Source organism: Myxocyprinus asiaticus, chromosome 18 (assembly GCF_019703515.2).
Source record: "Myxocyprinus asiaticus isolate MX2 ecotype Aquarium Trade chromosome 18, UBuf_Myxa_2, whole genome shotgun sequence".
Taxonomy (NCBI): Eukaryota; Metazoa; Chordata; class Actinopteri; order Cypriniformes; family Catostomidae; genus Myxocyprinus; species Myxocyprinus asiaticus.
In genome coordinates this window covers 46843209-46987387 of record NC_059361.1, presented here as the reverse complement: position 1 = coordinate 46987387, position 144179 = coordinate 46843209, and the positions used below count along the sequence as shown (strand labels likewise).

The 144179-nt window shown below is 38.8% G+C and overlaps 3 protein-coding genes across 5 annotated transcripts; 1 reads left to right on the top strand and 2 right to left on the bottom strand.

Moving 5' to 3' along the window:
* Nucleotides 1-59467: 59467 nt before the first annotated feature.
* Nucleotides 59468-82268, top strand: LOC127456161 (CD151 antigen-like). The gene is made up of 8 exons (XM_051724507.1): nt 59468-59703; nt 61765-61848; nt 64507-64698; nt 69602-69676; nt 69788-69892; nt 69969-70127; nt 79668-79754; nt 79862-82268. Exons 2-8 carry the CDS (start codon nt 61765-61767, stop codon nt 79919-79921), a joined length of 762 nt encoding a protein of 253 aa, XP_051580467.1. The 5' UTR covers nt 59468-59703; the 3' UTR covers nt 79922-82268.
* Nucleotides 82269-82382: 114 nt separating this feature from the next.
* On the bottom strand, nt 82383-101927 carry LOC127456154 (uncharacterized). Of its 3 annotated transcripts, none has more exons than XM_051724497.1 (15): nt 101780-101927; nt 101256-101409; nt 99077-99264; nt 98888-98989; nt 98693-98807; nt 97830-97959; nt 93821-93950; nt 90830-90985; nt 90707-90744; nt 90564-90593; nt 90308-90480; nt 88005-88426; nt 85040-85139; nt 84696-84951; nt 82383-84614 (listed from the first exon to the last, which is right to left on the bottom strand). In XM_051724497.1, exons 2-15 carry the CDS (start codon nt 101385-101387, stop codon nt 84535-84537), a joined length of 2052 nt encoding a protein of 683 aa, XP_051580457.1. In that variant the 5' UTR covers nt 101388-101409; nt 101780-101927; the 3' UTR covers nt 82383-84534. The 3 variants fall into 3 exon arrangements, with proteins under 3 accessions (XP_051580457.1, XP_051580456.1, XP_051580458.1); XM_051724496.1 differs by having other exon boundaries at nt 101256-101389; XM_051724498.1 differs by lacking the exon at nt 101780-101927 and having other exon boundaries at nt 99077-99235; nt 101256-101375.
* Nucleotides 101928-102427: 500 nt separating this feature from the next.
* On the bottom strand, nt 102428-121462 carry LOC127456159 (transaldolase-like). The gene is made up of 8 exons (XM_051724504.1): nt 121264-121462; nt 115851-115974; nt 114495-114602; nt 113321-113452; nt 113008-113183; nt 111454-111651; nt 108747-108892; nt 102428-102910 (listed from the first exon to the last, which is right to left on the bottom strand). Exons 1-8 carry the CDS (start codon nt 121358-121360, stop codon nt 102878-102880), a joined length of 1014 nt encoding a protein of 337 aa, XP_051580464.1. The 5' UTR covers nt 121361-121462; the 3' UTR covers nt 102428-102877.
* Between the last annotated feature and the right edge of the window lie 22717 nt (nt 121463-144179).

Genomic DNA, 144179 nt, shown 5'->3' with positions numbered 1-144179 from the left:
GTGGTGTCCTCCCCTTGGGAGGGACACCCCCCGACTAGACCTGGCAGCCCAGTTGGATAATCCCCCTTCTTTTTTAGGGAGTGGAAAAAAAGAAGGGGGAAAAGAGGCCATGACTGGGTTAGCCTGTCTCTATCTTTTGGGTAGTCGACTTGTCCCCAAAGGGCTGTTCGACACTCATGTTGGGGGAGGTTACTTGTCGGCCTGGTGCGCTGGCTACAAGGCACACAGTGGTCTGCGCGTCACACACTGCCAGTTCACGTAACACAGTTCAGCCAGTTGCAGCATTTTGTATAGGGACCCCTAGTGTCACTACATCGACACAATGTCGAGTGAGTGACAGATAGGGAACGTCCTGGTTACTTGCTTAACCTCCGTTTTCGAGACGTCGGAACGAGACGTTGTGTCCCTCCTGCCACAACGCTGAACTACCCGCTGAAATGGCCGGACCTTGTCTTGGCTCCTCAGCATAAAACCTGAATGAGTGGTTGCATACCAGCTCCTTTTATACCCGTATGTCCGGGGGAGTGGCATGCAAATACCACTCGCCAATTTTCATTGGCCTTTTATCAAAGACCAGAGGTGTCTTGGGCTCCCAAGAGCGACCCCTAGTGTCACTACATCGACACAACGTCTCATTCCCTCCATCAGTGAATGGAGGTTACGCAAGTAACCAGGACTTTTATAGACACTAAAAACCACGATAGTTTTACACATGCTGGACAATCAACGCTAAATCTAGCAGTGAATAACCTGGGACAAGTTAAAACAATATAGCACACACACACCAACCCACGTTTAAGCAACACAAGTTCAAGACAGTAAACAAACAGCACAAGTTCAAGACAGTAAACAAACAGCACAAGTCTAGCAATGAATACCACTCTACAACAAAGTAAAACAATGAAATAAACCCACTTACACGCAACTGCAGACTCCTGTAGATAGATCACTTCTCCTATCTCTGCCCACTTACTGTGTGGTTCTGTAATCATGAAACACAGAAGAACTGAATTGTCCATCCATCATTTTCCATAGCCGATATCCTATGCAGGGTCACGGGTAGTGCTGGAGCCTAATCCCAGCTGTCTCGGCAGGGAGGGAAAAGTTGAATTGGGGCAGTTGTAATTATGCTAAATTATGGTAGAAAAAATCGAATTCTTCTCATGATTGCCTATATTATGCAAACAGAGCCATTACCTTTGTTGATTTTGTTTGCATGTATGGTTGTCTCTCTTGATCGTTTCAATATCCTGCTAACTTTTCTTGGAAGAATAAGGATAAGAAAAATGTATTTCAATGGTCAACTCTAATTTGGTCCCACATCCCATGGTTGACAATTGCAAATCTGAAAATATTATAATACGAAATTATATAAAAATGAATACAATTAACTATGAAATTAAATATGCAAAAACATGAGAATTGCTCACATGTAAACATCCTCATCGACTGAAAAATTGTTCTTTATTGGCAAAGATACAACTTTACTGCTAAATCCATCAATTTCCAGGACATGTGTTACTTTTACTATTATCAACTGCATGCAGTACATATTAAAATAAGCATTGACTTACACAATTACATTGCGCCTAATGATACATTTGGTGGATGGTCCTCAAAAGTCGACCCACTCTGCCCTACCCTGTATTCCATTAGCGGACAAGTACACTGTCATGAGTTTGTGGCCAAATGTTGGACCAGTAACCCAAAATAATGAACAGATTAGTATTCATAATCATGTTAACCTTACCTTGCTTACAGCGTTAGGTATTGCCAGCTCTAAGTGGGAGTCCAACACGTTTCCTCTTCTTACAATGTTGGGCTGTGTGTCACCGATCCTACTCGACCCACCCCGAGCGGGATTCAAACCGGCGACATGGGAGTTGGGCAAGCTAGCAAGGAAGCTATCAAATTCATTGCCTCTAGCCTTGGTCACCAATGTGTCTCTTAAGGCCAAGAAAGTGAGGTTTACACACTGCACAGCTATCACGTACCAGTTCGGCATGGGAGTCAATAGCGCTCAACAAGAAGAGACAGCGATGAATTGCACTTAAGACATGTTTATAGGTATTCTCACAACATTATCCCCAATTTATGAATGTGTAAAAATGATATGAATTACGGATAGAAATGTTGTGCTTAGATGCACAGTGTAAGATATTTAGGCTTTTCTTAAACTTCTTCTTTGCCTTTTTAACAATTAAACCCAGCATTCGACAAAATATAGGGGAAAAAAGACCTGGCATTTGTGGAGAAAACAGTTATGGTATTTAAACTCTATGTTTAAAGTGTCTTCATACATTTGTTCACATGCAAATTCCATTTGTTTTCCTTTGTGGTTCTTGTAAAGACTGACTTCAGTGCAGGCCAATAGCATCAGAGAGCAGGCTGTGAAGGAGCATATAATTGGTTGGACCCACTGAATGAATACCCCTTAACTGAACTAGTTGGTCATTTTGTTCGTGTCGTGAACTAACTGAATGTACTGGTAAACTCTTTCGTGACCGACATGAGTGAATCAGTCATCATGAACAATGATCTGCTCTGGAGGAGCTGCATAAAGTTTGTTCATATCATCAATCTCATTCAACAAGAAAAGGGGCCGGATGAATTGTGAATAAAAGTGAGTTATGACCACACATTACAATGACATATGGACGTTTGTGAAATTCATAATTATTTTTAGGCTAGTATTGTTGTCCTTTTTTTTATTTTATTTTTTTATAGCTTGACAAAAAGTCGTGCTCAGCAGTTCACAGTATGATAGATATGCTTTGTTGTAATTTGTGGGGAAAGACTTTAACACTCTGCAGTGCTGAAGTCTCTAAATGGAATTTTAATAAAGGATAATTAGACTTGTTCTGGTTGAGAATTATTGCTTTAGGTTCAATGCAATTTCTTAAAAGACGGTCATTTAGTGCCATCTGCATGTGTAAAGGCTTGAAGATATGGTCAGTGAACGAATCAATGAACAAATCTTTTTGGTGAAAGAATTCAAAAGAATCGAGTCACTGAAAAATCTAAATCACCACCAATAATACACTAATATAGGTGTTCCATGTGCTTCTTTAACCAAACCAGAGTAGATTATATTTGCGGTTGTTATTATAACGCCATATATTCACAGCATAGAGCAATGCCCACATTCCCAGATGAAGTTTGTCTGGGAATGTGTTCATACCACTCATCTGCATACCTAAAAATGTACTTTATTAACAGCTGAGAATTGTGTTCTTCATCAAATGCAGTATAAACATACTCTGACAGTTCGCGAATTCGGACACAGCTAGTGTTTACACTTTTCAGGGAAATCAACCTAAGAATCATTTACTTGTTGTCTCGTTGCATATTAAGCTGGGGTAAAATAGATTATTTTAATGATGAAAAAATTACACGCATCATCTTTAACTTTGTGTTTATGTTTGACTCTAGAATGCTTATTGAAGTTACCAAAGTTATCCAATCAAGAGCGAAGAGTGGTTTTCCTCTTTTCTTTCAAATTTTATTGTATGATTATTATTAATGATACACTAGATGGCAGCAGGTCTAGGCTGTGTGGTGAGCACTCTTCACAGAGCATATGTGCAAATGTGAGCGTTTGAATGCATCTGCTGTCAGTCAGACAAAACAGCGTGCTGGTACCAAAACTGAGTTAGTACTCCATAAAACTGTAGAAAGACTGGTACTGGTATACGCCCTCATCAAAGCTCTTCTGTCACAATCTGGAGTAAAAAGCTCTAAGTATTGTGTGATGAGACCTCTTAAAGATAAATCATATTAAATGTATATCACTCATTTATGTGCGCTGTGAATGTCTTTCAGGTGTGGTTAGTTATTTTGTTTGGAGGATATACGACTCTTTCAGATGAGCGGGAGGTGAGTGTTCATGTTAGATAAGACTTTCATTTGCTGATTCTCATTTCTCCTTCATATCCCGCTCTAATCCAGTCTTTTTGTCTTTTCTCTCCTCTTTTATCTTCTGGAGTCCAAGTACTTTTCTTTCTCTCTCTTTCACATTTCCTGTAGCGGAAGTGCCATTGTTCGGTCAAACAGCACAAGTTCTTCTCTTCATTCAATACTGTTTCTCATTAACTCTTATCAAAGTTCATCTTGCATCCAGAGTACACTGTTCAGCAAACAGCCATAAAGACAGATAGCGGAGCGAGAGAGACTAGAATAATGATGGGGGGAGGGACTCTCTTTCCTCTACTCAATGCATCCAGTTATTAGTTTTGGCAAATATTCACTTCATTTCATTTGGGTGATGCAGGACAAATTTCACAGTATCTTACGTGTGAATGTGAGAGATTGGAAATAAACGAGTCTGTGTATGTACAGTTCCACAATTAATCAAAATTGAAGCTGTGTCCGAAATCGGCCCATCCACTAGATAGTGCACTATTTCGGTTGTCGGCTATTATGAAGTAGTGTCTGAATTCTGATTGAAGAACTCGTTTCCTACATATGTTCACTCATTCTTACCCACAATGCACTCTGTACACTCACCGAAGCTAAATTGCCCATAATCCAATGCAGGGAGGACTGACAAGTTAGGAGAGGGAATGTGTGTGGGAGAAAGAGAGAGCGAGTAAGCGAGTGATGCCAGTTTACTCCTGCAATCTGTTTTGTTTTCCTTTTTGACAAATCATTACTTGATTAAACTAACATAATAAAATATAGTGAGCCAAAAGCATATAGATACATTTTAAAATGTATGATTTGTTTATACAGATGAAATTCTATACAGTAAATGACAAGGGATTTCTTCAATGATTCACTGAGGTGATATTGTTGTTATTTCAGAAGACTGCGCACAGTGGAAATAATGATTTAGGATGATTCAAATATTTGGTTATCACCTGTAGGTAATGTATTCATCTAATCAGTGGATGTTAGTACTGTATGAGTCTGCACTTAGAAATGCTGCCCAGCTTAGATGGTAGAGTTTCAGTTTATTATTAGTAGTGCTGTCAGTCAATTCAATTTTTTAATCACAATTAATCGCATAATTGTTTGTAGTTAATCGCAGATTTTGAAAGTGCTGAAATTTGACAATATATATACTTTTCTTTCAAAATGCATTTATTTCCATCTGTGTAAAGAAAACAAAACAATATGTAACGATATAATGCTTGATTAACATTTTCCAAACAAAGCCTTCCACAGTAAAATTAAAGGGGACCTATTATGCAAAAATTCACTTTTACATGGTGTTTGAACATAAATGTGAGTCGGCAGTGTGTGTACACAACCACCCTACAATGTTAAAAGTCCACCCACTCCTCTTTCTTATATTTCTATTAATCAAAAACTGTGTCTCAAAATGATTGGTTTTCATATCCGCTCTAAAGTGACATCACTTTAGAGCAGGCCTCGCCCACGACTGGTGACGGACTCCACCCTATTATCATAGATCCTCCCCCGAGGGTTCTATACACAGTCCACCATTTTTTTCCGCGCTGGAGCAGCTACAGTGGGAAGAATAATGTCTCAGCTTCGTAAGCGTCATAGTGTTCTGTTGTTGGCTGTAAAAGTGAACATAAGAGTCTTCATGTACTCCCAGCATCAGAGCCACTGAAGACGCAGTGGACAAGTTTTGTTTTTGAAGCAAATGTGCCCCAAAACATACAAAAATTTGTTTGTTTTTTTTTTAATCATTTTACACCGGACTGCTTTGTGAATGAGGATCAATATTGTGAAGGTTGCACGGGAAAGGACGAGTAGGGAAGCTCAGACACCGTCAAAATAAGGCTTTAATTTTCTGCCCTCTGCACAGCCTATACACTCTCTCTAGTGTTTTCCTGGGTTCATTTAGATAGCTTCACTAATAACAAAAACTCTCCATAAACTTCTTAAAAGACATGCAGCTTTTTGACATTCAGGACACACGCCAACACTGGACTGACGTGTCGTTCTCTCTCTGCTTCTGACGGTGGCGTGGCTGTTTATATGCTGCCCTCCCCCGCTCACTGGAATTAGAGACAGGTATTAGACATAACTTAGCTCCGGTGTAAGCGCCCTTACCGCTTACTCTCTCTCCGGACTCTCTCTCTCGACCACGCCCCCACTGCCACAAATATAAAGCAGGATTTTCCAAATATTTGATTCTCAAGCATGGATCAGTACCAACTGTTCGTGTTCAAGCTTTAGTATTGCACTTTATATTTTGTTAATGTTTGCAAATCGCCTTTCCAAATGTGCTTCTTAGCTGATTCCACGGCTAATGCAGCTAAAGTTACCATTGTCTCTGATTGTATTCACGGAGACCAGAGCTATGTCGTTATTTTTACGCTTACTGTCTGTATAATAATAGGGGGCGGGGAGCAGCAGCTCATTTGCATTTAAAGAGACACACACGAAAACAGCGTGTTTTTAATTCCACCTAAAAAGAGGCATTTACAACATGGTATAATAATTGATCCGTGGGGTATTTTGAGCTGAAACTTCATAGACACATTCTGGGGACACCTGAGACTTGTATTACATCTTGTAAAAGGGCAATAATAGGTCTCCTGTAAACGTTTCCAAAAGTCTAACTGGGAAGTTGACTTATTGAAAGAACTAGTCTCCACATAGGTTGCATATTCATTGCAATGAGCCTTAACTCTCTTAAACTCTCATCCTCCATAATATTAATCTGCTGGTAGGCTGTGGGTATCCGCTTTCCTACTGTAGCAGTAGGCGTTTTCCTCGCCTAATGGAATTGGGGCGTGTTTGTTTAAGCCCCGGTTATGTGGGCTATAAAAGCCGTGTGTGTGTGCTACCTGGAAGTACGTTATCCTGAGCGTTACATGTCATCACTGCATTTCCGGCACGGTGCGTGCATAGGAGTGGATTGAGGAACTGTACGGGGAACCCTTGTTTGCGAGCACCCCGTCCATTAAAGCTCCCATCTGTAATGGGGATGGTGATCCTTGTGTGATGGTCGCTACTATTAAGGTGTGTTTAAAGACGCCTTTATGTACATTGTGGTGAGCTGACGGATCGACTGTATTGCTCTTTATTTACCATTTGGGTTGCTACCGGGCTGCACTTCATAGGATGCTCCCAGCCGAGCAAACAGTCATGGGATCGGCTTGATATTTGACCGGGCTGTTAACTCGGATCCTCGTGTGGCTGCTTCAGCTCTCTGTTTCTATGCTCTTGTATGGTTCCAGAACGGTATTAATGTATTTAGTTAGTGTGCTCGGATGCCTGCTTTGCAGTCGCCATCGTGTTTTGCTTTGTTTCTTTTTGATTGGTTTGTATTCTAGTTTATGTTTTGTTTTTTTGTTTTCTTTTATAAGTTTGTTAAATTGTATAATTGTTTTGGATGCTGGTTGTTTTTTTTGTATTGTCACCATCATATTGTGTGATTTATACAGTTATTTTCTTTAGTTATTTGGTTTTCTTTCTGGCCTAAAGGCCGTATTCATTTTGTTATTGTTCCTGAGCTTCTTGGTAGTGTGTTTTCAGCACACATTGCTGTGATTTGTGTAAGAGGAACGTCCCAATTTGTGTGTAATTGTTGTCTGTTTGTGTATTAGTGTTTTATTTTTTAATTGTTTTTGTATCTTCTAGAATTGGGGTAACGGAAGGCAGGAGGATCAGCATCTCTTTCTCTTCCCTTTATGGTGGTGGGGCTTTTCACTGACTGCTGTTCTCCATATCGAGGTGCAGTGTGCCTGGCTGTGGTGTGAGTGCACGTGTGGTTGCTGAGTATTTTCTTTTTTCTTTTTTTTTTTGTTAGAGTACCGTGATCCTTCCTGTGGGAGATTGAATGTGCTGACCCCCAATTGGTGTGTAATTGTTGTCTCTTTGTGAATTAATTAGGTGACGTGTATATATATATATATATATATATATTTATTTATTTATTTGTCTTTAGTTATTTTGTATGATGGAAGAGTTCCCCACATGATGTGGACTGCTTTTATTCTGACTGGTTGTACCCAAATAAACAGTTTTTATTATTTGTACTCCACTCATGTCTCATGCCTGACTCCAACCGAATTGAACCTGTGAGCCTTAAGATTTTTGTATTGAGGGTGATTCCCCAGTAATAGGCCCCTGGGGTGGCGTAGTCGGATTATCTAGGTGTGCGCCTAATATTAATTTTGTTTGTCCATCCTTCTCGAGTCTCCACAATCCTGGCGTAGTCGGCAGGATCGGTTGTGTTGTTAAAGGCTGAGACATGAGTGAGAAATTGAGTTTTTTTGTGTTTCTTTATTACAGCAAAGCGGTGGTGACTGTTTTTTTGTTCTGGTAAGTATCCCCCGTAGTGTTTAAACTCCATGCGAGGAGGAGGAATTGCAAGAGATGAGAGATTTAGTAGCCCAATTGCGGGCAGATAATGAGCGACTGCGACAGGAGTGGGTGCCGTTTGGGTTGCCCAATCCTGGCGCATCCGCTGGTAGTACAGCACCAACGGTTACGCCACAGTCAGCTTGTGCGAGTGTTGGGGTAGCCGATCGATTTGTGTTTATACTAAGAGATCAACGATGTCCAAAATGTAATGGTAGGGGCGGTAACGGTATTAATGAATGGATCGAAAAAGCCCAGGCATGTATCCGTGTACGTTATATGTCTTGTGTAGATCAGGCTTTCTTCTTATTTGATCATCTTGAAGGAGAGGCTCGCGATGAGATTAAATATTGTCCAGAGGTTGAAAAGAGTGATCCAGATAAAATACGGGACATTCCAGCTTTAAATATGGAACACTTTTTTTCCAGTGGGGCTCCAGCATGAGATGCTGCGCAAAGGTTAAAGAGGTCCACCTAAAGCTTGTTTACATAGAAAACCATTGAAAAACAGGGCTGACGGACATAAAAACGCATTCGGTGTGAACAGCCCCTAATACGCTTAAAATGAAAACTGCTTTAATACAACGTCCAGGAAAAAACTAATTTCTATCAGTTTTCACTTTTAATAAACACAACTTTTTGCCAAAAGAACAAAGCTGCAATCAATAAAGACAAAATTTTTCTGTCAAGCATTTTCTTTCCCATAATTAACTTAATATTTTTCCATTTTTAACTAGCTTCCTGTTAAAAATTTGTGTCATCAGTTTGTGTCATCAGTAGGCTATATGACTAATGTGTCAAAATAGTATTTTATATTTAGTTTAATAAAAAATAGTAATTTTTTATAACTATAAAAAAATAATTTGTCTCAGGACAATTCTTAGTAGTAACCATGCATTAAAACGATTTTTATGGGAGAGAAAACGCTTAACATGATTACAGTGTCGTTGTTTTGGCAGTAAATAGTGTTTATCACAAGGGAAATGTAAAAACAAAATCACAAAAAGTGTTTTTTATTAAACCTGTAATGTATAGTACTTTAGAAAAGTGCTGCAGTTTTTCCTCACTGTCATTTAGCAGAATCTCTCTTCCAGAACGAGCCCTGAAATATGCAATGTAATGTAATGTCATGAATTACTGGTGTTTTTGAAGTCACATTTGGTGAGAAAGAATTATCATGCACTCGAATGCTACATGTTTGACAAAATTCTCCCATTTCTGACTGAAAACATGATGGAAGACGTGCGCTGATTTTCATTGATCTTTTCCCCGGCCGCTCAAGTTTTGCATCCATGTAACGTTTAATAGCCGATATTTCACACGACTCATTTGAAAGGTGTGTGTTTCAGGTCCATATTCTTGATTTTTGAAACATTCTCTGCAGTTTGGGTGTGAGACACTAAAATACGGGACAAACGGTGTCCCGTATGGATTTCATATGGAACACAACTTTGTTCCCTGAAAAACCCAGGAGGAAGAAGATACGCTGCTATGGAGTCATCTTCACTGCTCGAGGAAGTCTTCCGATCTCTTGCCAGCATCCACCAGGCTCAACACCAGGCCCTTATGGATCTGCGGGCAGAACAGCAACAATGGTTCAAGGCGCTCCTTCGAGGCTCTGTCGGCGGGCGGTACGGCTGCTGATTCTCGGCAGGCTGGCGGAGAAATCAGCGACGTCGACTTGATTGAAGAGGGAAGAGAACTCTTTTTCTCTCCACTTCTGCAGGTGAAGATGCGGATTGCTCGGCGGTCTCCTTCGGATCCGTTAGAGTGTTCGGTGGAACACAGAGTAATCTCAACACGTCCAGCGAGATGGAGATTGTATGGCCACAGATTCAAGTCGGACGTTACTTCCTTGTGCCATGAGGCTGCACCTGAGAGCAGCGATGAGCTGTGTCTACACACGGCGAGCAAAGTTGCTGGAAGCAAATCCCGGAAGCATTTCAGAGGTATTTCTATGCGAGAGATGAAGTACAGCACCATACAGAAGGAGTGTTTGGCCATCAAGTGGGCAGACCTCTCTCTCCGCTACTATTTGTTGGGACGAGCATTCACCCTCTGTTCAGACCATGCCCCGCTCCAATGGCTCCACTGCATGAAGGATGCCAACGGCCAGATCACCCGTTGGTATCTGGCACTCCAGCCATTTAAGTTTGAGGTGGTCCACAGACCGGGGACACAGATGGCTGTCGTGGACTTCCTCTCCAGAAAAGGGGGGGAGTGGGCAGTCCAGATGGTTCCTGGCCTGAGTCGGGTGGTGGGGGTATGTTGAGGTGAGGGCATGGTTGAGCGCCCGTCTGGAGAGAGAGAAAGTGGTAAGGAGTTCCACCTGAGACAAATTGCTACTAATTACCATTCCTGTGTTCGCAGTGAGAGACAGGGGAGATAAAAGACGACCCAGTCCACAGAGAGAGAGGGAGAGAGTTGCACACCAGAGACTGTGTTTTCCATAGTATAGAGTGTTGTACTGAACAGCTGACTGGTCTTACTTTTTATGCTGTAAAGCAGACTTTTGGTTTTTGAGTGTGAAGCTGAAAAGCGATTTACTATTATTTTGTTCAATAAAACTCTGACTCATGTGGACTCTGGAAACCGTCTCCCGCTTCCTCCTAATCCATCACACAATGAACCTTGTCACAGACTCACATTCTGCATCTTGGTGATAGTTAACATTTGGTGTGCTTCTGTGGTAATTAAAATGTGCTTTACATAGGCTGAAAAATACTTGATTTCTATCACAAGTTCCATCTGGGCTTGTTTTGTACATCAAATAGCGCTAAGAGCTCCTTTCTCCATAATTTTATCACTGACAGGGAACCGCCGTCGAGATTTTTTTTTTTACCGAGATAACAACCTCCGTGGCTCTATCATAGGAGACAGTGTAACAGTCAACTAGCATGTTATGACCATGGAGCTCTAAAATAACGGTTACGACAGTACCGCCCATAGAATATCTATGGGACCAGCGCGTAATGCTTTTTTATGCTAAGCTTGTAGGCTCATCTGTTTATGGTGTGTGTGTCAGTGTAATGACTCCAGGCGGACACATTACAAAAGTTCCACCCTTCACACCAGTGTTAATGCTGTAATACAATAAATGCGTTAATCATGATTAAGAAAAATTAAAACGTACATTTTTTTTATTAATCGCATGTGTTAACGCGTTAATTATTAATTAATTATTAAAATAATTATTAATTAAATCATTATGAAAATATAATGTATATCAAACATGGCAAAATTAAAGGTCATGCTCGATATGGGGGTAATAGAAGAATCCCACAGTGACTGGGCCAGCCTGGTGGTTCTTGTGCCTAAGTGCGGTGGCTCTGTCCAGTTCTGTGTGGATTATAGAAAGGTCAACGCGGTGTCGAGATTTTATGCTTATCCAATGCCCCGTATTGATGAACTGCTCGAATGGTTGGGCTTAGCTCGCTTTTATTCGACACTGGATATGACAAAGGGATATTGGCAGATCCTCTTGACGCCAATGTCCCATGAGAAAACGGCCTTCTCCACACCATTTGGCTTATACCAATTTGTGACCCTTCCATTCGGTTTGTTTGGGGCCCCGGCTACGCTTCAGCATCTTATGGACAGAGTCCACAGACTGCATATGCCGCTGCTTATTTGGGTGATATCATTATTTACAGTAATGATTGGCAGCAGCTTGTGCAGCATCTGAGGGCAGTTTTGACAAACAGAATAAAATTGTATTGTAAATATAGCCCCAAGCGGCAATCATAGGGGTCCAAGCACATGTGAAGAAATAACCAATATAATCAGAATTGACAGAAATGATCCAGTGGATGCCAAATTATACAAATTGACTAAATAAAAGCTGCTGAAAGCTGATTGGTCTACGGTGGTCATGTTTTTCAATATATGTGACTGTCTTCATAGACCTTGATGACACCTTGGACAAATAAACTGCATGCAAAATTTCAAGTCGATCGGACCAACGGTTCAATAGTTAGAGCCATTGTAGTTTTTAACCATTATAGCACCACCAAGAGGCAGAGGTGCACAATATTTGTATGTGTCCTAAGAATGATGTCATACATAGGTGTACCAAATTTTGTGATAATATCTCAATCTGTTCAAGAGTTATAACCATTTTAGTAAAAGTGGCCACACCCATTATGAACGTTTTGGCATACCATTTGACAATAAATTACAATTTTACAATTCCTTTGATAACTTTTCATTTTGGGACTCCAGAGAATGTTTCTGCACTGGTTTTGTTCCAATAGGGTGAACGGCCTACGACTAGTTCGAAAAAGTAATCTTTTAAAATAATCTCAAGTATTTATTGAACTTTTTGTTTCAAACCAATGGTGCTTAAGGCAAAGTTGTTTAGAATGAGGAGGTTTACAGCATGGTCTGTATAACGTGTTTCTTTTTTAAATATAGCGGTATTTACAACAACGCAATAGCGCCTCCAGGTGGTCAATTTTTGTCAAATTTTGCACAGACCTCTTGGGCCAAGAGACAAATAAGCATACCAAGTTTAGTTCCGATCGACCCTATATAAAAGCTGCTGAAAGCTGATTAGTCGATGGTGGCCATGTTTTTAAAGATATGCAACTGTGTTCATAGACCTTGATGGCACCTTGGACAAAGACATTGCATGCAAAATTTCGATCGGACCAACAGTTCCATAGTTAGAGCCATTTTTAGTTTTTTTATTACAGTGCCACCAAGAGGCAAAGGTGTGCAATATTTTTTGTGTGACCTCAGCATGAGCCCATACATATATTTACCAAATTTGGTGATAATACCTAAATCCGTTGAAAAGTTATAACCGTTTTAGTAAAATGGACACTACGAACTACGAACGTTTTGGCCTACCATTTGACGATAAATCAGAATTTCAAAATTCCTTTGATAGATTTTTATATTGGGACTCTGCTGAATCATTCTGCACTGGTTTGGTTCCGATCGGTCAAATGGCCTAGGACAAGTTTGTTTTGAATATTTTTCAAACAATCCAAAATAGCAGGAAAATGAAGGGGTGGAGCAAAATTCTGTCGGGAGAATACCCTTTGGCATGACAGAATGAATCAGAGGAAAAAAGAATTTTGTTCAAGATTTATGGCCCAAAATGTGATTTTTGTTTGTTTTGTTCTTAATAGCGCCACCTAGCATCTGAAGGATGTGTGTCTGTACGCCTGAGTAGTGGGGAGGATTTGAAACCACCCTGCCAAGTTTGGAATCTCTATGACTTACGGTCTCTGATGGCCAGACACTTTTAGGGCAGAAAACAATTATAATAAGAAGAAATATAGATGCAAGCGGCAATCATCAGGGTCCAAGCACATGTTAAGAAATAACCAAAATAATCTGAATTGACATAAATGATCCAGTAGATGACAAATAATACAAATTGACGGAATAGATTCTGCCTAAACTAAATTTGTTGAAAATTTGGAAAAATTTGATTTGTTACTCAGTTGCTAGGGTAACCCCATCTGGTTGCTAGGCAGTTTCAAGGTGATACTGAAATGGCTCCTTGCTACCCTGAGACAAATGAACAAAACCGGAAGTTGCTATGATGTTCTGGTGCAGAGATATGTGATTTATTACATGGTTGCTAGGGTAGCCCCATCTGGTTGCTAGGCAGTTATCAAGGTGATACTCAAAAAGGCTCCTTGCTACCCTGAGTCCAATGAACGAATACGGAAGTCTCTACATTGTTCTGGTAGAGATATGTGATTTGTTACATGGTTGCTAGGGTAACCCCATCTGATTGCTAGGCAGTTACCAGGGCAATACACAAAAGGCTCCTTGCTATCCTGAGTCAAACAAACAAAACCAGAAGTCTCTACGATGTTCTGGTGTAGAGATATGTGATTTGTACTTGGTTGCTAGGTAACCCCATCTGGTTGCTAGGCAGTTACCAAAGTGATAATCAAAAGGTTCCTTGCTACCCTGAGACAATTGAATGAAACCGGAAGTGTCTACTGTGTTCTAGTGCAGAGATATGTGATTTGTTACATGGTTGCTAAGGTAAACCCATCTGGTTGCTAGGCAGTTTCAAGGTGATACTCAAAAGGCTCCTTGCTACCCTGAGTCAAATGAACAAAACCGGAAGGCTCGACGTTGTTCTGGTGCAGAGATATGTGATTTGATACTTGGTTGCTTGGGTAACCCCATCTGGTTGCTAGGCAGTTATCAAGGTGGTACTTAAAAAGGCTCCTTGCTACCTTGAGTCCAATGAATGAAAACGGAAGTCTCTACATTGTTCTGGTAGAGATATGTGATTTGTTACATGGTTGCTAGTGTAACCCCATCTGGTTGCTAGGCAATTACCAGGGTAATATGCAAAAGGCTCCTTGCTATCCTGAGTCAAATGAACGAAAACAGAAGTCTCTTCGATGTTCTGGTGTAGAGATATGTGATTTGTACTTAGTTGCTAGGGTAACCCCATCTGGTTACAAAGAGATAATCAAAAGGCTCCTTGCTACTCTGAGACAAATGAATGAAACCGGAAATCTCTACGGTGTTCTAGTGCAGAGATATGTGATTTGTTACATGGTTGCTAGGGTAACCCCATCTGGTTGCTAGGCAGCTACCAAGAAGATACTCAAAAGGCTCCTTGCTATACTCAGTCAAATAAATAAAACCGGAAGTCTCTACGTTGTTCTGGTGCAGAGAAATGTGATTTGTTACTTGGTTGTTGGTGTAACCGCATCTGGTTGCTAGGCAGTTACCAACGTGATACTCAAATGACTCCTTGCTACCCTGAGACAAATGAAGTCGCTACGATGTTCTGGTGCAGAGATATGTGATTTGCTTTGCTGTTACTAAGGTGATACTCAAAAGGCTCCTTCCTACCCTGAATCCAATGAACGAAACAAGTCTTACGTCTCTACGACATTCTGATCCTTAGATCCCCATCTAAGCATTCTGAATGGAAGTCAATGGGGTTTGGTTACTAGGGTGCTCTGAATGGTTGCTAGGGCATGGCTAAGTAGTTTGCATGATGATACCTGAAGTCTGATTGCTCACCCAAGTAAAACATGCCAACTGTCATTTCTCTACGACATTCTGATCCTTAGATCCCCATCTAAGCATTCTGAATGGAAGTCAATGGTGTTTGGTTGCTAGGGTACTCTAAATGGTTGCTAGGGCGTGACTAAATAGTTTCCATGATGATACCTGAAGTCTGATTGCTCACCCATCTTATGGAGTTTTGTGTTCCTTGCCACAGTCACCTTCGGCTTGCTCACTAGGGTTATAAATACAATTATTATTTAATTACTTATTTTAAAAAATTCACAATTGTATTTTATCAAACTACACAATGATGACTCTAAGACATTATAGATATTACAGTTTTATCTTCTGTTAATGCCTGATCTTCTGTAAAGCTGCTTTGAAACGATGTGTGTTGTGAAAGGCACTATACAAATAAAAATGACTTGACCCAATTAAAACAAGCTAACTCTCATGTCTCTTGGACATTCTGATCCAAAGACATCACACTCAGCCATTTTAAATGGAAGTCAAAGGGGTTTGTTGCTAGGGTGCTCTATATGGTTGCTAGGGCGTGGCTAAGTTGTTTTTCAAGTGGATACATGAAGACTGATTATTCACCCAAGTGACACAAGCCAACTGTCATGTCTCCAGTATCTCCTGATCCAAAGATATCCCTCTCAGCCATTTTTAATGGAAGTCAGTAGGGCTGGTTGCTAGGGTGCTCTAAATAGTTGCTAGGGCATGGCAAGTCAGTGACCAGAGTGATTCTTATTGGCTGATTACTAACCTGACTCAAAAGATCTAATCCCCAAATGTCTATGACATTCTATTCTGAAGACAGCATTCTGAGCCATTTTGAATGGAAGTCTATGGGGGCGGTTGCTAGGGTGCTGTAAATGGTTGCTAGGGCATGGGTTCGCCATTTCCAAGAGAATACTTAAAGACCGATTGGTAGCCCGAGTGAAATGAGCCTGTCCCTATGTCTCTATGACATTCTGATTGGGAGATATGATCCCACAAAATTCATCGTCTTGTCATAGTAGAAAAAACAATTGTTTTCATGGGTGAGACCATTGCCATAGTATGCCTATGGGGCATTTGTGGGCCAGTTTTACCCCCCAGGGGTACATCTTACTCCCAATCTCATGTAATGCTCCAAAACTGCTTGCTGGGCCGTATGAAATGAGTCCACCCACATTTCTCTATGGAACTCTGATCCGGAGATATGATCCGTCAAAGTTTGTCACAATGTAAAGTCTATGGGATTTTTTGGGATTTTCTTTGCCCCCCCAGGGGAGCACCGTACCCCCCATCCCTTAGAAAAGTCATAATTCTTGGGTCTATGCCAAACGGTGAGGGACCAGTCAAGCCAACCTAATTAGATAGCCTGAAAACAACTAAAACAATGTTAAAGTGCCTTAATTTTGAGAAACATCAGGTGTGGAATCACACATATTTAATTATTTTTTACATTCCTGACTGTTATAGCGCCACCAAGAGGCAAAGGTATGCAATTTCTTTTTCATATGTCCTCCGAATGACCCCATACATAATTGTCTCAAATTTTGTGGAAAATCTCATTCCATTCATGAGTTATAACTGTTTAAGTAAAAGTGGCAATGCACACAGTTTATGTTTTGTTGTAGCTTTGCGACATTGAATCGAAGGTAAAAACTTTTTTTGATAATTATTAATAATGGGACTCCAGAGAATCTTTCTGTACTGGTTTGGTTCCGATCGGGTGAACGGACTAGGACTAGATCAAATAGCTGCTAAAATATGATTTTTTTTTTATGGCAGCCATGTTTTTCTAGGTATATGACTGTCCTTACAGACCTGGATGGCACCTTAGACACAAACACTGCATGCAAAATTTCAAGTCAATCGGTCCAGCCATTCCATAGTTAGATCCATTTTTACGTTTTTTACTTTTATAGCGCCACCAAGAGGTGGAGATGCACAATTGTTTTTGCGTGTCCTTTACTCCATACATATGTGTACCAAATGTGGTGGCAATATCTGATTCTGTTCAAGAGTTATAACCATTTTTGAAAAAGTGGCCACACCCATTAAGAACGTTCTGGCATACCGTTTGACGATAAATCAAAATGTCAAAATTCCTTAGATAACTTTTCATTTTGGGACTCCAGAGAATCTTTCTGCACTGCTTTGGTTCTGATCGGGCGAACGGCCTACGATTAGTTAGAAAAAGTTATCTTTTAAAATAATCTCAAGTATTTATTGAACGTTTTGTTTCACACCAATGGTCCTTAGGTAAAGTTGATCAGAATGAGGATATACACAATATGGCATGAATAACGTGTTTCTTTGTGCAACACAGCGGTATATACAATGATTTACACGCATGTAAAACGCCATAGCGCCTCCCAGTGGCCAATTTTTGTCAAATTTTGCACAGACCCTTTGGGCCAAGAGAGAAATAGGTGTACCAAGTTTAATTCCGATCGGCCTTATTTAACCCTATATAAAAGCTGATGAAATCTGATTGGTCGATGGCGGCCATGTTTTTAAAGATATGCAACTGTCCTCATAGACTTTGATGGCACCTTGGACAAAGACAGTGCATGCAAAATTCAAGTCGATTGGACCAACGGTTCCATGGTTAGAGCCATTTTTAGTTTTTTAATTATTATAGTGCCACCAAGAGGCAAAGGTATGCAATAATTTTGGTGTGTCCTCACAATGAGCCCATACATATGTGTAATTTGGTGATAATATCTCAATCCGTTTAAAAGTTATAACCATTTTAGTAAAATGGACACGCCCACAATGAACGTTTTGGCATACCGTTTGACGATAAATCAGAATTTCAAAATTTCTTTGATTACTTTTCATAATGGGACTCTGCTGAGTCTTTCTGCACTGGTTTGGTTCCAATCGGGCAAACGGCCTAGGACGAGTTCGTTTTGAATTTTTTTCAAACAATCCAAACTAGTGGGAAAACGAAAGGGCAGAGCCAAAAACATCCAAACTTACAAGACTGCCATAATGCAAGGAATCACAGGAAAAAAATAATTTTGACAGAATAGATCTGCCGTAACTAAATTTGTTGAAAATTGGGTAGCAAAATTTTGAAGCTGTAAAAAGCACATAAAAGCAGTATAAAATTAATCCATACGACTCCAGTGGTTGAATCCATATCTTTTGAAGCAAAATGATAGATGTCAATCTGTTCAAAAGTTATAACAGTTTTAGTTAAAGTGGGCATGGCTATTACGTACGTTTTGGAGTACTATTTGATGATAAATCAAAATTTCAGAATTCCTTTGATAATTTTTCATATAGGGACTCTGCTGAATATTTCTGCACTGGATGGATTCCGATCAGGCAAATGGCCTAGGACTAGTTCAGATAGATGTGTTAATGGCAGCTATATTTTTCAAGATATGCAACTGTCCTCATAGACCTTGATGTCACCTTCGACAAAGAAACTGCATGCAAAAGTCAATCGGACCAGCAGTTCCATAGTTCGACAAATTTTCCATTTTTGTATTATTATAGAGCCAACAAGAGGCAGAAGTGTGCCATTTTTTGTGTGTATCCTCAGAATGATCCCATAGATAAGTGTATCACATTTAGTGATAATATCTCAATCCATTCAAAAGTTATAACAGTTTTAGTGGGCCACACCCACTATGTAAGTTTTGGCATACCATTTGACGATGAAAAGTTAAAAATTACTTTGATAACTTTTTACACTGGGACTCTGCTGAATCTTTCTGCAGTGGTTTGTTTCTGGTCGGGCGAACGGCCTACACTAGTTTGAAAAAGTACTTTTTTTAAATAATCTCAAGTATTTAATGACGTTTTCTTTCACACCAATGGTACTTGAGGCTAAATTGTTCCAAATAAGGAGATCTACAATATGGTATGAATAAAGTGTTGTGAAAAAAAAGCGTAATATACAACAATTTACATATCTGTAAAACGCCATAGCGCCTCCCGGTGGCCAACTTTTTTCAAATTTTGCACAGTTCCATAGTTAGAGCCATTTATGTTTTTAACCATTATAGCGCCACCAAGAGGCAGAGGTGTGCAATATTTTTTATGTGACCTCAGCATGAGTCCATACATACGTTTACCAAATTTGGTGATAATACCTCAATCCGTTCACAAGTTATAACCATTTTAGTAAAAGTGGCTCACCCATTATGAACGTTTTGGCATACCATTTGATGATAAATTACAATTCCTTTGATATCTTTTCATTTCGGGACTCCAGAGAATGTTCCTGCACTGGTTTGGTTCTAATCGGGCGAACGGCCTATGACTAGTAGTAAAGTAATCTTTTAAAATAATCTCAAGTATTTATTGAATGTTTTGTTTCAAACCAATGGTGCTTAAGGCAAAGTTGTTTAGAATGAAGAGGTTTACAAATCAGAATTTCAAAATTTCTTTGCTAACTTCATATTGGGACTCTGCTGAATTATTCTGCACTTTTTTGGTTACGATCTGGCAAACGGCCTAGGACGAGTTAGTTTTGAATTTTTTTCAAACAATCCAAAATATCGGGAAAATGAAGGGGTGGAGCAAAATTCTGTCAGGGGGTAAATCTCTTCAGCATGACGCAATGAATCAGAGGAAAAAATTATTTTGCTTGTAGCCCGTTTCAAGATTTATGGCCCAAAATGTGATTTTTGTTTGTTTTGTTCGCAATAGCGCCACCTAGTGTCTGACAGATGTGTGTCTGTATGCCTGAGTAGTGGGGGGGATTTGGAACCATCTTGCGAAGTTTGGTATCTCTACAACTTACGTTCTCTGATGCCCAGACACTTTTAGGGCAGAAAAAAAAAAAGAAGAAGAAGAAGAAAAATAAATAAGAAAATCGGAACAAATACAATAGGGTTCCTGCACCTTCAATGCTTGGACCCCTAAAAATAATACAAAAATCGGAACAAATACAAAAAGGTTCCTGCACCTTCGGTGCTTCGAGCCCTAAAAATAATAAGAAAATCGCAAACAAATACAATAGGGTTCCTGCACCTTTGGTGCCCCTAATATACCATTTTATAACAGCTCCAGAGCATTCTGTATGTATCATTCACTCATTTTGTTCAATCCTTGCTGAAATAAAGTGCACTCACTGCCAGCCACTATTTAGGAGACAGTGAATGAGTGAATGAGTGAATGAGTGAATGAGTGAACGAGTGAGTGATTTCGGACTCAGCATGAGTCTCCCTTACGAAAATCGAGACTTCATGGCAAATATGGCGCAAACTTGCCACTGATAATTTTCACATGCAAATGACCTTTGCGGCAAACTTGCAGCAAATTGTCCATTGTTGCTGAAGGTTTGCCCGGAGGTTCAATACTACCGGTGACGAGCCTCAAACTTCTGGCAAACATTTGTGAATCAAAATCTCATTTGCATGTGAAAATAACGAGCTGCAACTTTGCTGCAAGCTTGCAGCTGGTTTAGCTTTTTTTGTAAGGGCTGTCAAACTTCTTTTAAAGCAATAGTTCACCCAAAAATGAAAACTCAATGAAATGTTGTTCCAAACCTGTATGACTTTCTTTTAACTGTGGAACGCAACAAATATGTTTATCAGAATGTTTACATTGCTCTTTTCCATACAATTGTAGGTGCTACTGGTTGTTTAAATCAGTTTTACTATCAGAAATAATCAATAATTAATTGTTATTAACTATGGAATAATCAAATAACAATTAAATAACTAAATAGAATTTAACTCATTAAACTATTCTCCATAAATAATCAATAATTAATTGTTATTAATTATGGAATAATCAAATAACAATTAAATAACTAAATAGTAATTAAATAGAATTTAATTCATTAAACTCTATTCTCGGGGCACCACTCTTTGAAAAGAGAAGAATGATAGCAAGTTACTGATTGAGTCTCATAAAACAAAATCTACCCTGTAGGTTGAGTATCTTAATTGTTAATCAAAATAATAAAAAAAAGGAAAAACTAGTTAAATTATTGGTATACAAATCTAATAGTAATCTAGTTACAGTTAGTTTCTAACACCAATAAAATAACAGTACTCTGAGGTAACTTGGGAGTTCTTCACGTGGCAGAGGTTGGCTTCAACACAATATTCAAACAAAAAACAAACAGGAGTACTTATTATAATATAACAAGATTTATTATAATCAAGCAGTAGTGAACACAGCCAATACTATCCGAATATAATCCAAAAAATAAAATCAAGGAAATCCTAAACTAACAGTGGAGCTATATGCTAGTGTGTGTGTGTGTGTGTATGTGTGTGTGTGTGTCCAGGTGTGGTAACAAAGGAATCAAAATGGAGGATCAGGTTCAAAATGGAGGGTTAAATCCAAAATGGAGCTGATACCACGTGCGGGTGGAAATGAGCGGACACACACAGGAACTGACAAAACAGGCGGGAGAATTTGGTTCACCAGCCTGAGTCGAACACAAACTGCGGCGCCGCTCACTCAATGAATATCAGTGAGAGAGAGAGAATGAGAGTGAGAGAGAGAGGAAAAATGCATGCAGTTTAGTTAAGGGTAACCGCTCGTAACAGCGGGACTGAATTACTAGTTCAAATCACTCAACAAAACAAACGTAACCCCAAAAGAAACTAAAACAAATATCCCCACTTGAAACAGCGAGCAGAGTTTAACATACAAATATATATATGTTCAAAACATCAGCATTTAGAATCAAACATACGATTTAGATTCACAAGAAAAATCACAGTTTCTAAACTAAATCTGCCCAGATATCAAGCCTTACTTGGGAAATCCTGTGTGATTTCAGTAGGGTTGTCCGTTGGAATTCCTGTTGTATTGAGCGGTCAGGAGAAACGGTCTGGATGGTTCCTTGTCTTACACTCGTCAGCGAAAAGACACGTCTCTGCTTTATTCTTCGGATCCAGCGATGGAGAAGAATGCAGAAAGTAGTCAACGTTGAATGAAAAAGAGGGAGAAGGGAAACTGGTCGCCTTTCCGTTTTTCAAAATAAATTCACTGTTGCTTTACAGTGAAACTGAACCAGTTGTTATAAGTATACTGTAAGACTTGAACAAAACTAAGTTAATCTTACTCTACCATGGCCAAATGGTAAGGTTAGAAAAACGTGGTCTCTTTGTTCTCAGTCCAAACGGAGGGAAAACTCCTTCAGTACGTGCACAGTACAGATGTCCCTTAACAGCCAGGCAGAGCTTAGCACAGAGAGGCCGAACTTCATCTGTCCGCGGGTTTTGTTGACAAGATGACGTCATCGGTCGTAGGCCGCTCGACCAATGGCGTTTGAGACTGGGTCCATGGGTGATACTTCGCACCCAGTTGTGAATTTGTGAAGGATCCTGGGAAACTGAGTTCAGTGTCTCTCCTTTTGATCATAGAACAAAGGGCCATGCGGTCTCTGCTGCCATTTTAAGTGGGCTAAGGCCCTACACAATGAAAGCATACAGTGACTAGGGGCTGTCAAGCTCCAAAAATTACACTATTAAAGTATTATAAAAGTAGTCCATATGATTTGCTTGCTATATTGTAAGTAGGGATGTAACATTTTCACGGTTTCGTGATATACTTTGTTTTTAAAACAGATGGTTTTCATACTGTTGACATCTCAGTATTGCATATAAAATAGCTATAAAGTCAGATTTTTCTAAACTTTTCTAAAGTCCAAATCAGTTAAATTCAGACAGCAGCTACATTTACACAGCATCATATAAACTTGATGTGATCAAATACATCCCTAATTATGACTTCCTCATTTTACATTCAACCATCACTCCATTTTAAAGGCGACACGCGTGTGTTCAGTACAGAACACAGACATGTCAGAGCCTGAACCTTTATTTCCCAAAGTGCTTGAAGTCCACGGTGTGGGAATAATTTGGTTATATCAAAGTCCCCGTGAAGTGCCTTGAAGAATGCAGATTTTTTTGGGCCTGTTGTCATATTTCCTACTGAAACATGATGCTGGGACAGGACATGTCGAACAGCTCGTGCCTTTTTTTTTCTCCCAATTTGGAATGCCCAATTTCCAATGTGCTTTTAAGTCCTCGTGGTCGCGTAGTGATTCGCCTCAGTCCGGGTGGCGGAGGACGAATCCCAGTTGCCTCCGCATCTGAGACCATCAACCCGCACATCTTAACACATGGCTTGTTGAGCGTATTGCCACGGAGACATAGTGCGTGTGGAGGCTTCACGCCATCCACCGCGGCATCCACGCACAACTCACCATGTGCCCCACTGAGAACGAACCACATTATAGCGACCACGAGGAGGTTACCCCATGTGACTCAACCCTCCCTAGCAACCGGGCCAATTTGATTGCTTAGGAGTCCTGGCTGGAGTCACTCAGCACACCCTGGGATTCGAACTAGCGAACTCCAGGGGTGATAGCCAGCGTCTTTACCACTGAGCTACCCAGGCCCCAGCTCGTGCCTTTTTAAAAAAATAGCCAGTGGGCTTCAGTTTACATTGCATCCCCTGACAAAGCCACACATATTCCCCTGCTGCTTCTCATGTCAAAGCTGGTGTTCAGCTAGGTAAACTGAAAAGCGACCTCAATACAGAGTCTGACCGATTTTCCACAGACTTGAGAACTGAACGATGATCTAGCTCAGCAAGTAAATTTGCTGACTACCACCCCTGGAGTCACAAGTTCGAATCCAGGGCATGCTGAGTGACTCCAGCCAGGTTTCCTAAGCAACCAAATTGGCCCGGATGCTAGGGAGGGTAGAGTCATATGGGGTACCCTCCTAGTGGTCACTATAATGTGGTTCTTGCTCTCGGTGGGGCGCGTGGTGAGTTGTGCGTGGATGCTGCGAAGAACAGCATGAAGCCTCCACACGTGCTATGTCTCTGTGGTAATGCGCTCAACAAGCCACGTGATAAGATGCGCGGATTGACGGTCTCAGACACGGAGGCAACTGAGATTCGTCCTCTGCCACCCGGATTGAGGCGAGTCACTATGCCACCATGAGGACTTAGAGCACATTGGGAATTGGGCATTCCAAATTGGTGAGAAAAAAGGGGAGAAAATCAAACAAATCATTCTGTTTGGAATGACCCTAGAGCATGGACTGTGCTCCCTTCAAAGTGCCCTGCAAAGGTATCATCAGTGCAGGTGAGACCTCAGCCACATGCGCTGATCAGATGTAGGGGGAGGGTGCATTCTCATTCTAAAATGCATTTATTGCACAAAATTAATGCAGTAAGTTGTGTCATACATTTTTCTGGGTCCATTTTGCCGAAAGAGAGAGACTGTAAATTTAAAATGTGTATATCTTCTAAAAGAGAATTTTGTCAATGTTAAGAATTCCACTACCATATACACTGATGAGCCAAAATATAATGACCACTCACAGGTAACGCAAATAACGTTGATCATCTCCTAACAAGGCCGCATGTCAAGGTCTGGGTAAATTAGATAGGGCCAAATTGTTATGGCCAGATGACTGGGTTGCTCCTTGTCAGCAGTGGTGAGTACCTAACGACAGTGGTCCGAGGAGGGACAAACCACAAACTGGCGAAAAGGTGTTGGGCACCCAATGCTCATCAATGCACGAGGGCAACGAAGACTATCCCATCTGGTCCGAACCGACAGAAGGTCTACTGTGGCACGTTACATAAAATTTTAATGATTGTTACGGGAGGAATGTGTTACAACACATAGTGCATTGCACCCTGCTGTGTATGGAGCTACGCAGACCGGTCAGAGTGCCCATGATGACCCATGTCCACTGTTGAAAGCACTTATAATGGGAATGCAAGCGTCAGAACTGGACCTTGGAGCAGTGAAAGAAGGTCTCCTGGTCCGATGAGTCCCGTTTTCTTGTACATCACGTGGACGGCTGTGTACATGTGTGCCGTTTACCTGAAGAAGTGATGGCACCAGGATGCACTATGGGAAAATAACAAGCCGGTGGAGAGAGTGTGATGCTCTAGGTAATGTTCTGCTGGGAAACCCTGGGTCTGGCAATTCATGTGTACGTCAATTTGACAAGTGCCACCTACCTAAAAATCATTGCAGACTACCCTTACAAAAAATAGCTGCAGTTTTTAACTGTAGTACAAGTGTGGTAAATTGTAAGCAGTATTACTGCAGTATAGAAAAATGCATGAATATTGCATCTAAATTGTCACACTTGTACTGCAGTACTGAAATGCAGGAATACTCTGTCCAAATTACCACACTTGTACTGCAGTACTGAAACTACAGGAATAATGGTGTCCAAATTACCACACTTGTACTGCAGTACTGAAAACTGCAGGAATATTGCGTCCAAATTACCACACTTATTCTGCAGTACTGAAAATTGCAGGAATACTGCGTCCAAATTACACACTTTTACTGCTACTGCATTGCCACACATGAATTGCTACTAAACTACACCTACAATACCTGCAAATCAACAACGCAATATTTCTAATTAAACATTCACTAGCGAACATAAAGGTATAAAATAAACATGAAAAAATTGGCAATGTTAAAGGCATCCGTTCACAAATTATCAGAGCAAGTGTCAAGAACATGTGATACAGTACACGCAGTACACAGTACAGTACAGTACATGACCTCTAAAATAATGCGCTTTCAGCGTGTGAGAAACTAAAGCATGAGCAGAGTGCTCTGTGCTCCCTCTATTTACATTTTAGAATGAACTGTACACCCTCTAATACAAATATTACATGCGATTGACCACATGAGAAGCAAATTTCCGGGTTAGTAGGATGACCAAACTCGCTCCTCTACTGTGAATGAATTGTCATCCAAATGGATGAGTTTTATCATAGAGGAGCCATGCACATTTTCTTTTAAAGACATCACCCTGAGAAACAATGACTGTCCAAATAGGGCTTTGTTTTGCTTTTAGCGCTAATACTGACCACATAATGATACTTCATCCAAATAGTCTGGTAAGACGGAAGCACAATGAGGCGCCCAAGGAAATGCTGGTTGCTTCACTTCAATGAGTCCTGTGAATGTGGCTTTAGTTTGCTGTGTCTGGGTTTGATTTGTATAAAAAAAATACCATTAAGAGGTCCTTTCTCCATCACTTTGATGCTGTGTGTTTGTTTGTGGTGTGTGTGTCTCTGTGTAAGGTCCCCCCGGTTACATGGCAAAGGTTCCTCCCTATTACAACTAGTGTTTAGATCTCACAAAGAGCTGAAAAGACTGACAGAATCTAATGTCAAATTGGTAATTACGTTTATCACGTAAAACAAAATGCATCAAACATTGTAAATTAATCGCATGCATTCATTTTGACAGCCCTAGTTTAAACGCTTTAGAACTACAGTTTTGTTTAATGTGAAAACTGCATTTGCAATTGAAGCTCCATTTATACTGCAGTGCAGCTGTTTAACTGCACTGAACTACAGGTAAACTACACAAACTACAGCTCAACTGCATATATTTGATATTGTACTACACTGAACTGATATTATTTCACAATCTACTGCAGTTATACTCAATGTTGGGGAAGCTACTTTGTAGTTTGACAAGCTACAAGCTACTCATAATTTTAAGTTGTTAAGCTACAGTCAAGCTACTCTTTTGAAAAAGAAGTTAGCTACACTACAAGTTACTATCAAAAAGTAGCTAGCTATATTTAAGCTACTTAATGAGGCAATATTTTTTTATGTTACTATCAAACCAATAATATTAATAACAAAATGTACACTAAAGACATTTATTAATGTATTAATTAAATACATTTTATGTGTTTAATTAAATATATTAAATGTATTTAATACATTTAATGAATAGTAACATTAATGCAGTTAATAATGGCCATAAAATAAAATACAACAGTCTAAAATAAAAACAAAAAGATCAGACGCCATTAAAAAATCATTTTTATACTATACTTCACACTTTTCAGTCCTGCTGTGGCCAGGTGTAGCCTGCTTCCCTAAAGATCAAATTTTTATCACAAACTCTCCTTGGGCTGACATTTTTTGTAAAGACTCAGGGCTTGTTTCTCCCCTCACCTGGGTTCATGCTCATTGTATTTTCTGACTTTTTTTTGCCATTGACATGCAAGTGCCAGCTTTACAGGTCACATACAGAGGTTGCTCTACAAATATTTTGTTCGCTTTGTTCAGGTCCAAAAAAAGTGGACGTATGGTCATCATAGATTGTTGCATAATAGTACATGCAATAAAGGATTTCTTTTACCAATCATTTTATTTATTTTACATGAAAATAATAGTTAATTAAATGCTAAGAAATGGCGAAATCAAATAGTTCTGCATGATAGTAATTATTATAATAATATATACTGTATATTTATAAATATTATAATAATAAATCACTCGCTGCTCCCAGAAACACAGAGATGATGAGAAGCGAAATAAACATATTTAGAAGAGAAACAAAATCCCTCAAAAGGCAATAATAACTTTTTGAATAATTGTATTTAAAATAGTAAAGGTAAATATGCTGTTGCGTGATCTATTAAGAACAGAGTGTCTGAAACATTCTTTGTTTCGCAGAAGAATAAAATGTGTTCTTTTATCATTTTCAGATTTACCTGCCCCTGTACATCTTGTAAAGGTAAACAAACTGTGGTTGCTGGCTTTACATAACCATCAGACAATCTCTTCTTATCCAAGTGAGCTGTAAAAAGCTCTCAGTAGATGGCGGTAATACGCTATTTTTGTTTGTGATTTGCCATTACAAAAGAGGAAGATGACACTGCCTGATTCTGATCAGCAGACAGAAATATGCTGCCAGATCATCGGACATTTTGCCGGTAAAAATTTGGCTTCTACACAATAAGGAAGGCTATTAGTTATAATCTGACCAACATAATGTAGCGTTTGGTCACGCTACACCGCTACTTGCTTGAAAAAGTAGTTTGCTTTTAAAAAGCTACTCTGTTTTAAAAGCAGCTGAGCTACTGTCAAGCTACTGAAAAATGTAGTTAAGTTAGTAGTATCGCTACATGTAGTTAGCTACTCCCCAACACTGGTTATACTAGTGTGGAATGCAGATATACTTCACTGAACTGTAGTAGTATACACTGACCTGCAATTGTACAGCAGTTAAAAGACATTGTAAGTGCATTACAGTTTGTCATTGTGCAGTACAATATCATTGTACTACACAAAACTGCACTTTTTACTGCATAGATTGCAGTAATACTGCAATCAGACTGCAGTTTTATTGCAGTTCATTTTTGTAAGGGCAGGTACACCCCTTCATGGCAATGGTAAAACCTGATGGCAGTGGCCTATTTCAGCAGGATGTTGCACCCTGCCACACTGCACACATTGTTCGGGAATGGTTTGAGGAACATGATGAAGAGTTCAAGGTGTTGCCTTGGCCTCCAAATGACCCAGATCTTAATCCGATTGAGCATTTGTAGGATGTACTGGACCAACAAGTCTGATCCAAGGTGACAGAGGACACTTTCAGGTCCATGCCTCGGCGGGTTGGTGCTGTTTTGGCAGCACGCAGAGGACCAACAGCATATTAGGCAGGTGGTCATAATGTTTTGGCTCATCGGTGTAGATGACCTTAAAGCTAATAATTGACATAGACAAAAAGCAACAAAACTTTAATTTTGATTTCAATGTTTCTGCATGGGTTTGTCGCATAAAAAGTGTTGGCTCAGGCAGGAAACACTTCAAACCTGAAGCACCATCTCCACGTGCATCATCCAAGGTAATTTAAGGAGATTACAGCATATATGATAAATTATAGACCCCCTCTGATAAAAAACAAACAAAATAAAACAAAAAAACAGATATTATTCAGTTTCATGTGATATGTAATGGATAATTAGGTTTATAGGTAGACTAACGTTATGTTTGTGCTTTCTGTCACACTCATGGATGTAAGCATTTAATATGCAATATTACAATGGGCTGAATGTTTGTTCATGCAGGTATTTGCTTAAGTGCAGCGCAACTGTAGGCCTACAATGTGTTTACTAGATTAATAACATGTTTTATTTGTAAAGTACTAAATATTATTTACAAAGTGTGTCAGGCATACAGGAAATGGACAGTGATACTGTATCAGAAAAAGATAGTACTGGAAAGAACACCAATAAATAAATGAATCATGAATGAATCTTTCTTTGGAATCAAACTAGATTAACAAAGTCTTTTTATTTTTTAGATTTAGCTATAACTAAATATTAAACTTATAATAATATTAGTAATGCACAGTGATGTGTGAAAATCTCATAACGTTACACCTCTAATTGTAAGTAATACAATAGCTTTGTGAGCGCAGATGTTATTTCTTGACAATCTTGGCTTGAAATTCTTTTTGGGCAACTGTGGTCACCATTCACTTTCATTTTATGGAAGTAAACAGCTTGAAAATTCTGCCATAAATGTAAATTTTGTGTTCCATTGAAGTCATATAGGTGTTGAAAGAAATGAGGGAGAGTGACAAAATATTAATATTTGGGTTAAATATATGTAATAAGTTCTTAGTTCGGGGCAATGGAGGAGTGAGGAGACAACGAAGCAGGTTCAAGGTCATACTTTTAATTTTCAGCTTCACACAATCGACGGTAACCATCAGAACACAATAAGTTATTAACAACGGAACGCACTCGTGGATGTTTGTGCTTGTAGGTCACTCTCTCCCTCTCTCTGATGCTTCGGCGTGCCTTTTAAGACTTCTTCCGCTATCACTATAATGAGAAACAGGTGTTAGAAATAATTATGAGCCAGGTGACGAGCCTTACCGCTCTCCCTCTCCCGCAGACCGACACATGACCACGCCCCCCATGCAACAATATACTTTTAAAGCTTTCTAATATGCCTCACAGCTGTGGGCCTCACATGCATCATGCTTATCAGGAAGTCATAACAACATGCACATAAGACCTTAAATAAAGCTATGAGAAAAGTTTGAGAAATAGCAACCAGGAGGTTTACATGCATAGATCAAATTGCAAATAACAACTTCACGCTACATTAAGCCGATTAATATTCATAGATGCAAATTGCTCTTCATTCCTCAACTCCTCATTAAGCAAACATAAACATCACTCGAAGCCTGAGAGTTTTACTCGAAATGTTCCTTATAATCATCGCTGCACTATTTTTTTTTCCAGTTCCACGTCTTTCTCTCTTCTCCACGTCACCCACACATCGACTAGTATTACAGCCGTCGCCTAGTGTCCTAATTACCATTGAAATATAAAACACTCCAATTGAGTACTGATTGCAGTCTTTCGTACTCTTCCTCAAGACAGCCTCTGAATAAATTATCCATTACCAGGGGAAACCTTCATTTCAAGAGAGCACACTTATCTCTCATTCCTTGAGTAATTGCTTCTATTGTTGCTGGTCATTACCTGCTCCTGGTTTTTCCCTCTCTGCTCTCTGCAACCAATTATTTCATCCTCCATGTATACTCTATCCAACAAATGTCACTTCAGAATATTGTAGTCTCTTTCAGTCGGATCTTTAATTTATATTCTACCTCCATCTGAATGTTGGTAAAGCCTTTGTAAATCTCTGGCGAGACATTTGTAAAATTCAGACTGCACTGTTATTGAAAGCATAAGTCTGCCTAAACTTTTTTATCCTGACAAATCTGAGGGCAGGAATAAATCTACATCTTTTTGAAGTTCCCAGACTTACCTGTGTAAAATCCACAGCCTGTGGATATACTCAGATGCCCAAAGCTGATCTGAGATTTGTTTGGATCTTATTTGCTAGCTTAATCTTTGCATTTGTTGGTAAGAGCAATGACTTGCTGATCTTCTACTGAGTTTCAAATGACCACATTTAAAGTGCAAGCATCTGTATATAATATGAACAGAGACAGGGATATACGCAGCATAGGATGTAGATTTCGGTTTTATCTCAGCTCTCTGGGCTGTCTGAATCCTGTGCTATTTACACATTTCATTTCAAAGTGCTTGTTTGATATGTGCAAATTAAATGGGTGCACATTTCTGGCAGTGTGGGTTAAATAACCTACTAAGTCATTAGCATGCAGCCCTTTCCTCGCAGCAAACTCACTTTAATTGGTTCACAGCCCCTTCACCTTGCCAAAATGAAAAATAATTTTGAGACTTTCTTTCTAAAAGGGATTGTAATTTTCATCCCCTTTCCAATCATTTCTAAACAAGAAATTGCATTCCTCCTTGCCACACAATGCAGAGACCTTGTCGGACAGAAGGGAAATGATAACTTCTATACCATGACAATAGAAGCTTATTTGGCTGTCAGTGCCTGCAGTGCTTTGTACTCTCAATCCCTCGGTTATCAGAGGGCCAGCACAATCCCTGCAGCCTACCACTGTGACACTGCCCTACCGATAGGGCTCTGCTCAGAAACGGACATGCCTTCGCATGGGCTGTATAAACAGTGTGTGCACAGTTATTTCATTGAAAACAAATGTATGCTATGCAATGGTTAAAAGCTACTTTTACTCTCATAATCAGGTGAATTTGGTCATTACCTACTGTAATATTTTCTGTAATCTGTAGTCTTCTGCTCATATTCATCTCTCGTGATGCAAAGAGGATTTAATTGAGCTTCAAAGGGTGCTGTGGGTGGCCCTCGGAATAAAATTATATTATATATTATGAGCTCTGTAGTTTACATGCTAAAACATTAAATGCACTGAAGTCAAGTGATTTTTATTTGTATACCACTTTTCACAACACACATAGTTTCAATGGAGCTTTACTGGAAAATTATGCTGTAACAAAATTAAGCTGTAATGAGTTAATTCACTCATATCTTAAAAATGCATAAAGGCGTTTGCACGATTTTGGGTGTACTTCTATGTCTTTTTGTAAACAACAAAATGACGTCACTCTGATGTAATCATGACCAACAACTTGCTACAAATAAATAAATAAATCGTTTAGCTAAGTTTTCAATGGCAGCAATGACAGAAGTCTGTCCTGAATTAACTGTGGAAGTGCACACGGATTCATAGTCTTTTGTTATTTGTCTGATGAAGGCTTTAGCTGGCAATTAATTTATTGTCTATGTTTTCCATTTTAAGAGAGTGTAGTCCATCCTATGACCAAGAGGATGCAGGCAGAGGTCAGTGAAGTATTACATTTTTTACAGTTGGAGTTGGCAGCAGTTCATCCTCTGTGAAGTCCATCGTAGTAGACTGAAGTGATGTCTGGCTGTCACAGGCTGCAGTTAGTTGTCATTGTTCAGTGATTCAGGTGGGAGTGGGACATCGGGCTGGACCGGATATGTATCCCGAGGTTGAGACAGGGAAACAAATAGAATAAAATTAGCATAGATGCCATTTACTTTAAAGCAGAATTATAGAATATGAGAAGTGTTTCCAGTTCCGGCAAACCTGACTAATGCAGCATAACTATGAGTTGAGGGATAAATTAGGTGTATGCCTGGCTGAAAAGATTAGTCTTTCATCTCGACTTAAACTGAGAGAGTGAGTCCCGAACAATACTAGGAAAACTATTCCATAGTTTCGGTGCCAAATAAGAAAAGGATCTACCTCCTTTTGTGGATTTTGATATTCTAGGTACTATTAACAGGCCGAAATTTTGCGATCATAGTGAACGTGATGGATTATAGCTTGATAGAAGATTGCTTAAATACTGTGGATAGACCATTGAAAGTTTAAGTAACAGAATTATAAAATTAATATGAAATTTACTTAATGTATAGACGATAAAATGGAGCTGATGTGATTATATGAAGGCACAAGTTTTGATGCATCATTTGATTTAAAGATCATACCCTTGCTAGTGATGAGTTTAGATCTGCGCTCAACCCATGAGAATGACATTCAACAGAGTATTCCACTTGTGACAGAAGACGAAGACAAAGGTAAGTGAAAATCGCCCTAGAAGAGCTTTTAGTTTAAGCAATGCGTGCACAGGCTAATGTGGTGATTCTGTTAAGTCCATGTAATACAGAAGTTTGACCAAAACCCAAAAAATTCAGCATTAGGAATCAAAACAAGGGGGCTGTCATGTACTTTTTTTTATTATTATTGATAACCTAGTCAAATTGATTATTAAAACAAACAAAACTCTGAATTGACCAACAATATATATAAACATTAAAAAAAAAAACAAAAAAAAAAAACAGTTAATCCAAGTGCACATGTAGTGGTATAAACTTGAATGGCCCTCTTGTATTTTTTTATTTATTATTATATTCCTTAAAGAGTTGGGTCACCGCTATGATAGCAGGAACATTTTCAAATGCTCACAGAACAAGCGGGAACCCAATGTGCCTGTAGCTTTCACCTTACACCTTCAGACGTGTAGACTGATTCTCATAACTTCTACAATAAAGAATTCTGCTGAAGCTTTACCTGAGTCTCCTGGTCCTCTCTGGGAGTTTCCAACAGTTTTGGTGCCATGACCCGGATGGAGTTTGATGCCGGACATCGATCCAGACTGAACTTACTTAGCTCTAATTTGATTTGGTGAGTGTCACTCTATCCAAATAACCAGTGTAGACCAGTACTTATGGTTATCCTCTGCTGTGCTAGAGAAGAAATAAGTTGTATCCTCTGTTTTGTCAGGGAAGGTTAACAAACTGTTACTGGTAACATTTAAGTCATCCTTTGTTGTATCAGGGAAGTGTTGAAGTATCCTCTGTTGTCAGAGAAGTGCTAGCAAATAGCTGATGAGCAGTGTTTAACTCTTCTTGTTTTTGTAAGAGACTACAAAAATGATTAGAAAGAATGTCAGACTAATCCCCACCACTAAAAAGGGTGGACTAGCTACACCTTCATGGACAGACAGGGAGTTCAAATCCTTGTTAGGAGAACGAATGGATACTATAGTGACAGAGTCAATCATACTAAATTTAACTCAGAAATATAGCATTCATCTGGAGAAGACATGGTCCCTTAAATAATGCAAGAAGTTGTTGGGAGCATGTGTGAGAAAGAAAAATATAAAAAAAGGCATCATCTGCTGTCACATAGAATTTAGTTTAGCAATATCTGTAGAGCAGACTCAACACATTGCAGAATTGGAAGAGCAAAATAAAGAACTGAGTGCTAGAGTGTCCTCCTTCACTAAGATGTTGGGCCATAACAAATCCTCAACAAATGTGGTGAGAAAACATCTGCAGTCAGATAATATTTATCCTGACTTACAGTCTTGGTTTAGAAATGAGGGTGATGATTTGTCTATCAGTGACACTGCTGGATTACGTATCTGATAGAACAGTTAGTGCTTCTGAAGTGTGTAGAGCAAGGAGAAAGTCTCAGGGTGAAATAGAAATTGAAAATGCTCCTTCCACTGTTCAGGAACATACAGTCATTAAAGCTCTTGGTAGGCAATAGAAAGGCTTGCTCAATTTGCCATCCGCAGATGCTAGCTTTTCTAGAGTTTTTCTACGTGCTAGAGTTTAGAATCAGAATGAGTTTTATTGCCAAGTGTTCTCACATACACAAGGTATTTTTTTGGTGATAGAAACAAGTGCACACAGAACATTACAGTGAGACACAGAATATAAAACAAGGTAAGAGTATAAATAGACATACAAATAATAGAACATAACAGAATGGCTTATGTACATGTGCAAGTGGTAATATGTAAGTAAGGGTTATGGAATTAAATGTGAATTTACATACATATGTACATGAGATATATATTTACATTATTGCACTATGGAGAAGTCCTGAGGCAGTTTAACTGTGCATGAGGAAAATAGCCTGAGGGTAAAAGGAGAGCATTGTCCTAAAAAAACAACAACAAAAAAACAGCTCTATGACCGAAATCACCCAGTTAATGTCATGTACAGTCATAGTTCAGTAATTTTGAAATTGCTGTTGATACTTCAGCTGTTGTGAGTTTCAGTGTGCCAGTAAAGACTGATTGTGAGAGGGAGTTCTGAGAATACTCAAGAACTTTATTGGGCCAAAGGTTGACTGGTCAAAAGGCACTAATTGTGTAAAGAAGAAAGATGAAAGTGCAAGTGAGTATAGTGAAAAGTTTTGTCAACCAGCTGCAGCATACAGTGGTATCGCAAATATAGAGAGTGTGGTAGATGAAAAGGGACCACTAGTCCGTACTTGGTTTGATGGCCTTTCATCAGAATAAATAAATGCATTACCTTTTTAAGATCTCACATATTCTAATGGAATCCTGCAAACCAACTTGAACAGATTGGCTACCTGGGAAAGAGACTGATTTAAAGGCCAAGTTAAGGGTTGCAGAAGCATCCTTGAATAATGCTAACTTAGAAAGTAGGCTAGACAACAGATTTTCTAAGAGGGAGGGAAAATGCAATTATTGTGGTAAAATTGGGCATTGGGTTAAAGAATGTAGGAAAAGGCAACATAAGAGAAATGCAGTGCATAACCCCACTGTAACCCAGCCTGCCTATAACCAGGCATCAGCCCCTCCCCTTTCCTCTGAAACACTGGGGCAGCTTGCTCAGGCACTTCTGAGAGCTCAACAGGAACAAGAGCAGAAAAAAAAACAAAAAAAAAACGAATTGTTGGGGCTGTGAGTGTCTCTTTCCCCTGTTATCTACCATAATGATAAAATACTTTTTGTGAAAGGTACCATACAACAAAAGGAGGTTGATTTTTTGCTGGATACAGGTGCAGAAATAACCATTATTCCAATTTTATTAGCAAATAGCTTAAGCATTCCTTAGAAAACCAAGCTTTGCTTAACTGGTGTAGTGGGTAGTGATTCAGTTTTGTATGAAATGTCCCCCATTGAAGTTCATTTAGGCCCAAAGTCATTAATTACAGCTCTGTTTTGTGCTCATTTGAATATTGGTGCTATACTGGGAATGGATCTGCTAAAGGCAAGTACATCTAATGTTAGATATGTCCTCTGAGTCTGCAACAATCAATTTCTACAGCACAGATTTCTACAGACAGCGTATTGACCCCTGAATATGCAAAACCATCCTATATGGGCTCAAGATAAGGATGAGTGTGGGCTTTTAACCTCAGTAGAACCTGTTAAGCTAACAGGAACCCCACCTCCTGCTACCAAACAATACCCACTAAGCAAATAAGCTGTTCAAGGTGTTAATCCTGTCATAGAAAAAGTGTACAAGGCACAAGGAGTTATGGTTAAAACCAATAGCCCTTGTAACTCTCCAATTTGGTCAATAAAGAAAGCTAATGAAACATGGCGACTCACGGTTGACTACAGAGCAGCTAACAAACACATAATATTACTCCCTTAGTTGCAGATCCATCCACCATTTGTAATGGTTTGCCTTTAGACTGTAAAGTATTCTCTGTTATTGATATGTCCAATAGCTTTTTCTCTGTACCTCTACATCAGGATAGCCAACCTTGGTTAGCATTTACAGTTGACTATGAGCAACATCAGTGGACACGTCTACCACAGGGATTTCAAAATTCCCCAACGATATACCATCAGGCATGACTTATCTGATCCAGAGTGTCCCGTCAAAAGGTCTACTGTCATTCAATATGTTGATGACATCTTTATTGCATCAGCAGATAATGAAGTACATAGTTTAACTATCCGCTTTGTTGGACTATCTACATACTAGAGGGCACAAAAGGCAGTCTATGCAAAGCACAAATTGCTAAGGACTAGGCTATTTTCTTAGGGCAAACTATTGGAGCAGGAGTTAAGATCCATAACTCTGGATAGAGCAGCTGCTGTAAAAACAATACCTCCACCAACTACCAAAGCACTCCGCTCATTCTTAGGCACAACAGGATATTGTAGGCCCTGTATTGAGGATTATGCCTCCAGTGCTCAGCCACTGTAAGATTTGTTGAAAGGCCCTGTTAAAGATTCTGATTCTGTATGTCTTGAAGAAAAACAGCTCAAGGCATTTCAGGCCCTAAAAGAAGCATTATGTCAAGCGCCAGCCCTGGGCATTGCACAACCTGATTGTCCTTCTGTATTGTATGTGCATGAGCACTTAGGGTTTATTACAGCATGCCTTAAGCAGGATCACGGTGGTGCTCTGCGCCCAGTTCATTACTACTCTGGTTAGCTAGACAGTTACGCAGGGCATGGGCTCATGTCAGAGCAGTACAGTCGGTTCATCTTCCTCTTACAAGCCTGTTCAGTCATAGTGTTAGGGCAGACAATAACAGTCAGGTGCCCACATGCAGTATCTGCACTAATGAATCAGGCAAAAATCACCCGTCACCTCCTCCCGTTCGGGAAATTGGTTAACTACTCACAGCCTGAATGTTGTTTTGCAACGTTTTCCTGTCACTAATCCATCCTCTTGTATGATGTTTGCAATGACTCATGTTTCTTTAGAGGATGGAGATGATGTGACTCATGATTGTTACGCTGACACACTCATCTCCAAGTGCAATTGTGGAAGCACCATTAGATAATGCTGATTTTTAATTGTTTGTTGATGGTTCTGCTCTGTTTATTGAAGGTAACAGATGAGCAAGATATGTGGTTACTGCTCTGTCTAACATAGTAGCTTCTGGCCGACTGCCAGATCACTTCTCTGCATAAGTAGAACTAGTAGCTTTAACTAGAGCAGAGTTTCTCAACTGGTGGGTCACGACCCAAAAGTGGGTCGCAGGTCTATTCGGACTGGGTCGCAGACGGTAGGGAAAGAACAATGCCATGGTTCTCCCATTGAAGATATTTTGGCAGCTGACAAAGTGATAGCCTATTTAGGACTGCCTAGGCAGATTTAATGATAATCTCGCAATCAGCTAAAGGCTTCTCATCTGCACTTTTGCACAAGTGTAATGGAACCAGTTCGCGATCATGATCTGCTCTTCTCTCTGGCGTGCGCGTGCAACAACCGGGCTACCTTCGATATTGCGGAGCGCAGACCTCAAAACTGATGTAACCAATTTCAAATTCTAGTGAGACTTTTCTAGTTTAAAGTGTTACGGAGGAAGTCAAGTCGAACCTCTCAAATGGTAGGCAGCCCTGACATGCCAAACAGCACTGAGGAAGAAAAGAACAACACCGTACTATGCACAAATTTTTCTCATTATACATCGCCTTTACAAAATTGTTTCACAATTTTACATGTGTGAAATTAACTTATATTTTGAAAAGGTTAGTTTCATATGAAAAAATCTAAAAAGGTAGAATCTATTAGACCTTATTTTCTCTCAACAGTGGCAGATGTAGTTAGTTTAGTTGTAGATGAGTTTCAGCTAGTATTTATTTTTTCATAAATACTATAAATTGTTGTTATTATTATTACTACTATTATTTAAGACTAGCTACACTGACCTAACCATGGTAATGAGGAGCCTTTCCTCCTGTGTAATATGTTCTGTTTAAAATTAGGAAACAAAAGGGATAATAATGGGCTAATAAGTAAATATGATCTTCAATTTGTAAAAAGGGGGAGAGAAAACTTCCTGCTGCTTTTGTTGACGTCAGCTACACAAGTCACTTGTTGCATGTTCTTGTACTTGAAAACCATGAACAAATCTATGCAACATAAGGAAATGCGACCCAGGATACATTAAATACAGGTTATGTTTTTACTATGGTGGGTCGCCACTTAATTTCCAATGTAAAATCTGGGTCCTGAAGCAAAACTAGTTGAGAACCACTGAACTAGAGCATGCACACTTGGCTCAGGATCAACTGAAAACATTTATACAGACTGTAGATATGCTTTTAGGGTAGTTCATGATTTTGGTGTTATATGGCAGAGTCATCAATTCCTTACATCTTCAGGGTCTCCTATCAAACATGCTGATTTAGTCAGGGACTTAATGTATGCTATGATTCATAGCTAGCGGTGATAAAGGTGAAAGCACACCTTACAACTAACACTGCAGAAGCTCAAGGTATTGCTCTTGCTGACAAAGCTGCAAACAAGCCTGTTTATATACCACTGTACAGGTGTGTGCTGGCATGTCAACACCTAGTGTCATTGAGCCTCCAGACTCCCTCATTGATCTCTACAAAGATGTTCCTGTGTATGAGGCCTGGACAAGGGAGCTGTGGTTGATGCATCAGGCTGCTGGAACAAAGGGGGAAAATGTTGCACCTGAGTCACTGCTACCATATCTGGCCCAGCAGCTACATAACTTATGTCACATTAATTCAGCAGCAATGATTCACCGTTTCTCAAATCAATGGTAGAACTCTGCATTCAGAGCAGTAGCAACAGAGACATTAAAATGATGCATCACATGCCATCAGAATAATGACATTCCAGCAGCCGCCACAGTGGCTGCACACACCCCAGCACCACCGGGGCATTTTCAGCATCTACAGGTAGACTACATTTCAATGCCTCCATGTAGAGGAGTGATGATTTAGTAGTTGAAGATAAATTCTCCAGATGGATAGAAGCCTATCCTACAGGACGAGCCACTGCTACACATACAGCCAAATGCCTGGTCAATGACTTCATCCCTAGATGGGGCTTGCCTGATTCAACTGACTCAGATCAGGGTACACACTTCACAGAAGTAGTAGTGAAGGAAGTAGCCAGGATGCTCAAAGTTAAGTGGAATCTTCACTGTCTAAGAAACTATGATCACAAACAATCAAAACATAAAATCTGAGATGTGGATACTGCCCTTCTGCATTTCTGTTTTTTTCCCCTTTGATTTTGGCCTTGTCTTGCACCTGTAACACATCACTACTACCCTCCATCAACATCGGAATTTAAAGCTGTGACACAGACATCCAGGGAAGACCATCACAAAGAACCCATCTTTGGAACCATACCTTGACAGTCAAGAGTACACCTTACAAAAGACTTCAAGATTACACTTGACTGACTAATAAATCTGGACATCACATACACAGCCTACAATTTACAGTGATCAATCGGATTACACCAGTGACTATAAGAATCACAGAGGCTCTGGACTCCAAAACCAACGTATTAATTTCTTTAAAGAATAAGTCATGAAATGCCTTGTTTGCAGGAAGAGATGTATGTATGTCACATCCACCTTCTGTTGGAGCAGAAATTCCATGGTTAGCACTAGGGCTGCCCCCGACCAAAGATTTTCCTAGTTGACTAGTAGGCATTAATTTAAGCCATTAGTCGACTAGTTGCACATTTATGATATTAATTGAATTACTTAAATATATTTTGGGGGGCATCAGAAATTGGTTTGAGTTCCAGGGCTGAGAAAGAATGTTAGAAGTAACATTGCTAACACTGTTCTATATTACAGAGAAATACTAAACCATAATAATGAGCCTTTAAAATAGAAATTTTACAAGGGCACGCATGAAGCGAGCCGCAGCAACACGGGCAAAAGCGGTAATGATTCTGAATGTGTCGGAAAACCAGCAAGACGACTGTCTGAACATTGTTAATTTAGAGAGAAATGCACATTAGAGTTGTGCTGACAGACGATGATCTCGGGGGATTTACGATGGTCAGAGTGATCGCCAATAGCTGATGCCTTTGACGATGTCAAGGTGATATTTGGCTCGTTTTCCCATGAATAACATAATCAAATATTACAAATAATTTGCCCATAGACACATGCTTGAAACACACATTATATTATTAAGAACAGATGACAGAAAAGCCAGATGAAAAGCCAGGTTTTCACTCTTTGTTTTTTTCTGTTGCAAGCTCAGGAGGTGCTTTGAGTTCAGTTCGCTTTATTTCAACGGAGCAGTTCATTGTGAACGCAACTCTGCAGCCTATACATCTGTTATTAAAACAAAACACAAAAACATGTTCACCTTGAACCATGATTTATATTTCAGTGATTATCATCATTATAAATTATTTTTACATTTATAATTGTTTTTATATCTTCATTTGTGTAAGTAATTTTCGCCTGCATGTTTAGACGGATACTTGATGGTATATGGAAAGGTGGTTACTTTTTTTATCACTTCATTATTTTAGTTGCTTTTTTGTTTAGTTCGGAGTGCAGTTTGAATTTAGAAATATATTTAAGTTTGTCTTTTAAACCAATTTAATTTTCAATGCAAAATCATTAAAGCAAGAATATTCACCGATATTGCAATATCCAAATCTCAAAAAAAAAGCAAAAAAAAGAAATGTCCCTTTTTCAGGACACTGTATTTTAAAGAATTTGTAAAAATCCAAATAACTTTACAGATCTTTATTGTAAAGGGTTTAAACAATGATTCCATGCTTGTTCAATGAACCATAAACAATTAATGAACATGCACCTGTGGAACAGTCATTAAGACACTAACAGTTGTAGGTTCTACTGGTTGTTTAGATCAGTGTTACTATCAGAAATAATTAATAATTATTTATTTAGTTATTAATTAATAATTAAATTAAATAATAGAATCTAACTCATTAAAACCTCACACGGCGCATCATTAAATGAAGTGCGCCATGTTCAGGAGCGGGTTTGGTTATTAGCAATAATTAATAATTATCAAAGATGATTATTAATTATTAAAATCAATAGAACATTGATTTGAATCAGTGTTAGCTTTTTTAATCCTTTAAATCAACAATTATCAAAGATAATCGTTAATTATTAACATCGATGAAACATTGATTAAAATTAACACTAGCTTATTGATCCTTCAAATTCAACAATCATCAAAGATAATTATCAATTATCAAAAATCAATAGAATATTAATAAGGATTAATATCACCGGGGCACCACCCTGGAATCAGGGACTAATAACCAGATAGTATAACAGTCTCAATATTAGATTGTTCTCTTAGGAAAATTGACATCCGAAGAATATCGATTTTCGAAAAGAAACAATGAAGGCTTGAATCCGAGCACTGACATCCCATCAGCATTTGACACAGGTGTATGCAAAACAAACCAAAACACTTCTTTTGAAATATAACAAAGTTTATTTATGCAGTAATATCAATTAATAATTAAAACAATGCAGTCAATAAACTTCCGACTTACAACTACAAACTAAACAGTGACATGATTAGATATGGTAACCAAAATAATCCTATAACACATGAGAGGAAGGTGTGTGTGTGTGAGAGAGAGAATGTGTGTGAGTGTGTAAGGAGGGACGTGCACAAAATGGCGGACGTGACTCTCATGGAGAGTACGTCATGCGAGATTTCCGGCCAGAGAATATGGGCGGAGAGAAACCGGTTAATGGCATCTGCCCCTTTATCACGTGTCTCCGCTTGTATGATAACTTAGGGACAAAGCTGAGCTTTACCACGAAGTTATCTACTAGCCAAAAGTGTGTGCGAGAATGCTGTGAGGGGTGGTGTGTGAGTGTGGTTAGTACGAAAGAGAGAGAGAGAGAATAAAGTGGCGGCACCAAAGCCGGTTTCGCGATCGGGGGAGAGAAAGCAGCTGTTAGTTTATCACTCAGAGACGCGGTGGTTGGCTCGTAAAGTTATTTTTCTATAATATTTTTCTTGATTTTGTTTTAAGTACTTCCCAAACTCTGAGGGACACTGCTTTTTAATATGTTGTTTCTGAGGGCCCTACGATGAAGCATATAATTTTTTAGCTAATTATACATTTTAGAGAGTTGTTAGTTACATATATGCAATAAAAATGATAATAAAGTCATATAAATAAAAAGTGTGGCAATTTTTCCTCAAAAAATTTTAAGTCCAAAAGGAAAGTCCCATCTGCAGCTTATTTAATGGACGCAAATACATGGTTTGTGGAAAAAAACTGACAGGGCAGACTGGTAGATAGATAGATAGATACATACATACATAAATACATATATACATACATAGTTGACATATTGAGAATTGCACTGTGCAAAAGTGCTAAAAAGTGCATGTTTTAGCACAAAATCACAGACAGTTCCAATTTTTTGTGTGAAATTTTTTTGACTTTCTCTGATTCTCTCAAAAGTCACACCATAAAGAGAGGAGACTGAGAAGAGCACAAGAGTACCAGTTTTAACTTCCTAGTTAATTCCAGAGCTGAGATATTCAGATCCAAGTTACAATTTATCCCATTCAAAATTTTAGTTGGTTCGTGGACAGTCGAATTTTGAGGTGTCAAAGGGTGTATACTGTTCAGGGGGTGTCATACAGTCACCTAAATGTGATATTCAGTGAATTAATCTATCCCACACATTAAAAACTGATGTCCACCAAGTGACTATTTGAGGCAATGCAAATAAATTGCCTGTGGGCCGTCCCACTTACAATCTATCTAATGGGCTAAAATAGGTGTTTGGTAGACATCATTTTTATAACTCCAGGATAAAATTTATGACTCAAAATCACATTTAGATGACTCTGTGATGCCCCCTGAACAACATACACCCTTCAAAACCTCAAAATTTTACTGTCCACGAACCACCTAAAATTTTGAATTGGTTAAATTGTACGTGGGATCTGCATATCTCAGCTCTGGGTTTAGCTAGGAAGTTGAAACTGGTACTTCTGTGCTCATCTCAGTCTCCTCTATCTTTGGTGTGAATTTCGAGAGGAGAAAGTCAAATATTTTGTCTCAGGGTTAATACACCTATAAAATAAATTGGAAATGGACATTTAGTATGTTGGTGGACTTAGGGGTAATAGACATATACAATAAATTGGAAATGAACATTTAGTATGTTGGTGGACACAATAGACCAATACATAAATTGAAAATGGACATTTAGTATGTTGATGGACACAGGGGTAATAGACCAATACACTAAATTGAAAATGGACATGAAATATGTTGGTGGACACAATAGACCAATACAATAAATTGAAAATGGACATTTAGTATGTTGATGGACACAGGGGTAATACACCTATACAATAAATTGGAAATTGACATTTAGTATGTTGGTGGACACAGGGGTAATACACCTATACAATAAATTGGAAATGGACATTAAGTATGTTGGTTGACACAGGGGTAATAGACCAATACAATAAATTGGAAATGGACATTTAGTATGTTGTGGACACAGGGGTAATACACCTATACAATAAATTGGAAATTGACATTTAGTATGTTGGTGGACTTAGGGGTAATAGACCAATACAATAAATTGAAAATGGACATGTAATATGTTGGTGGACACAATAGACCAATACAATAAATTGGAAATGGACATTTAGTATGTTGGTTGACACAGGGGTAATAGACCAATGACATGGTTATACTAGCAGTATACTAACAGTAAAAAGTCCACCGTGAACACCGCTGCATCTCTCCCGGATGAGCTTAATACTTTTTATGCTCGTTTCGAGGGAAATAACACCGCCCTCGCAGAGAGAGCTCTCGTGGCCGAAGCTACAGAGGTTAGTTCACTCTCTGTCTCTGTAGCGGACGTAACCCGATCCTTCCAACAGGTGAATATCCGTAAAACCGTGGGTCCAGATGGCATTCCGGGCCACGTCATCAGAGCATGCGCTAACCAACTGGCTGGTGTTTTTATGGACATTTTCAACCTTTCCCTCTCCTTGTCTCTGGTCCCCACATACTTAAAAACGTCCACCATTGTGCCTGTACCAAAGCAACTCAAACTCACTTGATTAAATGACTGGCGTCCTGTTGCTCTGACCCCCATCATCAGCAAATGCTTTGAGAGGCTAATCAGAGATTACATCTGCTCTGTGCTGCCTGCCTCATTGGACTTACTGCAGTTTGCTTACCGCAACAACCGCTCCACTGATGATGCCATTACACTACACACTGCTCTCTCCCACCTGGAAAAAAGGAACACATAAGTGAGAATGCTGTTTGTAGGGCTTTACTGGTTGTTTAGATCAGTGTTACTATCAGAAATAATTAATAATTATTTCTTTAGTTATTAATTAGATTCAATTAATTAATTTAAATATTAACTCATTAAAACCTCATATGGGAATCCAGTAAATGTAGTGCGCTACGTTTAGGAGCGGGTTTGGTTATTAGCAATAATTAATAATTATCAAAGATAATTATTAATTATTAAAATCAATAGAACATTGATGAGAATCAATGTTAGCTTTTTTAATCCTTTAAATCAACAATTATCAAAGATAATCGTTAATTGTTAACATCGATGAAACATTAATTAAAATTAACTCGAGCTTATTGATCATTCAAATTCAACAATCATCAAAGATAATTATCAATTATCAAAAATCAACAGAATATTAATAAGGATTAACATTGACAGGGCACCACCCTGGAATCAGGGACTAATATCCAGATAGTATAATAGTCTCAATATTAGATTGTTTTCTTAGGAAAATCGAGATCCGAAGAATATCGATTTTCAGAAAAAAACAATGAATGAAGGCTTGAATCTGAGCACTGACATCCCGTCAGCATGACACAGGCATATGCAAAACAAACCAAAACACTTCTCTTTGTAATATAAACAAAGTTTATTTATGTAGCAATATCAGTTAATAATTAATACAATGCAGTCAATAAACTTCCGACTTACAACTACAAACTAAACAGTGGCATGATTAGATATGGAAATCAAAATAATCCTATAACACATGAGGGTGTGTGTGAGAGTGAGTGTGTGTGTGTGTGTGGTTAGTACGAGAGAGAGAGAAAGAATAAAGTGATGGCCCTAAAGCCGATTTCGCAATCGTGGGAGAGAAAGCAGCTATTAGTTTATCGCTCAGAGACACGGTGGACGGCTCATAAAAGTCCCACATTCTTTGACTTTAATGGATAAACTCAGTTTGCCGGTCTCACCTGCGATGGCGAAAATGCACAACAGTCCAATTTCGTTGGACCACAATTCAGCAAAACAAATTCGTGATAATTAATACCCTGAGTATTAATAATGAGAGGACATGGCGGTCCGTAAACTGTACAAGCAAAAACCTTGAAACACAAGAATAACACACTATAATATTCTGTCTCTGCCCAGATGTAAACCTCTTACTTGAATCGCATGAGGATGCAGAATGTGTGTTCATCCGTCCTTTAACTCCGACCCGGTTCCTTGAGGCTCAGGTGATGACGGGAGGCTGTTTCCTCACTCTGTTGGCGGGCACGGCTGTTGATTCTTGGCAGGCTGGCGGAGAACTCAGAAATGTCGACTTGATTGAAGATGGAAGAGAAATCTTTAATCTCTTCACTTCTGCAGGCAAACGGAAGAAGATGCGGATTGCTCGGCGGTCTCCTTCGGATCCATTAGAGTGTTCGGTTGAACACAGAGTAATCTCAACTCGTCCAGCGAGATGGAGTTTGTATGGCCACAGTTTCAAGTCGGACATTACTTCCTTGTGCCACGAGGTTGCACCTGAGAGCAGCGATGATCTGCGTCTACACACTGCAAACAAAGTTGCTGGAAGCAAATCCCGGAAGCATTTCAGAGGTATTTCTACTCCTGATGATGTCATGGTTTGAGGGACGTTCTGTTGTGTGCCTCATCCAATAGGAGTTGAGAGTTCGATCTTTTAGTGAGCAAGGCTTCATGGAATTTGTAGTCTGTTTTGAACTCCCTTTGTTTGATTTTGGCATGATTTTTATCAGTATAATTTATGACCTGGTATGTGGGGGCCTGAGTTAGGTTTTTACGATTGTTTTAGGCCTGCCTTTGTCTTCATGTATCTGAATACATGAGGCCCAACATTCCCCCCTTTGGTCTGAAGAGTTGGTTGTTGTCCAGCATCTTTAGAGCAACTGAAGGGCCGAACAGTTCTTGTCGGTTCACAGTAACCTGTGGGTTACACCATCCATGTATTCCTGATAGGAAAGAAAAATGGTTGCACAGTCCATAAAGTTAATTTTAGCTAAAGCTAAAACTACATTCATCACACATAAACATTTCAAGTTATTGGAAGGCACAGCATTAACCATAACACAATCCTTTGTTGTTCTTTGGTCATAACACAAAATCAAAGTAGAACCTGATATTGGTTACTAGGAACAAAATGTTAGAGGAAAGGAGGGTTAAAGGTTAAAAGGCTTATCCTTGGAAATGATTGGGGTTAACCTGTGGGATGGGCTCAGATTGGTGTGTAAAACGCAACTGTATGAGAAGTGAGTCCAGTCTGGCCTGTAGGTGTTGAATGTACCTGTACATGGGTGTGCAATAATTGCGATGATGATCCAACCACTAAGGAGGAGCCAGAGGGCAACCAAACTGATAGGATGTTCTCGGTAAGATGACGATCTGCTTATGTGACTAGGAAATATAGTGGTCAAGCCAGTCGGTTTGAGACTGAACTGCACTAATTTCATCCCTTCAGCCTGAAGCTGCTGTCGAAGGGTGTCATCAACGGTGAGGCTGTGACCTCTAAATGTGTCCATGATCTCAATTTCTGCGTCATTTTTGTTGACGTTGAGATGATGGAGGACAGTATCGTCAATGTGCACGGTGGCTCCTTGGGGAACCATTAAGAACACCGTTTGGTTTGGTATCCTTAGTTTAGTGGCTGCATCATGGCGGTTGTATGACATTGGGACTTCGGTGGCTGGTGTGTTAACGAGCCAGCGATTGCCTGCTCGCTCTACCTTTGTCTCTGTTCCTTCATCTTTGATGGACATGCTACCATGACACTTGTTCAGGGAGGTAGTAAGTCACCTCTCTAACAAAGGGGTTGCGTTTTGACAAACCCAATGAATGTACTTTGTCTTGGTACACATGTTTAGGTTAGGGATAAGGTAGAGCGAGGGGTCCTCATCATGGTAGGCGAGTGTTGGTGGTGTTTTGAGGTGAATGTGTGCATTACCTCTCTGAAAACCAACATTAAATACGGACTTTAGTCTGTATATATTCTGCCTATGATGGTAGATTGAGGATAAATCCTGTTTTGAGGATCTGAGGACATGGATTGGAATTGCAATGCCAAAACTATATGCCAGGTGTATCTGTGAAGGTTGCACAATGGAGATAGTAGCAGATCTAAGGATTTGTTCGACAAGGTCTAGGGAGACCAGATAAGCTGGAATCCTTCCACCACTCAGACTGTTGACTGAGGAGCTAATTTCCCTGAGGCCCTGCATTAGATCTCTAACGATACACGCATAAGTTGTTTTCTCTGACAAAGTCCCTAAAGCATGCAAAGTGTTATTGATAAGAACGGATTGCAAATTTACAGTGACTATAGTACCCTGAAGGGTTTTACCCAGGCCCTGTAATTGTTCTTATTGGAGTCGTCGTCTCTGCTGGATTTTTGGATGATGGTGACGTGTGCATCTGAAGCTGGCGAACTGTTTTCTGGATCAAGTGGTCTCAGTATGTCAACCTGAGCCCACATGTGTCCACGACGGCAGTTAATGAGCGGAGCCAAACGGTTCAGTAGGTCCCGGCCAACTAACAGTGGTTCCGCATTAATGAGACATATGTAAACAGGGTCTATTAGCATCATCCCTTGAAAGGTGTCAATCCAGGCCCGTTTTGTGATAGATGACTTATCTTGCGTGTAGCTTGTGATGCTTACGTTGCAGGTCTCTGTCTATAATGGTTTGCCAAGGGAGAGCTTTGCTCTAGCCACCTCTGCGAAGGTGTTGGAACCCATTAGACTATTTCGGAACCGGTGTCGAGTAGTGTGTGGGAGCTGAATGACCCATGTGTCAGGCGTTGCCCTTATGGTACAGATCACCCAAGAAGGTCAGAAAAGGAGGGTGTGGCATGTTAGGAGTGACTGTTTTTGGGAGCAACTTGGACCCTGTTCCCCTTTTCCTGACCTACAAAGTAAACTTTGGCGTTAACGGGAGGAGGTACATCGTCTAGTCATACTGACGGGGTTTCAGTGCCGTGTTCCCTTGAGGAGGTCGGCGGACCTGGTGAACAACGGAGCACGTCAAGCTTTGTTACTAACTCAGTCAAGCATCTCCTTATGTCCTCCATTTCCTCTCTCAAATCTTGTTCTCTGAAGGGATTTGAAACCTTTTCTACCCACCCACCTTCTTGTTTGGGTTTTCGTTCGAAACGCGCATTTCCTTTCGGCCGGCAAACATTTTGTTCTTTAGGCCTGCTGTGACTCTAGGGGTGTGTCTGGTCACCACCCCCCTGGTTCTGGTGTCTACCCTGCTGGTGGGGTGATCGGTGCCTCTGGGGTCCTGTTCTAGCATTCACCTTAATGCGAGGCATTTTGTTGCCTTCAAGTGCTAGGTCTGCATATTCTGAGGCTTGGATCCCCAGGGCTCTGGCATCACCTTCGTGCCCTTGGGCAGAGCGCATGCATGTCTCCCATGCCAGTTGCACATACCTTCTGATTTCCTGCATGGAGGGGTTGCCCGTTCTGCAGTGCATCGTGACGTCATATCGCACGCACTCGTGGAGGTTGTGAAGGAAAAGAGACTTGAAAGCTCGTTCCTCCTCCAGACCTGGTTCGTTACTTCCTTGGAAGTACGTGGTTATCAGGCGTCTATAATACTCACGCAGAGGCTCGTGCCTCTTCTGTGTGATGGCGAAAGCAGCTATGGTAGTGGAGGCTTCGCTGATATACAGTGAATACTCCTCGCGTAGGGCTTTACACAGAGCTGAGTAGTGGTTTCATGTACCAGTCGGTAGCGTTTCCATGAACGCATGGACACTCCTTACCGTGGTCTTCCATATAAGCTTGAGTTTTTTACGCGACGAAGCTTAAGGCAAATCAACCAGGCAGTGCTCAATTTCCCTAAGATAATTGTCGATGTTTGAATCTCAATTACTTGGGTCAAAGCGTTCTGTGTCCACTGCGAGGGACTCGAGTCGTCGGATGCACAAGCGTTGGTGTCGGTATGACCACGGGTCGTCCGAGTCATCCGAAACACCATAATCACTCGGATCGCTATAGCGATGAGGACGACTTCCTCCCCTTCGTGGTGGGGAAGGAGTCCAGTCGACGCGTGGGGGTGGACCCCGGGTTGCGTACAGCTCCCTGGCTAATGGGATCTTCGAGCCGCTTACACCACTCTGGGCTTGAAAATAATTGTCCACCCTCTGTGGTGTGGAATCAGTTGGTTTGAAACGCAAGGTGGCGTGACTGAAAACTGACTGAGGAGGGCAACTGTAAGGAGGGGCACCTGCATCCAACTAGCGGGCCGCTGGAGGATTTTGAAAGGTGTCTTGGAGGACAAAGTCAGAGACTGTACCACTAGGGGCAGCTCGGCTCCTAGCGTGTGTTCCTGGGTTTCTCAGAAGCACATTTCTACGCGTAGCGCTAAAGAGGGGGCCCTCTTCTATGTCAGATGTTGTGCTGTGTGTTTCAGCTGCACTTACCTGATCTGACTCTACTTTTAGCTGGGCAGCTTGAAGCTGCCTGCACAGGGTTTTGTTTTCCTCCTGCATCCAGGCATTATCTTCCTGTGCCTGGACTTACTCAGCTTGGGTGCACCTAACGTCTTGATGCAGGCTGAGATTTTCCCTCTGCACCGCTTGGTAGCTGCTCTTCAGCTGGGCGAGCTGCGCCTGGTGCTCTGAGGTTTACAGTTGGGTTCTGCGGTGATGAAGAAGGAACATTTGGCCCACTAGGTCCGGGATTGTGCACTTTGGCTTCCCGACCGGGTTGTTGACATAATCAACTAGTTCCTGTAATGCTTCATCACAACGACTAATATCGTAGCCGTTAAGGTTATCTCTCTCCTCTACGGAGAGATGGAGGACAGCAGTGACCACATCTTGCAGTGCTGGGTCGACTAACCTCTGTGGAGCTTCAGCTCCAGTCACACAGGGCGATTGGTGACTCATTTTACTGGGGCAGTAAAAATTCTTGTGACACAGTGGCTCTGATAGCTTGTTGTTTTATAGTTGCTATAATGCTGACACAAACCCACAGGTGAGAGGCTTCGACCTGTGGCTTACGGGCTACTGTTATGTAATGTGCAAATTTCATGGCGTTCTCTCTTTGGTGGACGTCAATGAAGTGACTTGGCACCTCTCTGTAACATTTAGATGAAAGTGTTAGGAGTTAAATAACAACAACAGCAGGTTTTAAGCAGACTATCATAAATTTACCAACCCCTAATTCACTCTTAAGAGCACTTTCACACCACACTGGCTTATGTTTGGAAAGTTTTGAGAAGTAAATTGTCAAACAGAACCAACAGATTCAAGTTATTACTTTGGATTCCTATGCATACACACTGTGACAGAAGTGGCATGTAGGATGCCTCACACGGGGCTCCAATTATTATGTAGGGCTTTACTGGTTGTTTGGATCAGTGTTACTATCAGAAATAATTAATAATTATTTCTTTAGTTATTAATTAATATTTAAATTAATTAATTGAATCTAACTCATTAAAACCTCATATGGGGCTCCAGTAAATGTAATGCGCTATGTTTAGGAGTGGGTTTGGTTATTAGCAATAATTAATAATTATCAAAGATAATAAATAATTATTAAAATCAATAGAACTTTGATGAGAATCAATGTTAGCTTTTTTAATCCTTTAAATCAACAATTATCAAAGATAATTGTTAATTGTTAACATTGATGAAACATTAATTAAAATTAACTCGAGCTTATTGATCATTCAAATTCAACAATCATCAAAGATAATTATCAATTATCCAAAATCAACAGAATATTAATAAGGATTAACATTGGACCACCACCCTGGAATCAGGGACTAATAACCAGATAGTATAACAGTCTCAATATTAGATTGTTTTCTTAGGAAAATCGACATCTGAAGAATATCGATTTTCGGAAAAAAAACAATGAATGAAGGCTTGAATCTGAGCACTGACATCCTGTCAGCATGACACAGGCGTATGCAAAACAAACCAAAACACTTCTCTTTGTAATATAAACAAAGTTTATTTATGCAGCAATATCAATTAATAATTAATACAATGCAGTCAATAAACTTCTGACTTACAACTACAAACTAAACAGTTAACAGATATGGAAATCAAAATAATCCTATAACACATGAGGGTGTGTGTGTGAGAGTGAGTGTGTGTGTGTGTGTGTGTGGTTAGTACGAGAGAGAGAGAGAAAATAAAGTGACGGCCCTAAAGCCGATTTCGCGATCGTGGGAGAGAAAGCAGCTGTTAGTTTATCGCTCAGAGACGCAGTGGATGGCTCATAAAAGTCCCGCGTTCTTTGACTTTAATGGATAAACTCAGTTTGCCGGTCTCACCCGTGATGGCGAAAATGCACAACAGTCCAATTTGGTGGGACCACAATACAGCAAAACAAATTCATGATAATTAATACCCTGAGTATTAATAATGAGCGGACATGGCGGTCCGTAAACTGCACAAGCAAAAACCTTGATACACAAGAATAACACACTATAATATTCTATCTCTGCCCAGACGTAAACCTCTTACTTGAATCGCATGAGGATGCAGAATGTGTGTTCATCCGTCCTTTAACTCCGACCCGGTTCCTTGAGGCTCGGATGATGACGGGAGGCCGTTTCCTCGCTCTGTTGGCGGGCACGGCTGTTGATTCTCGGCGGGCTGGTGGAGAACTCAGAAATGTCGACTTGATTGAAATCTTTAATCTCTTCACTTCTGCAGGCAAATGGATGAAGATGCAGATTGCTCGGCGGTCTCCTTCGGATCCGTTAGAGTTTTCAGCTGAACACAGAGTAATCTCAACTCGTCCAGCGAGATGGAGATTGTATGGCCACAGTTTCAAGTCGGACGTTACTTCCTTGTGCCACGAGGTTGCACCTGAGAGCAGTGATGATCTGCGTCTACACACTGCAAACAAAGTTGCTGGAAGCAAATCCCGGAAGCATTTCAGAGGTATTTCTACTCCTGATGATGTCGTGGTTTGAGGGACGTGTGCCTCATCCAATAGGAGTTGAGAGTTCGATCCTTTAGTGAGCAAGGCTTCATGGGATTTTTAGTCTGTTTTGGACTCCGTTTGTTTGATTTTGGCATGATTTTTATCAGTATAATTTATGACCTGGTATGTGGGGGCCTGAGTTAGGTTTTTACGACTGTGTTAGGCCTGCCTTTGCCTTCTATCTGAATACATGAGGCCCAACATGTTTGTAGACTACAGCTCAGCATTCAACACCATAGTGCCCTCCAAGCTTGATGTGAAACTCTGGGCTCTGGGCTTAAACAGCTCACTGTGCAGCTGGATTCTGGACTTCCTGTCAGGCAGACGCCAGGTGGTTAGAATGGGCAGCAACGTCTACTCTTCATTGACCCTCAAAACTGGAGCCCCGCAGGGCTGTGTTCTCAGCCCACTCTCCTGTATTTCCTGTGAACACATGACTGTGTGGCAACACATAGGTCCAATGCCATCATTAAGTTCGCTGATGATATGACGGTGGTAGGTCTGATCACTGACAATGATGAAACAGCCTAGAGAGAGGAGGTGCACACTCTGACACACTGGTGTCAGGAGCACAGCCTCTCCCTCAATGTTATCAAGACCAAGGAGCTTGGGTCGACTTCAGGAGTTAAGACATAGAACACAGCCCCATCATCATCAATGGAGCACTGGTGGAGAGAGTCAGCAGCTTCAAGTTCCTCGTTGTCCACATCACAGAGGAACTCGCATGGTCCGTCCACACTGAGACCCTTCTTCCTGAGATGGCTGAGGAAGTTTGGAATGAACCACCACATCCTCACATGGTTCTACACCAGCACTGAAGAGAGCATCCTGACTGGCTGCATCACTGCCTGGTATGGCAACAGCACCGCCCTCAACTACAAAGCCCTGCAAAGAGTGGTGCAAACAGCCAGACACATCATCGGAGGTGAGCTTCCCTCCCTCCAGGAGATCTACATCAGGTGGTGTGTGAGAAAATCTCAGAGAATCATCAGAGACTCCAGCCACCCTAGCCATGGCCTGCTCTCACTGCTACCATCAGGCAGGCGGTATCTTAGTATCAGGACCCACACCAGCTGACTTCATGACAGCTTCTTCCCCCAAGCAATCAGACTTTTGAACTCTTGTTCGCTCACGATACATATATCAGCACTGCACTTTATTAGCCTCAGACTGAACTCACATTTTATACTTCTCTTAATAACACACTGGCAACTGACTATCAACCGACAGCTGAATGTCAACACAACACTTCATATTTATTTCCCCTGATTACATGGGGGGAGGGGGGTACAGTGTATTTTTATTGTATACAGTCTTATTAGTTTGTGTATACTGTATATTATATATTATTAGGTGTATTGTATATTGTGTTGTGTAACAAGATGTGTAAATTCTGTTATGTGTAAATCAGATGTTTATTGTAATTGTCATACTGCTGTGTTGCTTGGAACTGCACCCAAGGCTTTCACCCACTGTTGCACTTGTGGATATGGTTGAGTGACAATAAAGGCATTTGATTTGATTTGATGACAGTTTCACCATTAAATTTAATGCATGCATATTATTCAACATTGTATGTGATATTAATAATAATAATAACAATAATAATAATAATAAATATAGCTGCAAGCAGCGATGCGGATTCCTCCTCATAATGGCAAATCATTTAAAAATTGATCAGTAGAGGGTTGGGGTTAAACCCTCCCGATGGAGGAATCCTAAAAAACGTCTTTCTGTCTGAATCCTAAACAAAAAATTATGCTATGGCTGGATTTCCACCTCTGACCCTTCACTTACCAGCACAACATCTTAGCCAAGTTAGCTATTCACATTGCTGAGTATTTCTGCTTTCAGTTTCTGTATAAAAAAAGAACCAGTGGCTAGCATTGTCAGATTTGGCCCAAGTTCAAACAGCTGTACTTCAGTCATCTTTTGACATATCAAGGTGAAATGTTGCACGGTACTTCAGAGTGATGTCATCTTGAAGCATGTTAGGTTTGAAAAACCATCAGTCAAAATGACATTTGATTTATTGACAAATATATTGAGGCAATGTGGACATTTACATAAATACGCCCCTTTCAGCCATTTTGTGTTGTATTAATTTTTGCTAAATAATAAATTGAAAGACTTCAATTCTACACATGGGTACCAAATTTCAAGTGAATTGGATCTACAGTTCAAGAGGAGAAGATTTGTGTAGGTTTTCCCAAATTTTCACTGTACAGGAAAATCCATCATGGTGGACCTTATGGGTCCTTGAGGCTTTTTTGTTCCCCATGAGAAATGAGGCATGTACACCAAGTTTCAGAAGAATTGGACAAATGGGGTGGAAATGCCATCACTTTGAAAATGGGACATTTGGGCGTGGCCTGTAGCGCCCCCTAAGGGCAAATGTGGGCTATTCTTGGTGTGGGGGTTCCCGGTTGCCTGTAGTATCAATGTGCCAAATTAGAACATTTTTGACTGGTGACTTTTTGAGATATTGGGGCACAAGGAGAATAATAATAATAATAATAATAATAATAAATATAGCTGCAAGCAGCAATGCGGATTCCTCCTCAAAATGGCAAATCATTTAAAAATTGATCAGTAGAGGGTTGGGGTTAAACCATCCCGATGGAGGAATCCTAAAAAAACATGTCTTTCTGTCTGAATCTTAAACAAATATATTATGGCTATGGCTGGATTTGAACCACTGACCCTTCAATTACCAGCACAACATCTTAGCCAAGTTAGCTATTCACATTGCTGAGTATTTCTGTTTTCAGTTTCTGTATAAAAAAAAGAACCAGTTGCTAGCATTGTCAGATTTGGCCCAAGTTCAAACTTAAAATTCAAATCTGCTTTCCCGATGTTTAGCTGCCGCTGCTACAGAGAGGGATTGGCAAAGCAATGCCATTTACATGCTTAACATAGCTGCTTGAACAATCTTTTTAACCACAGTATGTTTATTTTATGTTAACAGGCATTCAAACTAATGCAGCAGACTACACATTTACTGCTCAATCCACATAGTGTATAACCGTGCAAAACTAACTGAAACGCACCATAAAAGCCGTTGTACTGTTAGCAGCTACATAGAAAGAGACTGGCTAAGCACTTGTGATTTAGATATCTAAAACAGCTGCTAGAACGGTCTTTTTAAACCATAGAATATGTTTATTTTATGTTACAAACATTCAAACAAACACAGAATACAAGTTTACTGTCCATATACATACACTGTGTACGTGCGGAAAAACTGAGAAACTCACCAAACCTGCTGTTGTGCTGCTGCTGCTATGGAGAGAGAGACTGGCTAAGTGCTTGACATTTATGTCTAAAATAGCTGCTTAGTCTTTTCAAACACATGATAAAATAAATGTATGTAATGGGCATTAGAATACAAGTTTACGGCGCAAATCATATGACAGTCAGCATATGACTGGATCCACCACTACGAGGGACTTGGGATCTCTGTGTCCATCGTCATGTCCTTACTGGCCCCTTACTAGCGTTATTCTCATTGCCTGTTTATTGCCTACTTGTTATGACCATTGTGCCTGCTTTACTGGATTAACGATTTTGGATTACTGTTTTGCTCTGTTTACCTGTGTAACGGCTACTTTGCCTGCTTCAATGATTACGTCTCTGCCTTGTGTCTTGGATTTGTCTGCTGATTGTAATAAAACTCTTGCATATGGATTCTACCTTCACCTCCATGTCGAGTCCATTACAGAATACTTCGTCACCAATGAATCCAGCGGAAGTTTCTCAGCTCCAGGCTGCACTCGCTCACCAGAGCGAACTGCTCAAAAGTTTCCAGGAACAACTGAACCACCTAAGAGCTGAAAATGAGAACCTCACCCGCTATATCCGTTCTCTTCCATCTCCACAAGCTACACCGGTAAGATTCACTCTTCCTGATAAGTTTGTTGGCTTGCCAGAGAAATGTAAGGGATTTTTATGTCAGTGTAAACTATATTTCTCCATTCAACAAGAGTCATTCTGTCAGGAGTCCAAGAAATGTGCATTTATGATGACATTACTTACCGGTAAACCACTAGACTGGGCCTCAGCTGTTTGGGAGAGTGATAATCAGCTTCAAACATCATTTGATTACTTCACTTCCCAGATCCATGAAGTGCTTGAATACCCAGAGGGAGGTAAAGATGTCTCTGTTCAGCTGCTTCATGTATGCCAGGGTTCACGTTCTGCAGCTGACTTTGCCATACACTTCAGGACATTAGCGGCCCAAAGTGGATGGAATGAGATTGCACTCAAGACTGTGTTCAGAGAGGGACTGAACTACAATCTGCAGGTCGAACTCGCATGTAAGGGTGAGGATTCAACACTCACTGAATTCATTTCATTGGCAGTAAGGATTGATAATTTACTACGTAATTCACCACCCTCAAGGATTACCTCCAAGTCACAACCATCAGTCCAAAGTCAAGTCCAGGCATTCTCCTGAACCGATGCAGATCACCTATACCAGAGTTTCTGATGAAGAACATGATCGTCATCATAAGGAGTGACTGTGTTATTACTGTGGTGAAAGGAATCATCGAAACTCCACATGCCCTCACAAAGGCAAGAAATATCAAGAGTCCAGGACTATTGTGAGTACCATGAATATTTCATCTCCCACACAACACAGTTCCACTCTTCCCATTGAGCTCTCCTTTGGTGATACACTGAAATGTGTTTCTGCACTCGTTGACTCAGGGGTTGCCGTGAATTTAATTCACCAAGGTCTAGTATGGGAACTCCATATCTCTACAGTACCTTGTATACCCACCATTAACATTACTGCTGTGAATAATGAACCTATAGGCACAGGCATCACTCACCAAATAGTTCCAGTGACACTACGGATTGGATTGTTTCATACAGAGATCACATCTCTTTATATCATCAACTCACCCAAGTATCCTCTCATCCCGGGTCATCCATGGCTGGCTATCCATGATCATATCATCTCCTGGAACCAGGGTGAGTTAAAACAATGGTCAGATTACTGTTTAAGGATACTGAAATATGAGTTCCATGTTACCCATACAATGTTCTTAGGGTATATCTTTAGCCATAGAGGTGTTGAGATGGATGGCTCCAAGATAAAGGCAGTAACGGAGTGGCCAAGACCCAACACTGTTAAAGAGCTACAATGTTTCCTGGGTTTTGTGAACTTCTACAGGAGGTTTATCCACAACTACAGTCTCATCTCTGCCCTCTTAACGTCTTTGCTCAAAGGAAAACTATCCAAGCTATCATGGAGTGACTCTGCTCAAAAAGCCTTCGACACCCTCAAGACAAGTTTCACAACCACCCCCATTCTCAAGCACCCATATCCTAACCAACCGTTCATTGTGGAAGTGGATGCCTCAGACTGCGGCATGGGGCGGTTCCCTCTCAACGCCACAGTAACCCTGGAAAACTTTATCCTTGTGACTTATTTTCCCGTAATTTTAACTCAGCTGGAAGGAACTATGATGTTGGAAACAAAGAACTACTCTCCATGAAGGCTGCACTAGAAGAGTAGCACCACTGGCTTGAAGGTTCTGTCCATCCATTCCAAGTAATCACCGACCATAAGAACCTCGAATACATCAAGCGTGAGAAGTGCCCGACAAGACAGCCACATCTATGGCAAGTGCTACAGGAAGTGTGGGGTGAAATGTCACCTGAGTATCTGGACAAACTGACAGCTAGAATGCCAAGGATCTGCAAAGCTGTCATTGCTGCATGTGGAGGATTTTTTGATGAGAACTCTTTGAAGTAGTTTCACATTTGTTTCAAATTGTAATAGTAATTTTTCATGTTATTAATGTCCTGACTATACATTATGATCAGTTGAATGCCACTTTGGTGAATAAAATTACCTAATTTCTTTCCATAAGAGCAAAATTTGTACATTATTCCAAACTTTTGGCCGCCAGCATATTTTCAAATTAACTGAATATTTTGGAAACAAATTTTGTAAGGTGAATATTTTTTGTTTAATTTTTAATAATGAAATTAGTTGTGAAATGTTTCCAAATGAAGTATTCAATGCTTAAAAATACAACCATGTTAAATTTCAGCCTCCTAAAATGCAAGCACTGTAAATGCAACGCATTTAAATGCAAGCTCTGATAAATACAATGCATTACTTTTTTTTTTTTTTTTCTCGATTAGAGCAATTCAACATGCTTTTACGCTTCAAAGACTTTAGTCATGAATTTAGCTCCATAGAACTCAAAATAATCCTTTAGAAGTGAGGAAAATGTGAACCGCAAGAGGGCTGTACTGGGTTTAGTTATTAAGGTATTGCCATAGAAATAAAGTCATAGAACAAAATAGGTGGAGTTAGTGGCCCGGAAGTTGCCTTATAGGTCAGCTAAATAGCATTTATCTTATTGTAATTCTTCATTGTGTGTTTTCAATTAAATGTCTTTTAAAGTTTGACAGTATCATTATTCAGGTGACGGTGCTGTCACGTGATACGAGCAGTTTTTCTCAGCGCTGGTCAAGGATAGACCAAATCACAATCGTGTGTGATTACCGACGATGAGGATTGTTTTAGCAATCGTTTTTAGAGGCTGCAAAGGCGGGTTTTTATTAGTATATCAGAGAACAATCCTTGCAATTACTAGACAGAAACGTTAACACCACTAGTGTACTGACTAGTGTAGAAATGTCTGTCATGAGCGCCCTGACTCTTGCGTTTAATGATCTGTCAAGCGCCCCCTGCTGTAAAACAGAGTAAACGACAGCATTCGTCATTCTACACGCGATCACTTTCACTCGGGTGGAGCTCATTTTAACTTTTCTTCAGTTCTTTTGGGCCCAGTATGCTTCTGTTGTCATGTCTACAGACAGAATCCAGCCGATGAATTAAGCGTAAGAAGTTTTCCCTTCAATTAGGACAGGTCGTGATAGCTTTGAACAGTTTTCTTCTGTTGGACAATAAGAAGATTTTAGTCTTTGTCTTACAACCGGCCATTCAGGTAAGAAGTGAGCAGAATTTAGGGTTTCATTGACGTGTTTGGTGGTGTTTGGGTCAGTCGCAGTTATTACCGTTTAGTTCGCCGCTGTAAGTGTGTTTGTTTCCTTCTCGTGTGAATGTAACACAGTTTACTTACAGTTGTGATTGATTCTCTGTTTAATCATCAGGCCGAACAAACGGATCATTCATAAAGAGAAGTAGTTAAGAGAGTGCGAATTACTCTGAGCAGAGTACAGTAGAGTAACACAGTCGAGTATACTTCACTTACAGCCGGAGGGAATGAGATTTGTGCCTCAGATCTCAAGTAGTTCACTAGTCGAACAGCGGAAATACAACAGAACAAATCGAAAATGACAACAAAATAATGAACATAGACATGCAATGACAAAAGTCTGTAAATACATTTCAGAAAATAAAGCAATCTGATCTGTAAAAAGGTCAAGAAATGAACCACGGAAATAAACGTGTTCTGCTACAGTCACGTCGTTTGATTTCAAAGTGAATAATGATATATTTAGCTCTTCACATGAAATCATAAGCGTGTAATTTAAGTGTGCTTTTGGAGCTGTGCGAGTTACTTATGTTTTGTATATAAAGTAAAGTTAGAGTTGAGAGCCATTGTGGGCATGTTCAGACAGGCGGTGATTAGTCTGTGTGGGTATCATCACACACACACACACACACACACACACAGAGAAAGAGAGAGACATTACTACATTCATTTCACATATGGATGAGTTAGAGCTGTGCACTGCATCTGCAGTCAATTCAATATACTTTCACATGAAATGGAGTGAATGTGCTGACAAAATATTCATTTTCATTTCAAATTAATCCCTACAAAAACAGTCCCAGCTGTTTTTTTTTTTTTTTTTAATTTTTATTATCAATACCATAAAAATATTTAAGTGATGTCTTTAAAGCTGTTCACTGATGGTTTTGCAAGACATTACAGTATGCATTTCTGTAATGTTGCTTTGAAACAGTGTTTGTGAAAATAACAAATAATTTAATAAAAAATAAGTTTAACATAAACATGTTTTATTATCAGAGTTCAATCATGAAAAATAATGTCCATCATAGACTAAATATTTTTGTTGTGCTGCACAATTTAAACCCAACAGTAACTTAACACCTTTTCAAAATGTACAAAAAGAAAAGAAGTCTGAAATGTACGGATTCCCTTAGAAGACAGGTTGGGAATTGTTTTCTGAAATAGTTCAGTGTTCCCTCTCGTATCCATCCCTTAATAAATGTAACCAAGTTTTTTACTACAGTATCTTTAGTTCAGCTACGACATTTGTAGTAAAACCATTGTATCCACAAAATTTACTATGGTTTTACTACAGTAATCATATTTTAACCATGATATTGGTTTTAAACCCGTTGTGATTAATACAGGAAAAATAAAACTATGGTAATCAGTATCATAATCATACTGCCAAAAAAAAAACCCCACATGGTTCATTTTACTATAGGAACACCATTTGTGTTTTTAAAACCATGGTTCTCAGCACAAAATATGATTACATGGTTACTGCAGTTTTATAATAGTGAAAAATGGCTATTTTTCATAGGGGCATTTTTTTTATTTTTTTTATTTTGGTGGAAACCATTGTTTTAAAAACCATAAATTAACCAGTTTCACTATCATAAAACTATATATAATCATTTTTTTTTTTTTTTTTATAATTTTTATTACTATAATTTTGGTTTTCCTGTTTTATTACTATGGTTTTACTATAAATATATAATGGTCAAAATTGTATTACTTTAGTAAAACCATGAAAAAATTTTGTTGTTATGGTTTTACTACAAATACCATAATTCAGCCGTGGTTACTGTAGTTGGATAATTTTTGTAACTGATGGATAATGTGAGGGAACACAACTTTTTCAGAAAATAAATTTGCTACTTGTGCTCTAATAGGCTTCGTACAAATCAACTTAAAGACATTAAAGAATTGAAAAGAAAGAAAAATATATTGTGCACACGGGCTTGACAGCAACATTTAACCCAACGATATTCATTTAGCCAAAAGTTCATGTGTGTGTTTGTGCAGATGGGGGCAAATGAAGAAAAGCAGGAAAAATGTGGAACCATCTGCCTGAAGTACCTGCTCTTCACATTCAACTTCCTGTTTTGGGTGAGTATCTGATAGAACACACTCTTCATCTTTTACAGCACATGTGAAAAGACATCATGCTGTCAAATACCTAAAAAAAAAAATTTCACATTTGTTGTAAAAACAAAATGTTGGCGTTAAGGCTGAACGGTTAATTGAAATAAAATCGAAATTGCAATATGACCTAGTACTATAATCAAACTGCAAAGGTTGTGATTTAATTAAATAGTCTACACTCGCTGCTGTTCTCTAGTGTATTTTATACATATTCAAAGCGCTAATGAGGTAAGCGCGTTATATTTACAGGGCTCTAGATTCACTGACTGAACATTTGTGTATTTCCAAATATGCTTGGCCGCTAAAAGTTACTATCCAAATCTAAAGTAACCTCATAACACAGGGGTTTTTTGGACAGAAGAGTGAATGAGAATATTTATCTGCATTAAATGGCCATTGTGAGCTCTACTACTTCCTTCAGTGTACCACCAAGATAAAGGCCAGCATAACTATGTACATGTAATTTTCTAAATGTTACCATTCATTTGCATATACAAATAAGCATATTTTGGAAAAACATGAAATAACAAATTCAGAACCTACACTTCTATTAGTTTAAACATGAAGAAAATATGAGAATGTGACATAAATTGGAGGCAGATTTCTGCCATCTGGTGAACAAAATATAAATAACATGATTTGAAAAGCATGTCGTGCCAGTAACAGCCAGTAGATGGCTGTAGCCACCTACTGTGTAGTCTGATGGCTTGTTGTAACCTAATTTTATATTTTATCACAAGATATGCATCTGAATATATATTTAGACATTATCAAACTATTATTTATCAAAGTTTAGCATTTTAAAATGGATTTTAAGTGTCAGTTTTTGCAGTTAATGTCATTATGCTTGTCATCAAACCTGACCATGGTGTTACAAAGAGAAGACACAGAATAAGCATTTTTAACGCATAATAATATCAAGAAACAGAAATAAACTGCAAAATTCAGAAGAATCAGAGTAAACATTTAGCAATTTCAAACTTTCAATAGTAAAAAAAAAATTATTTAACAAACGTGATTTTGTCAGATTGCTGTCATCAGTTGGAAAACAACAGATGACTTGTAATGCCAACAGTGACCAAAATATGGCTGTAGAGTTCCACTTATTGATGCTCTGGTTCTGTGTGTGTGTTCCGCATTGTGAGTGTTACCATCTCACCCCTTAATTTCTGAGTGTGTGTTTAGCAATGTGACTGAATGATTTTATGTCAGAGGAAAAAAAAAAAAAGCTTTTTTTTTACGACCTCTTGGACTTATCTTATAAGCCCAGTTTTTTTTTTTGTATGTTCAGATGGCAAATGGAGGAAAAGTCACCGAGTCGTGTACTGTTCAGATAAAGGAAAACATTTGTATTAAATTTGGAAAATGTATTTTTTTTAAAAATGACGGAATACCAAAGGAGGGTTAAAAGAAATATTACATAAATATGGGACTGTTTTATAATAATAATAATTGTTGTTGTTAAAAGTATAAAAAATATATATTTCCTTTCCAATATAATGTCTTTAATAATAACTTATTATTGGGTTCCAAAATAACAATGAAAAGTCGGCTGAGACACTATCACAAAGAAAAACAGGTACATAGTGAACCAATTCAATGTGTAGGTGTTGTGAATCTGTTTGTTTTTTCCTCTATATTTAACTGTATTTCTAGTTGTTTAGTCTGGTTCTTTTTAAGAGGATTCAAGTGCAAACACCCTTTCTTGAACAGTATTTGCATTGGCAGCAGAGCGTATTTGCCTATGAATATCAAAAGGAAAATAGTTTTTTTAAATGTTAATAATTATATCGTAGTTCAAATCGCATTTGCAATATTTTTCAAAATAATCACAATTAGATATTTTTGTCCAAATCGTTGAGGCCTACTTTGTGGTTCTGATCAGTTTACGCTGCTACAGCCATACAATTTCATTGCACATTGTAATACATACAATCCTCTTGAAGCAGATCTAGACCGATGGTGCTGGAGCGGAGGAGGGTTCAGAGAAAAACCCTCGTAGCGCGCTGCAATGAAACCAAATTATGTGCAAACAAATATATGGCATAATGTTGATTACCACAGAAAATGTATCCTTTAGAAAAAGCAGATTTTTAGAAAAATCTGGGTTACAGTGAGGCACTTACAGTGGAAGTCAATGGGGATATGCGTGTTAAGATGATTTTAGTGTGATAAAATCACTTACTAACCTTTTCTGTTTAAAATGTATACAATTTTACAACGTTATTGCCATGACGACATAACGATGTAAACCCTAATATGACCATAAAAGCGATTATTTAACATTTTTAACTTCACAGCTTAAATAATACACAAGTTTTAACAAGAAGAATTAATGTAAGTTCTTTTATAAAATTATAAGCTTGACAATTCTGCCTTTAAACCCTCCAAAAAAGTGTCTCACTGTAATCTTGATCTTTGCTTTTTTTTTTTTAAAGAAAAGGAGGGACGAGTAAAAATAAATGTTTGTGGTAATCAACATTATGCCACAAGTGCTGTCGGTTGAGCTTAACTTGTATTAATCCTGAAATATTCCTTTAAGTTGGGTGTGTGTGTGTGTGTGTGTGTGTGTGTGTGTGTGTGTGTGTGTGTGTGTGTGTGTGTGTGTGTGTGTGTGTGCAGTTGGCAGGGGGTGCTGTGATGGCAGTGGGCATCTGGACATTAGTGGAGAAGAGTGACTACATCAGTTTGCTCTCATCAAAGATCTACGCTGTCTCTGCCTACATACTGATCGTGGCCGGAGCGATCGTCATGGTAACGGGGGTGTTGGGCTGCTGTGCCACTTTCAAGGAGCAGAGACGTCTATTGAGAGTGGTAAGCTGTTTCTACTTCCTATACGTTCCTCAACATAAATAGAAATGCATGAGTGTACAGTGGATCAGTTTACAGAGTGAGCAATGGCCAAAATGGCTAAGCACACATAAGTGTTTTCTCCATTTTACAGCTATAGTTTGTCTGAGGAAAGGTGACAGTAAATTGAATTGTAAAATGGGTAATGAAAGGGTTAATTCACCAAAATTCAGTGTTTTGTACACTAAAAGTGAGAGGCAAATGTGCCAACATTTTAAGAGCAAATCGCACTGCATTCATTTAGCATGAATTCGCTTTTATCCAAAGCAATTAAAAATATGGAAAAACACAAGTAATTAATCATACAAGAGCAACAATATTAGCAGTAGCATAATACTGAATTTCAGTAGTAAAGCAGAATAGTACACATCTAGAGACTCGTTTGTATAATTAGTCTGGTTTCAGGCTCACCTGACCTCAGTCAGACATGTTTTATCAGGGAGTGTTTACATAAAATGCGTTCTTGCGTTCAGAAAGAGCTGAATGGAGCGCAGTGGAATGGAATAGAGTGCAGATGTCTCCAGACACATTTATTTTTAATTTGACACACCATCTTAAAGGGTTAGTACATACAAAAATGAAAAATCTCTCATTTACTCATGCTCGTGTCATACCAGATATGTATGACTTTCTTCAGCAGAACACAAATGAAGATTTTTAGAAGAATATCTCAGATTTGTGGGTCCATAAAATGCAAGTAGATGGTGTTCAACACTTTAAAACTCCAAAAAGCACAGACAATCATTGTAAAAGTAATCTGTTTGACTCCAGTGGTTAAATTAATATCTTCTAAAGCAAAACAATCGCTTTGTATGGAAAAACATATCAATATTTAAGTCCTTTTCACTATAATTGTTAACTTCCGGCAGCTCTGCAATGCTCCTTCATGAGGGGACTCTCGCATGACATAAGCGTGTTGGCATGTTCACGCGAGAACTAACATGATACAACCATAAGTGCAGCTTGATTTGTTTACAGGAGAACGCTGTTCAAAAGCTTCATTGCCTTTACTTTCATTAGAACATGCCAGCACGCTTATGTCACACGAAAGGCAGCATGAACCGAGGCCCTTGTGGACACGCTTTGGAGAGTGATCAGAAGTAAACAGTTATAGTGAAATAACTCCAATGCGATCGTATCGCTTAAGACACCATTGAAGTTGTATGGATTATTTTTACGATTGTCTGTGCTTTTTGGAGCTTTAAAGTGCTGATCACCATTCATTTGCATTGCATGGACCTACAGAGCTGAAATATTCTTCTAAAAATTTTTGTTTGTGATCTGCAGAAGAAAGAAAGTCATACACATCTGGGATGGCATGAGGGTGAGTAAATGATGAGAACATTTTTTATTTTTGAGTGAACTATCCCTTTAAAAACACAACTCTCAGGGCAGAACAGTCAAAATATAGCGTGAGATGCGACGCAGAGCAGCCAAAGATGTGATTTCCTACATATATTGTAAAATTACAAATCATGTCTTTAGGAGTTAAACTTTTTTAATGAGGAAAAAAATGACTGAGTGCGCCTTTAAAAATAGCTGTATGAGAGAGGATACAAATCTCGGAAAACTTCAAGGCTATTCAGACTTGACTATGTCAAGGCAACATTAAAATGGCCTATCGTTCATATATATTATTCATATGACCAAAAGGATGTGGACACCTCTTCTAATTCACAGGTTTTGCTATTCCAGTCAGTTCTGTAAAGACTAATCTTAATTCAACACCATACAGTGACATTCTAGGGAAGTGTGCACTTTCAATTTAGGGACCATTAACCAGTGATAATCTCATCAACGAAATTACTGACGAAAATGTCAAGGCTGTCTTTAATCAACTGTGAAGCGCTAGAGGAAAAACAGAAAAGACACCAGTGTTAATCTGCCCCGTATTACTGAGTCCGACCTGGAGAAAATAAGGAATGCACCTGCACTTTCCTCTTACACACCCATAAGGCTTGTAAGGAAAGTATGGTTTGACATTCAGCTATGTTTTACACAGAAGGGGAGAGAAGGAAACTAGGATCTATCAGCGACGTATTTTGCTGTCCGGCAACACGATTTGAATTGTAATTTGATAAACATTATCTAATGTTGCTGCGCTGCTCAGCAGGTGCTGTACACACCTGCTAGAGGGTGCCACTCGCTCACTCATCTCACTCATTGAAACGATCAATGCAGACAATTTAAAATGAAGCCTTTTGTGGTTTAGTAATCACGCAAGGACATATGGTAATTTCAGTTTTATATCGCAGCATTTATGGATACCATACTGATGTCTCAGAGGTCAGTCTGCAGGTTTAAAAAGCATTTGGATGGTTTTCCCCAAAAAGTGCCACTTTTACAACTGTCATGTCCATAACAGAGAGATGTCACGGCTGTAACTGCGTATTTTTCCGTATTAATGTGAAAATGACAAAGAATAGAAAGTAAATATTACATTTTCTGAGGAGTGCTGACCCTTCTACATTCTGCTGCTATTATTATTTCTGGATTGTGCATTCATGTTTTAACAGAGTGCGTGGTCTCATGTCCATTTTTCCAGTTATTCATACAGCTTTTTATTTAGTTCAAATTAGTGCCCGACCGATTTATCGATATTAGCCTTTCACAGATATATAGGTATCAGTGTATATGTTTACCGATATGCGCAGATATGAAGACTTTTTTTTCAGAACATATAATGCAGAAAACAAAGTTTGAGGTGATTTAGGATCATGTCATAAGGTAGTTTGTCCAGCAGAGCGCACTCTGACTCCATTGTTTACAGAGCCAAGCTGACGGTGGTTCTGCAGACAGTGCGGAGTTAAGCGGTGTCTTCACTGTAAGTTGCTAACTAGTTTGTGAAATACATACTGGAAAGTTAAACAATGACCCCATCATTTTCCCTTTTCAATATAACTAATATAACGTTAACCCTGTCCTTGACAACCATGTCACTCATGTTTATCACATCTGTTTGCTATGTTAGCCAGCTATAGTTTGTCAGTACATTCAGTAACGTAGCAGATTGAAAGGTAAGCATCAGAGCATCTTTTTGCAGCTCAGCAGACAACGGTGCGGTGGTGGATCGTGTCTGTTGAGTGTTAATTTCACGCTACGTTGTTACCTAGTTGGTGAGACGCACTGCTGGAAAGTAAATAAACAATGTCCATCTTTTACTCTCCATGACAACGAGCTTATAGCTAACTAGCTAACCACGTAGCTACTTTCATACCTTGTCAGCTGAGTGGAAGCTAATGTGTAAACATGTATTCACCAAACTGTTTTGTTCAGGATTCGCAGTTTGGTGCCCCCTTCAGCTGAACATTTCCAGTCTTTGCATTTACAAAATGTAATATTTAAAGGTCTGGTTTTCCACCGTTGAAAGTTTCCGCTGAACTTGTATTGCAGAATACGGTGTAACACCGCTGCCGCTGTTTATCTCTTGATTTGACTGATACTAAACAGTACTACTGATGTTTATTTGGTTATTTATTTGATTTATTATTTATTTAAATGGTCAGCAATTGACTGATACTAAACACAGTACTGATGCTTATTTAGCTATTTATTGTATTTTTAATTTATTATTTATTTAAATGGTCAGCAACTGACTGATACTAAACATACAGTACTGATGTTTATTTAGCTATTTATTGTATTTTTAATTTATTATTTATTTAAATGGTCAGCAACTGACTGATACTAAACATACAGTACTGATTTAATTTAGTTATAATTTTTATTTATTCTTTATTTAAATGGTCAGCCATTGACTGATACTAAACATACAGTACTGATTTAATTTAGTTATAATTTTTATTTATTCTTTATTTAAATGGTCAGCAACTGACTAATACTGAACATACAGTACTGATGTTTATTTAACTATTTATTGTATTTTTATTTATTCTTTATTTTCTCAGTGTTCATTTCTAGAATTTATTGACAAAGTATAATAATAATGTCAAATATTCTTTGATAAAAATATTTAAGCAGCCTTCTGAGTACCTTTGCAGTCATATCGGTGCAAAATCGGTGCACAATCCACATAGAAAAGGGTCTGTTTTCATTCCAGCTCAAAAATGAACTATATTGGCCACCATATCGGTAATCAGTGAATTTCCCCCCTCTAAAATCGGTATCAGTCTCAAAAATCCCATAACAGTCTGGCTCTAATTCAAATAAATGAAATCTAATTGCACCTCTTAATCTCTGTGTCTTATTTAGAACAGGCAGAACTCTAGATCTAAGGACTGCAGATAAAGTTAACCATTATTTTTATGCTTCCAGTCGAAATTTGTGCTGCAAAAAGAAATGACAACTTTTACTTTTCAATGCTGGCAAGTGACATGGTATAAGCGGGATAATCCACGGCTAGGTGTGCGTTAAATTAATTCTGCTTCACATTGGGTGGTTTTATGACAAATAATTTTTATTTTTATTTTTTTAAATAAATACTGCACCCAATATCACTGTCTGACCTCACTGATGCTCTTGTGTCTGAAAGAGAGAAAATCACCAGAGACATAATCAACATCTAGTGGAGAGATCAACCACAAGAGTGGAAGCTGTTACAGCAGCTTAATGCTTTAATTTTGAAATTACATTTTTTAAAAAGGCACGAGTGTCAGTAAGTTTAGACAATGATTCATCTCAAAGGGGTTCAGTGGGGTTCAGGTCTGGACTTTGTGCAGGGAAGTCAAGTTCTTCCACAAAAAATACTCAATAAAACGTTTCATCAATTACTGGAATAGTTCATTAAGACCAGTTAATTAATCTGAGATGTCCACATACCTCTGGCCAAATAGTGTATTTCTTGACAGACTTTGCTAGTGAGTATTAATGATGTAATGTCTCTTATCTTTCTCTGTCATGTTTTCAGTATTTTGTGTTGCTGCTCTGTATTTTTATGCTGGAGATTCTGGCTGGAGTTTTGGCCTACATTTATTACCAGCAGGTGAGTTACTGGATGTTTTATAGAAATCTGCTTCGAAGAGAATGGGAATGCTTCCTTTAACGTTCATCTGTGTGCATAGTGTCATGTTTCTGTCAATTGTATCTGTTGTAGCTGAATGAGGAGCTGAGGGAGAACCTGAGGGAGACCATGGTTCAGCAGTACCATCAGCCCGAGCAGGATCATGTGACAAAGGCTGTAGACAAACTGCAGCAGGAGGTCAGACAGCGGTGTGTTTATATGTGTTATATACTGCAGCAGTATCACACTTTACATGCGTGTCTCTCCCCATCAGTTCAAGTGTTGTGGCAGTAATAGCTCGTCTGATTGGACAGAGAGTGTGTGGATTCGCTCCACTGCGTCTGACGGTCGGGCCGTCCCAGACAGCTGCTGTAAGAGCCCGTCTGATCGTTGCGGTCATAGAGATCACCCCTCAAACATCTATAAAGTAGAGGTGCGTTCAACACAAGTAATTCTTTACACATTTTACATGCAAGTTTCACAGTGAAACTAAACAAACAAAACAATTCTCCTTGCATTAAAATTCAATACAAATTAAATAGTTCTAAATTGTGTGTGTGTGTGTGTATGTTGTCTTTTAAATCGTAAGTTTTCTTCCAATATTAACCCTTAAATGCATGTGAATTTCACCAAAAACTCTTACATATTCTGTTCTTTAGAGACCCGACATGTATATCTATCTAAATGTATCTACAAAATGCCCAGATAGTGTCAAATTTTCTAAATATTTAGAATATTTGATATACTATATAATATAAAGACAATTAGAGAATAATAAAATACATTTTGATGTTTTATTTTTCATATATCAAAAAGATAATGCATCACATCAGGACAAATCTAGAACAGGATTCATTACTTTATCACTGAAATTGAATGAGATGCAACTGGCTGTCAAACACATTTTTAGCTACACAGAACACATAAGCTACACATGAGATCATCATACTGTTCATGTGTTGTACTTGCTATAGTTTACTTCCATGTTGTTTCTTCATCAGATAGCAATGTCAAATGTAAATCAAGTCAGTCACTGAAACCTTGTGTAAGAAATAACATGTTTATCATGTATGTGTACACGCATATGGAATACTGATAAATCACCATTGTAGCACAGAAAATAAATGTGATTAAGTATTTATTTGTATGAATATAGTACTAATTTATCTTGTAATAAACAAAGAAATACATATCCTGTGATAAACTTATATAGATATGAAATGATCATAAAAAATATAATTTATGGAAGTGCAAGAGTATTACATACCTAGGGTATCTAATGACCCTATACACTTTTGGTACAGGAGGATTTTATGAGGTCCTGGGTCTCTAAAGACCCGATGTATGCTTTAAGTGTTAAGTAATATACTGGATAAATAATGATATCGGTTTTTCTACAGTATCAGTAATACTAATTGCAGACTCAGTTTGGTGCCCACATGCTGTCTGGCAGCTGCTTTCTATCAAGAATGCGTTTGTGTGCACAAACATGATGAGCAATTGCAGCTGTTAGTGTGAACGGTCAAAATGCCTTGCTTGATGAGATATTGAAAATGAAGATGAGATATTGTTGACTTGGTCATCTAGATTTAATAAGTACCAAATATTTAGATTTGTAAACCTGAAAACAAAGAGTAATATACAGATGTGCTTGAGGAATTTGCAAACTTTAAGACACAAGACAGGACATTTGGACATTACACCAAAAAAGTGTACAAAAAAAGGGAAAAAGAAATAATCAAACATTTTTTGCTTGTGCACTTTTGTACAATTTATTTTGTTTTACCACGATGCATCTTGGATTTTTTCAGTGAACTTTTCATCTCATTGGACTTCAAGCCTCATTCTTTTTTAACCTGAACTGGTCTGGTGTGCGGATTCCTCTTCAGTCTTTTGATTATAATATTCAAAGACATTAACTCGATTGCAACATTGATTGACGACAGCAGCCATGCTTCGGATTGTTTGTGATTCAATCGTAAGGATTTAGGAGTCCTTGGGACACTTATAAATTGTTCCAGGTTTGGGAGCTACTTTTAGCATTAAAATGCTCCATGAAGTGCTCTAAAATTCTAAATTTACAAGTCCTAATATTAGGAGTGACGTGCCCGTAACTGGGCGTGGAGTTGCTCCTTTGTGAACATGGGCCCTGATCTGTTGTGTGTTTCTGAGGCTGAGACAAAAGTAAGTGAGGCCTTTTTTATTTAAGATTTACTCTATACAAATGACACCTCACAGATGTAAAATGTAAACTTTCTGATAAAGTTTATTATAGTCCAATATTTCCCCAAAAATCCACTGACCCTAGAATCGCCCCTGATCAATAATAGACACTTTAAACATTATGGCCCTGATTTCCTAAAGGTTTGAGTGTATAAAAACACATGCAAGCTTGATAGCATGTGCAAAAAAGGTCTGTGCTGATCTATTAACGTAGTCTTCTGAAATCCTCAGATGGCAAATTGGTCCGTAATCTGTGTATTTTTCATTGCACTCTTTATTTTATGATGCGTGTAGTTCCAATAGTTGAATGCCTAGAAGAATGAAACAACTCTCATCTTCACCAGTCTGATTTGTGACATTTTTGACAAGTTTTTGTCCTTCAACCCTTAAGTCTGCGGGAAGGTGAAAAATAAGTGCTCTTCACTTTTAACGGCTATTTCCAATAATCACACAGTCTGGTTTCATGTAGATTCACTTGTTTAAAACTTTCACAATCACTTTCCACATTATTTGCAGTTGCCACAATTTCCACAATTTTTTTTGCATAGATCGTGAATCTGAGATAAGGATTGAGAGACAAAAGTTAGAATTATCATATCATGATGGTCTGTTTAAGCCTATATAACTCATCTGGGTCCTTTTTTTATTTATTTATTTATTTATTTTTTAAAATTTATTTTTATTTGACTTTTTTCTTTTATGTTAGATCCTAAATCTTTCACACTATATTTATGAAGCTACCAAATATGACTTTTTTTAATTTTATTTTTATTTTTGCCAAATCCAAGTTTGTCTGAAACTAGTGGTTTTCCCTAAATATAGGCAGCATGCTTTATGAAATAACATCACAAGACCTCTAAGAAGTATTTTTCTGGCAACATTTTGACAAAGGAGGAAAACACTAAATTAACTTCAAAACAATTCACAAATCAGGATGGTCTGATTGAGCAGTGGAAAGTGAACTCTATATGTTGTTTTGTTTGGGAGTTATAAAGTTACACTGCCTATAATATGCTGTTATTTCACTAGACCAATGGTTCCCAACCCTGTTACTGGAGCCCCCCAACACTGCACATTTTGTATATCTCCCTTTTCTGACACACCCAATTCAGGTCTTGGAGTCTCCACTAACGAGCTGATGAGTTGAATCGGGTGTGTTTGATTAGGGAGATATCCAAAATGTGTAGTGTTGGGGGGGCCTCCAGGAACAGGGTTGGGAACCACTGCACTAGACAATGACAAGACTGTTTGGAGCCAAATGGCTATATAAATTTAGACAATTTGTGTAGATTTTTAGAAATCCAATATGGTCTGAAAATAATTATTTTCTATGATAATTTGTAGTGTTTCCTGTGCAGCTTCCCGTGTCTCTCTCTCGAGCACAACTTATTTTATCATGGTCAAGATATTTGCGGTTTGAAATTTAGATTTTGTTTTAGTGTACATTAGTCATTAGTGGTATTGTGCGATGGCTTTATGTGAACTAAATATTGGATTGTCTTTGTGAATTACGAGTTGAAGTGATTTCATCCTCTGCTCCGCAATCGGTGTGAAACATTTCAAGAGAAGTGTCATACACATGTATTCTTATCAACTACTCTTACACATGCTAAATTGCAGGGATTTTATGATGATATCGTACAATCATATGAATAAGTATTTTTATAATAGGGCTGGGAAATTTTGTGTGTTAATTTCTGCAATTAATAGCTGACTGTTTAACATGTAAAAAAAATAATTATGCAATTAATGCAGTATCTTTTTTTTTTGTTTGTTTGTTTTTCACTTCCTGAAACTTCACAAATGTTTTCCCCACTTCCTGTAGCTAAAATTGGCACATATACATTTCCAGGCGGTACACACCCTAGCACAGAACTGATTGTGTAGAGCAGTGCACACTTAAGTTATTACGTGCAACGCATGTCCCGATCATAAAAAAGATAGGAGCAGATTTACTGTACAGAGAATGGAGACTTCACCCCCAAGTGGTGAATCAGCAGTGGGAAATATACGGGCAAGCTGCAATATCTCTTTGCATTGCCCGAAAATGTTCACTCACTGTTATTTGAACCAGTGTCAAAAGAGGAACTGCATGGGAGAGACCCAGTGTGTGTGCGATAGAAATTGAACAGAAGCCAGAGAAAATAATAGTTTTGAGATTTAAACTAGAGCATCCAATTTGGTTTGTATCCATATGAATAGTGTCTAATAATGCATTGGCAGTGCACACTTACAGTGCATCCGGAAAGTGTTCACAGCAATTCACTTTTTCCACATTTTGTTATGTTACAGCCTTATTCCAAAATGGATTAAATTCATTATTTTCCTCAAAATTCTACAAACAATACCCCATAATGACAATGTGAAAGAAGTTTGTTTGAAATCTTTGCAAATTTATTAAAAATAAAAAACGAAAAAAATCACGTATATAAGTATTCACAGCCTTTGCCATGACACTCAAAATTGAGCTCAGGTGCATCCTGTTTCCACTGATCATCCTTGAGATGTTTCTACAACTTGATTAGAGTCCACCTGTGGTAAATTCAGTTGATTGGACATGATTTGGAAAAGCACACACCTGTCTATATAAGGTCCCACAGTTAACAGTGCATGTCAGAGCACAAACCAAGCCATGAAGTCCAAGGAATTGTCTGTAGACCTCCGAGACAGAATTGTATCGAGGCACAGATCTGGGGAAGGGTACAGAAAAATTTCTGCAGCATTGAAGGTCCCAGTGAGCACAGTGGCCTCCATCATCCGTAAATGGAAGAAGTTTGGAACCACCAGGACTCTTCCTAGAGCTGGCCGCCCGGCCAAACTGAGCGATCAGGGGAGAAGGGCCTTAGTCAGGGAGGTGACCAAGAACCCGATGGTCACTCTGACAGAGCTCCAGCATTTCTCTGTGGAGAGAGGAGAAACTTCCAGAAGAACAACCATCTCTGCAGCACTCCACCAACCAGGCCTGTATGGTAGAGTGGCCAGGCGGAAGCCACTCCTCAGTAAAAGGCACATGACAGCCCGCCTGGAGTTTGCCAAATGGCACCTGAAGGACTCTCAGATCATGAGAAACAAAGATTGAACTCTTTGGACTGAATGGCAAGCGTCATGTCTGGAGGAAACCAGGCACCGCTCATCAGCTGGCCAATACCATCCCTACAGTGAAGCATCATGCTGTGGGGATGTTTTTCAGTGGCAGGAACTGGGAGACTAGTCAGGATTGAGGGAAAGATGAATGCAGCAATGTACAGAGACATCCTTGATGAAAACCTGCTCCAGAGCGCTCTGGACCTCAGACTGGGGTGAAGGTTTATATTCCAACAGCACAATGACCCTAAGCACACAGCCAAGATAACAAAGGAGTGGCTACGGGACAACTCTGTGAATGTCCTTGAGTGGCCCAGCCAGAGCCCAGACTTGAACCCGATTGAACATCTCTGGAGAGATCTGAAAATGGCTGTGCACTGACACTCACCTGATGGAGCTTGAGAGGTCCTGCAAAGAAGAATGGGAGAAACTGCCCAAAAATAGGTGTGCCAAGCTTGTAGCATCATACTCAAAAAGACTTGAGGCTGTAATTGGTGCCAAAGGTGCTTCAACAAAGTATTGAGCAAAGGCTGTGAATACTTATGTACATGTGATTTTTTTTTTTTTTTTATAAATTTGCAAAGATTTCAAACAAACTTCTTTCATGTTGTCATTATGGGGTATTGTTTGTAGAATTTTGAGGAAAATAATGAATTTAATCCATTTTGGAATAAGGCTGTAACATAACAAAATGTGGAAAAAAGTGAAGCGCTGTGAATACTTTCCGGATGCACTGTAGGTTTCTCTTGCCAATAAAGGCAGTAATATGAATTGAATCTGTCCAGTTGATCCTATTATTTTTTTTTTTTTTTTTTTAAAGTCCACTGGAAAAATGGCAGAAGATTTTCTCCAACTTTTAATGACTGAATGTCCACTGATTTTATGGCATGTCTACATACACTGATCAGCCACAACATTAAAACCACCTGCCTAATATTGTGTAGGTCCCACTCGTGCCACCAAAACAGCTCCAACCCGCATCTCAGAATAGCATTCTGAGAAGCTATTCTTCTCACCACAATTGTACAGAGCGGTTATCTGAGTTACCGTAGACTTTGTCAGTTCGAACCAGTCTGGCCATTCTCTGTTGACCTCTCTCATCAGTAGGGCTGCAACTAATGATTATTTTGATAATCGATTAATCTAACGATTATTAGAACGATTATTCGACTGTTCTGCTATTATTGCAACGATTAATCATAAGCTCTTAACTGATTATTCAGCTTGTGTCCCGACTTAAAAGGTTGTATTAAATGTGCTTACTAACAATAAAGAGGACAAAATCATCTTTTAAAAAATACTTCTAAATGACATTCACTGAAATAAAGGGGATTTAATTCAGTAAAGAAATTCACTGCAAAAAAAAATCCTATTATCAAGAGTTTTTTTCTTGTTTTCCATTTAAAATTGTCTAAAAATCCTTAACATGATACATTTACTTGAGAAGCAACATAAGATATTTAGACGTGCTTTAAGAGACAAATAAAAGTGTATTTTGTATGTGTATTTCTTCACTTGGTTATACTTCTGCGAGTGCAGTAAAGACAAAATATATTCAAGATCTGTTCTCTAAAAGCAAGTCTAAATCTTGTATGCTGCTTCTCACGTGAATGCATAATTTTTAAAGGATTTTTAGATATTTCAAAAATATTCGTATTTTTAATATTATATTCAACATTCTCAGATAATTTGTTTTTCTTCTGCAGTATAGCTGCTAAAGAAAATGTACATTGTTTTAAAGGAGTTTTAGATATTTATATTGGAAAACAAGCCAAAACAAATCAAAAACGTATTTTGTTGCAGTGTATAATGGGGCGAAGACTACCCTCTCTCACCTTTCCGTTCACTTCAATCCATCTTTAACTCACAAAAAAAAAAAAAAAACTCTCTCTTATTAATAAAGCAGCGTATTGCCAGTTTTCTTCACGATAAGAAATGAACAGTGACATATATTATGATTCAATAAGTCACGAGCCATCGCGTTATAATCTAGATGCATTAAGCGTGCGCGCTCGAGGGATGAGCGTCCCCGCGACAGAGTGTGCCTCAGCCGGGTGCAGTTTCAAACTCTCCCCCTTAGATCGGGACACTTTGCACAACTTTAGAAGAGGTGCTCACCACACAGAGAAATGCCAGTTTCTGAGTTTGTAGTTATTTACATGATCTGCTTCTGCATTATTTGAACTTTAATAAAGCTATAATGCATTAAATATAACTGCATTTAAGATGTAACGCCGTGGTGTTTCCTTTAAAGAGCTCCGGCTCTGCTTATTTCACAACGAGAGTGCTTCTGTATTTACTTATTTTGTATTTTTGCATTATAATTCCCTCATATTTTGCGATCTACATCACCTAAAGCTGTTTGGAAAGTTTAGAGTGCGTCTGGACTGTGATCTGTGTAATTCTTCCTCTCCTCAGTCAGACGCGAACTGCAGTGCTGCTCTCGGGCGTCATCATTAAAGTTTAATGTGATCTCATGCTACGTTAAATGAGATCAAACGACTATTGGACACGAACAGTTTTGTAGACAATTTGTTGTCGATAACGTCGACTAATCGTTTCAGCCCTACTCATCAACAAGGCGTTTCCATCCGCAAAACTGCCCCTCATTGGATGTTTTTTTGTTTTTGGCACCATTCTGAGTAAATTCTAGAGACCGTTGTGTGTAAAAAAAAAAAAAAAAAAAAAAAAAAAATTAATTAAAAAAAATCCCAGGAGATCAGCAGTTACAGAAATACTCAAACCAGCCCATCTGGCACCAACAATCATCCATGTGATTATCTAATCAGCCAATCGTGTGGCAGCAGTGCAGTGCATAAAATCATGCAGATACGGGTCAGGAGCTTCAATTAATGTTCACATCAACCATCAGTATGGAGAAAAATGTGATCTCAGTGATTTGGACCGTGGCATGATTGTTGGTGTCAGATGGGCTGGTTTGAGTATTTCTGTAACTGCTGATCTCCTGAGATTTTCACACACCACAGTCTCTAGAATTTACTCCGAATTGTGCCAAAAACAAAAAAAATCCAGTGAACAGCAGTTCTGCAAATGGAAACACCTTATTGATGAGAGAGGTCAACAGAGAATGGCCAGACTGGTTCGAACTGACAAAGTCTATGGTAACTCGGATAACAGCTCTGTACAATTGTGGTGAGAAGGATATTGTAACACAACTTCACAGCAGAAGGGAAGGAGAACACAGGGAAGCGGGTTTTCCAGGCTCAGGTAAGACTTTTAATCGGCCACTTCAATGATTTACAACTTCACAAACTCATCAGCTTCACAGGCATGTAGACTCTTAAACACATTAGCTTCACAAACACAACAGAATAAACGCAACAGCTTCAGGAGCACCGTGGCCTTCCATGTGCCAGACTCTCTCTCTCTCCTCTGCTGGTGGCGTGGCTACTTATATGCCGCTCTCCCCATGCTCACTGGAATTAGAGACAGGTGTTAAACATAATCTAGCTCAGGTGCAAGCGCCCTTACCGCTTTCTCCCTCTCCAGACGGACACTTGACCACGCCCACACTGCCACAAATATAATCTCAGAAAGCAATTCTGAGATGCGGGTTGGCGCTGTTTTGACGGCACGAGGGGGACCTACACAATATTAGGCAGGTGGTTTTAATGTTGTGGCTGATCAGTGTATACTTCTTTCAAATATTTACCCCTTCAAAAATGTGTCTCATTAACTCTATCTGCAAAAAACTGAACATTTTAAACCTGTAAATATTTAAATAAAATTAATGATGTCTATCAAATTTTTTGCAAGTTCTTTGAGACAAAGTGATTATGATTATATTTTAATGTTTGTTTTAATGTACCATGTACCAAGATTAATTGTGATTAATCACAGAAAACTGTGCGATTAATTAGTTACATTGTGAATCAGTTCATAGCCCTAATTTATATGAATAAATGCCATGTTATATAGAATAAAAATAAAATGGTATTAAGTGAGAGCTGTACTGTGAGTCTGCATTTGGTGTAATAACTAAACGCAAATTTGCATGTGTAGCTATTTGCGCAGTTCTTCTTAGTAAATCACCAGCAATGCATCCACGACATGCACACACAATTTGATGGATTGCAAAAGCAAATTAGTACATGTTATTTGGGATATTAGTAAATCGGGGTGTGTATGTACCAAATATGTTGGATGTATGTGTATTAGAACAGGTGTACCTAGCTAGCATTGACAGAGAGATCATCTTTCAGAGAGCCACAGTGAAATTAAATGGCTCTGGTCATGTGACTATTTGCACCGCCCATGTACAAATGTTCTATTGTCTGCACTTTCATTTATAGTGGACAACTCTGTGTAAATCACATATTACAATACAATACAAATGTCATTGTTTGATGAAAGGGCTTGTTTTAGTACTCCCGTATTTGCATCATGATTCATTATCCTGTGCAGAGTGTCACGTCATGAAATGGTGCATTCGGTGCCGGGCCTTTGATTCTGCATTAATGCAGTTACAAAACCTCTGCCAGTTTTATACTGTGTTGGATGAGAAAATATTGCATTTTAAATATGAAAATGTACAGAATATTGTCCGAATGTAATATTGATTATGTAGCAGTGCTTCACCAGATGTCAGTCTGTTTTTATCTAGCTGGATGCTTTTAATGTATTGATCAAATTATGTGATTTTCAGGGCGGCTGCATTACAAAACTGGAGAACTTCATTCTGAATCATCTACAGATCATTGGTGCTGTGGGAGTGGGTGTGGCCTGTGTGCAGGTCAGCCAATCACTGCAGTCTGTTACTCTTTGTTCATATGAAAATGTATATATATTGAATTGGTATCATGTCTTAATGTGTCTGCTTTACCTGTGTGTGTGTTTCAGATCGTTGGCATGGTCTTCACATGTTGCCTGTACAGGAGTCTGAAATCAGAGCCGTACTGAACATCTTCAGCATCCTCCACTTCATTATCATGTGCCACACGTGCTTTAAACAGAAGGTTAGATGGTCACTAACATTCTGCAGACAGTCTCCTTTTGATATAATAGTTGATACTTCATGATTATGTATCAAATCAATGTTCACTACAACTGACACACACATATAAAACTGTATGTTATATGCACTGTTTTTATAATTAGTGATCAGTCACACATTTCAAATACTACTGAGCTAGAAACGTCATTATTGATTGGAGGGATTTTAGGAACTTCAGCACATTTTGTTGTTTTATACATGAATACCTATATAAAAATGTGTGTTGTTTCATCTCTCTGTGTGTGCTTATTTTTTTAATGTAGATCATCACTGTTATTTGAAATATTTAATGTAGAACAACATTATCTTAATATGAATTAAACTGGACTGTCCAGTCATCCATCAGAATGTAATATATCTGCTGTCGATGTTTTTTTTATTTTTTTTTATGTCAAATTAATTATAAAAAGATGAGGAAATAAGAAAACAGACCAAATGGTCAACATTAAAACTGTTGTGTCAGTGCAGTCCTGAGTTTGTATGAGTGTACAGTATCTACTGTAACCTGCTAAACCAGTATAGCTACTGTACAAACAGTAAGGTTCATCTAATTCCATTCTCATAATGCAGTAAAACTGAAGAGACTAAAAGTAGGGACACACGCTGCCATTACAGCCAAATATTTTTCTTGGAGCAGCATTTTGATAAACGCCGACCCTGTAGTATCATGATATTCTGTGTTTCAAGAGCATACTGGGGCTGTGTCTCAACTTGCATAATATCCCTAAATATTATGCAGGATTACAATTAGTGCATCCCAAATCACAGTTTTAGAAATAGTATTCCAAATTTGACCAGATTCCAGTGGATTTTCAAGGTGTGAATGTCTGCATGTTTTTTTGCCTAAAATTACACAACCACAAGAAAAGTTTGTGATGGTTCACGTTCAACTTGAGGACAAATCCTTATGCGAGCTCAGTGATATTAAGACATTTTGATGACTTGGCAGTATTAATTAAAACTGGTGTACTAAAAGTATGCACTGTCCATCAACAGAAAACCCATAGTTCATTTGTTATTAAGTGACTAAAATGATGTTCTGAATATCTTTAAAAGATTTGATGTCACTAACCAGACAAACTTTGGCAACTCCAATGATTATTTAATTCTCAAAAGCACCGCTTATGGGGTAAAAGGCCCCTTCAGAAAAAGGTGCACCATTTCCTGAGCATTTCAATCACATTTGGCATTTCTTGACATCTCAAGTATTCTATCAACAAATTAATCTCCATTGTGATTGGATCAGTAAATGTGAGCCCACTTTGAACATCCCTTACAACTAATCTGTTCCACCCTCTTAAAGGTGCACTCAGTAACTTTTTTTTTCTTTGTGTTATCTTGGACTTAAACTGACACCTGGCAGCTTGGATGCAGCATCATTTAAAATCAATAGTTTTCAGTTTAAGATGTCATTGTAGAAATGTAGTATTCACAGTCAGACATGATTACTTTAATCAATGAGTGAAAGTGTCAAATAACAGGACGGTTACTGAGATTAAGCGAGTAGTATTCGGCTGGTCATGTGATTCTAACATGTAGAATAAAACAGCTTTTATAAGGTTACTGATATGACTGGAGTCTTCATATTAATGTGAGTGCTCATGATTTCCTACACATATTGTAAAATTATAAATCATGTCTTTAGGAGTTAAACTTTTTGTTTGTAACATTTATATATTTATGCAACATTTATTGGTAACACTTTACAATAAGGTTCTATTTTAAAACATTAGTTAACAACAATATTTGTTAACATGAACTATCAATGAACAAAATGTAAGCATTTATTAATCTTAAATGTTAATTTCAACATTTAGCGATACATTTTTATAATCTAAAATTGCATTTGTAAACAATGCACTATGAACTAACAATGAACAGTAGTGTTTTTATTAACTACCACTAGATTAATAAATGTAAAACAAAAATACCATTCATTATTAGTTCATAATACCTAATGCATTCATTTTAACGAATGGAACCTTATTGTAAAGTGTTATTAAAATAAAATTAATTTGGAGGGGGGCATTCTGCTTAACATCTCTTTCATGTTCAGTGTTGGGTGTAATCTGATTATAATAAGGAAATGGTTACTGTAATCTACTGTAATTACTCCAACAATGTGTGTGACAATAAACAAAGGAGGAAATATAGACATTTGAATTTGAGCAAAAAAAACTTTGAAGTTTTTTAGGAAGTAACTTAAAAATAAAGTAATATGATTTCTTTTCTAATAAAGTAATACTAAACTAATCTGACTTCAATATTAGTCATTTGTAGTGAATTACTTTTTATATAACTAACACAACAATGTTTATGCAAGTCATATGAGAATGGAACGACATAAAGTTGAGTAAATGAACTAATCTAATCTTTACATTTTTACATTCGAGGTGATTTATTTGTGCTTGTTAATGAAGGGAGATTTACAAAAATAATACAATATCATTACAGTTTGTTTAGCTTGTTAAAATGAAAACAATGGAAGATGTGAGGTTGATATACAGTATTAATGGTATCAAATAATTTAATAAGCAACGTCTTGATTTACAATAGACTGGAAAATTGGAAACAACCTGTTTCTTTACAACCTATGCATTTAATTAATCTTATAATAAATACAGTATAATCTTACCCCTTCTGTTATGTTTGGGTCATTTTTGACCTGTTTAAGAAAAAAATTCATCTTATTAAGGAAATCTGACTTATCAGTAAATTAACAAGTAAAAAAAAAAAAAAATTATATATTTTTATGATACTTGTTTATATTTATGCAATGTCAGGGTGTTTTGGGTGGTTGCTAGGGAATCACTAAATGGTTGCTTACTGGCCCAAGTCAAAAGAGACCATCATTAAGATATCTACAGTAGATACACTGGCGGCCAAAAGTTTGGAATAATGTACAGATTTTGCTCTTATGGAAAGAAATTGGTACTTTAATTCACCAAAGTGGCATTCAACTGATCACAATGTATAGTCAGAACATTAATAATGTGAAAAATTACTATTACAATTGTTTTTTAAAATTCAGAACTTAAACTACTTCGGTTGTCAACACAAAATCCTCCACATGCAGCAATGACAGCTTTGCAGATCCTTGGCATTCTAGCTGTCAGTTTGTCCAGATACTCAGGTGATATTTCACCCCACACTTCCTGTAGCACTTGCCATAGATGTGGCTGTCTTGTCGGGCACTTCTCACGCACCTTACAGTCTAGCTGATCCCCCAAAAGCTCAATGGGGTTAAGATCCAGAACACTCTTTTCCAATTATCTGTTGTCCAATGTCTGTGTTTCTTTGCCCACTCTAATCTTTTCTTTTTGTTTTTCTGTTTCAAATGTGGCTTTTTTTTGCAATTCTTCCCATAAGGCCTGCAGCCCTGAGTCTTCTCTTTACTGTTGTACATGAAACTGGTGTTGAGCGGGTAGAATTCAATGAAGCTGTCAGCTGAGGACATGTGAGGCGTCTATTTCTCAAACTAGAGACTCTGATGTACTTATCCTCTTGTTTAGTTGTACATCTGGTCTTCCACATCTCTTTCTGTCCTTGTTAGAGCCAGTTGTCCTTTGTCTTTGAAGACTGTAGTGTACACCTTTGTATGGAATCTTCAGTTTTTGGCAATTTCAAGCATTGTATAGCCTTCATTCCTCAAAACAATGATTGACGGATGAGTTTCTAGGGAAAGCCGTTTCTTTTTTGCCATTTTTGACCTAATATTGACCTTAAGACATGCCAGTCTATTGGATACTGTGGCAACTCAAAAACAAACACAAAGACAATGTTAAGCTTCATTTAATGAACCAAATAGCTTTCAACTGTGTTTGGTATAATGGCAAGTGATTTTCTAGTACCAAATTAGCAATTTAGCATGATTACTCAAGGATAAGGTGATGGGGTGGTTGCTGCTGGAAATGGGGCCTGTCTAGATTTGATCAAAAATCACTTTTTCAAATAGTGATGGTGCTGTTTTTTTACATCAGTAATGTCCTGACTATACTTTGTGATCAGTTGAATGCCACTTTGGTGAATTAAAGTACCAATTACCTTCTGAAACAGCAAAATCTATACATTATTCCAAACTTTTAGATGCCAGTGTATGTGTGGGGACCTTTTCAGTGGAAGTCAATGGGATTTTTCGCTCATGATATAAACATCAGACGTTCTGTATTTGTTTCAAACATATACAATTTGTATTTTAAATATCATATTTATTTATTTTTTACTCAAAATGACGGGTTTACTGTATATATACACTGTAAAAGAATAGTACCCCCACTGACATATAGGTGGCGATCTTTCCAGATAAAATGCTACTATAAAAGCTTGTGTTGAATGTGGAAAAACAAACTTGTATCAGTGTTCACGTTTATAATCAAAAGTAAGGTGTGCTGTATCTCCTGGAACAAAATGGTTAGGGATTTTCTCTAAAACAGAAGGGTAAAGAAGAAGAAAAAAATAATATATTATGATTGTGATCTGTCAGTGCTGAAGTGTCCTCCAGCTGTGTTTGGCATCATTTTCACGGCAGAAGAGCACATGATGCGAGTATGAACACAGCCAACATCAGAGCATCAACCCACAATGCAGATCTGTCCTGAGCTGAAATACACAACAACACAGTCAGTGTGAAATAATCTGCTCTCATGTGCACTACACTGACATTATCTAGTATGTACTTACCTCGAGAGGCAGCGGTGGCTATTATCTGGCTGGTGGCAGGCTGAGCAACAGGTTTAGCTGTTTGTATTGGTTTAACAGTGGTATTGCTGGTTTGTGTGACTTGGTTAACGAGCATCACCGGCCCTGAGCGCACACTATAAGTGTGTGTTAGGATGCTGTCTGTTATCACCGAGTCAGATGGTCCTGAACACGGGTCTGAACATCGCTGGCTTTGTTTGGAGGTCACACACAGATGCACCTCACACTCAACATACATCTAAAGAGAGAGATGTGCAAGAATTAACCACCATCTATTTGAACACTGAATGTACACATAGAAGCTATGAAGAATAATTAGAACATACTGTGTCTCCCTTTAAATTGAGAGAGTCCAGATATAAGCGGTAAATCCGAACAGTTGATGTTGAAGTCAGGATCTCTGTAGTGCCATTGCCAGTTAAACACCTGAAACGCAGAAGATGGATAGAATCTGTTGATTAATCCTAATTTAACATTCAGTCAATAGTAGAATAGTAGAAATGTTACGAAGTAACATTTATCTTTAACAACAGTATCAAAGTGCACAACAATGCTGCCATCTTGATTGTTTTGGGTTGAATGGATCACATGACTGCATCACCAGTGGTGTAAAGTAACAAAGTACAAATTCTTTGTTGCTGTGCTTAAGTAGCTTTTTTCAGAATTTGTACTTTCTTGAGTATGTAAATTTATTGCAACTTTTACTTCGTAAAAATTTTTTGGCAAATACTTTTTACTCTGATACAGAGCCTCTCGTTACTCTTTACCCGGGTTAAAGAGAGCAGCTAATAAACAGAGCGCAGTGAGTTTGATTGACAGCAGCCAGCGCAAGCACAGACACACAACGCGTGGGCTCATCATGGAGTCTGTGTCAGACCAGCGCGGCACGCTTTTCTGAAGGACTTCAAGCCTAAACGTGCTTCCAAATGCACATACAAGATGCAGTTTACCTTAGCTGTGTACAAACCTTACGGTCTAAATGTATTCACCGCTGTATATAAGCCACAGAATATGAGGAACACAGGAACTATGGAAACATCTAAGATGCTGACGATTAATGATGTTTGGTTATGTCTGCGTCTGCTGTAAAGAGCGCTGATTTCCCATGATCATCCTGGTTTTTGTCCGTCTGTCCTGGAAAAATAACATTTCCCAAAATGTCCCGAAATTTGACATTTTTTTCTGATGTGTTTACCCATTTGAACACTTGTTGTTTATGTGCACAGTATTCAAGAAGACTTATCAAACGTGCTCTGCTAAACCAGAGATTATTTAGCAGAGATGGGCCACTTCTATTTTAATAAATGTAAGAAATTGGAATGCCCAACCAAGAAGCTCTAGTGCCCAACAGTCAACGGATGTAGAAAGGAAGTCCCGCCTTACAGGTAAAAGAGCCAATCACCTTTTAGATACAGACATCAACTGGCAATCAACTCGCTAACGCGCATGCACATTAGCTATACAAGCCAGGACAATTGTGTGTTTTAGTGTAATATGAGGTAAAGAATCACAATTTATGATTCCAAGATTATCAAATTTTATTGCTGATTTGAAATATGTTCTTTCATCGTAATCTTAACCAACCGTTTTTGAGATTTCGGTCTTTCTCCATTCAAGTAGATAGGAGCTGCACTGGCGTGACTGGAAATAGCCTTCCAAGAGCATTCCAAAGATGGCCGACAGTGGATTGACTTGCTAGAAAGACTTTGGCTAAACCACTCTTTCATATGAATCTTTAGAATGTCCGATTCATTTTAGTGAGTCAGTTCGTTTCGTTCTCTCCCTCTCATATGAAGCATTGGGAAGTTCGATTAATTTTAGTGAAACGGTTTGTTTGGAGGATTCATTTACATGAATCGTATTAAAGGACAATTCATTTGAGCTTCACGCCAAATACCCAATTTTTACGTCTACTTACTACTTATTTGTTGGTGAATATTTAGTTAAATGCTGCTGTTCACCACTGTTTTCGACAAATTTATTTACATGGGTTTGTTTACATGATCTCTTAAAATGCTGTCTAATACTGATAGTTACAGATATTTTTATTAAGATAATACTTCAGCGTAGTAAGGCCCTTTTGTTAGAAGCTTGTAGTGTAGTAACTATTTTTTAAAATGGTAGCTTCAACTCAAAATTGCTCAGGGACACATTCATATATTAAATGTAAACATTATAAAATGATTGATATTATTATTTTAATTAATTATATGCTGTTCATGATTGTTTCCATGGATTATAATCTTATATTCTGAATAAAATGCACTGTCCTTTTCTACCAGCAACCAAGCTTTACTTATACTGAACTATAACTTATTGTATTTAATATTACCTGTAAGAGACTCAATTATTAGGCTTTAAAAATAACAGTATGAGCAGGGTCACATTTTTTTAAGATGAATTTGAATTTGCTGTATTTACTTTTACTTTTTGATACTTAAGTATTTTTAAAACCAGTTACTTTTTACTTTTACTTTAGTATTTTAATGGATTACTAACCTTAAGTAATACATTTGTGTAGTATCTTTACTTTTACTTAAGTATGGAAATTGAGTACTTTTTCCACCACTGTGCATCACATGACAACAAATACGTAATAGTTTCCCCTGTCCACACTACCATGTGAGTACGCCATTTGCAAATTTATCCACTTGCGAGAGCGTTTTTGAAAAGCTTCACTTTCGCTGTCAAAAATGCCATCTCAGTGTGGACAGAAGGACAAAACAGAGAAAAAGATGCATTTTCAAACGAAAATTTATTAGTGTGGACGTGGCACGTGAGTCGACACGTGAGCCATAAGTGTCACAGAAGCACCTCAAAATGACGTGGTTGTGTTTTTCATCTCACATTTGCTTTTTATGACACCATCGGTTAGGTTTAGGGTAGGGAGGTTGGTTTTGTTGATATTAAACTCAAATGAGTATTAACCTTAAAACCCCCCAAAATTTTACTGGCTTTTAGCACCACATAGTGGACATGATGTTTGATGTTAAAACACTTTCTTGTATCCCACATTTCTTTCTTTTTTTTTTTTTTTTTAAATCAAATGTTTAGAGTCACAGTGACAAAGCAACATTTGCTGAACCAATGGTGTAGACTATAAGCAACAATTATGAAGAATTATGAAGGATACGAATATTTTACTTAAATAGTACATAGTAAGTCTGTCTGTATGATATTATCATGTCTCTGTGGTATTGCTGGTACCCTGAGAGCAGTTAGAACAACCAAATTTCGCAACTTCTGCAGAGATTCCTGAGTGTTTCTGACCGAGCAGATGTTGATACTGACCCCTGGTTCAGCAGAGGTTGTGTCTCCAGGAAGTCTTGTGTTTCTGACTCAACGCAGCGTCCGACCATGAGCTCCACACGAGCCAATGAGCAGTTAGAAAACACATGCAGGTCCAACGAGTCGATCCTGCTAGTGCGAGTGAGTGCTCGTGCCGCACGCACCGGTTGAGATGAGCGTAACCGCGGCTGGCGTGTCTCAGCGGCCAACGGACCTTCTCCAGGAAGATGAAACTCAATCCAGAAGCTCACAGCACCAAAAATCTCCACTTCTGAGGGTATAGAGATCCTAAAGCTCGGACCTTTGGCCTGGTGACCAGGAATCCTGCAGGCTAGTGGAAGAACTAGAGATGCCAAACGGCTGATGGTGAAGTTTGGATTGACGCTGCGTAAAGTGTTAGTGTACAGCAGTTCTGATCCTAAATGCTGGAAAAGATCAACAGAAATAAAATCAAACAATATAAAAAGGAAGTGACTCAAAGGCAAAGCATTGTAGATGGGACAACATTTAAAGGGATAGCACTTTATTTTACAGTGTCCTTGTTACACATATTACATGTATTGACTATAATAACAATCAGTTATGCATAATTACAAGCAACTAACCCTAAACCTAAAGTACATGTTGTTAATAAGTAATAATCAGTAATTACTTGTTTAATTACACTGTAACAAGGACACTGTAAAATAAATTGTAACTGATAGTTCACCCATAATGAAAATTCTGTCATCGTTCACAGTATGTCATGCTGTTCCAAACCTGTATGAATTTCTATGGAACACAAAAGAGGATATTTACCAGAATGTGCACGTTGCTCTTTTTCATATAACCTCGTGTGACCCCGCGTCTACACGCGTATTTAATATTTTGGCTTTGCTATATGCCGCATAATTTAAGTTAATTTAAACCGACTGAATACTGTTCACAAGACTCTAGACTGTCATATAATGGATAAACATCTGGTACACCAAGTAGTGCAACAACATGCAGTCGATTTGAAGCACTTCTATGGGCGCAGAGCCAACAAAAGTGCTTAAGAAATCTCTTTACGTTCTTTCATTGAAACCTATTTGGTTGTAAAGAGGAGAGTCTCTAGTTTCATTTGATATGTCGCTTTAAAAAATCTGCTCGTTTTTCACGTGTCAGCGCGCTGATAAACATGTCCACATTTTGGGACATTATTCCCTCAAAAAAAAACTTATTTATTTTGAATAATTTTCAACTCTAACACATCTGTGGGTCATTTCATTTCATTTGAATATATATTTTGTTTGGTTATATTTTGCTCTCACTGTATACTACGGTTCTATTCATTAACATTAGTAAATGCATTCCTATATATTTACTGTGCATTTTCACATTGAGAATAAATGAGTTCATCCAAAAGCTAAAACATGTTGTTTTCAGAGGCTTTATATGGAGTTTGGATGAAAATAAGGTGCATTTAAAACTGTCTGAGACCAGTGAAGACAGACAGCACACTGGAGGTTAAGTCATTCACTCAATAGGGAGCAAGGGGAGCATCCTTTAGCTTTCTATGCAGCTCCATTGACTCATAAAATCTGGTCAAAAGTTGACTTTCAGACTGCAGATGATATATGGACCACTAAACATGTTTGGCAGACATGGGACAATGATAATCAGTATATACATTCAGAATTTTATAATGCTACATTTTATTTTAAAATTGTTGGCAGTGATTGGATGATGCTGGACATTACTTTGCATCAGAATTAATTATGCCTATTTCTGATGTCTATAATGTCTCAAAAACATGAATAACCAACAACATCCTGGAAACATAATAAACAATTTTATGAAAAAATCTGAATTTCAAATGAGATCTGAGAGCTGAAGATTATCTGTATATAATGACTTAAACTTGAGTCTGTTCCTCACACAAAGCTATTGTATGACTTGGTATATACTGTATGAGTCATTTGGACTACTTTTGTGATAATTTTATTATTTTTTTGTAGCTTGACAGCCCCTGGTCACTGTATACTTTCATTTTATGGAAAAAAGCAGTGTGAACATTCTGCCAAACATCTGCTTTTGTGCTCCACAGAAGTAAGAAAGTTATACAGGTTTGAAATGACATGAGAGTGAGTAAATGATGACAGAATTGTAACTTTTGCATTAATTGTAAATTTAAGCATTTATGTGTCTTAACATCTAAACAACTCAGTGGACTTGCAAATTAAGTCAAATGTTAAACACACAACATAATGGCCAGAAATACTATCAAAGAATAATGAAATAATCTGTGTGAGAGTAATGCTGGTGGTTGATGTGAGATGTCATACGAGTCTCTTGGTGCCACAGGCGTTCAGTGAGAATGTGCTGGTGATGTGTGTTTTGTTGTGAAACACTGGGCACGAGGGGTCGTTCAGCTGCAGGTCAGGCAAAGGCACATTCTCCAGGAAAGACAGGGGCAGAACTACAGACATCTGCAGCTCATGCTCCAAACATCTCAACTCTGACATGACAAAACAATCAGAATGACATGAGAACAAGACCGAGCTTGTGAAAAGATGAATTTGAAGACTTTGTAACTATTACCTGTTCCAGGGGGTAAAGGGTTTGTCTGCGCTGAAAGAGAGAGAGAGATTATAACAATTAAATATAAGATGTTGATATTTCTCCTTCCATCTGTGGTTTTTAAAATACAATCAGAGAGATAGTGTAGAGTAATATAATCTTACTGAGTTGCAGCCACATACACCGGACCTCAGACTGCAGACTTTAAAACAAACAATACAGCATTTAAACTGAGCTGTCAATCATTAATGTGCTTCCATGAGCTGTTGAAAAGAGATGCTGCTGACCTCTGAGTGTTTGCAGTAAAACAAATGGAGACGAGATGAGATGACTGATCGGGACCTCTGACCCACGACAGACTGACAGACATCTGAGAGTTCACACCCATTTCCATGGGTGATATGAAGAGACCTTCTGGACCAGTCACAGCGATTTCAGACACTCTGTATGTATGAATGAACAAACGTTACATTTATATAGCACTTTTCTGACACTACACTCAAAGCGCTTTACACAGTGAACAGGGGACTCTCCTCAACCACCACCAGTGTGCAGAATCCATCTGGATGATGCAATGGCAGCCATACTGCCCTACAAAGGCAAAAGACCTTAACTCGCTAGAGTGTGGAACTGAAAAAAATGACTTTAAAGTTTTTTAGTTGTCCAGCCAAATGTATTATAGGTAGGACACTGAAAATCTGGCAATTAGATGTTTTAGTAATGAAACTTATCTACATAAAAAAATCTTGAGCTCAAACTTTACTTTTGACCCCTATTTTGAAGTTACTGTACTCTGCCTTTGTATTGTCTGCAAAAAGTGAGAATTCACGCCAAGGCAAAAGGCAGTAACTTCCACATTATCAATATTTTGTTGCTGATCACCATTTACAAAATCATTATAGTAACACCTGTATAAAATCTAGTGATCATGGCATTTATTTTGGATGATTTACAATTACTTATAGCCATGTACTTATTGCTATCCTGTGCTTTGGTTGTATTCTGATGGCATTTTTCAATACATTAGACATGACACATACCTCCATAGCAGTAAAGAATATCTTCAATTGGTGTGCAGCAAAACTAACAGGTTGACTGCAGATAGGTGACACTTAATTGTATGAATAAATACAAGATAAGCATAATTTAATTAATAATGGAATGCAAAGCTATAACAAATCATGTACAAATTTAAAATGCATGGATTGGAATAAGAGATAATAAATACAGCCACAGGCCTACAAGTTAGTGCCACAGCTGGTTAATCAAGGGTTAAATTTAGCTACCATGCTCCAATGCACAGGTCTCTGACTGGTTGACTGGACTGGCTAATCTCAAAGGCTATAATATAGAGTATGTGACTATATTTATTGTTTTTCTGAATCTGACCGTAACTGACATCCAGACAAAAAGTTATACATGTGGTTGGATACCGTTTTGAAACCAATTTATTTATTGCAGTGTTCACTAACATAAAAGGATACAAGACATAAGTTAGCCTAAGTGCTTTTACATCAAATTGAATGAAAGTAGTCTAGCTTAAAAGATCGACTTGTGGATTGATGTGAACGCCAGTAAGTAGGAATAATGCTCAGAAATCAGAATGCTTGTGGATTGTTGTGGATTAAACATCTGCGATGACGTTCATTGCCATGGATTTTATCGGGTTACCAGAAAAGGTAGGACAGATTTAATTGCGAACTGTTACTACTGATTTTATGTGTGATCATGCTACATGCTACGCTGTCATGGCATTCAAGTCCACACTCGCGCAACTAGTGGGCAGCCCCAGACTCACTGACACTGATGTTGACAGCAGTCACTGATAGGCTGGCACTGACTGAATAATCTGCATTATGAAAAAAAAAAAAAAACTTTGAGAATATTTACGATTACTTATTGCTGGCAAGTTATCCAGTCTTTGCTTGTTTACAGTGCTTTGTTATATGGAGCAGTTTGGTAGCCTATTCATTGGATAGCCGACTAGCCTATTTATGCTATAGGCTGCTAGCTAGCTAAATGAAGTAGATTGCGATCTATCTAATTAGTTTGTCTAATGCATCTTTTGTGTTACACACTTTCTTACCTTGACCTTTATGTCGGCATTTCAAAGCCGTCTCAACCATCATTTTCCCTTAAACGCTCAACAATATTTGTTTACTACACTTTTATTCAGGTATCGTGTGTTTAAACTTTAAATGTAAAAACAAGGCAGAGTACAGTAACTCCATGCCGGCACAGTAACTTCATTTTGACGCACGACTAAACAAAGGCAGAGTACCCTAACTCAATTTGAGCGTTCCAAAACAAAGTCAAAGAGCGGTAATTGGAGTTACGGAGTTCTGCCTTGGTTTCTCTTGGGCTTTTGGAAGTTACTGTTAAGACAACCCATTATTTTCTCGAAAAAACAACGTAATTGACTCAAGATACTTATCCACATGATAAAGGAGGTCTTGAAAGTCTCAAAAATATCAATAACTCATTTTCGACCAAAAACAAAGTTACAGCCTTTTGCCTTTGCACGGTAGCATAGTGCGCCAGTACACTTACCACACACCAGCTATTGGTGGAGAGGAGAGAGTGGAGTGATATAGCCAATTAATGGATGGGGATTATTAGGAAGCCATGATTGATAAGGACCAATGCAGGGAATTTGGCCAGGACACCAGGGTTATAACCCTACTCTTTTTGAGAAGTGTCCTGGGATTTTTAATGACCACAGAGAGTCAGGACCTCAGTTTAATGTCTCATCCAAACGACGGTGCCTTTTTACAGTATAGTGTCCCCATCACTGTACTGGGGCATTAGGACCTACACAGTCCGCAGGGTGGGCACCCCCCCTGCTGGACTCCCTAATACCTCTTCTAGCAGCAACCTTAGTTTTCCCAGGAGGTCTCCCATCCTGGTACTGACCAGGCTCAGCCCTGCTTAGCTTCAGTAGGCAACCAGTCTTGAGCTACAGGGTGATATGGCTGCTGGCATGCTATGTGGAGAAAAGAGCAGCTGACACACTGATTTATTAATTCTGATTAAGAATCGTTGTTACTATTGCTCTTCATAAGTTAGGGTTTGTGATGTGATCAAATGTCCAAATTATTACTTTAGTGTGTAACTCACCTCACATCATTTGTGTTAGGGACATGAATGCTAATGCAGATTATTTGTTTATTTCCTTTTTGGTTAGTACAAGAGTTTTGCAGCAAGCACAATTGAGGCTTTTACTTGAAGAATCTGGGTTGAAGAAAACACAATGCTCATGTGTAAGTGTGCTGTCTTACGTCTGTTCTGTTGAGTGAACGGTAATATTGACTTTGATCTCCTCAAAGGGCAGCACATGGACTACAGCGCCACCTACTGGACTCACACCTGTGAACTCTGGCACTGCAGGGCAACCCGATCCACTTTCAACTAAAACACAATAACACAACATATTATACACATACATATAATAATAACACAAATAAACACTACAAATGTGCATTGTACAGTCCAATCTTACACAACTCCTGATTTGTGTCTATTCATAAGTGATATATATATATATATATATATATATATATATATATATATATATATATATATATACAGTGGTGTGAAAAAGTGTTTGCCCCCTTCCTGAGTTCTTATTTCTTTGCATGTTTGTCACACTTAAATGTTTCAGATCATCAAACAAGTTTAAATATTAGTCAAAGATAACACAAGTAAACACAAAATGCAGTTTTTAAATGAAGGTTGTTATTATTAAGGGAAAACAAAATCCAAACCTACATGGCCCTGTGTGAAAAAGTGATTGCCCCCTAAACCTAATAACTGGTTGGGCCACCCTTAGCAGCAACAACTGCAATCAAGCGTTTGCGATAACTTGCAATGAGTCTTTTACAGCGCTGTGGAGGAATTTTGGCCCACTCATCTTTGCAGAATTGTTGTAATTCAGCCACATTGGAGGGTTTTCGAGCATGAACTGCCTTTTTAAGGTCATGCCACAGCATCTCAATAGGATTCAGGTCAGGACTTTGACTAGGCCACTCCAAAGTCTTCATTTTGTTTTTCTTCAGCCATTCAGAGGTGGACTTGCTGGTGTGTTTTGGATCATTGTCCTGCTGCAGAACCCAAGTTCGCTTCAGCTTGAGGTCACGAACAGATGGCCGGACATTCTCCTTCGGGATTTTTTGGTAGACAGCAGAATTCATGGTTCCATTTATCACAGCAGTCTTCCAGGTCCTGAAGCAGCAAAACAGCCCCAGACCATCACACTACCACCACCATATTTTACTGTTGGTATGATGTTCTGAAATGCGGTGTTACTTTTACGCCAGATGTAATGGGACACACACCTTCCAAAAAGTTCAACTTTTGTCTCGTCAGTCCACAGAGTATTTTCCCAAAAGTCTTGGGGATCATCAAGATGTTTTCTGGCAAAAATGAGATGAGCCTTAATGTTCTTTTTGCTCAGCAGTGGTTTTCGTCTTGGAACTCTGCCATGCAGGCCATTTTTGCCCAGTCTCTTTCTTATGGTGGAGTCATGAACACTGACCTTAACTGAGGCAAATGAGGCCTGCAGTTCTTTGGATGTTGTTGTGGGGTCTTTTGTGACCTCTTGGATGAGTCGTCGCTGCGCTCTTGGGGTAATTTTGGTCAGCCGGCCACTCCTGGGAAGGTTCACCACTGTTCCATGTTTTCGCCATTTGTGGATAATGGCTCTCACTGTGGTTCTCTGGAGTCCCAAAGCTTTAGAAATGGCATTATAACCTTTTCCAGACTGATAGATCTCAATTACTTTCTTTCTCATTTGTTCCTGAATTTCTTTGGATCTCGGCATGATGTCTATCTTTTGAAGATCTTTTGGTCTACTTCACTTTGTCAGGCAGGTCCTATTTAAGTGATTTCTTGATTGAGAACAGGTGTGGCAGTAATCAGGCCTGGGTGTGACTAAAGAAATTGAACTCAGGTGTGATAAACCACAGTTAAGTTATGTTTTAACAGGTGGGGCAAACACTTTTTCACACAGGGCCATGTAGGTTTGGATTTTGTTTTCCCTTAATAATAACAACCTTCATTTAAAAACTGCATTTTGTGTTTACTTGTGTTATCTTTGACTAATATTTAAACTTGTTTGATGATCTGAAACATTTAAGTGTGACAAACATGCAAAGAAATAAGAAATCAGGAAGGGGGCAAACACTTTTTCACACCACTGTATATATACACACTTCATTGAATTTATGTGTTTTATGATCCTGAACCTGTTGATCTAAAGGTTGCAAAGTTGGCCAAGGGTGGATACTTTGAAGAGGCTAAAATGTACATTTACAAACATAAATGTTCCCTTTGTAAAGGGGCTATAAAGGGGTTCGTTAATGACTAATAATTCACTTACAAATGCATTTTATTTAACTGATATGTGTTTATAACAACATGCATAAAAGGGCGACTTTCATGCAATACTTGCGAAATAGTGAGCCATTTTACTTCACATGTTATAAATGCTTAATTACACTTATTCAACATTAACCTATGAAAATATTTTAATTTAAAGTGGACACATATGAAGCCTTTATTAATATACATAAAGTTCAATATGGTTCAATGGTCATCAGGTCGAGTAATTTTATTTGTATAGCGCTTTTCACAACACACATTGTATCAAAGCAGCTTAACAGAAAATTATGCTGTAATATCCTTAATGTCTTAAAGTCCTCATTAAGGACATTTAAATCATGTTTTATACAATTATTATATAATTTTAGTATCATCAGGCTTTATTGTATGATACAATAAAAAAAGTGTTTTTGCAGAGGACTTTATGTAACTAGGACTAGGTAAGTTGGGACACCGCTTAGAGCGGCACCATTCTTTTGACATCAAAATGACAAGGAAAGTGACAACACAGCTGAGATAAGACATTACAGTAATTAATATAAACACAAAATGGCATAATTCCTCCTTTTAATCTCATTATAATAGTCTATTTTTTCTGCATTTTGACATAAATCATGAATTCATTTAAAATCTATGGACCCGCCGGCAGGCGCTTTATTGCAAAAGAAGTTTACGCTTAAAATGTTGAAGTCTCCGTATACTTAAGTCAGGCACAAGAGTGATCATTTGAAAGCTTAGTATCTGAACTTCTGCATTTATGTTACTTAAAATAACAAAATAAGGCCTCAAAACATTCACACTGAAAATTAGCGACTGTCAGAGATAAGGGGTAGAAATATTTATATGAAAATAAAAGTCCTTCACATAGCACATAAATGGACAAGCCATAAATCAAATGAAAGCTCTCATTCTCAGGAATATGACTGTACAGTTAATTTTGTTGCCCTATAATCACAAAAGATTTTCAAAATAATCACAAAGTGAAATATGATTTCTGTAAGTCATCAAATACAAATGTCTCATTTATGCTCCGATAACAGCTGCTGTAAGCCCCAAATAGCTAAAAACTTTTAACGTATGAAGTTCTCTAAAATATTTGCCATTTTTTACTTGTCTGTGAGCTTGCTTGGCTGAATAATCCAATATTATATTTTAGATGTACAGAAGAAAATATGCCATCCAGAAACAAATCATCAGAAAATATGTTTTCGAATACTGATGATAAAATGTTTCCATTTTATATCAAAGGGGAGGATCTCATCTTTCTAATGACACCTAGAATGAGCTCTAGTCCACTCAGAGGCTGATATATTCAATGAAACATCGAGGGTGGTGCTTGACCTGAAAATTACACTGAATGTCTATGGACGAGCACATCTGTGAAGGCTAAAATACATTAGAGCGCCACTTACATTTCAGATCTATTATTTATGAATAATTGGAGTCTTTTTTTATTTTTATTATTTGGGCAGTTCTCTGAAAAATTTGATTTAATATATATGTATTAAATATATATTATTTTTTTGTTTGCTTTTTATGTTTTTAATAAATGAACAAGTGTATTTATAAAGCATTAATAATTAATAATAGCATGTAAGTTAAAATGCTTACTAAGTATTGCATTGCCAGGAATTGCATGAAAGTCACTCTTTATTTTATTAATGTTGTTATAACTGCATATCAATGATTTATAATGCATTTGTAAATTATTTAGTCATTAATGAACCTCTTCATAAACCCTTAACAAAAGGGAACATTAATGTGTTACCCATAATTCTCATACTTCCATTTGTGTTATTTCATATTTTCCAACACAATTGTATTTTTGCCTGTGTAAATAAATGTATTTGCTTCAAACAACAGCAGAAATTCTGTAATTGATCGTGTATATTGCAAGGATGTGCTCACCGATTATTAAGAGCTGCAGAGGAACAGTGGAGAATGGCGTCAGCTCCATCTGAGGAAAATCCTCCACCATGATCTCCACTGTATACTGACCCACAGCTGCTCCACCTTCATACAGCAGTGTACATGTCTCCTTTACATGGAGAAACACACGTTTACACATCTTGTAAGAGATATTTCCATTATATGTAACGGTTTGATTGAATCAGTTGTTAAAGACCTTATATCATGAGGAATCAAATGTTCCTTGATCCTTAAAAATAAAATACTTCAACTTTCAAAACTCAAAACTTCTTCCGCAGTTAAAAAAAAAAAAAAACATTTATTGAAATAAAACTGCAAAAACAATGTGTTCTGAACTGCTGCAACTTTCTGACATCAGACAGATGAATAAACAGATGGTGTGCACATTTATGTCTTAGTAGCACAGCAGCAAAAAATGACCAATTTAATTGTAAGGGTCTGCGAGAGCGTGGAAAATGAAAAACTATTCAAACTAAACTTACAGAGAGCAGCAAGCACAGAAACGAGTAAGAAGCCGTTCACACAGAACGTAAAAGCAAGAAATAAAATAAACCATATATTTACTTCTAAAGCCATTTTTGTAATGTCTATTCAATGCTTTACTTATAAGCCACATTAATGTAATGCCTTTGAATTATCTTTGTTTGTGGGCTTTTCTTAGCAAACACTGATATTGTGATTAATTCAAGTCGTTTGCACATATATTAAATTTGATTAAAAAATGTAATTGATTGACAGCCTTACTACCATTATAAGAACCTCAATGAAAAAAATGCATGATTAAAAAAAGTACAATATTACCCCTACACACTGTCTTTGAAGGCACAGTAAAGATGACATACTTTATTAAGCTGTAGAAATTGAGCGAGCTCCATCCTCCCATAACGACAGCGAACAACATCTCCATCTAAATCCATCACATACACAGGGATTTCCTGATGACAACCGGCACGCACTCTGACACAAACACATATACAGGCGTTACACATATATCCTATTTTTCTACATATGTGCTGGGCAGTTGAATTGTGAGTCACCTGATTGGTGGAGGGAGCGCGGCGTGTGGAGGCTGGTTCATGCGCTGTGTGTCCGCTCTGACGGAAAGATCGGCTCGTGTGTACAGTGTCACACTGTCAGATCTAGATTGAACCAACAATACATGAGATTTGATCCCTTCACAGCTCATGATGATGTACAGTATCTGAATAGTGTGTGTGATTTCTCACCCGAGCTGCAGTGTGGAGGTGTAGCTGCTGGAGATGTTTGTCTCCCATTGACGGAGGCACCAGCCTGGTGAAGGGAACAGTCCTCTGAGAGGAGCAGAGGAGATCTGAGCCATGCAGGACCCCTCATTACAAACCTGATCCAGAGTGGGACAGGGCAAGCTGGAAAGCACACTATAATGAGCACTCACCTGAAAAATACACATTCATTCAGATCACTTACTTTATAACTTAGATATTTATCACTGTTCAACCATTATAAAAAAATTTAAAACAAAAATTTCTTAAATTAATAAGTTACTATTTACTCCTTCTGAACTCAGTGGAACACACACACACACACAAAAACTTTTGAAGAATATTCACCTAGCTCTTTTCCACACAAGGACAAATTATAGTATAATAATGCTGTAATAATACACCATTACACAAACCACAAAACAAACCCCAATGAGACAGATCTATCGCCAAGACTTGTGTACTGATGCTGCTCCGAAAAGCCATGTCCACCGAGTGTATGCTAGCTAGTTGTGCTTGGCCGAATGGCTTACATGGATAGAGACCTGACTCCTGGACCAGGAAAGCCCAGAGATTCTTTAACTAGTGACTTAGACTAGCTTTGTGTGGATTTATTTCAACTAATGTCCTAAGATACGGCTCACATTGTTAAAGACACGTTTCGATATGAAATGGCCAAAAGCAGACCTTACCGTAAATGCTGTTAGAAGAAAAAGCCCCAGCAACCACCTGAGCAAAAAGCATTTTCAAAGAAAACCCTTACAGCATGCTGCAGTGAAACTGGCTTACTTGCAAACTGAGTACATTTAAATGTTAGGCAAAGAGAGAGAATGCAAGTTGATTGGCTACCCAATTACACCTCAAACGATCAGCTTAGACCATGTGAGCCGGTTGGCTTGACATATCACATGTGAGCGAGCTGATTGGCTAACGGATATCAAGTTCAAAAACCTATCAGCTTGCGCCGTGTAGAGTTTCACGCCTGAACGAAGTCATTTATGCAGTCATAAAAAAAGTCTTCATCTAAAACTCCCTTATTTACTGCACTACCTGTACACCTAAAAACACCAATAACATAAGATGGTTAGAGTAAAAGAGTGACTTAAGAGGACTAGGAATATATATGGATATAGACATTAGATCATGACTCTCTCAGGAAACTGCAATCAGCACCCTAACAGGAAAAGTCTCTCTTGGACATTTTAAATGTGGAAATTGTACTAACTGCCAATACACACAAAATGTAAATGTTTTAATCATCCTGTGCACAAAGACATTGTAAATATGAAAAGTTTGAACTAAAAAGGTTACATATTTGACGCAATGTCCATGTGGAAGGTTTATGTTGGGGGAACATCTCAGACCCTAAAAGACCAAGTTACAGAACACAGGCCTTCAATAAAGAAAAGTGACATGACTTTGTAACAAGACGTTTTAAGGCACTTAATCATCCTATGGCCTCCTTCCATATTCTGGGTATTAAACATACAGTATACAACTTAATGAAAAAGGTTGACTATATTAGGAAGAGGAGGGAATTGTTTTAGATTTTTTTTTACCTGTTTTATCTGTTAATTTGCTTTCTTTAAACACTTATAATTAAAGGCCAGGTGTGCCGGAATAAAATTCTCTCATCAGCAAGTGCCAATTAAATTTACCCTTTTCAGTGGGTATTTTACTACGTGACACACTGAAACTGAGTGATCCTACCACACTATTAAGTATATTAATTCTAAACTTACTGTGAGCGGATTGAAATAATAGAGCACTTTAGGGTTGGTAATGATAAATGACTTGGTCTTTGCAAGGCTATTACAATTTATGGTTTGGGGGAAATAGTTTAAGAAAAAAAAAACATATTATTTGACCACTAATCTGAATAGTGGGGGGATGTGTCCCCTTATGGTGGTTCGGACCTTGATACTTTGTGCCTGCGTTGGGAGAATAGAATTTCAGCAGTATGCTTTTTATATAATTATATATTCCTATCTTCTCATCATTCAGGAACAAATGTTTCCTGAAACGATTCACCTCTTCAAAAGAATAAATGAGGCCCGAGTCAGAGGATTTGCATTTAGAGGATACTGCCCACAGGAAACATGTATTTTAAAAGTATTTTTTTTAAAAAGACAAAAATATTGAGTTTTAATATAAAGATTCCCACCTGCTCTGATGCAGCCTGATGAAGCGGCTCAATATTCACTGCTGCTCCTAAACTGGATCCCTCACTGATCTGGCTCAGCAGAACCAGACTGAGAACCAGAGACCAGAGAGCCGATCTCAGATTTACCCACATCACTGTGGAGTCAAAACAAGTGCTGATCCACAAGAGAACACAAATACATGGATTGATAATAGATCATCTTACATTACAAATTATTAAATAATCATGGAGTTACCCATGAAATATAATCTACACTAGATGGAATGTGTAAATTTAAGGTAAGTCCGTCCATTGTGATTCCGCATCAAACGCTCTGTTCATAATGAACTCTGTGTTTCAATATGATGGGAAAATAGACATGTTCGTTAAACTCATAATACTTGACAATATCTCCTTCAATGTCCTTTTTATTTTAAATTGGTTTTGGATTGATTGATTGCTACAGAAGTTGTAACACAGACTCATCTAGTATTTCAAATCTCTCTGACCGTGATTGTCAATAATAATAAAAGTAAAAAACATACCCAACTTGAAAATGGCCACTGTCTCGTGCCGTCCCCTGCCTTCAGAAAGAGTTCCCTTTGTTGTTATTATAGTACTTTTGGTTTTATAAAGGATTTGGTTCCAACTTTGGTATTTTTGGATGCATTTAACTAAATCCAGCACTCATTTGTTTCCTGGCAGCAATGTGAAAGTAAACTGGTGTACAAAAATGGTGCCAAACTGGCTTGACGAGGAATGTCAAGGCTTTAACCTTCATTGTTAAAAGATTGCATGTCTTCGAGAGTGAATGCCAGGAAAATCAGGTCTATTGAACATGCACAAAAGAAAAAAAGAAAAAAACCTTTCCTTTTGTTGTTCGAGTCTTATTGATCTATTATTTCTATAGTGAAAAAAACAATTAAATACCAACATAGATCTCATCTACTCCTATATCAGCATTAATATCACATATGTATGAGTCATATGGAATAACTCTGCAATTTATTGCAAAATACAAAATAAATCTTTATAAAAATGTACTATTCAAACACTTGTGCTAATTTAAATAGAGCAGTATTGACTTGATTTGCTTTTGGCCTACTGAACCAGCAACTTTAATAAGATTAAAGGAATATTACAGGTTCATTAAAACATACATTGATACAGAAAGCAGGAATCAAACACTCAGCTGAGGAAAATGTTTTTAATTATTGTAAACAAGATCAACAGGTTTTCATTATTTGTGTGGGTGACTAGGTTAGAAACCTGAATACTGATGCACACTCCCACATATGAATTTATCAGAAAAGTATAGCACTAGTGGGTTACAAACTAGTAAAGCTACAAACAAGCTAAAGGCCACTAGTCCTACAGAAAAAAATCAAATAAAATCACAAGAACTGCAGGTCTGTGTTGAGTTAGTTTGGGCTTGTGGTTCCATCCGAACACTCCATTAAAGGTGTAAAAGGTTTCTAAATAAAAACGTATTATTTGGAATGGCTTATAAATACAGCACACTGTATTAGTTTCATGTTTAAGACTAGAGAAGTTCTGCTTTGATTGCTGATGGTCAGCTAATCAGAGTTGATGTGGAGAGTGGGAGTGATGGGATTGGTCCTCTAAGGTTTCCCTCTTCTCCATTACTGACCATTCTTCACATTCAACATCCTCTCCTGAAACACACAGACAACACTCAAGTGAACATGTGCTTCAAAAGAAATACAACACATACACAAACTTTTTTTCCCCAGGCCCTTCAAAAAGCCCCTACCTTAAATAATATAAAAAGCAAAGGAATTAATTTTTACTTTTAACGATTTTAATTTAATTCAAATTGTATTTGAATTAAAATTGTACACAGAAAACATACATACATAACATGCACACACACTGGTGGCCAAAAGTTTGGAATGTACAGACTTTGCTCTTTTAGAAAGAAATTGGTACTTTTATTCACCTAAGTGGCATTCAGCTGATCACAGTGTATAGTCAGAAAATTAATAACCTGAAAAATTACTATTACAATTTGAAAACAATGTTCAGAACTTCTTAAACTACTTCAAAGTGTTGTCAACACAAAATCCTCCACGTGCAGCAATGACAGCTTTGCAGATCCTTGGCATTCTAGCTGTCAGTTTGTCCAAATTCTCAGGTGACATTTCACCCCACACTTCCTGTAGCACTTGCCATAGATGTGGCTGTCTTGTCGGGCACTTCTCTCGCACCTTACAGTCTAGCTGATCCCACAAAAGCTCAATGGGGTTAAGATCCATAACACTCTTTTCCAATCATCTGTTGTCCAATGTCTGTGTTTCTTTGCCCACTCTAATCTTTTCTTTTTGTTTTTCTGTTTCAAAAGTGGCTTTTTTTTTTTTTTGCAATTCTTCCCATAAGGCCTGCACCCCTGAGTCTTCTCTTTACTGTTGTACATAAAACTGGTGTTGAGCGGGTAGAATTCAATGTCAGCTGAGGACATGTGAGGCTTTTATTTCTCAAATTAGAGACTCTGATGTACTTATCCTCTTGTTTAGTTGTATCTGGGATAGGGCTGCCCCCAATAGTCAACCAAAGGTTAGTCAATGAGAAGAATCTTGTTTGACCAAGTTTTGATTTGTCTGTTGGTCGCAGAAAAAAAGAAAACCACGAACACCGCTGGTTGGACGCTAGGTGGTTAATTTTCGTTAAGCAGGGTTAAGCCTACACAATAAAGCAAGACACCCTGATTTTAAACTTTGAACTTTATTTTGTATTTTATTTAAACTAAAAATTAAAATTAAACTGGAAAAAGATTAAGTGCAGTTAAATGTGTGTTGTTCAACTTTTTGAAAGATTGCTTTACAACTGTTGTGAAGGGCAACATGTCTCTGGCCAAAGAACCTACTTCATCCGTGCATTCTCTACCAGTCGGGTATTTCGTTGTCTGGGAAAATACATCATGTGTGAATAAATTTTGTTCCCTCCTTCACGATATATATACACACACACACGTTGGTGCAGCTATCATTATGAGGACTCTCCATAGACATAATGATTTTTATACTGTATGAACTATAGATTCTATCCTCTAACCCTAACCCTACCCCTAAACCTAACCCTCACAAAAAACTTTCTGCATTTTTACATTTTCAATAAAACATCGTTTAGTGTTAAGCGATTTGAATTATGGGAACACAAGAAATGTCCTCATAAACCACATTTATAGCATAATACCCTTGTAATTAACAGTTTGTAACCTAAAAAGTCCTCGTAAACCACTTAAACCCACCCACCCACACACAGGCAGCCCCTGGGCTGAGGGATCGGTGAATATTCTTGCTTTAGTGATTTTGCATTGAAAATTAATTTGTTTAAAAAACGAAAAACTTAAAATCACATACATTTCTATATTCAAATTGCACTCCAAACTAAATGAAAAAGCAATTAAAATAATGAAGTGATCAAAAAAATAATATAAAGCAACCACCTTTCCATTTACTGTCAGGCAAGTATCTGTCTAAACATGCAGGCGGAAAATTACTTACACATATGATGACAAAAACAATTATAAATGTAAAAATAATAATTATAATGATAGTAATCACTGAAATATAAATCATGGTTCGAGGTGAATGTGTTTTTGTATTATTTTTTTTAATCACAGATGTATAGGCCGAGTTGCGTTCACAATGAACTGCTCTTTGGAAATAAAGCGAACTGAACTCAAAGCACCTCCTGAGCTGAGATGCCTGAGGTCATTTGCAGCACTCATAGATGATACTGTTCTTGCCAAAAAAATTCAGAAGACAGAAACAAAGAAAGAGTGAGAGCTTTTACATGCGCGTGTTCCACGAGACTGCACGCCTCTGTACAATCAGCGTGACATGCATGTGCATAGACGGCTTTTCTGTCATCTGTTCTTAATAATATAATAAAGTGTGTTTCTTCAAGCGTGTCTGTGTGTCCATGGGCAAATTATTTGTAATATTAATTTGATAATAATTTAATACATTAATGGGAAAACGAGCCAAATATCGTCTTGACATCGTCAAAGGCATCAGCTATTGGCGATCACTCTGACCATCATCTGTCGGCACAACCCTAATGTGCATTTCTCTCTATAAATGAACAAAATGTTCAGACAGTCTCCTTGCTGGTATTTCCGACACATTCAGAATCATTACCGCTTTTGCCGTGTCGCTGCGGCTCGCTTTGTGCGTGTGCTTGTAAAATGTATATTTTAAAGACTCATTATTACGGTTTCGTATTTCTCTGTAATGTAGAACAGTGTTAGTAATGTTACTTATAACATTCTTTCTCAGCCCTGGAGCTCAAACCAGTTTCTGATGCCCCCCAGTATGTATGTATGTATGTATGTATGTATATATATATATATATATATATATATATATATATATATATATATATATATATATATACAGTGGTGTGAAAAAGTGTTTGCCCCCTTCCTGATTTCTTATTTCTTTGCATGTTTGTCACACTTAAATGTTTCAGATCATCAAACAAGTTTAAATATTAGTCAAAGATAACACAAGTAAACACAAAATGCAGTTTTTAAATGAAGGTTGTTATTATTAAGGGAAAACAAAATCCAAACCTACATGGCCCTGTGTGAAAAAGTGATTGCCCCCTAAACCTAATAACTGGTTGGGCCACCCTTAGCAGCAACAACTGCAATCAAGCGTCTGCGATAACTTGCAATGAGTCTTTTACAGCGCTGTGGAGGAATTTTGGCCCACTCATCTTTGCAGAATTGTTGTAATTCAGCCACATTGGAGGGTTTTCGAGCATGAACTGCCTTTTTAAGGTCATGCCACAGCATCTCAATAGGATTCAGGTCAGGACTTTGACTAGGCCACTCCAAAGTCTTCATTTTGTTTTTCTTCAGCCATTCAGAGGTGGACTTGCTGGTGTGTTTTGGATCATTGTCCTGCTGCAGAACCCAAGTACGCTTCAGCTTGAGGTCACAAACAGATAGCCGGACAGTCTCCTTCAGGATTTTTTGGTAGACAGCAGAATTTATGGTTCCATTTATCACAGCAAGTCTTCCAGGTCCTGAAGCAGCAAAACAGCCCCAGACCATCACACTACCACCACCATATTTTACTGTTGGTATGATGTTCTTTTTCTGAAATGCGGTGTTACTTTTATGCCAGATGTAATGGGACACACACCTTCCAAAAAGTTCAACTTTTGTCTCATCAGTCCACAGAGTATTTTCCCAAAAGTCTTGGGGATCATCGAGATGTTTTCTGGCAAAAATGAGACGAGCCTTAATGTTCTTTTTGCTCAGCAGTGGTTTTCGTCTTGGAACTCTGCCATGCAGGCCATTTTTGCCCAGTCTCTTTCTCATGGTGGAGTCATGAACACTGACCTTAACTGAGGCAAGTGAGGCCTGCAGTTCTTTGGATGTTGTTGTGGGGTCTTTTGTGACCCCTTGGATGAGTCGTCGCTGTGCTCTTAGGGTAATTTTGGTCGGCCGGCCACTCCTGGGAAGGTTCACCACTGTTCCATGTTTTCGCCATTTGTGGATAATGGTTCTCACTGTGGTTCTCTGGAGTCCCAAAGCTTTATAACCTTTTCCAGACTGATAGATCTCAATTACTTTCTTTCTCATTTGTTCCTGAATTTCTTTGGCTCTCGGCATGATGTCTATCTTTTGAAGATCTTTTGGTCTACTTCACTTTGTCAGGCAGGTCCTATTTAAGTGATTTCTTGATTGAGAACAGGTGTGGCAGTAATCAGGCCTGGGTGTGACTAAAGAAATTGAACTCAGGTGTGATAAACCACAGTTAAGTTATGTTTTAACAGGTGGGGCAAACACTTTTTCACACAGGGCCATGTAGGTTTGGATTTTGTTTTCCCTTAATAATAACAACCTTCATTTAAAAACTGCATTTTGTGTTTACTTGTGTTATCTTTGACTAATATTTAAACTTGTTTGATGATCTGAAACATTTAAGTGTGACAAACATGCAAAGAAATAAGAAATCAGGAAGGGGGCAAACACTTTTTCACACCACTGTGTGTGTGTGTATATATATATATATATATATATAAACTAAATTAATATCATAAACGTGTGACAACTAGTCGACTAGTTTCTAGAGAAAGCTGTTTCTTTTTTGCCATTTTGGACCTAATATTGACCTTAAGACATGCCAGTCTATTGCATACTGTGGCAACTCAAAAACAAACACAAAGACAATGTTAAGATTCATTTAACGAACCAAATAGCTTTCAACTGTGTTTGATATAATGGCAAGTGATTTTCTAGTACCAAATTAGCAATTTAGCATGATTACTCAAGGATAAGGTGTTGGAGTGATGGCTACTGGAAATGGGGTCTGTCTAGATTTGTTTTTTCTTGAAATGACTTTTCAAATAGTGATGGTGCTGTTTTTTTACATCAGTAATGTCCTGACTATACTTTGTGATCAGTTGAATGCCACTTTGGTGAATTAAAGTACCTATTACCTTCCGAAACAGCAAAATCTTTACATTATTTCAAACTTTTGGACGCCAGTGTGTGTATGTGTAATATATATATATATATATATATATATATATATATATATATATATATATATATAAAATCTCATTTAACCATATTTTACTTTGTAGTACTGGCTTCCATATCTTGCATTTCAGTTTTATTTTCTCTTTTTTCCTCTGGTATATCATGTTCATTTAACCTTTGTTTTGTTCTTTTTTTAAATACCTACCTTAGCTGCAGTCATCAATAATAGGCAATCAATTCCACAAAATAAGTTGTACACTAATTTTCCCTCACTACAAGTTACACAGAAATGAATAAAACTTTAAAACTCTGCTTAAAATCATGTACATTTAAATAAGATGAGGAATTACATATAGTGGGTCACCTCATATGGGCCGACATTGAATCACATAACCAGCTAAATACTTCACTTCATTTCAGTAATCCTCTAGGTGTCAGTGTAAGATGACTGCAGCTATAAATCATCCAACAGAGCATGTTGAAGGTTCAACATTTCCTTCCTTAAAACAATTGTCAATAATACAAATGTCCTTCCAAAAGGTTTTACATTTTTTACATTTTCAAAACATATACATCATGCCCACTTTTAACATGAATGTGCTTAGACATATAGAAAAACTACTGTCAAACTCATAATTAAATCATTTCCCTTCCGAAATCCCACTTGCACAGATGAATTTGTAAAATCACACACATTAAACAATATTTTTAAAGACTCAATAGCATGTCATGCATTGTGAGATAACTTTGCATGAAGGGGAAATTTCGTACTTGTTTTTACCTTTAAAAAAGGAAATATTTTTTCCAGCCATACAAGTCTACCATATTGGGTAGTTTTTTTAAACAAAAACAGAATTCCCTACAGGGGTATTCTGGGCCACCCCCAGTTGATTTTCGGGGCATTTTTGTCACTTTCGGGGCTATGCCCCGTCCCCCCCCTTAATTTCTACACCTGGTGTCATGACAGAGTTAATAAGCGCTGTGTTTTGCACCTTGATCATGCTCTCGAGTTTGATGGCGTCAGCAGCAAACTTGCGGATGCCATCGGACAGTTTCTCCACAGCCATGCGGTCTTCATTGTGCAGCCAGCGGAAGCTCTTTTCATCCAGATGCATCTGCTGCAGGTCACAGTCTTTCGCTGAAGCACACATCACAGGTGTTCACATCAGATCCAGCGGTTTGATAGTTTAAAGGGGTCATGACATGAGGAATAACATTTCCCTTGATCTTTTGACATAAGAGGTCATTGTACTATAAAAACATACTGTAAGTTTCAGAACTGAAAACTTCCTCCTTACTAGAAAGAGCATTTATATAAACCAAACGGCAAAAAAGGCTTGTTTGGAATTTGTGGACACAAGGACCAAATACATCTGCATATGCAACGCCTAAAAAGGTGGGTACTTTTCACTCTAAGTAAATTTCTAATGAATTTTTTTTTTTACTTTTACCTTGTTACAATGGGCGACATTCCATTGCTGGTTTTAATTTAATAAGTGTAAATAATTGAATAATTTGAGAGATTTTTGAAAGGGACTTTTACGACAGCGGAACTTTACAGCTGTGCTCTGTCACTGGAGTCGAGTCCACTGCAGCAGCAGCAAGCGTGCCAAATAAACACTTTCTTCGCTCCACACCATGAAAATAAATAAATAAAAATAAAAATTGTCATGCAGTGCCTTCATTTTACAACAAGACAAGCGGATATTTCAAGATTAAAATTGCAGCGCGGTAAGTTTTGGCGATTATGATAATGTGGTCTTGTCTGTGTCATTTTCAGGGTGATTCTGTAACTATGGGCTCTTATGACCTCAGTATAAGTATACATTTTTATATCAGTGTTGCAATATATCAGTTCTTAAATCCGTATAAACATCTGCGTTAAGTGTAAATGTCTTCTGCTTTTGCGGATCACGTGCTTGACTTCTGGAGCACGAGCTGACAGTGTGTCTGCACTGCACAGCATTTCTGCATTTGACAGATTACAACAGCGCTCTGAATTTAAATAAGGCCAACACGCTTCCAAATACAGAAATGAGTTGCAGTTTATCCTTAGTGTACAGAATTAATGATCCAAGTTCTTTCGACACTGAAAATACTGTAACTACACTGATCTAAGAATCCATACAGGACTTTAAAAAGCATCAGTACTTTAAAATAGTGACTGTAGGCATTAATGAAGCATGATCTTGTTTCGTTTTATTCAACATTACATATAATTGGGCCTGTGGGACATTGTTTTTTGCCATAATAATTACTAGAAACTGGTTTCTAAACTTCTCTTCTAACTGACAGATTCATCCGTCTGACAAGCGTCCTTAAAGTGATAGTTCAATCTGGACGTAATCATCCATTTTATGTGGAAGTAACTAGTTACTCACTACTTCAGTATTCCTTTAAAAAAATATATATATATATAACTCAAGTAGAAGTAAAAGTGGTCATGTAAAAAAAACTACTCCAGCAAGAGTAATAAAGTATCCAATTAAAGTAATTGTACTTTTACTTCAGTAAAGGTTTTGGGTACTCTACCCACCTTTGGAGATGGGCCTGTCATGGGAGATTCATCCAAAGTGGACTTGCACATAACACCTTCATGTGCCTGTCTGGATTTAAAATGTTTTTCTACAAAAACATGCACAGACAGTTGTCTTTGTCCACTTGATACATATCTCGGGCCGCTTTTAAAAGATGCAGTGTCAAGTTACAACTCTGAAGAGGAGAATGCATCATGGACACGTTCATTCACCTATCTGTGCTATTTTTAGTTGTTGGTGTATGAAAACATGAAGGTATAATACTGGAAACAGGATGTGGATGTGTCTTCAGTGTATTTTAGAGTGGATTGTATGTTAGGCTCATATCAAACCATAATTTGATTCAAACTTTGCAAAGGAACTGTTATTGAAGGATGGGGCAGTTAAAACACTTGGACGAGAGTGCAAAAACCATGAGTTAACAGTTTCATTCATGAATATTTCATGTCATGACTGTGTGAGTTTATGGTGCTGACTTTGTTTACACCAGCGCGTCGTCACAAACTTTCTAAACCGTTTATTTGTATTGTTGGCAGTAGTAGAGCCACTGTGTGCAGCGCAAAATGGAATGGGACATCCGTTTACTGTGGGCGCAACACGACGTGCCACAACGGACGCTTCCATGGTAGACAGCATCATTGATTATAATGGGTTCGATTGCTTTTGATGCGACACAACTCTTGTGTCCGGTGTAGACAGGGTGTGAGTGTTAACAGTAGTGCTTGAGATGAACAGTATAATATATTAGAATGCAATGTGTAGGATGTGCATTGTGTGTAAACCCTGAAATGTAGGTTTTATAATGTTGTTGAGCTGATTCATTCTCTTCCGGTAGAGTTTCAAAATTGCTGTATTCGAGGGGCTGCACGACGTTAGCCAAATATAACAGTGGGTGTTTATGTTGAAGTTTTAAGGAGGCATTTAGGCCAAAACAGGGCATTTCAGACAGAGGGCCAGAGACAGGGTGCAAAATGATCATATATTACTAAATTTAATGAAAAAAAAAAAAAAAACTTTACAAACATTAGTGGACCTCAGGGAAGATAAAAATATTATAATAGTAAGAAAAATAAATTAAAAAACAAAAAATAAAAAAAATAAATAAAAAAAAGAGCATTTCATGAACACTTCAATAATGCTGTGATCGTGTGTTGGCGCTCACCTCCCTGTGGCGTCAGCGAGCACTTCACCACACTGTGGTCCTGACTCAGCTCTCCCAGCAGTCCGGGTGAGATGGTGAGCAGATCACAGCCCGCCAGTGCCTTCACTTCTCCGGTGTTCCTGAACGACGCGCCCATCACCACTGTACTGTAGTTGAACTTCTTATAGTAGTTGTAGATCTTGGTCACACTCACCACACCTGAGACAAACACAGGGATGTCAAGATGCTGACTGACAGCTGCGGTACAAACATGGACGTGATGGAAACATTAGATGACGGTTAACAATACCGTCAATATATACAATATATACTGAATAAAATAGCAACCAAAATCAATAATTTCTGGGAACATGTTTTTGTTGCCTTTTGACTGTGATTGTTTCTTTTACTACACATTGTCATTTGAACAACAAGTAATTACACAGACTTCAGTCTCAATATCCTTCAAGTCTCTTCAGCTCATAAAAGTCATTCATTCAGGAATCAGACTATAGATAAAGTTATCGTTTACAAACAAACACAGATGGCGGCACTTCTGGTTTCTTTTGGGACCCCAGAAAAGAACTGCTTTAAATGGGCGCTTTGTTCAAATTGAGCTGAAAATATGCCAAAATTGCAATTTGTGGAGTTGAAACATCATGATTTCGAGAGATTACTGGAGATTTGGGCTTCTTTAGATTTCCATCAGGATCAGTGCATCGGACAAACTCGGATTTCATGGATCACCGTCATTGTTTTGTGTCGGCTCGTTTAAGACCCATTTGCCCTGCAGCTGCTATTGGTAAATTTAACCTCTTCATGAACGAAATCGCACAAATTCCAATGGCATTTTTTTAATTTCCAAAGTGTAATCGGTGACAGATACGAGATCAAATATTATGGTACTACCAACGGGACTCCGCCTCTTCCACCGCAACACATTCTGGCTATTTATGAATAAAAATAATGTAATCTTTGCATGTTGCAAGCTGTAATCAAGATTGAATATTGAACAAGTCAAATATTATCCTATTATTTACTGTATATGAACCAACAATTTAAGCAGTAAAGATGCATACTGCATGTCTGATGGTAGTTTTCATTTTTATATGCCACATTTTTCTGGCTTTAGAAGTGTGGTAAGCATGTGAGGATTTAGAATACATGCTGTAACAGACAAAGGACGGGCAAGGAGGAGGCGGGAACCGGCTGAACAGTAAACACATTTAATAAGAAACTCAACATAAAACAAACACAGACACACATGCAATGCGGCCATGTACGTGCGTGTGTGTGTCTCTCTCTAATCACAGCCCAGCCCAGCCACGCCCTCTGCCTCGTCACACATGCCTACTGAAACGATTGAAAACTGGTTGTCGATAGTTCAAAAAGAACGTGTGTGTGTATATATTTATTCACTGTAAATAATATATCCCTTCATCTTTACTGTCAACACAATAGAAAGATGTGTTGTGTATTTGTGTTCGTACTATTTCAGGGTGCCCAGTCTACTATCAGAGGAAATTAAATGATGCAAGCTTTGGAGAATATCAGTTTCATCATCCGAGAACATGCCTGGATCTTCGTGGGGCTCGTAGTTTTTGCGGTCTGTATTTTCCTTGTGCCAGTCTAGGATTCGACCCACAAAAGGTGAGATGAGGGTGACGCGGGCCTCGGCGCACGCAACCGCCTGAGCAAATGAAAACAGCAGCGTCATGTTGCAGTGGATGCCAAACTTCTCCTCCAACTCCCTGAAGACAACACAAACACACAGACATCAACTGACGAGCTCTCACGCTTGAAGGACACAAATGTATCTGAAAGTCAGGAATTTCACATTGTACGTGTTCACCATGACAGTGTTCCGGACTGTACAGAAAACACTCACTGTCCGGCCTGAATGCCCTCCCAGGTGGAGGAGAGTTTGATGAGTATCCGATCTTTACTGATACCAGCCTCTTCATACAGAGAGATGAGTTTCTGAGCTCGACACACCATCTCATCTTTATCAAACGACAGTCTGAAAATTAAACATCACATCAAATAAACCATTAGTCAAAAACACAAGCATGCAATGCACATTTGTGTTTTTTACACTGGGAAAAATTGCAATTCTGCATTATATTTGCATAAACAGACTGAAACTGCTCCACATGAATGCTCATCTGCATGAAAATCACAATAAATAAAATGGACAACTAAAACATCAAATAAAGTTGTACGATTTGTAGGTCGCAGCTACACTAGCTAGGTTTCCATCCAAATTGTGAAATAAATGTTTGAGCAAAATTGGAATAATGACAAAGACAATCTGCGAATAAATCAGCATTCCCATCCCAAACCGTCACTCAAGGGGAAATTGTCACAAAGTGTAAAAAAATAAAAAAATAAAAAAAGAGAGCGTTTTTAATTTTTTTCTTTTTACAGTAATTTAGTAATATAGTAATTTAACAGCTCACAAACAGAAGGGAAGTGCACTACACATCCAGCCCTACAATAAAATATTCTCTCAATGCATTGTATTAAAGCCTACAGCTGATGATCTACATCACACAGCCATGAGGCTCATTTCCTGTCTACTGTATGGCACAGAAAATCTCCAGCTCTGCAGAATGACCGGTGCACTGGTCACTGCGTGATAATGATGTCACCTCCCACCCACAGACATTATATTTTTAAATCAGCAGTGATTATTGCGCTCATCCTTAGTGATTTGTCAAATTATGCAAAAAGTGCAAAAATATTATTTAATCGTGTGTATTTAGCATGCATAAAATGTTACTAATGAAATAAGTCTTAGCAAGACAATGGAGTCTGTGGTTTTATAAAAAAATAATAATTAAATTTCCAGCACATAATACTATTAAAAACAATACAGAATTTGAGATGTGCTGGAAATGACACTGTGGTGGGAAATTTCATGACTTGAATTACAAATCTCCTGTGATACATGAACAGACACCGTTGGACATTGTTAGTAGACAAATGATTATTGTTCCAGAATCACAAACTGTAGCATTTTTTCAAGGTAATATTGCATCTAATAGTCACGTGACTCTTACCTTGCGTCAACCTCAGTGGACACCCGTCCAGGAATCTTCTTTAAGATCTCCAAACCGAAGCTCACAAACAGCTTGTCCATTGCATTGGTCACCTGCTCTTCCTCAGTGCTAGAATTGAAAGATGTTTTTTGTTTTTTTTTACTCTACAGCAGGGCTACACAACTTTGGAAAGCTCAGGGGCCACAAAGCAGGACCCCTAAAGCCTTGAGGGCTGCACTCTTAATTTGAGTAATTCTTATAAGATTTATTTATTAATTTTATAGTAAGAAGTTTATAGTGAGAATTAAGTTTTAAAGTATAAAATATAAATTAGGGGTGTAACAGTAATACTGTAGTTACTATGATTGTAATAACCATGGTCTATTGGCAGAAACAATGGATGTACTATAGTAATGTGTTAGAAACCATGATTGTAGTAATGTTTTTTTGTTTTCTGGCAGAAAATCATGGTTTATCAACAGTAATATTGCATTAATATAATAACCATAGTTTTATTATAGTAGTATTGTAGTAACAATGACTGTAGTAACCATGGTTTATTTTGTGTTTACTATGATTTAACTACAAGTACCATGGTTAAATTGTGGTTACTATAATAAAACAATGGTTCAATTTTCCTCAGGAACTGTCAAAGACACCGTCAACCAATAGACAAAGAGTGTTCAGCATCCCACAAACTTGATACGTTCAAAATCAAGAGATTTATTTCCTATACTTACTCCAAAAACTGCTCCAGTGACAAATCATTAGGAAATTTGTTCACCATCTATAGCGTTCTGCAGTGAAGTAATGCAGTTCATGAATAATTAAATTGCGTGATGATGTCTCAGTGCTGTTATTGCAAAATAAACATTTACTTTTTCTCTTTCTGTTATCATGATGATTATGCATATATTGTCAGCTATTCAAAAGAATTTGACACAGATACGCACTATGATAAGTGACTCGAGCACGTTTGAATGACAAAGTGCGCATACTGACCGCCACTATCATGTAACATCAGCTATACTCATATTTTGTTGTTACACTCATTCGTTACATTCTTGGCAGTTTTTTCCCCACAATCTAACTGTTCTGCGATTCAGATGATTACCATAAATATTTTTGAAAATGGGCATATTACAAATCATACACACTGAAATTGATAAATATATTTTTGATGATGTCAACAAAGCGGGCCGCAAAAAATGTCTGGATGGCCGCATGCAGCCAGTGTATTGAGTAGTGCTGCTCTACAGTATAATGGAGCACATTTGTGTACTATAGCCCCATTTCTATTAATCTTTCATCAAGAAAAATCCTAGCACAGAGTAACTGAGTTCTGATCATTGTTTAAAGTAAAAGCTGTATCCTCACCCGCCATTGGCCATGCCGTATTTTATGGCCTGGTCAATGAGGTGCTGGTACACAGGCATTTTAGCTGCAGCCAGGATGAGAGAAGGATTGGTCGTAGCATCCTGTGGTTTGTACTCTTCAATAGCTGTGGAGGACAGAAAACAAGGTACACTGATGTTACTTATGGTACAGTCTTCATGTAGTCTATCCTCACATCAAGTTCACCTGATCACCATGATTAGTACACTGTCAGATCATTTCAGTGAGTATCAGGAGCAACACAGTTAAGTGTACTGTATATGTGTCAGAGTCAATGGAGAAGCGAGTTCCTCCTCATCATGACACAGCAGAAAGCCAAAGAACAGAGTTGCATCCAACATTGTTTCCTTCTAAAAAAACAAACTGACTGTGAAATCACCCATGAGCAATGGCCAGTTTCACAAGACGCTCTTAAGCAAGCTACATCCGCCCATTCATCAAAGATAAATGTTCACTATCTGGATTTGATCCAAAACTGATTTCTTTCTGCTGGTCAAAGTTAAAACAGCACTTTGTTTGAGAACAACTTGCGACATGACAGAATCAAGTCTACTTGAGCTTTCAAAAGTGATTCTCATAACACACGTCAAGAAAATGTCCTGGTCCTATTTTACTCAATCAAAAGAAACAAATACATGATTTTGCTTGTAAAAAAAAAAAAAAAAATAAAATAAAAAAAAAGGAAGCCTATTTTAAGGGCCATTAAGATTTTTTTTGCATTGTAAAAATTCTCATGACAGTTACACATTTTTTGATAACATTAGTGTAAGTGAACAGAAGTGCTCATAGCATCTCATAACACACTATGATGCTGTGAACTTTTTATTTACTATCACCTTTACTTAGACCTGAATCAATAATGAATTAACGTTAAGTTATTAGATTTAATTTAACTTGGAGCAAATGTAGGTGTCAATGCTGATGCTATACATGTTTATTTAGGAATTAGGGCTGACACGGTTTTATCCGATGGTGTAGTAAGCTCAATCTAGCTTTATAATTGTTAGTTTACATACATAATATCCGTATGTAAATACTATATCCTATATGAAATGTTTTAGTGTTGACTTAACTGATCCTGTTAACAGAATGAAATTGTTCTTTTGTAGGAAATAAAAGATTTCTTAGCAGCCGCACAATAAACTGTACCATACAAAAAGAACTACATGCAATATGAATAAACATTTACACAAAAGTTCATTGTTCTCTGTAAAGCAACTATAAAACCATATGTATTATTAAAAGCACTAGCTGTTCAAGTACATTTAATTGATACTGAATTAATGTCCACATTGTTTTCCAAATCACCTTTTCCCCTTAAGGGAAGACACGACATTCTGCAAAGACACTCAAAAGAAAGTGAATTGCAGGCAGGAAAAATGCAGGGCAGAGGAAAATCAGAATACAGTTAATTTCAAATGTGATAAAACATCTCACTACTGTACATGTCTCATCTAATAATTATGGTCTTCCACTGTAGAATTTATCCATTTAGCATCACAGCATGAAAACAGTTGAAAATATCGTCATTACTCACAGACAGTTCAGGTAAAACACCATTCCTTTTAATACTCCGTAATAATGTCATGTCAAAACATGTGAAGCATTCACAAAGGCCAACGCTGAATAGAAATGAACCAACTCTCAAAATGTCTAATGAATTTTCAGCACATGTACACACACCTTTATCACAATAATGTTATCATTTATGTAATTCATTGCACTCCGTTTCTGGACGTCTATCGTAGCTGGACCGTAATGGTGGATAATACAAGTAATCCCCCCGTCAACTTCTTGCCAATAAAGTGAAAAGTGCACACAAATTATTCCAAGCTTTTTCAAACAGATGTTCCAAAGACAATCCTTCTGTAGGCAGCTGATGAAAGAAGCAGCATCTGGGACTGGAGCGCTTTGCTTTGCGAGTGGTATTTGATCATAACATTGCTGTTTTAGACAAACATTTAGTTCCCTTATGACTCAGTACACTTGACATTGCGTCACTAAGCTGACGCAAATGGGGAGTGTCCTTCTACACGACCTAGTTGAAACCTCTCTACAATAATGGCAATTCTAATACTGACTATGGTGTTTGAGCCCCGCCATTTTAGGTGCTAAGCTGTCTGCTATAAAAGCGGGTGCGCAAACACCATTCCTCAGAATTTCCTTCTTTCACAACAGCGATTCATAGCTCGTCTCGAAACCCTCTACTACTTTGCCGTCAATATACATGAGTCAGTGGGCAGGATCTGCACGGCCAGAAGAGAAGACTCTACTCCCCTGCAGTGTTCCGGTGAACATTTACTCCGCCTTGATGCTTCATTGGTGAGCGGGCCACTTCAGCTTCCTGATTCCCCGCAGGGCTTCGGCAGGAGTTTTGTATTTTTATAAGTTATTGTTTGTGTGTACATATATATATATATATATATAACTAAAAGAGCAGCTTACTTGTTCGTGCCTTTGTAAAGATGACGTTCTGTAAGTGTTTTCTTATGTGAGGTATGTCAGATCAGCATGAGAGCTGCATTCACTCTCTGGGCCGCACCCACACAGAGACAGCTCTCATAGAGACAGACTGCCCTCACTGTGAGGACATGAGTCTCAAGATGCTTCACTTGCAAATCGCCCTCGTTCTGAGGGACGGTTCTGCCTCATGCGCCCTCCCACTCGCATCTTCTGTGACTCCCAAAGGATCACATGAGGAGGCATGACGGGGCCGCGAGGTCGAGCAGGATGAATTTGAGGTGGACCTCATGCCGGCATACATGTCGGTCGCCATCCCGCGGGACTGCGGCATCATGTTTCCTCTCTGGAAGGTCATGTCATGTTGTGCGGCGTGATGGGATTCTGTTCCCCATACGTGCCAGCTTATTCACACAATGTCAACTGTACCGAGTTGTAAGGGAATGTCTCAGTTACGTACATAACCTCGGTTCCCTGAGACGAGGGGAACGAGACATTCGTAAGCTGGCCGCACTACAAGACTACTTTGAAGTACGAGTGATGCGCTCTTTGTCCCTCAGTCAATTCTAAGGAATGGTGTTTGCACTCGCTTTTACAGCAGACAGCTTCGCGCCTAAAAGGGCGGGGCTCAAATACCACAGCCAATATTAGAATTGTCATTACTGTAGAGAGGTTTCAACTAGGTCATGTAGGACACTCCCCATATGCATCAGCTTAGTGATGCAATATCTCGTTCCCCTCGTCTCAGGGAAATTTAAGATCTTACAACATTTAAAAATAAAGAATCTAACTGCATGACACGCAAGCAAGCGGTGAACGGCTACACACAAAACGGCAACCAATCGCACTTCCGCTAGCCAACCAGAAATTCCCACCTTGCGAATTACAGAGGACTCGCTGAGAATATTGTGGATAGAATTCTCTCAAACTCATTTGCTTGCATCTGCTTAATGCTGTCACAGGAGACATATGACATGAGCTCCACGGTCTTCTCTTCCACTGGTAGTCGCTCTTGAATGTCGCTCGTCATTTGTATAAATTTAAACGAGGACTGTCCGTGTGTCAAGAAAAACTGGGCTTCACACGGACAGTCAGCACAGACTGTGCTGATTACAAAAATTGTGTCATGCATACTGTGCACAAATCGATCCAGAACGCAGACAACCTGAAGTATATTTGGGGCTAGCTTTGAGATAATTTTTTTAAAAGCCAAAGGAATGCCACAACTTATGCTTTACAACACTGCCTGCAAAAACACACCTGAATTAGTTGCCCTTCACCAAAATGACACCTATTTTAAGGTGTTAATGAATGTCAAGAGACTAAAGACTACGAAATGTGAAGGAGCAAACAGGCAAGCAACACACACACACACACACACACACACACACACAAATTTGAAGGTGCTGCAAGCGATTTTTTTCATGGAAAAGTATGCAAAAAACATTCCTACAGATATTAAGTGCCCTGAGATCTCACCTATCTCTGTGACAGCTGTAGACTTTGTAAACAACAAACAAAAATGTGTCTGCGGACGTTGACACTTTTCACCAATTAATAATTTTGCTCGTTCTCAGAGTGTTGTATTTGAAGCAGATCATTGAGGCTATGAATCACAATGTTTGTCAGTTGAGGGTGCTATTGTGCTACTGTTAAATTTGACAGCCCGAGGAACAAACAATGCTGCTCTTTTGTTTGGTTTTGGTCTCAAAATTATCTTTGGAGGGTACCTCAAGTGAAAGCTTCAGAATGCTAAAACCGCTTACAGCACCTTCAAGTGCACTATCAAAAAGTATAAAGAAGTACCACAGTACCACTAGGCCAGATGTAGCCTACAGTCCTATTTAAATAACATGGTACATGAATAATAATTTCGTACCATGGTATTACCATCTGATATCACCACTGTACCATAGTAACGGCATAGTACTTTTTGTCATGGTGTTTCTTGTACTGTAATTTATAGGAAATTGATTTGAGTTTTATATATCTTTGTCAATATTTTATTTTTAAAGTATTTTAAGGTGTTAAACACTTAAATTTCAAGTCTCTTTCCAAAGTTAATTTCTTATGTATTTTATCCGAAGCAAAACAAATCATCATCTTCCTTTCGCGAAATTAAAGCCCACGAAAAGTAACGGATTAAATCACGCTTCCTGCAGCGTCCGTAACCTTAACCTGATTGATTAATATTAATGAGCAGCTCACAAACTTATGCCTGCCTTTTGACCAATCAAGTAGGCCAACTGAACGAACGTTAAGACTAATGAATATTCATAAAAGCAACAAACGATTCATAAATTCGTTTCCGGGTCTCGGCATGATATATTTTGCGCAATAAACTTCACCGTGCGCCGATAATAACTCCTGTCTGGTCAGTGCATACCCAGTGTCCTGACAAACAGTGTTTTTTTCCCTATCCAGCTCCATCAAGTTCACATTAAACCAGCTATCGACATCACATGGCTCTTTCTGCAACGGTTAACAATAAGCGACACAATTACAACAGCGGAATGTAGTACAGTAGTTCATGAAATCCACAGAGTTCCCTTTTTCAATAGCAATGTTCCGCCAAATCTAGGCTTAAAGACTAATCGCTGTACTACAAGTTCCCCACTACGAGTTAACTGTGTGAATCAACCAAATTGCGTCGATGGGTGTGGGAACGCTCAGATTCGGTTCAAATAAACACATCGTGGGTTTGAATGTTAACTAGTGGTTGTCTAGTATTCACTGGATTATCGCAGGTGTCAACATGGTCAAGGTTTAGTGAGCTCCGTGTGGTAGAAATAAGCAATACAGCAAATAAATGAGTGTAACTGTCGCGTACATACTTGTATACAACACGTTTAGAAAAGTTTAGCGCGCCCTCAACGCAACATTAGTACGCAGTAAACGTGCAGCGCGTGCTCAGCGCAATCTTTAACAAACTCACCGTTAAAGTCGCCGGTGTCTGCAACGACCACCGTGTATTTCTTGAGCTGCTCGAGCGCAGACTCCATCTTCCGCCGTTTGTCCGGTGACACAGACATGATGCTCGTGGGAACAGAGGGGCTTTTATACCGAAGCGCGGAACAAGGAGAGTAATGTGACAAACAGAGCAAACGAAAGAGCAGCCGATACCAGCGGAAACTCGTCTGCGAGGGGGCGGGATTACTGAGCCTAACGTCACCGCATAGCAGCCAATGAGCGACGGGATTGATCCACACACCTTCTTTTTCTTCTTCGTCTTCTTCTTCTTCTTCTAGATTTTATTGGCGGTTGGCAAACTAGCTCATGGTGCATTAACGCCACCAACTGGTCAGGAGTGTGGAGCGCCGAATGGAAGGATTATATATCAGAATCAGAATCAGCTTTATTGCCAAGTATGCTTACACATACAAGGAATTTGTCTTGGTGACAGGAGCTTTCAGTGTACAACAATACAAAAACAATACAAAAACAGCAGCAAGACATGGATAATAATAAAAAAATAAAACTAATTATACACATACGTACAGACACACACACATACATACATACATACATACACATGGGTAGTGCAAATGTAATACAATCTGTTATGTACAGTGCAAATGTTTTTTTTTTTTTCAGAGGAATGAAATGGCAGAAGAGGTTGGATGTGTTGGATAAATATAAAAAAGACTAAACTGTGTATTGCACATAGTTATTGCTCAATGGGGCAATTTAACTGTTCATGAGATGGATAGCCTGAGGGAAAAAAACTGTTCCTGTGCCTGATGGTTCTGGTGCTCAGAGCTCTGAAGCGTCGGCCAGATGGCAACAGTTCAAAAAGGTAGTGGGCAGGGTGAGTGGGGTCCAGAGTGATTTTCCAGCCTTTTTCCTCACTCTGGAAGTGTGTAGTTCTTGAAGGGGGGGCAGGGGGCAACCAAAATCCTCTCTGCAGTCCAAACTGTCCTTTGTAGTCTTCTGATGTCTGATTTCGTAGCTGAACCAAACCAGGCACTTATTGAAGTGCAGAGGACAGACTCAGTGACTGCTGAGTAAAACTTTATCAGCAGCTGTGGCAGGTTGAATTTCCTCAGCTGGCGAAGGAAGTACAACCTCTATACTATATATACATATACATACTTTAATATAAATGCTGACTACTTATACAGAGTGTGTGTATAGATATTTAAATCCTGGGGCATTACTAAATAGATTTTGCATTGTTAGATTATTTACACCTATTGTTCTAATTATCTGTGCAAGCTCATGTCTTTCTCTTTCATATGCTGTGCATACCAAGAGCACATGCTCAACCATTTCTATTTGACTGCAGTTTGTACATTGTCCTGTTTCATGTTTCCCTATTCTGGATAATAAATAATTTAAACCAGTGTGCCCTAGACTGTTTTAGGGGAGTACGGCAACGCCATGCGAAGGGCAGAAGTGTGAGAGACAGCTCTGCGCTCTGCTAATTTTTTTTAAATTATTTTCATGATATAATCCGGTGAAATTCGATACACCCAGTTACACATTTACTGTTTGAGGTAAACATGGCAAAGAAGTCAAAATCCTCTGAAAGACTGAAATCAGTGTTTATATGGAGCCCAACCGGTCCTCGGTATCCTCTGTGGGCGTGGCTTGGGAGGCACTTAAGGTGGTTCTTTGGGGTCGGATCATACAGTATGCCTCATTCATCAAGAAATCCAAAGCACGAGAACTCGTGGAGTTGGAAGGAAATATTAAAAGTGCAGAGGCAGAGCTGAAGTGCCGTATGTCATCTGATGGCCTCAGAGAATTGACCTGATAGAAATATAGATATTATACTATTTTGTTGTAGAAAGTGGAGTTTTGATTATTCAGGGCAAGACAGTCATACTTTGAGTCAGGGGACAAAGCAGGGAAGCTTTTGGCTAGATATATAAAGCAGAGAGAGTCTTTTTCTATCATTCCCTCAGTGAAATCTGCTGGTGGTGAAATTTTTACCTCAGCCATTGATATTAATAATGCCTTTAAATAATTCTATCTTTATCTTTATAGTTCCACATCTTTGTCTATTGATGAAGATATTAGAAACTTTGTGGAACCATTAGATTTTCCTAAACTGAAGACTGAGCAAAAAAACGCTCTTGATTCTGAGATAACCTTGGAGGAGCTTGACAAGGTAATTAAGTCCCTACCTACTGGCAAGGCTTCGGGGCCAGATGGTTTTGCTGCAGAATTTTTTAGATCCTATGCTACAGAACTGGCACCACTTTTGTTAGAAGATTATACTGAATCATTAAAGAAGGGAAAGCTTCCTCCAACCATTACACAAGCCCAGATCAGTCTGATTCTTAAAAAGGACAAAGATCCAAGTGAGTGTAAAAGTTACCGTCCAATCTCCATTGTCCAACTAGATGTAAAAATTTTGTCAAATATTTTGGCTAACTGATTAAGTAAGGTTATGACATCTCTTATACATATAGATCAGGTAGGGTTTATTCGGGGCCGCAGCTCTTCTAATAACATCAGGCGTCTCATCAAAATCATGTGGTCAGTAGCGAATTATCAGTCTCCGTCAGCTGCCATCTCACTTGATGCCGAAAAGGCTTTTGATATGGTAGAATGGGATTATCTTTTTAAGATTTTGGAAATGTATGGGTTCGGGAGTACATTTATTGGTTGGATTAAGTTACTTTATAAACACCCTGTAGCAGCGGTACAAACAAATGGATTAATTTCAGATTATTTTACTCTTAATAGGGGCACTCGGCAGGGTTGCCCTCTTTCCCCATTATTGTTCTGTCTTGCCATGGAACCATTAGCAGCCACGATAAGAAAGGAGGATGATTTTCCAGGGATGATTGCGGGAGGTGTGGCGCATAAGCTTCTGCTTTACGTAGATGATATTTTATTATTCGTCTCCGACCCCACTAGATCTATGCATTGCCTTCACAGAATTATTCATTCCTTTTCCAAGTTCTCAGGATACAAAGACAACTGGTCTAAATCCGAAGCTTTGGCTTTGACAGCGTACTGTCCAGTAACGGCCTTCCAGCCAGGCGCCTTCCAGTGGCCCAAACAGGGCATTAAGTATTTGGAAATTTTATTCCCAGCAAATTTGTCTGATTTAGTCAGAGTTAATTCTGATCCCTTAATAAAAATGTTTTCGAATGATGTGGACAGGTGGGCTTCATTACACTTATCGATGATTGGGAAGGTTAATGTAATTAAAATTAATTGTATTCCAAAATTCAACTACCTGCTACAATCTCTCCCTATAGATGTCCCCCTCTCTTATTTCAAGCAATTTCATAGCATAGCAAAGTCCTTCATTTGGAATGGTAAGCGTGCCAGGTTAAATTTCAATAAGTTACATAGGCCGATTGACAAAGGTGGGTTAGGCCTACCCAAGATTTTGTTTTATTATTATGCATTCGGTCTCAGATATTTGGCTCACTGGTCGCTTCCACCTGAGAGAGCCCCTCCCTGGTTTCTTATTGAACAAGAAGTTCTTGCCCCTATTTCGCCATTGCAAAGCCTTTCGATCAAACTAACCGGAGAAGTTAAGTCACACCACGTTATTTTTCGCATTTGCACATGGTTTGGACTAAAGTGTCCGGAGTGTTTAATTCGGACATTTATTTAAATGTTGCCTCAAGCATATGGCTGAACCCTAAATTACATATTAATAAGTCCCCTTTCTGTTGGTCAGAGTGGATTGGGAGGGGGGTTGCTACACTCGGTGACCTATATGAGAGTGGAGTACTGAGATCTTTTGATAATTTGGTTCAACATTTTAAGATTCCTAGATCCCAGTTCTTTAGGTTTTTACAGCTGCGCCACCTGCTCTGTACTGTTTTTGGGAGTGGTGTACACCCCCTAAAGCGGCAGATACTTTGGAAATGGTGATTACTGCTCATGGGAAAGGTCATGAAGCTTCTGTGTATTACTCCCTGGTAATTCAGAGTCTGGGGGATGGAGCTTCATCTTCTCTCAAGAGATTATGGGAGAAAGATTTAAACTTGGTATTGGTGGAGGGAGAGTGGGCTAGCATCCTAAAAAGCATCAGGTCTGCATCTAGAGATGCAAGGATCCGTCTGATGCAATTTAAGATTTTGCATCGGTTCTACTGGACCCCCTCTAGATTGTATAGGCTTGGTCTTAAAGACTCACCCACCTGCTGGTGATGCAATTCAGAAGATGGGGACACAACCCATGTTTTTTGGGATTGTATTAAGATTCAGGAATTTTGGTTGAGGATCCAGTGTTTTGTGTGTGACGTACTGGACACTCAGTTTTCATTTTGCCCCAGACTTTGTATTTTGGGTGATGGAGGGGTCCTGAATATAGGAGATAAATATATGAAAAGCTGGGTCCTAACCAGCGTGATGATTGGCAGACAGCTAATCCTTAGGGGTTGGAAGTCAACTGATGCACCCTCATTTCGTGAGTGGTGCACCGAGTTGGGTAAAATGGGGCAGTTATTTGTCTCATTTGGAGAGTTCCTAGTGTGGGGCAGTGGAGGGAGACAATTTTTTTTTTTTTTTTTTTTTTTTGCGTGTGTGGTCATTTATGGTGATTATGGTGTCGTTTTTCCTGTTATTATGACCAATTCTCCCAGTACTGACTTGCTTTTGTATACTGTAAAGTTGTCTCCCCTTTGTTTCTTCCTCCCATAATTCTTGCCACTTTGTATTCATCAATGGCGTAATTTTCCCTTTAACCTCTGCCTTGCTCAGTGGTACGTAAATGTCAACTTCCGGATGTTCAGTTGCTTGTTTTGCCAAATCATCAACTACTTCATTTCCTTGGACTCCCACATGTGCAGGTGCCCACAGGAAACTTAGTATTATTCCCATATTGTGTATTTTTAGCTAACTTAAAAGTATCTTCTAAACTATCTATTTTCTTGATGTAGACTGCCCACTTACAAGACTAGTTAAGGCTGAGTATGAATCAGAACATATAACCACATTGATGGGCTGAACTTCCTCTACCCATTGTAGGGCTAAAACAATAACTATTAATTCTGTTGTGAATACTGAAATGTCATTAGTCGTCCTCTTCTTTATGCTGATTTTGAATTTAGGAATATATACTGCTGAAGCTGTGTGACCAGAGTTAGGATTCTTGGAACCATCTGTATATATACTGAGCACTGAGAAATATGCCTGATCTAGATAGTGTTGTACTATAAATTACTTAGGGATAGATGTCTCATTTTTTATTTATCCTGTAGTTGGAGATCAACACTAGGCATATGGACTAGCCAGGGAGGTATACTTAGTATTACAACAGTGGGACTAATTGTTATTTCTCTAAGACCCATTGTTTGAGCAACATTATTAGCTGTCCATCCAAATCTTCTAATGTTACTGTTTCCATGCTCCCAGCATTTGTCCAAAACTTTCTTTACAGGGTGATTCTCATAATGTCCTTTCAAATGATCCCAATATGTCACTGCCAATTTTAATCTACGTAAACACAAGGGCATTTCTCCCATCTCTACCTGCAATGTAGGTATTGGAGATGATCTAAAAGCTCCACAACATACTCGTAAAGCTTGTGCCTGTACTGTTTCTATTTTTTAAATAAAGTTGGTGATGCAGAATTGTAAATAATACTACCAGTAGACCTGATCAATGTACAATATATTAGTTTTAATGATATTCTACTTGCACCCCATTCTGCTCCTGCTAAACACCTTAATATATTTATACCTTTTTTACATTTATCCAATCATTTCTGAGTATGTATTCTGAAGATCTACCTAGAGTCCATCCAGACACCTAGATACCTTATGACATTGACTTGTTTAAGTACTTGCACATAAAGTTTCACTTTTACTTCTGGAATTCTGTTACTTTTTGTAAAACATACCAGTTGGGTTTTGGCTACTGACAGTCTGAAACTCCATTTATTGGCCCATTTCTCAACTTCGTTAATGCTAACTGTATGACTTTTGTTACATGTGTGATATTACGACCTCGCATCAGCATAGAGTGATCTTCCTATATCTATTTTTATTAGCTGAAATACATAATATATCATGATATTAAACAATATTGGCTGCATACACTTCCTTGTGGTGTGCCATTGTCTATTGTATAGATTTTAGAACAAGATGACCCCAGTCTCACTTGTACTGTTCTATCAAACAAAAAAATCCATTATCCAACTGTACATTGTTCCTTCGATACCTAGATATTTTAGCTTTATTAAAAGTCCCTCTGTCCAAAGCATAACATAAGCTTTCTCTTTTACGAAAAAACAAACATATTATCACTTCTTTATTAGCCAGTGCCTTTTTTATATCTGCTTCCAACATTAAGCAGCATCCATTAACTACGCCCTTTACAGAAGCCACTTGGATCTGGAGATATAAGTCCTTTCTTTTCCAGCACATAATTCAGTCTGTATACAATCATACGCTCCATTATCACACATATTGGATGTCAGTGCTATTGGCCTATAACTCTCTTTAGATCTATCCTTACCTGACTTTTCAATTGGCACAATAACTCCATGATTCCATGAAGGAAGTCAGCCTATCCTCCATACTTTATTAAACAGATACAGTATTACACTTAAAGATTTATCAGACAGGTTTTTGACCATCATTTAACAAATCTCATCCTTTCCTGGAGACAGAGCTTAGCTCCCCAAATAAATCTTTTTAATTCATTCAATGAAAATACCACTGTAAAAGATGAGGCGAGAAGCACTTTTCCTTCTTAAGGTGAGGCTTTATTTTTCCTCTTCACCACACCACTTTCCAGTTTTCCTTTTAAGCACTAAGCTAAATCCTATCACACACTGATTTCACAAATAAACTTTCACAAACAATCCTTGCTCTGGCTCGGCTCTGTTGTGTCCAGTCTCTCTCTCTCGTCTGAGTGCTGCGTGGCCCTATTTATGCCGCTCTCCCCGTGCTCACTGAAATTAGAGACAGGTGTTAGACATAATTTAGCTCAGGTGTAAGCGCCCTTACCGCTTTCTCTCTCTCCGGAGAGATGCTTGACCACACCCCCGCTGCCACAACCACATCAAGAGAATCTCCAGAAGGCTTTCTTCCCACCGTAATATCTGGGTTCCTCCACCAATTTGTTCTCTGTATTCTTTCATTTCTTCCGAAACATTATTGTTACTATGTATTTTGGTAAAAACATCAGCTAGCATTTCTGCCTTTTCAATATTTGTCTCAGCTATTTTTCCTTTACTATTTAGTACAGGTAATCTATGGCTTTTATGTATTCCTCCCATTTTCCTGATCATGCCCCATACTACACTAATATATACCTCCTCACCTATAGGCAAGTCACTACGCCACCATGAGGACTTAGAGCACATTGGGAATTGGGCATTCCAAATTGGGGAGAAAAAGAGGAGAAAAAAAAAAAATGTTGGACTCATTTCAGTTATTGGAGATTGGCAACATCAACATGATCAGTTTCACACTTAGAATATTCATGTTTTCTAAACATTAACTTTAGTACATTCATTTGATCACGGATGGTCCGCTGGACCATACAGGAGAGCCGAAAGAAGAAGAACTTTAGTTCATTAATTTATCTGAATTACGCTCGTGAAAATCTTATGACACACGTGAGCCTGCATAGTGAGTCAATAACACACAAGGTGAATAGATGTCATTACTTTTTCAAAAAGACCGTGTTTTAATTTCAGGGACAAACTCTGTGGCATTTTCTGCTGAGGTCCAAATGAGCATGGCAAAGGTGGAAGCCTAAAGTTATCTTTATATAATTATAACAATATAATATACATTTAAATACATTGTCATCTGCTGTACCTATAAATTCTGCTGAGAAACAGTTAGTGTCTTTTGTGTTTTATCTAAATGCTTAAATATTATCTTGATGATTAGTAGTAGTACTGTTTAATAATACTTTTTAATAATTTTACTGTGAGAGGAGTAGGGCATATCCTCTCTCTCTCTCTGTCTCTCCCCCTCACTCTTTCCCTCTCCCTCCCCTTGTCTCTCCCAGGGTTCCAGAGAGGCGGGGAAGGGCAACACCTCCCCTCCAGGAAGGGAGGGGAGTACATCATGCCGGAGGTTACCCCGGCCTGAATCAGGCGGTGGAGGAGTATAACGAGGAGTAGGGTGTGGCCGGGCTGTGAGGGTGCACGGCCAGCACTGAGTCACCTAATCAGCCATGAGGGGGATAAAGATGAGCCGAGGTGCCAGTTCGAGAGAGAGACACACACGGCCGCTGTGCTTCAACGTGTTTTATGTGTAGCAAATTAGCTCAAAAGGGAAATATAAATAATTAATCATAACTCGTTATAATTAATTTTAAATATTTGGATCAGTTAATAGAATTAACTTGATGTAGCTGAATTAATATTACAATCAATTAATCTGTTTGTCCAGCGAACACTCAGTATTGATCATCTATCAACTCTCAGAAAGGATATTTTTCGTGACCATGGAAAAATAACTCTTTCTTAGCATGTAGCTGTGTTCAAATCGTTAAATTGATGTTGATTTACAAGCAGACCAGAATCAGCTCGCAAGAATGTACACAAAAGCTTTATTTAACTAAATTATGAACACATAACTAATCTAAACAAACACATACACACAAATCACGCATACATGGGAAATGGAAAAGTGAAAGTGAATGAAACCAGAACAGAACAGTGGAATGAAGCTATGAAAAGAGTCATTTAACCATCTGAAAGAACCATCAGTTTCTTACTTCAAAGCACCTTTGTTAACAAAGGGGTCCACAGCATATACTAAACCTCTGTTTAGTTAGTAAATTGTACGATACTTGCAATGCCTTGGCTGTAGAGAGAGTGCCTGGATGCAGTCTCAGGAGAAAGTCTTGATGGTTCCTTGAGTCGATGGTGTTGAAGTTGCAATCAATTTCTTCCACGTTGAATGAAGAAATGATGATGAACTTGTGATGTTAGTTTGACTCTGTTATCGTTGAGGCTTGAGGTTTTTAGGCCTGCCAGCCCACGACCTCGTGGTCGGACTGGGTGTTTCCGGTCCCACACGAACAGCAACAAGGAGAAGAAGGGAGAGAGGGAGAGATGGAAGAGAGAGGGAGGTCACTCTGACAGTGCCCTTTAACTTCTGAGGGAGGTCACTCCTCTCGAGTTTGGTTTGACCAATGAGAAAGGTGCAATTTTCCAGCAGGGAAAGTTCCTTTGTTTGGAAGCTGACTCATTTGCATGATTGGAGTAAGCTAGCAGTTTGTGCCCTTTTATGCTCTGATTAATATAACAAGCAAACAATGCATGCTATAAGGCGGTGAGATACACCAATGTACAGAGCGTCACACAAGGCTTAATTTGATAGGAAGCATGATGCCAATAATTTTACATTATCTAGTGGTTCTGTCATAAAGCATGCATAAAATGGTATACAGTACAAAAGACACTATACGAGACAGTAATAATCATACACACAATGTCCTGGGGATATGCATGTTCATTTATAGAACAGTTTGTCTATAAATGAATGAAGAAAAGTCTGTTTTATGGGCTTTATGTGTCTTTCCTATGGGGGAATGGAGTGAGTTTACTTTCCCCACATTCCTTTGCTTTTGCATGTGGCTACCTTCCCCCACCTGGAATGTCTCTGAAGTCCACTAGTTGCTGGACCAGTGTCAGCAAAGGGGGAACAAAAGCTGATAATGATCAGTGGAAGAGCAGACATCTCAGAGTCTGCTTGGGCCTACTTGGACCTTTTCTTGTTACGGTCTTGAGACGTCTGTTGAATTATTCATTAAATAGTGAATATTTGTGTGTCTGATTGGTCCAGAAGCTACATATGTTATGTTTCAGTTATTTTATGTTATAAAGTTATGTTGACTGTTCTGCCGGTTCCCACCTCCTTGCCCATCCTGAACCCATTACATTCACTTGTATTTATTCATTTCAGAGAGTCATGCAGTGCCTTACTCCTGTGTCATTTGCTTCATGCTTCAGAATGTAATAGCTTTAGACAATAATATATTTTGCATCGTTTTAACTTTTCGGTTGCATTTTTGTTAGGGATTGTCTTTGTGGTAAATCCACCCCTAAGAGGTTCAAATACAGGACACAGTGGTATTCTTTTGAGGATTGTATTGTAAAGGGAAAGGAGATAATGTCTGCGCTATGGTGGAGTTAAACAGGATATTTTCTGTTATTTCTGTATAATTCTAGAGTTTACATTAATAAGATGTGACTTTATTATGAAAGGACCTACTGTTGAAATAGTTTCACTGTGATTGATGTCTTTTCGTTTTAGGGAGAAACTCCTCAACAGAGCCACATCATCACTGAATTGTAAAGGCATTGATTACAATTTTTCAACTTCGCAAGCTTTTGTATCTAACCACAGAGGATTTGTAAATGCATGAATGAAGCATACATGTTGCAGAATAAAACAACAGATGTCAATGGAAATTAATGTTGATTGTACACTTACAATCATATTGTAACGTAGGAAGGAGGTCACAAGAGTGGAATCTAAGTGCGGCAAACTTTAATAATAAATAAATAAGTACAAAATAACGGGGTAAACACAGGAACAAATAAAACATCCACGAGGTGAAAACACAGGAACAAAGGAAACATCAACGATTGGAACTGGTCAATAAACAGGTCAAAACACATATACATCTAAAAACTGACAAAGGTTACATAGACATTAGGGCAATATATATATACAGGGATAAATGAGGTAAATGACACACAGGTGAGAACAATAGGGAACAGCTGGAAGTGATCAGGGCAGGGGATTATGGGAAGTGTAGTCCAGGGGGAACAGATGACAGGGCAAAACACAAGGCAAACAACAGTGAATTGTGACATTGCCCCCCCCCCCCCAATGGGCGGCTCCTGACGCCCAAGAAAGGCTGGTAAGGGAGGCAGGGCCAAGATGAAGCCAGAGACCAAAGAGACCAGAGCAGACCAGGTGAAGGGCCGGAAGACCAGGGAGACCAGAGCAGATCGGGCAGACGGCCAGGAGAACAAGGACACCAGGGCAGATCAGGTGGACAGCCACGAGACCAGAGCAGATCAGGCGGACGACCAGGAGACCAGGGAGACCAGAGCAGATCAGGCGGACAGCCTTGAGACCAGGGAGACCAGAGCAGATCAGGCGGATGGCCAGGAGACTCAGAAGACCAGAGCAGATCAGGCGGATGGCCAAGAGACCAAGGGGGCCAGGGCAGATCAGGCGGATGGCCTTGAGACCAAGGAGACCAGGGCTGATCAGGCAGACAGCCATGAGACCAGGGAGATCATAGCAGATCAGGCAGGTGACCAGGAGACTCAGAAGACCAGAGCAGATCAGGTGGACGGCCAGGAGACCACCTCAGTGAAGGGACTGGATCAGGAGGCCTGGTTGGCGGTCACAGAGGGACGGAGCCATGGAAGGCGGAGCTGTGGCAGGCTCGAAGCTAAGAGTCCAGGACGACTAGGAAATGACCTCAGTGGTCGTGAACATGAGCAGAGTTTCGAGAGGGACTTCTGTGGTAATGGGCATGGACAGAGACTTGGGAATGACCTCTGTGGTCATGGGCATGGACTGAGACTCGGGAATGACCTCTGTGGTCGTGGCCGTAGACTGAGACTCGGGAACGACCTCTGTGGTCGTGGGCGTAGATAGAAACTCGGGTACGACCACTGTGGTCGTGAACATGGACAGAGACTAGGAAACGACCTCTGTGGTTGTGGGCATGAACTGAGACTAAGGAATGACCTCTGTGGTCAGGGGTATGGACTGAGACTCGGGAATGACCTCTGTGGTCGTGGGCATAGTCAGTAACTCGGGTACGACCTCTGTGGTTGTGTACATGGGTAGAGACTTGGAAACAACCTCCGTGGTCGTGTACATGGGCAGAGACTCGGAGACGACCTCTGTGGTCATGTACATGGGCAGAGACTCAGAGACGATCTCTGTGGTTGTGAACATGGGCAGAGACTCGGAGACAACTTCTGTGGTCGTGAACATGGGCTGAGAGTTGGAAACGGAAGCCTTTCCCCTCCTCCTCTGGATGACCAATGTAAGCAACGTTGGCTCTGGGACAGACGAGACTGGTAATGCTGGCTCTGGGATGGATGAGACTGGTAAAGCTGGCTCTGGGACAGACGAGGCTGGCAACGCTGGCTCCGGGACAGACGAGGCTGGCAACCCTGGTTCTGGGACGGTTGAGGCTTCTGGATCATTGGCCGTGGCAGGCGTGGGTGTTGGCCGTTGGCCATGGCAGGCATGGGCATTGGCTCTTTGGCCGTGGCATGCGTGGGCGTTGGCTCGTTGGCTGTGGTAGGCGTGGGCGCTGATAATTTGTGAGGAAGGGTTCTTGTGGCTCAACGCACCGATATCAATGGCAGATCATTCAACTTGGAGACGGGCCGTGGGAGGCTTGGCTGTGACCTGGCGTGGAGCAGATTCAGAATTGACTGTGAAGTGACGTGGAGCAGACTCAGGCGTGGCTGTGACTTGGCATGGAGCCGAATGTGGCATGACTGTGACAGGGTACGGAGCAGACGGAGGCATTGATCAATTCCAACTCCAGTTGATCAATTAATGTCTTCTGAGGCAAATCGCTAGGTTTGTGTAAGAAACAAACTGATAATTAAAAAGTTTTTAACTTGAAGTTGTTGCTTCTGCCCAGCGCTGTATTTCTGTTTGAAATGACTTAATTCTCCTGTGACGTTCGTTCCTCTGTTGTATACAAAGTGCGCGCTTCCGACTTCTCGTGTGAATAAGCTATTGCGCTTACATCACTGATGCGTCAACTGCTGGTAGGAAGCTATTCATAAACTTTTAATTATTTATTTATTTTAAACACAAACCTATCGATTTGCTTCAGAAGACATTAATTGATAGACTGGAGTCTTTTGGATTACTTGTAATACTTTTGGACCGTCAAACAGCCAGAAGCCTCATGGCCCCCATTTACATGCATTGTATGGATAAACTGAGCTGAAATCTGATTATAAAAATCTACATTTTGGTTCTGCTGAAGAAGGAAAGTCATATTCATCTGGGATGGCTGAAAGGTAAATAATCATGAAAGGATTTTCATTTTGGGGTGAACTAACTCTTTAACAATGCTGCCATGTTTCTTTAAAATTAAGATTGTGAATTGATACCAGAGTTTTAATAAAAATTCACGTGACATCAGTATTTGCAGGGACTCCATTTTCAATCATTTTCACAGAATTTGGTGAGCTTACTCTTCTCTCAAGCCTAAGGTGACCAGATTTCTGAAATGAGAAACGGGGACATTTCAAGTTCAGTGTTCAATAGGTCATTGAAATTTCATGTTACTTATTAAAAAAGGGGACAAATTGAATTTTATGTATATTGACCATGGTGAATGTGGTAATGTACTGAACTATGCACTGTAAGAAATTATTTTGGTTAAACTTAAAAAAAAAGTAAGTAACCTGGTTACTTTTGAAATAAAATTTGATAATAAAATAAAATAAATAAATAATAATTTGAATAGGGGACACGTGACGCCATGCGAGAAGCAGACGTGTGATTCCGAGCTCTGCGCACTTAGTTAGTTTTTTAAGTATTTTCATGTTATAATCCGGTGAGATTCAATAAACCCAGTTACATATTTGCTCTTTGAGGTAAACATGGCAAAGAAGTCAAAATCCTCAGACTCTGGAGACATTAAAAGACACTTATGTGCTCAAGCTGAAACCTCTGACAGGCCTGCGAGCTGGGGACTCGATTTGGACAGCACGTCGGGAGATGAAATCCAGCGTCAACTGTCCAACATCTCAGTGATGCTGACGAAGGTTGTTGCTGACTTGGAGGATCTCGCTGTAATACGTTGATCGATTACAGTGATAGAAACAAAATTTCCTGAGTTGGTCACAAGAGTGTCGGATGTTGAGAAACGAATCGATTATCTGGAATCATCGGAAAGGGAATTATCCGCTAATCCGCCCGCGTCCAAAACAGACTTGAAATACGTTTTGGAAAAACTTGAATATTTTGAAAATATGAACCGAAGGAATATCATACAAATTGTTGGAATTCCTGAGCATGAAGAAGGCAGAGATATGGTGAAATTCCTAGACGAGCTCTTCCCGAGTCTGCTCGACATAACAGGCCATAAACTGGAAATAGAGCGAGCTCACAGAGTCCTGGCTCGGAGATCCGCTGAGGGAGACAGGCCCCGATCAATTCTAACCAAATTTCTGAAATCATCCGATAAAGATCTCATGTTGCGCCAGGCGAGGAGCAAAGGAAAACTTTCTTGGAAGAATCACAATATTTTCTTGTTCCCTGACTTTGCGAATTCGACAAGAGAGAAACGAAGGAATGTAAGAAACTCTTACATCAACGGAAGATCGCTTTTGCACTGATGTTCCCGGCCAAACTGAGAATAGACACCAGGGACGGAGGCAAAGTATTTACATGTCCAAATCTGGCACTCTCCATCATAATTACATTGGAGTGAGTAAGCCATTTGATGTTTCTTATGTTAGTGGACTGACTCACTGTTCAGTGACTCGATTGTCTGAGGAAGCTGGGCGCCATTTTTGTTTCTTGTTGCGTTGGCTCCGCCTAGCGGCTGGAGTTTGTTTTGTAGAATGACACTTCCTTCAAGAAACTTTTGCACTGGCAGAAGATCGCTTTCACTCTGAATTTCCTGGCCAGATTGAGAATGGACATTATGGATGACCGCAAAATATCTACATGCTCAAATAAAGGACGTCTTTTATAAAGTTGAGGGGCTGAATAAGTCATGGTGTATTTATTTGTAATTTTTTTTACGCGGCTTCTGAGTGAATTTGACTCTTGATCATCCGAGGGACCGAGATGCATGTTTTGTTTCTTTTCATGCTGGTTCCACATAGCAGCTGGAGTTTGTTTTGGAATAACACTGCTTCGGGACAGTGTTGTGGATGAATCTGTTCGTTCTTTGTGCTTATGTCTCCTGTTGGCTGGAGTTTGTTTTTGTGGAGTATTTTCGCGGGACATTGGAATGATTACGTCATCTGCTGCACTCATAACAGCTGATTCACTGAACACTTGAAACACTTGTTTGTCTGTCCGAGGAAACTGAACGGATTTATATCAGCTTTAGTTTGTTTTGTGGAGGAACACACCTTCAAGACATTTCTCTGAATGAATCTACATGTTTTTTGTGTTTATTCTGCCTGTTGGCTGGGGTCTGTTTTACAAAGTATTTTCTGTTATGTAATTTTGCCTCACAAAATTCTTATAGAAGCCATCCGAGCAATCCGATGGCAAAGTTGTTGCGGGGGCTCTCATATGCATACATGGACCTTTTGAGTTTAGAGGGATTGACGGCGGTTGGTGCTGTCATGCTTAATGCATGGTAAATGCGCACGTTTTTCTTTTTTCTGTTTGTTTTATTCGGGGAGAAGTTCGGGGTTTGATTGTTGCACTAATGGGGAATGTGGTCTGTATAAACTTGTTTTTGACACACAATTTTTTTTTTTAAATATATCAATATGTCAGATGTTATTATGAGTAGGTTATCTCTCCACATGGAATGTGAATGGGTTAGGGCACCCCATAAAAAGAAGGAAGGTTATTTCTCTTCTTAAGCATAAGAAATATGATATAGTGTTTCTTCAAGAAACACATCTTTCCTCGCAGGAAGCTGAAAAATTTGGGAAGATATGGGGTGGACATGTTTTCTTTAGTGCTGGCTCAAGTAAGAGTAGGGGAGTCATTATACTGATAAATAAACATCTACAATTCAAATGTCTTAAACAGATTAAAGATAAATTAGGAAGAGTCATTGTTGTTTTAGGACAAATTCAGGGGCAAAGTCTGATTTTGGCTAATATTTATGCACCTAACACTGATGATCAGTGCTTTTTTATAGATCTTGAAGGGATGTTGCAAGCCGCTGGCACCCCTCATGATATAATATTGGGAGGAGACTTTAATCTTTTGATGGACTGGTGACTTTTGAACCCATCTGGTAGGGACTATACATTTTTTTCATCAGTTCATAAGATTTATTCTAGAATAGATTTTTTTTATATCTAAATCCCTCATTTCATCTGTTGTGGATTGTTAAATTGGAAACATCTTAGTCTCAGATCACACCCTGGTGAGTTTAGAGATGTTGCCACATACGGAGAAAAATAAATCATATAGTTGGTGCTTTAATGTATCCCTGTTGCAAAATACTGATTTCCAACAAATGTTAAAGATTGAAATCAATGTTTATATGAAGACCAACTGGTCCTCAGTATCCTCTGTGGGCGTGGCTTGGGAGGCACTTAAGGCGGTTCTTAGGGGTTGCATCATACAGTATGCCTCATTCACCAAAAAACTGAAAGCACGTGAACTCGTGGAGTTGGAAGGGAATATTAAAAGTGCCAAGGCAGAGCTGAAGCACCGAATGTCGTCCGATGGCCTCAGAGAATTGACCTATTTGAAATACAGATATAATACTATTTTATCGCAGAAAGTGGAGTTTTGGTTATTCAGTGCAAGACAGTCATACTTTGAGTCGGGGGACAAAGCAGGGAAGCTTTTGGCTATTTATATAAAGCAGAGAGAGTCTTTTTCTATCATTCCCTCAGTGAAATCTGCTTGTGGTGAAATATTTACCTCAGCCATTGATATTAATAATGCTTTCAAAGAGTTCTACCTTGATCTCTATAGTTCCATATCTTTGTCTACTTATGAAGATATTAGAACATTTGTGGAACCATTAGAACTCCCTAAATTAACAACTGAGCAAAACAATTCTCTTGATTCTGAAGCTTGGAGGTGCTTGACGAGGTAATTAAGACCTTGCCTACAGGCAAGGCTCCGGGGCCAGATGGTTTTGCAGCTACATTTTTTAGATCTTATGCTACAGAACTGGCTCCACTTTTGTTAGACGTTTATACAGAATCATTAAAGAATGGAAAGCTTCCGCCAACCATGACACAAGCCCGGATCAGTCTGATTCTTAAAAAGGACAAAGATCCAAGCGAGGGTAAGAGCTACCGTCCAATTTCCCTGATCCAGCTAGATGTAAAAATTTTGTCAAAATTTTAGCTAACCGATTAAGTTACGACACCTCTTATACATATAGATCAGGTGGGGTTTATTAGGGGCCGCAGCTCTTCTGATAACATTAGGCGTTTCATCAATATCATGTGGTCAGTGGCGAATGATCAGACTCCAGTCACTGCCATCTCACTTGACGCCGAAAAGGCGTTTGATACGGTAGAATGGGATTATCTTTTTAAGATTTTGGTAATGTATGGGTTCGGGAGTACATTTATTGGTTGGATTAAGTTACTTTATAGACACCCTGTAGCAGTGGTACAAACAAATGGATTAATTTCAGATTATTTTACTCTGGATAGGGGCACTCAGCAGGGCTGCCCTCTTTCCCCATTATTGTTCTGTCTTGCCCTGGAACCATTAGCAGCCACAATAAGAAAGGAGGATGATTTTCCAGGGGTGACGGCGGGAGGCATGGCACATAAGCTTCTGCTTTATGCAGATTATATTTTATTATTTGTCTCTGACCCTGCTAGATCTATGCCTTGCCTCCACAGAATTATTAACTCTTTTTCCAAGTTCTCAGGGTACAAAGTAAATTGGTCTAAATCCGAAGCTTTGGCTCTGACAGCGTACTGTCCAGTAATGGTTTTCCAGCTGGGCGACTTCCAGTGGCCCAAACAGGGCATTAAGTATTTGGGGATTTTATTCCCAGCAAATTTGTCTGATTTAGTTAGAGTTAATTTTGGCCCTTAAATAAAAAAAAGGTTTTCAAGCGATGTGGGCAGGTGGGCTTCATTACATTTATCAATGATAGGAAGGTTAATGTTATTAAAATAAATTGTATTCCAAAATTTAACTACCTGCTACTATCTCTCCCTGTAAATGTCCCCCTCTCTTATTTCAAGCAGTCTAATAGCATAGCGAAGTCCTTCATTTGGAATGGTAAGCATTCAGATTGCATTTCAGATTGCATTTCAATAAGTTACATAGGGCGATTGACAAAGGTGGGCTAGGCCTACACAAGATTTTGTTTTATTACTATGCGTTCAGTCTCAGACATTTGGCTCATTGGTCTCTTCCACCTGAGAGAGCCCCTCTCTGGTTTGGTATTGAACAGGAAGTTCTTGCTCCTATTTCGCCATTGCAGAGCCTCTCTATCAAACTATTTCGCATGTACACTCGGTATGGACAAAAGTGTGCAGAATGTTTAATTTGGACATTTATTTAAATGTTGCCTCGAGCATATGGCTAAACCCAAAATTATGTATTAATAAGTCCCCTTTCTGCTGGTCAGAGTGGATTGTGAGGGAGGTTAATATGCTTGGTGACCTATATGAGAGTGGAATGTTGAGATCGTTTGAAAATATGGTTCAACATTTCAGGATTCCCAGATCTCAGTTCTTTAGGTATTTACAGCTGCGCCACCTGCTCTGTACTATTTTTGGAAGTAGCATACACCCCCCTAAAGGGGCATAAACTCTAGAAGTAGTGATACTGCTTTCGGAAAAGGTCATGAGTCATCAGTGTATTATTCCCTGTTAATTCGGAGTCTGGGGGACGGAGCTTCAATTTCTCTCAAGAGATTATGGGAGAAAGATTTAAACTTGGTACTGGAGGAGGGAGTGTGGGCTAGGATTCTAAAAAAACATCAAGTCTACATCTAGAGATTCAAGGGTGCGTCTGATGCAATTTATGATTTTGCTTCAATTATATTGGACACCCTCTAGATTGTATAGACTTGGTCTTAAAGACACACCCACCTGCTGGCGATGCAATTCAGAAGACGGGGACACAACCCATGTTTTTTGGGGATGTGTTAAGATACAAGAATTTTGGTTGAGGGTTCAGAGATTTATGTGTGATGTATTGGACACACAATTTTCATTTTGCCCCAGACTCTGCATCTTAGGTGATGGGGCGTCATTCATTTTGGGGATAGCCACTTAAAAAGTTGGGTCCTAGCCGGAGTTATGGTTGGCAGACAAATTCATAGTGGATGGAAGATGGCTGGGGCACCCTCGTTTCGGGAGTGGTGCGGGGAGATGGGCGGGGTGGCAGCATTTGAGGAGGTGATTTTTGGAAGGCTGGGAACATGGGATTTGTTTGATATGAATTGGGGTGGATATTTGGCTTATTTGGAGGGTTCTCGGAGAGGGGCAGTGGAGAGGGATTTTTAATTTTTAGTTTGATGTGTATGTGCATTCTTGTTTTTTAAAAGTATATTTTTTTAGTTTTTTTCTTTAATTGTATTTTTGATTTTTATGTTAGAATTGTAAGTGACCACTGTAGTGCGTGTTTGTGTCGAGTGGGGGGAATGGGAATGTTCGGGGGGAGGGGTTTAATTTATATAATTGATTCCATATTTTATGTTGTGTTTATCTGTCTTGTGGATGGAATCAATACAAATTTTTTGTAAAAAACAAAACAAAAAAAGAATCTAAGTTGATCTGGCAAAAATATAAAGTTAACAAATCATGGAAATATTTTTTACAGTCTGGTATATCATGCTCTGTTGAATACTGTAGCCTATGTCTCAATTAAATTTAAACACGGAGGTAAAGCTGATAATTTTTAGTGTCTTCTGTTTCATCTTCAATGAGTTCATTCTTCCAATTAACATTTTTTTTATTGATTCGTACAGATAACAAAGAAACACAAAACATATATACACTGAATCAACATTTACCCCCTCCCCAATCACCAATCCCATCCTGACCCTCAACGAACATCCCTGTTGTCACATATAAGTATACACACACACACACACACAAAATAATAAATAAATAATAATAATAATAATAATAATAATATATTATATATATATATATATATATAAAAAATCATACACATTTAAAACTATGATCCCCATCCTTCTACATGACACCTCCTCGAAAGCTGCCACTCTCCCAATCTCCGCGCACCACTCCCGAAATGAGGGCGCTCCAGCTGACTTCCATCCCCTTAAAACAATCTGTCTGCCTATCATAACACTGGTCAGGATGCAATTTTTTATGTGTTTATCCCCTATATTGATGACCGCCCCATCCCCTAAGAGTCTGGGGCAAAATGAAATTTGAGTGCCCAATACGTCACAATTCTTGGATCTTAACACACCACCAAAAAACATGGGTTGTGTCTCCATCTTCTGATTAGCATTGCCAGCAGGTGGGTGTGTCTTTAAGGCCTATGCAACTTACTGAAATGTAATCTGGGACGTTTACATTCCAAATGAAGGACTTCGCTATGCTATCAAATTGCTTGAATAAGAAAGGGGGACATCTATAGGGAGAAACTGTAGCAGGTAGTTGAATTTTGGAATGCAATTCATTTATATAACATTAACCTTCCCAGTCATAGATGTAATGAAGCCCACCTGCCCACATCACTCGAAAACCTTTTATTAAAGGGTCAAAATTAACTCTAACTAAATTAGACAAATTTGCTGAGAATAAAATCCCCAAATACTTAATGCCCTGTTTGGGCCACTGGAAGTCGCCCGGCTGGAAAACCGTTACTGGACAGTACGCTGTCAGAGCCATAGCTTCGGATTTAGACCAATTGACTTTGTACCCTGAGAACTTGGAAAAAGAGTTAATAATTCTGTGGAGGCAAGGCATAGATATAGTAGGGTCAGAGACAAATAATAAAATATAATCTGCATACAGCAAAAGCTTATGCGTCATACCTCCCGTCACCACCCCTGGAAAATCATCAATCATCTTCCTTTCTTATCGCGGCTGCTAATGGTTCCAGGGTAAGACAGACCAATAATGGGGAAAGAGGGCAACCCTGCTGGGTGCCCCTATCCAGAGTAAAATAATCTGAAATTAATCCATTTGTTTGTACCGCCACTACCGCGTGTCTATAAAGTAACTTAATCCATCCAATAAAAGTTTTCCCAAACCCGTATATTTCCAAAATCTTAAAAAGATAATCCCATTCTACCATATCAAACGCCTTATTGGCATCAAGTGAGATGGCAGCGACCAGAGTCTGATGATTCACCACTGACCACATGATATTGATGAAACGCATAATGTTGTCAGAAGAGCTGTGCCCCAAATAAACCCCACCTGATCTATATGTATAAGAGATGTCATAACTTTACTTAATCGGATAGCCAGAAGTTTTGATAATATTTTTACGTCTAGCTGGATCAGGGAAACTGGACGGTAACTCTTACATTCACTTGAATCTTTGTCCTTTTTAAGAATCAGACTGATCCGGGCTTGCGTCATGGTTGGTGGAAGCTTTCCATTATTTAATGATTCCGTATAAACTTTTAACAAAAATGGAGCCAGATCTTTAGCATAAGATCTAAAAAATACAGCGGCAAAGCCATCTGGCCCCCCAGCTCCTCCAAGGTTATCTCAGAATCAAGAGAATTTTTTTGCTCAGTCGTCAGTTTAAGAGTTCTGATGGTTCCACAAAGTTCCTAATATCCTCATCAGTAGACGAAGATGTGGAACTATAAAGATCAAGATAAAATTCTTTAAAAGCATTTTTAATATCAATGGCCGAGATAAATATTTCACCACCAGCAGATTTCACTGAGGGAATGGTAGAAAAAGACACTCTCTGCTTTACGTATCTAGCCAAAAGCTTCCCTGCTTTGTTCCCCGACTCAAAGTGTGACTGTCTTGCCCTGAATAACCAAAACTCCACCTTCTGTGACAAAATAGCATTATATCTGTATTTCAATCGGGTCAATTCTCTGAGGCCATCAGACGCTTTTAATATTCCCTTCCAACTCCACGAGTTCTCGTGCTTTGGATTTTTTGGTGAATGAGGCATACTGTATGATCCGGCCCCCAAGAACTTCCTTAAGTACCTCCCAAGCCACGCCCACCGAGGACCAGTTGGTCTCCGTATAAACATTAATTTCAGCCTTTAACATTTGTTGAAATTCAGGATTTTGGGGATACATTAAAGCACCAACTATAGGATTTCTTTTTCTCCGTATGTGGCAACACCTCTAAACTCACCAGGGCGTGATCCGAGACTAAGATGTTTCCAATTGAGCAATCAACAACAGATGAAATGAAGGATTTAGATATAATTTAAAAAAATCTATTCTAGAATAAATCTTATGGACTGATGAAAAAAATTTATAGTCCCTACCAGATGGGTTCAAAAGTCTCCAAATATCTGTAAGACCAAGATTTTTACACATCCTGTGAAGCGTCAATGTTGCTCTAGGGGGCTTGCACACTTTTGCTTCAGTATGATCAAGGACTGAGTACATCAAAAGATTAAAGTCTCCTCCCAAAATTATATAATGAGGGGTGCCAGCGGCTTGCAACATCCCTTCAAGGTCTATAAAAAAGCCCTGATCATCAGCGTTACGTGCGTAAATTTTAGCCAAAATCAACCTTTGCCCCTGAATTTCTGCTAAAACAATAATGACTCTTCTTAATTTATCTTTAATCTGTTTGAGACATTTGAATTGTAGATGTTTACTTAACAGTGTAATGACTCCCCTGCTCTTACTTGAGCCAGCACTAAAGAAAACATGTCCACGTATCTTCCCAAATTTTTCAGCTTCCTGCAGGGAAAGATGCATTTCTTGAAGAAACAAAATATCATATTTCTTACATTTAAGAAAAGAAATAACCTTCCTGCTATTTATGGGGTGCCCCAACCCATTCACATTCCACGTGGAGAGAGACAGTCCACACATATTAACATTTGACATTTTGACATATTAGAAAAAATAGATTGTGTGTCAAAAATAAGATTAGAAAGACCACATTCCAACATTAGTGCAACAATCAAACCCCAAACTTCCCCCCGAACCAATCAAACAGAAAAAAGAAAAACGTGTGCATTAACCCTGTGCACGACAGCGCCAACCAGCGTCCATCCCTCTAAACTCAAACAGTCCATGCATGCCTACGAGAGCCCCCGTGACATCTTTGCTGTCAGATTGCTCAAATCCTGTG

Coding starts and splice junctions, on each gene's coding strand:
- LOC127456161 (XM_051724507.1), top strand. CDS start 61,765: ATGGGGGCAAATGAAGAAAAGCAGGAAAAATGTGGAACCATCTGCCTG. Junction 64,699..69,601: donor AGAGACGTCTATTGAGAGTG/GTAAGCTGTTTC, acceptor TCATGTTTTCAG/TATTTTGTGTTGCTGCTCTG. Junction 79,755..79,861: donor TGGGTGTGGCCTGTGTGCAG/GTCAGCCAATCA, acceptor TGTGTGTTTCAG/ATCGTTGGCATGGTCTTCAC.
- LOC127456154 (XM_051724497.1), bottom strand. CDS start 101,387: ATGTGGGTAAATCTGAGATCGGCTCTCTGGTCTCTGGTTCTCAGTCTG. Junction 90,986..93,820: donor GTTCACTCAACAGAACAGAC/GTAAGACAGCAC, acceptor TCATACATACAG/AGTGTCTGAAATCGCTGTGA. Junction 84,615..84,695: donor AGCCACCGCTGCCTCTCGAG/GTAAGTACATAC, acceptor TGTGTATTTCAG/CTCAGGACAGATCTGCATTG.
- LOC127456159 (XM_051724504.1), bottom strand. CDS start 121,360: ATGTCTGTGTCACCGGACAAACGGCGGAAGATGGAGTCTGCGCTCGAG. Junction 114,603..115,850: donor TACGGCATGGCCAATGGCGG/GTGAGGATACAG, acceptor TTTCAATTCTAG/CACTGAGGAAGAGCAGGTGA. Junction 108,893..111,453: donor CTCGCTGACGCCACAGGGAG/GTGAGCGCCAAC, acceptor TGTGTGCTTCAG/CGAAAGACTGTGACCTGCAG.